Source organism: Nicotiana tabacum, chromosome 2 (assembly GCF_000715075.1).
Source record: "Nicotiana tabacum cultivar K326 chromosome 2, ASM71507v2, whole genome shotgun sequence".
Lineage (NCBI taxonomy): Eukaryota > Viridiplantae > Streptophyta > Magnoliopsida > Solanales > Solanaceae > Nicotiana > Nicotiana tabacum.
The window spans coordinates 58,124,083-58,268,261 of record NC_134081.1 but is presented as its reverse complement, the minus strand read 5'-3'; the positions used below and the strand labels follow the sequence as shown (position 1 = coordinate 58,268,261).

Sequence of the window (144,179 nt, the reverse complement as noted above, 5' to 3'; positions counted from 1 at the left end):
GAGGGTTTCTCGTCTATTGCGTTGCCTTTGACCTAATTGACTCAGAGGCGTGCTCCATTCAGTTGGTCAGATGAGAGTGAGGAGAGCTTTTAGAAGTTGAAGACTGCCTTGACCACAGCTCTAATTTTAGTTTTGCCTTCAGCTTCTGGCTCTTATACAGTGTATTGTAATGCTTCTCGGATCGGTATTGGGTGTGTCTTGGTGCAGGAGGGTAGAGAGAATGCTTATGATTCGCGTCAGTTGAATCCCCATGAGAAGAACTATCATGTTCATGATTTGGAGTTAGCTGCCATCGTTCATTCATTGAAGATTTGGAGGCATATCTCTACGGTGTGTCTTTTGAGGTATTTACGGATCATCGGATTCTCCAGCACTTGTTCAAACAAAAGGATCTAAACTTGAGGTAGCAGAGATGGTTGGAGCTGCTAAAGGACTATAATATCACCATTATGTATCATTCCGGGAAGGCCAATGTGGTGGCCGATGCCTTGACTAGGAAGGCGGTGAGTATGGGTAGCCTTGCATTCATTCCTATGGGTGAGAGGCCGCTTGCAGTTGATGTTCAGGCCTTGGCTAACCAGTTCATGAGATTAGATGTTTAGGAACCCAATCGGGTTCTAGCTTGTGTGGTTTCTCGGTCTTCCTTATTTGATCGCATTAGAGAGCGCCAGTATGATGATCCCCATTTGCTTGTCCTTAAGGACACGGTTCAACACGGTGATACCAAGGATGTTACTATTGGGGATGATGGGGTGTTGAGGATACAGGGTCGGATTTGTGTGCTTAATGTAGATGGGCTACGTGAGCTGATTCTTGATGAGGCCCACAGTTCATGGTATTCCATTTATCCGGGTGCCGAGAAGATGTACCAGGACTTGAGGAAGCACTACTGATGGAGGAGGATAAAAGAAGGATATAGTGAGGTTTGTAGCCCGGTGCCTAAATTGTCAGCAGGTAAAGTATGAGCATCAGAGACCGGACGGATTGCTTCAGAGGCTTGAGATTTCGGAGTGGAAATGGGAGCGTATCACCATGGATTTTGTAGTTGGGCTCCCACGAACTTCGAGCAAGTTTGATGCTAATTAGGTGATTATGGATCGGCTGACCAAGTTCGCACACTTCATTCCAGATGGGACTGCTTATTCTTCGGAGCGATTGGCGGAGATTTACATCTGCGAGATTGTTCGCCTTCATGGTGTGCAGGTATCCATCATTTCATATCGGGGCACGCAGTTCACATCGCGGTTTTGGAGAGTCATGCAGTGAGAGTTGGGCACACAGGGTGAGTTGAGTATAGGATTTCACCCTCAGACGGACGGGCAGTCCGAGCGCACTATTCAGATATTGGAGGATATGTTACGCGCTTGTGTCATAGATTTCGGGGGCTCTTAGGATCGGTTTCTGCCGCTTGCAGAGTTTACGTGCAACAACAGCTACCAATCGAGCATTCAGATGGCTCTGTATGAGGCTTTGTATGGGAGATGGTGTCGGTCTCCGGTGGGATAGTTTGAGCCGGGTGAGTCTAGGCTATTGGGTACTAACTTGGTTCAGGGTACTTTGGACAAGGTTAAATTGATTCAGGATCAGCCTCGCATGGCGTAGTCTAGACAGAAGAGTTACGTCGATCGGAAGGTTCGTGATGTTTCTTACATGGTTGGGGAGAAGGTACGGCTCAAGGTTTCACCCATGAAGAGTGTTATGAGATTCAGGAAGAAGGGCAAGTTATGCCCTCGGTATATTAGGCCATTTGAGGTGCTTCAGAGGATTGGAGAGGTGGCTTACAAGCTTTCTTTGCCACCTAGTTTGTCGAGTGTGCATCTAGTATTTCATGTTTCCATGCTCCGGAAGTATGTCGACGATCCGTCTCATGTTTTAGATAATAGCACGGTTCAGTTGGATGGTGATTTGACTTATGATATGGAGCCGATCGGCAGGTTAGAAAGTTTAGATCAAAGGACATAGCTTTAGTGAAGGTGTAGTGGAGAGGTCAGCTAGTATAGGAGGCTACTTGGGAGATCGAGCGGGAGATGCGGAGCAGATATCCACGCCTATTTGAGACTCCAGGAACATTTCTAGACCCGTTCGAGGACGAACGTTTGTTTAAGATAGGAAAGATGTAACAACCAGGCTGGTCATTTTGAGTGTTGTATCCTCACTCCCCCATTTACTATTCATTTGATGCTTAATAGTTGCTATGTGACTTTCTAGGGTAGTTGGTTCGGTTACGGGGATGTTTCAGAATGAGTTGAGACACTTAGTCTCAAGGTTGGGAGCTTCAATTGAAAAGGTTGACCGAATATTGGCTTATGTGTAAACGACTCCGGAATGGAGTTTTGATGGTTCTGTTAGCTCCGTTGGGTAATTTTGGACTTGGGAGTTTGTTCAGATAGTGAGTTGGAGGTCCGTAGTTGAATTAGGCTTGAAATGGCGAAAGCTGGAAAATTAGAAGCTTTGGAAATTTAGAAGTTTGATCGAGAGTTGACTTTGTGGTTACCGGGCTCGGATTGGGGTTCTAGGAGTTGGAGTAGTTCTGTTGTGTCATTTGTGACTTGTGTGCAAAATTTGAGGTCAATCAGACTTGATTTGATAGGTTTCGGCGTCGAATGTAGAAGTTGGAAGTTCATAAGTCCATTAGGCTTGAATCGATGCGTGATTCATGGTTATAGCATTGTTTGATGTGATTTAACACTTCGAGCTAGTTCGTATGATGTTTTAGGACCTGTTGGTATGTTTGGTTGAGCTACTTGGGGCCTCGGGTGGATTTCGGATGCTTAACGGAGTGAAATTTGGACTTGGGAAACTGCTGAAGCTTGCTGGTGTGGAGTGTCTGGTTTCCTTCTATGCGATCACGAGGTTAGGTCCGCAATTGCGAAGGGGTGTTGGCCACTGATGGAATTTTTGGTCTATGCGTTCTCGAGCAGGGGTACGCGATTGCGTAGCTAGAGCAGTCAATGCATCGCGAACGCATGGGAGGAGCCGCGTTCGCAAAGAGGAAAGGAAGAGGAACTGGGCACGCACGTTGTTCTATGCGAACGTGTGGGTGTTTGTGCGATTGCATGGGTTTGGAGAGGTAATGGATATCGTTTCGTGGACTTGTCCACGCTCGCGTATGGACTGAGTTTGACAGCTTAGGATTGGTGCTTCACGATTACGAAGTATTTCCCGCGATCACGAATAAGGTACATCTCGGCAGACTTAAATATTTCAAAAATGAGGGTTTGAGTTCATATCACAAATTTGATTTTGGGAGCTTGGTTGGAGGCGATTCTTGGAGAGATTTTCAAGGGAGTGATTGGGGTAAGTGATTCTCATTTAGTTTTGGTTAAATTCCATATTTATATCTTTGATTTCATCATTTAATTAGTGATTTGGGTTGAAAACTGGGGAAAATGGAGGAAAGTCCTTAGGCCGAATTTTGGGGATTTGATCGAGATTTTGGCATCAAATTTGAGTAATTTTGGTATGGGTGGACTCGTGGTTGAATGTGTGTTTGGATTTTGTGACTTTTATCGGATTCTGAGACGTGGGCCCGAGGGTTGACTTTTTGACTTTTGATTAAGAACTTAGCATTTTTATATGGAATTGATTCCTATAGCTTGACTTGATCGTATCGAATTGTTTGTGGCTAGATTCGAGGCATTCAGAGGCCGTTTCGCGTGGCAAGGGCTTGTTGGAGTAGAGTTTTGCACAGTTTGAGGTAAGTAACACTTCTAAACTTGGTTCTGAGGGTATGAAACCCTGAATTACGTGTTATGTGATTAGTGTTGAGGTGATGCACATGCTAGGTGATGAGCGTGTGGGCGTGCAGCGTAAGAATTATGACTTGGTTGATTCCATGGAAATGTTAGAGCAATTGAGCTGCCAGTCATGTTAGAAATCCTACTTAGGCTACGTGTTGGTACTGTTGGGACCCACAGAAGTCGTGTTACATGTTGAACTATTTGCTTAACTTGCCATCTTATACTCAGTCACAGTTATTATTTACATATCATATCTTAGTCTATGTTGTCCTTTATTGATACATCATATCATCGTTGTTTGGGCTGATTATCATGATTCTTGTGAGCCCGAGAGATTTATGACTGAGTGAGGTTGAGTGTCTATTGTGAGTGATATTCATGGGATCGGGCTGCACGCCGCAGCATGCTTTATTGATTCATGCCAGGATTTGGCTTATTATAGCGCTTGGGCTAGATCGGCCCCTCCGGAGTCTGCACATCCACAGTGGGCACAGTTGCTAGCAATTTATTTACATTTGGGCTGGATATTCCCTGGTTTTATTTGCATTTGGTCTGGTTCTTCCCTATTCTATGTTGAATTTTATTGCAAAACCTGAAAGCATGTCTAAATTCTTGTACTGTTACTTGTAGATTATCAATTTCTGAGATATCACTGTCATATTTTTCTGTAACTTTCTGTACTGTTAATGTTGTATGTGGACTGTAATACTCGAACTCATCACTACTATCAGTCCAAATGTTAGATTTGTTACTTATTGAGTTGGTTGTACTCACGCTACACCCTGCACCTCATGTGCATATCAAGGTGTTTTCGGTCACAGTGGTTGCTGATTCACAGAGTTCAGACATTCGGAGATCATCGAGCTAGCTGCTTTGGCGTACGCAGGCCTTGACTCTTCTTCCCTATCTTTCAGTTTATTTATTCAGTTCTACTTTCCAGATAGTGTACCAGACTATGTCATTATGTAGATGCTCATGTACTCAGTGACACCCCGGTTTTGGAAAAACTTATGTATTGAGTTATGATATTCTATTCTGTTTTATGAGATTTTTATTTCTTTAAACTGTTTTAGTATATTTCTAAGTTGAAAGTGTTGTAAATGTCTGAGTAGTCAGCTTGCCTAGTACCATGATAGGCGCCATTATGACAGGTTATGTTTTGGGTTATGACAGCAGGCCTGGCCACGCGAACGTGAAGGCCACAGGTCTCGAAGCTTCGCGAACGCGACCCATTGTTCGCGAACGCGTAGGGCAAAATGTCCAGTCCCCCAATTCCTTCTCCGTGAACGCAACTCCACCTCCGCATTCGAAAAGAAGGAAACCAGAACCAGCAATAGCAGAATTTCAGACTTAACTCCAGGTGGCCCGAAATTCACCCGAGCCACCCGGGACCCCGTCTAATTGGACCAACAAGTCCTTAAAGATAATACGGACCTGGTCGAACCCTCAGAACATGTAAAACAACATTGAAACTAAGAATCGCACCCCAAAACCAAATTGAATCATCTTATGAACTTCAAACTTTTTAACTAGCTCTGAACGCGTCGAATCTTACTTAGACAACTCAGAATGACACCAAATTTTGCGTGCAAGTCATAAATCACCATACGGACCTATTCTCAAACTCGAAATCCCAAATGGACCTCGATAACACCGAAGTTTACTTCAAATGAAATTTAAGGCAGAATAGCCTAACAAACACCTATACTTGTTCGGTTTTGACATTCCGGTCCTCGTACTTAATGATGCTTCATCTAGACACTTCTGCTCATCTAAAGGTAATATTTTAAACCCCTCTGACCATTGACCAAGCCTACGTGGCATGTGCTTTGCTGAGTTGGGTAAAATGTGTGATTGCACGCTTTAAGAAGCAAATAACTTTGATAATTCTAATTATAATAATAAAAAAAATGGAAAAAAGGGGGAAAAATGAAAAACATTATCCATACACAAAAATTTCACCTCCACCGAGGTCCTTCCCCCCTCCCCATTTTTAACGATTTCTTACCCTCCCCCTCCCCCCCCCCCCAAATGATCAACATATCTTTTCTTCACCCTGTCCAATTTCTTTTCTTTCTATCCATTTACCTCCTTTCCCTTGTCTTTTCCAGTTGGCCTCAAAATCAAGTCAAATATGGGCAGTCACTAGATATAAATTTTTGTTGAAAATAGAGATTCAAATTTGTTGTAGTGAAATAATGGATTTTCTGGTAACTTGATTTAAGAGATATAATTTTGATTTTTCACTTATTTGAAAGTTCTTGTTTACTGATCTGAAGTCTACTATATAAAGGAGTTGGGTTATTGACAATATTTTCGGAAAGTAGAAATTAGAGAGAAAAGAAGGAGGGGTTCTAGGGTTTTGCCGGTCGTTTATAGTTGGTCGTCTCACCTCTGGTCTTATTTTTTTTCTCTTTATGAGGTCAAGATCTGAAGGTATCAGAATGAGAATTTACAGAGATTGAATTGAATATTTTAGTTATATATAATTTTAATGGAAGTGAACAAATTGAACTGTTCAATGGGTTTCTATAGAAATGGATGGATTTGGTTTTGCAAATTTTAAGAAAGGAAAATGATGGATTTTGAGTCAGAATTAAAAGAGAATAGGAGATGAAATTTAGCTCTCAAATGGCGGACGACTGGTATTTAGAAAGAAAAAGGAGTGAAGGTGCTTGTGAGAGAGAAAAACAAGCTACTTCAGGATTCATTTTTTTAAAATAATTTTTGTGAAGAAAACAAATGATGTGGAATATTTTTATGTGACATTGATAATACAGTAAGACGATTGAGAAACACGCATAGTCAGAGGGGTTTAAAATATTACCTTTAAATGAGCAAAAGTGTCTAGATGCAACATCATTAAGTACGAGGACTGGGATGTCAAAATCGAACAAGTATAGGTGTTTGTCAGGCTATTCTGTCCAAATTTAAAGAACTTGAAAACCTTCAATGCGCCAACTTTCAACATAAACCGCCAAAATGCTCCTGGATCACCCAAAACTCAATCCGAACACACATCCAAGTCCAATATCATCATACGAACCTATTGGAACCATCAAATCCCGGTTCCGAGGTCATTTATTCAAAATGTTGACTCAAGTCAAACTTGGCCATCTTAGGCCACTATTAAGGAACTAAGTGTTCCGATTTCAACCCGAACCCTTCCAAACCCAAACCAACCATCCCCGCAAGTCATAAAACAGTAAAAGCACATACGAGGAGTCTTAATTAGGGAAACGGGGATCTAGAAAGTAGAATGATCGGTCGGGTTGTTACATTCTCCACCTCTTAAACAAACGTTCGTCCTCGAACGGGTCTAGAATCATACTTGGAGTGCTGAATAAGTGTGGATATCTTCTCTGCATGTCCTCCTCGGTCACCCAAGTCGCTTCCTTGACTAGTTGACCCCTCCACTGGACTTTTACCACAGAAATTTTCTTAGATCTCAACTGGCAAACCTGTCTATCAACAATGACAACTGGCTCCTCCTCAAAAGTCAAGGTCTCATCTAGCTGAACCATACTGTAATCTAACACATGCGACATGTCGGCATGGTACTTCCGGAGCATAGACACATGGAAACCCGGATGAACTCCCAATAGAGTGGAAGGCAAAGCAATCTCATAAGAAACCTCCCCAACTAGCCTCAACACCTCAAATGGGTCCAATAAACCTTAGGCTTAGCTTTCCTTTCTTCTCGAACCTCATGATACCCTTCATCAGCGAGACTTTCAAGAGAACCTTCTCGCCCAGCATAAATGATAAATCACACGCCTTCTGATCTGCGTAACTCTTCTATTTGTACTGTGTTGTGTGAAGTCGCTCCTGAATCAACTTTAGCCTCGCCGGGCTCAAACAATTCGATGGGCGAACGATATCGCCGACCATATAAAGCCTCAAATTGAGCCATCTCGATGCTGGACTGATAACTGTTGTAATACGCACTCTCGGCCAAAGGCAAGAATCGATCTCACTACCCTCTGAAGTGAATCACACATGCTCTGAGCATATCCTCCAAAATTTGAACTGTCCGCTTCGACTGCCCCTCGGTCTGCGGATGAAAGGCTGTGTTGAGCTCTACCCTAGAACCTAACTGGCTCTGAACTGCTCTCCAGAAATACGAAGTGAACTGAGGGCCTCTATCTGAAATGATGGAAACAGGCACACCATGCAACCAGACAATCTCCTGAATGTATATCTGGGCCAATCTATCTGAAGAGTACGTAGTCATCACTGGAATAAAGTGTGCCGACTTGGTAAGCCTGTCGACAATGGCCCAAATGTTCATTAAACTTCTTCAATGTCAACCACAACCCAACTACGAAGTCCATAGCGACGCGCTCCCATTTCCACTCTGGTATAATCATCTGCTGAAGTAGGCCACTTAGTCTCTGGTGCTCATACTTAACTTGCAGGCAATTTAGGCATCTCATACATACTCAACTATGTTTGTCTTCATCTGCCGCCACCAATAATACTGCCTCTGGTCGTGATACATCTTCACAGCACCTGGATGAATAGAATACCGAGAACTATGTGCCTCCTCTAGAATCTTTTCCCTCAAGCCATCAACATTAGGAACACATAGGCGACTCTAGAGTCGCAGAACGTCATCCTCACTAATAGTAACCTCCTTTGCACCACCCTGCAGTACCATATCTCTAAGAACCAACAAGTGCGGATCATCATACTAACGAGTCTTGATCTGCTCAAATAATAAAGACTAAGCCACAACACATGCAAGAACTCGATTGGGCTTTGAATTATCTAACATCATAAGTTTGTTAGCCAAGGGCTGATGTCCAAAGCTAATGGCCTCTCCTCTACTGAAATGAATGCCAAACTACCCATACTCTCGGCCTTTCTGCTCAAGGCATCTGCAACCACATTCTCCTTGCCCTGATAATAAATGATGGTAATATCATAGTCCTTCAGTAACTCAAGCCACCTACACTGCCTCAAATTAAGATCCCTCTACTTAAACGAATGCTTCAAGCTATGATGATCGGTGTAAACCCCACAGGACACCCCATAAAGATAATGCCTCTAGATCTTGAGAGCATGAACTATCGCGGCCAACTCCAAATCATGTACGGGGTAATTATTCTCGTGGGGCTTCAACTGAAGTGAAGCATATAAAATAACTCGCCCCTCCTGCATCAATACACAACCCAAGAGAACACGTGAAGCGTCCTAATACACAATATACATCCCTGAACCGGAAGGCAACACTAACATCGGTGTTGTAGTTAATAAGGTCTTGAGCTTCTGAAAGCTCACCTCACAATCATCATACCATCAGAACGGAGCGCCCATCTGGATCAATCTAGTCAAAGGTTCTGCGATAGATGAGAAGCCCTCTACAGATCAACAAGAATAACCTGCTAACCCCAAGAAACTCCTGATCTCGGTCGTTGTGGTAGGATGAGGCCAATTCTGGACTGCCTCGATCTTCCTGGGATCTACCTTAATACCCTCACCTAATACAACATGCCTTAAGAATTCCACAGAATCCAACCAGAACTCGCACTTGGAGAACTTAGCATATAGCTTCTGTTCCCGCAAGGTTTGAAGCACAACTCTCAAATGTTGCTCGTGCTCCTCCATACTACACGAGTAGATCAATATGTCATCAATGAATACAATGACAAATGAGTCAAGGTATTGCCTGAACACCCTGTTCATCAAATCCATAAAATCCACTCGGGTGTTGGTCAAGCCGAAGGACATCACTAGAAACTCATAGTGGCCATATCTAGTCCAGAAAGTCGTCTTCGGAACATCTGAAGCACGGATCTTCAACTAATGATACCCAGATCTCAAGTCGATCTTAAAGAACACCCTGGCACCCTGCAACTAGTCAAACAAATCATCAATATGTGGTAACGGGTAATTTAATGGTAACTTTGTTCAACTGGTGGTAATCAATGCACATCCGCATATTCATATCCTTCTTTTTCACAAACAATACCGGTGCACCCCAAGGCGACACACTCGGCCTGACGAACCCCTTTTCTAGCAAATCCTCAAGCTATTCCTTCAACTCCTTCAACTCTTTTGGAGCCATGCGGTACGGCGAAATAGAGATAGGCTGGGCACCTGGCGCCAAATCAATACTGAAATTGATATCACGATCTGGTGGTGTGCCTGGTAGATAAGAAGGAAACACATCGGAGAACTCCCGCACCACGGGCACTGAATCAATCATGGGAGTCTCTGCAGCAGTATCCCAGAGATAAGCCAGATAAGCCAAACAACCCTTCTTGACCATATGTCGAGCCTTCAAGAAAGAGATAACCCGGCTCGATGTACTGATAGATAAACCACTCTACTCAAATCTAGGAAACTCTGGCATCGCCAAGGTAACTGTTTTGGCATGTAAATCAAGAACGGCATGTACGGAGACAACCAATCCATGCCCAGGATGATGTCAAAGCCATTCATGTCGAGCAACAGAAGATCTGCTCTGGTCTCATAACCACAGAAAGTCATAATACAGGACCGATCTGATCCATAACAACAGAATCACCCACTGGCATGGACACATATACAGGAGCACCCAAGGACTCACGAGAGACACCCCGGATAATGAGTAAATAGAGATGATACATATGAATACGTAGACCCTAGATCAAATAGTACCGAAGCATCCCTATCGCAGACAGAAATAATACATGTGATCACGGTGTCTGAGACTACTGCATCTGGTATGGATGGAAAAGCATAGAACCTAGCTGGAGTGCCACCTGGTTGGACTCTACCTCTAGGGCGACCCCTACCCACCTGCCCTCCACCTCTAGCCCACCGAACGGCTGGTGCGGCAGCTGGTGCGGTGATCATGGGCTAATGGCCCTACTGTACTGCCTTGCCCCGAAACTTGAAGCAGAATCTTCTCATATGACCAAGCTCCCCGCACTCAGAGCAACCTCTCGGCATGGAAGATGACTGACCCTTAGTCTGACCCTAGGGACCTGAACACCCACTGGAAGAACCCTGAATAGCCGATTGATGGTAGGAGATCTTGATGGTAGGCTATAATTACGTGTTTTAGTTACTTATCGCACTCTAATTTACTACACTTTAATTGAGTTGAGCTTTTAATCGCTAGTGTTTTGTACTAATTGTGTTTTTTATGCCTTGAAGGGAGTGATTCCCAGTTATGTAGATATTGCAGAACTAATTCAAGTTATTTGGATCTTTGAAGTCTGAGTAAAAGCCCAAAGGAATAAGCCGGGATTGTTTTTGGGGGTCGAGGATCACTGCTGGACATAAAAATTCAAAGAAGTATCAACTACTGAAAAAATACACTAGTGCGATGCACTGTGCGACGTAGTAGTGTAAATTTATGTCAGAAATTGGAAAAGTTCATAGGCTACCTAGGCACGCGATCGTGCACTGGATGCGCATTGGGTGCACAAGTTAGGTAGTGTTCTGGCCAAAGTGCGCAGCCAAATGCGTGAGTAACTCCCAAGTGCGCAGCCACGCACGTCCTATTTCGGAAAGAGTCCTATTTCACGTAGGAGAAGGTGTGTTCATTTGGGCCCGACCATACTTAGTATATATACATAGAAAATGGTATTTTCTGGACTTTTTACTCATCTAAGACTTAAGGAAGCTAAGGAGAAGTGGGAGAAGTAAGAGCACAGGGATTTCATCATTCAATCCTCATCCAAGAAAAGGGTTTGGATCGTTTATGCTTTCCTTTAACTTAAACTTATTTGTGATTAATTACTCAATATTTATGGAGTAGTTCTCTTTAGGGATTGATGGATTTGGTGTATTGAGAATTTTTTGTGGATATTAACTCTAGTTTGTATGTATTGAATTGTTTTGGGTGTTTTAATTGTTACATCTATTTTCACATGTTCATGTAATCGAAAGAGGCATAACTTGTGATGTTTTTGTATTATCTTGTTGGTTGAATTCATTGATTCTTCATAGTAATCGAAAGAGGCTAGTTGAATTATTGTTTAGACCTAGTTAGGAGGATAATCGAAAGAGGTTCTACTGAATGTTTGAACTAATAATTGAGTGAATTCGAGAGACTCACTTAAACCTTAGGAGTGAATTAGCTAGAGTTAAATCCCAGACAAGTATCTTGCACCTACCCAATCAACCCCTATTTTCTCCCATTGATATCTTCCTTACTCATTGTTGTGATTGTCATTAGCCAATAGTTTAAACTCTTATTTAAATTTTAGTTTTAATCACACAAATCTCAATTGTGGATCATCTTGGATAGAAATTAAACTAGAAGCTATGAAAATATTGTTTAAATCCAATCCCTATGGATACGATATTTATCTATACTATATTCGACTAGCGAGCATATTTAAGTGTGTGTTTTGCGCTCGTCAATTTTGGCATTGTTGCCGGGGATTGGCAATTAATAGTGTTTGAAATAGTTGGTAGTGATAATTCAGGAATTTTTCGTTTCATTTTATTTTTCTCTTTTTACGTTTGGTGTTACTTGATTGTGCGCAGGCTACATATTAGATTGGTACATGACTCGATCCTCTGGGAAGGAACGGCTCCCATACAAACCAGAAATCGAGAAACAACTACGACAGTTGAGGAAGTAAAAAAATCTCCCCGAGAATACAGAGAAGGTTGGGCAATCCTCAACCAAGGAAGTTATGGCGGGAGATGATGATAATGTTGATTTGGCTGCAAGAGAGGTAGCCCATCAAAGAGAAAAAGTTGCACGAGATGCTGAGGAGATAGCTCTTCAAAATGCACAACTTGTCTATGAAGAGGAGAGGGCTCGGAGAATTGCTCAGAATCTACCTTTGGGTGCAGGCCAATTCGAAAATATAGCTCCCGGTGTTGGGCGACCATTACTTGATTCTGCTAGACCCATCTACAACTAAGGCTTATCAAGTATGAGATCACCTCCAGTTGCAGCTAACAATTTTGAGTTAAAGCAGGGGTTGCCTCAAACCCTTCAAAATAGTTGTGTCTTCAAAGGAAAGATGAACGAAGATCCAAACAGTCATCTAATGGACTTCTAAGAGATTATGAACACCTTTCAATACAATGGTGTTTCACAAGATGCAGTTTACTTAAGAGAATTCCACTTCACTCTCAAAGACGATGCAAAACACTGGCTTCGAAGCTTGCCTAATGGATCGATTACAACATGGGATGAGATGACTAGAAAATTTCTTGACAGATATTTCTCATCAGCTAAGACTAGCAAGTTTAGAAGAGAAATTCATAACTTTTGCCAGAACGAGACTAAAACTGTGTTTGAAGCCTGGGAGAGGTTTAAGGAGATAGTACGAAAGTGTCAACATAACGGTATTGAACTCTGGATGCAACTCCAGGACTTTTGGGATGGATTGACACCCGCCGCTCACAGAATATTAAGCAATGTAGCTGGAAGCCCGTTGATGAAGAAGACTCCAAAGAAGATAGTCACAATTCTAGACGAGTTATCTGAAGATGCAAATCAGTGGCCCTCTGAGATTGCTGAAAGAAGAAGATCAACTGGTGTTCACCAAGTTGATGCTAACACGTCTGTGCAGGTACAGCTTGTTGCCATGGACAAAGAAATAAGGAAGATGACCTTAGCTTCAATACACAGTGAGCCCCATGTAGCGTGTGATATATGTGAAAGAAGACACCCTACTCATGAGTGTCAAGCCTCAATTGAGGAAGTTAATGTTGTTAGAAATTATAACTTCAATGCAATGGGTCAGAAGCATCCCGATATTTCATGGAGTTCACCAGGGGGTACTGCAAATGCATGGCAACAAAATAATCCCAGATTTCAAGGACAAGGAGCTCCTGGTTTTGTGAATCAGCTGAGGCTGCAGTTCCAGCCTCAACATTCCACTCAGCCTGGGCTAGAAGATCTAATGAAGTCCTTCATTGTCAAGACAGATGAGAGATTAGATGCTCATGGTTCAGTTATCAAAGAACTTGGTACTGGTTTGCGAAATTTGGAGAAGCAAGTGGGACAAATTGCAATTGTACTGTCTGAGAGAATCCCAGGTATTCTACCAGTTGACACTGAAAGAAATCCCAAAGAAACAGTAAATGTTGTGACCTTGAGAAGCGGGCAAGTGTTGAAAGATCCCACTCCAATCCAAAAAGAGGTTGTTCTTGAAAATGAAAGTGGGGGGCAGCTGAAAATGAAGTTGATAAGAAGAAGAAAGGCAAGAAGGGAGCTGAGAAAAAGAAGGAGAAAACTTCAAGAAGGGAGGAATCTAAAGAGAGCGAGCACATTCCTGCTCTACCCTTTCCCCAAAAGCTGTATAGAGAATTCTAGATATGCTGAGACAAGTTAATGTAAATTTTCCATTCATAGAATTTCTCTCACAAATGCCAGCTTAAGCCAAATTCTTGAAGGAGATCCTTACAAAAAAAAAAGGAAGATAGAAGAGACCTCAGTGGTCTAGCTCATAGAGCATTGTAGCGCAATCTTGCAAAACAAACTCCCTCAAAAGTGTGGGGAGTTTTACTATACCTTGCTCGTTAGGCACTCTTAATTTTGATAAATCTTTATGTGCTTCTGGTGCCTCAATTAATTTAATGCCTTTATCTATTTACAGGAAATTGGAGAATGAGCTTGGAGAGATAAGGTCTGTGCCAATATCTTTGTAGCTGGCAGACCAAACAACTATAATACTCAAAGGGATAGTGGAAGATGTCTTAATTCGGGTAGATAAGTTTGTATTTCCTGTAGATTTCATTGTGGTGAAGATGGAGGAGAACAAAGAGGTCCCCCTTATCTTAGGAAGACCATTCTTAGTGACGGGCAAAACAATATTAGACATACATGATAGGAAGCTCATGCTTAGAGTGGGTGAGGAGAAGCTGATTTTCGAGATGAATGTGAAGATGGGGTGAGAAAGGAGAAGCCAGTTGCAAGTGTAGAGTAAAGAGTGAAAAGCTCGAAAGAGGAGGTCCCAGTGATTGAGAAAGACGAGTGTGGGGTGTACCCCAAGAAGACTGAGAAGAGGTTGTCCGCGTGGATGTGTGCACTAGTTCGGGCACGAAGAATGTAGCTCGACTTTGACTCATACCTCGACTAGACATTCAGGGAAGTTCCTCTACCTTATGCTTTTTAATTGTGTGTCATGGGGACATGCCACAACTTAAAGTGTGGGGTGGGGGATATATTTGTATGTATGTTGTATGTATATTAATTTGGTTAGTTGTAGTAGTTTGATAGAAAAACTTTTGGAAACCCATAAAAAAAATTAAAATTTTCGATTTTTCCTGACAATGGATATCATTCGATGGGTTTCTTAAGGAACTAAATTCGAAAGAAAAAAGACAAAAAGATTTTCTTTTGTTCGGTAGTGTAGTAATTCCCCCTTGGTTTTTCTTTGTGTCGCGGTTCTTTTCCAAGGGTTTTGTTTGAACTGGGTGTAGTTAGTTTTTATTTTTGTGTGAGAAGTAGGAACCCTTGTGCTATGGTTTGAATTGAAAACAATGTCTCTTGAATTTATTATTCTTTGAGAATAGTGAGTACTTTAGTTGTGACGCTTAGGCTCAGTTCTTGACTCTTGCATAAGTACCTTAAATTGTATAATCTTAACTTTGCTTAACTACTTTGGCTATGGTGTCTTGATAATCCAATCTTGAGTGAGTTATTTGCCATGTGTGTGTGAGGTTTCGTGTATTCTGTACATTGCATTTGATGTCTAGAACTTGCTCTGTGTGTTTGCAAAGCGAAATAGTAGTTTTATGCAGTCTTGGAAGTGATATAGGCATTTCGTTGTTGAGCCAGTTATATGCTTTTACCCACCTAATTGTTATGTATCTTATTTAACCCCTTTGAGCATGTAATCATGTTTCTTTGGCAACTACATTACAAGCCTTACCCATTTGTTTAAATTGATTTGAACATTTTACCTCTCGTGAGCACTTGAAACTGTTATGAACTTTGTAAAAGTTGAAGTGTGAGTGATTGGGTTGGTTTTTGAGTGGAGCTAATGAAATAAGGAGAAAGGTGAATTGTTTTGAAAAAGTAAGAGCCACTTAAATTGAAAAAGAAAAAAATATGCATAGTGTATTGTTGTGAAAATTATTCATTGATAAGTGGGGTAACTCTTGATGTATTTGTTCTTAAAGAAGTGGGGAGTTAATGTATATTGATATGAAGGTGGAGTATTGGTTTGACATAAGTGTGGGGTTTTAAATTAAATGTATGTATTAAAGTATTTAGGGAGGTGTAGTCACTCTTATATCTAAATGTATCCTACCCGTCCCGCAGCCTACATTACAACCAATTAAAATACTACTTGATCCTTGACTGAATGAACTCAATTAGTGGAGTAGTATACTACAGTCAAGCCTATGGTTCATCTTTTGTGGCATATGAATGTTGTTTCTGAGAGTGAGCGAATTCTTTCTATTTAAAGTTCCTAATTGTTCTTAAATTTGATTGTATGTGGAACTACTCTCTTTTGTTGTGAGGGCACGTGATTCATGAAGGAAAGGTAATGTCGTTCACCTCTGTGTTAGAGTAAGTGAGCGAGTTATAAATAATGCGTGATACTTTTGAGTCAAATCTTGAGGCGAGGATGTTACACTATTGTGCTTAATCTATTTTAAATATTCTTGGTATGATGAGTTATGAGAGTTGTGTAATGAGGTCGTGTCTATATAAAGTGTAGTTTGATTGCTCGAGGACGAGCAATGGTTTAAGTGTGGGTTGTTGATGGTAGGCTATAATTGCGTATTTTAGTTTCTTATCGCACTCTAATTTACTTCACTTTAATTGAGTTGAGCTTTCAATCGCTAGTGTTTTGCACTAATTGTGTGCTTTATGCCTTGTAGGGAGTGATTCCCAGTTATGTAGATATTGTGAAACTAATTCGAGTTATTTGGAGCTTTGAAGTGTGAGTAAAAGCCCAAAGGAATAAGCCGGGATCGTGTTCGGGGGTCGAGGATCACTGTTGGACGTCAAAATTCAAGGAAGAATCAACTGCTGAAAAAATACACTTGTGCGACGCACTATGCGACGCAGCAGTGTAAATTTATGTCATAAATTGGAAAAGTTCAGAGGCTACCCAGGCGCGTGAGCGCGTACTGGGCATGCAAGTTAGGTAGTGTTCTGGCCAATGTGCGCGGCCATATGCGCGAGCACACTCCCAGGTGTGCATCCGTGCATGTCCTATTTCGGAAAGAGTCCTATTTCGCGTAGGAGAAGGTGTGTTCGTTTGGTCCCGACCCTACTTGGTATATATACATGGGAAAATGATATTTTCTGGACTTTTGGTACATCTAAGACCTAAAGAAGCTAAGTAGAAGTGGGAGAAGCAAGAGCACAAAGATTTTATCATCCAATCCTCATCCAAGACAAGGGTTTGGATCGTTTATGCTTTCCTTTAACTTAAACTTATTTGTGATGAATTACTCCATATCCATGGAGTAGTTCTGTTTAGGGATTGATGGATTTGGTATATTGAGAATTGTTGGTGGATATTAACTCTAGTTTGTATGTATTGAATAGTTTTGGGTGTTTTAATTGTTACATATATTTTCACATGTTCATGTAATCGAAAGAGGCATAACTTGTATTGTTTATGTATTATCTTGTTAGTTGAATTCATTGATTCTTCATAGTAATCGAAAGAGGCTAGTTGAATTATTGTTTAGACCTAGTTAGGAGGATAATCGGAAGAGGTTCTCCTAAAGACCAATCCACTGCGAATTCTTCCATATCTTTACCGAGCACAAATTGGTTCATATTGTGAGGTTGAGACTTAATCGAGAGAGGAGTTTCTACTGAACGTTTGAACTAATAATTGAGTGAATTCGAGAGACTCACTTGAACCTTAAGAGTGAATTAGCTAGAGTTAAATCCTAGACAAGTATGTTGCACCTATCCAATCAACCCCTATTTTCTCCCATTGATATCTTCCTTACTCGTTGCTGCTATTGTCATTAGCCAATAGTTTAAAATCTTAGTTAAATTTTAGTTTTAATCACACAAATATCAATTGTCGATCATCTTGGATAGCAATTAAACTAGAAGCTACCAAAACAATGTTTAAATCCAATCCCTGTGGATAATATATTTTTCTACACTATATTCGACTAGCGAGCATATTTAAGTGTGTGTTTTGCGCTCGTCAGCTCTCTAGAATGGCGCTGAAATAGGGCCGCACTGGAGCACTGCAAGAAGGCGACGGTGCTAAATACGTGGTCCTGCTAGACTGGCCCCTCACAAACGGACTTCCGCCCCTAGACGGAGCACCACTTAAACCTCCAGAAAATCGAGGTCGCTTGTCCCTCGATGCATGTTCTCGATCCTGCTGACAGATACCCTTGATCCCCCGAGCTATCTCCACAACCTGCTCGTAAGGTGTCCCCATCTACACTCTCTCTACATCGGTGGGGAGTATCATAAGTGCATGGTGAGACAATTCAGAGAATCTCGACTAATAATCGGTCACAGACACCTGACCCTACTAGAGCCGCTCGAACTGACCCCATAACTCTGCCCTCTGATAGGGTGGAATATATCTCTCCAGAAAGAGACGTGTGAATTGTTCCCAAGTCAAGGGAAAAGAACATGCTGGCCTGCTGAGAAGATAGGACTGCCACTATCTACGGGCCCTACCCTCCAGCTAAAATGTGGTGAAGTCCACTCTGTGGGACTCCAATACTCTCATGTTGTGCAGTATGTCCCTGCAACGATCAATAAAGTCATGGCGGTCCACATGTCACTCACCGCCAAAGGCACGAGGATGCAGCCTGGTCCATCTATCCAACAGCTTCTACGGCTCACCAGTCACGGCTAGTCTGGGCTCTGGTATAGCCGCTATAACTGGCTGAGCCCCGCCCACAGGTAGTGCACCTGGGGTCTGATATATGGCAACAACGTGCCCTAGAGCCTGAGTGGTAGGGGTCTATGCTCCCCCTCCCGCCTGAGATGTGGCTGGGTCAGCTAGAAATAAACCAGCATGCATCATAGAGTCCATGAACCGCAACATACGGCCCATGACCTCCTGAACTCTCGGTGCGGACATGAAATCTAAAGGGGTTGGCTCAACCGCATGTACCTCATCCTACTCCTCAATAATAAGATCCTCCACTGGATCCGCTGGTGGCACAACGGGAGCAATTGTAGGAATCCCTCGTCCTCTAGCAGGAGCTGGAGCCCTCCCTCGGCCTCTAGCAACAGGGGGAGCAGCTCCTCCACCGCCGGGTACATATGCCACGTGCGTTCTCACCATCTGTGAAAGAATAAGAGAAAGATACTTAGCACAACATCAACTGCATGAAAGGATATGAAGAAAGAGAAGCTTCCTAACACCCTATAGCCTCTCGAAGATAAGTACGGACGTCTCTGTACTTTATTTCTACCTCTAATTAGAAATTATATGCTCACAAATTCATAAAATATTAAAATGACTTCTTTTGTCATGACCCAATTTCCCCTATAGGTCGTGATGGTGCCTAACATCACCGCTAGGCAAGCCAGCGGTGACTATCCATTTAATTGTTCATTTAATAATTTTTTAAAAGTCATTTGTTTTTATTTAATAAAGAAACAATTAGTAGGTTATCGTAGTAATGTAAAGCATAAACTAAACATAAAAGGGAAGTAGTGAATTTAATAATCACAAACAATGAATATCTACTAGAATTTTCCAAAATCCAGTGTCACAAATGCAGGAGTAATTAGTAGAATATACAAAACCTCCTATACTATTGTCTGGAGTAAGATAGATAGAAAAATAAATACAACAAGGAAGAGACTCTGGATGATGCAGAACGGAGTATAGGGAGCAACTCACCACTAAGTCTCCGGGTAGCGGGGGTACGCGTCTGACTGGCCACCAGATGCACCTGCCTCAAATCATGCACGATTAGTGCAGAAGTGTAGTGTGAGTACATAAACAACATGTATCCAGTAAGTATCTAGTCTAACTTCGAAGAAATAGTGACGAGGTATCGACATCGACACTTACTAAGTATCAATAAATATAATATATAAATCATAAGTAGGCATGAAATACAGTAATAATAGTGAAATGAGAAAAAAGAAATTTTATAATTCTTAAACGTAATATCAACCATCACATGCCAAGTATTTAACACATAAGAACAACCAAGTAATTTTCTAGTCTCATATCAAGAAGAAATATCAAGTATAATCAGACTCCGAGCAATATCACGCACAATTTATCCTGAGGTTGTACGGCCCGATCCAAAATAATGTGTATACTGCCGAGGGTCGACCGGCATGAACCATAGATACATCTATTATACTGCTGAGACGTTCAGCCCAACCCACGGGAATAGGGAATACTCTACAAACTCTGATTTACGACTACCACATAAGAAAAATACACGAAGAAGGTATAAGTTCTGCTAACAATTAAGTATTCCGCCAAGATTCAAAGTAATGAAGCTCGGTCTTTACAAACCCTTTATCAAATTTCAATTATAAATTTAAGTATTTAAACTAACAAGTTGGGTACAAATAATACAAGTAATACATGGTAGAGTCCTAAAACTACCCGGATGTAAGCATGATTTTAGTTATGTACGGACTCTCGCTACATCGTGCGCACGTAGCACCCACAATTATTAGCAAATAATCATTTATAACACCTACGGGAATAATTTCCTCTTACAAGGTCAGGCAAGAGAGTGACCTCATTTCCAAGTCCTCTTTCCGGTCCACAATTCACACTAAAAGCCTCAAATATGTGCCACTCAATCCGAAACTAGCCAAATATTGTACAAACTAATCAATATATGCTCAAAAGTTCATGATTTAACTATTAGAGTAATTAACCAACCCAAATTGAAAGATTCCTAAACTTCGCCTCAGGCCCACGTGCCCGGACTCCGGAAATGTTTGTAAATAAATGTTACTCATAACCTCACGAACACAAATATATAATTTCTACCCAATTTCATAATTATTTTGGTGGTCTAATCCCATTTTTATCACAACCTAAGTTTTTCAACAAACTCCTAAAATTTCCGCATTTTACACGTTAAAAATTTACCAATAATCTATGTATTTAACTTACATTAGATAGAAATTACTCACCTTATAATGCTTGATGAAAACCCCTCGCCAAGAAGCTCCAAATTTGGACCACACAAATGAGAAATGGGAAAATAAGCCTAAGTCCCGTCTTTAAATCAAGACACTACCCAGTTGACCTTTTTTCGCGATCGCGAAGGCAAAGCTGGCCCAGGCCCAGGAGGTCTTCATCGCGAATGCGAGGGAATACACGCGAATGCAGAGGCTTGCCCAGCCTGAGCTTCGAGAACGCGGTTTGCCCTTCGCGAACGCAAAGAGCAAAGGTGGCTTACCCACTCCAAGCCCTTTATTCTATGCGAACACGGGCCTGGCCATGCGAACGTGAAGGCCAGAGGTCCTGAAGCTTCGCGAACGCGACCCATTATTCGAGAACGCATAGGGCAAAATCCCCAGTCCCCCAATTCTTTCTCCGCGAACGCGACTCCACCTCCGCGTTCGCGAAAAAGGAAACCAGAACCAGCAATAGCAGAATTTCAGAATTAGCTCCGAGTGGTCCGAAATTCACCCGAGCCACCCGGGACCCCGTCCAATTGCACCAAGAAGTCCATAAACATAATACGGACCTGATCGAACCCTCGGAACATGTAAAACAACATCGAAACTAAGAATCGCACCCCAAAACCAAATTGAATCAACTTATGAACTTCAAACTTTTCAACTAGCTCTAAACACGTCGAATCTTACTTAGACAACTCGGAATGACACCAAATTTTGCGTACAAGTCATAAATCACAATAGGGACCTATTCCCAGGCTCAATTGCAAACGAACCTCGATAACACTGAAGTCTACTTCAAACCAAATTTTAAAACTTGAAAACCTTCAATGCGCCATTATTCAATATTAAGTGCCGAAATGCTCCCGGATCACTCAAATTTCTATCTGAACATACGCCCAAGTCCAAAATTATCATACAAACCTATTGAAACCATCAAATCCCGGTTCTGAGATCGTTTACTCAAAATGTTGACTCAAGTCAAACTTGGTCATCTTAGGCAACTATTAAGGAACCAAGTGTTCCGATTTCAACCCAAACCCTTTCAAATCAAAACCAACTATACCTGCAAGTCATAAAATAGTAAAAGTACATACGAGGAGTCTTAATTAGAGGAACATAGATCTAGAAAATAAAATGAGCGATCGGATCGTTACATCTTTAATCTATGATTATAGTCCGTTTGGAATTATTTTGCATATTGCAAATTATGTTACTAAATATTATGTTATCTTTGTCCCTTTGGTATCTAATTATTCCTTAGAACACTTGTTTTCTTATAAATATTTTATTTATTTAGTGATGTGATTAGAAAATTTGAATAATGAATAATACATGGTTAAGAAACGATTATCTTAAAAGAGTTGTGCCTAAAAACGTAACATAAATTATTTATTTATTTTTCAATTAAAACCATTATGATGGAGTTTATTACCTTGATCCTGGGCCCGGGCTCAGCATGGGTTTTTCGGGACTAGTATGGGGCTAATGCATCTATACTCAGTTTTGGGGTCACAATTGAACTTATACCCACTTTGCAAAAATATTTGCAAGCCTACCAACTTTACGATCAACTTCAGACTTATCTGGTCTGAAGCTAAAACAAAATTAGTCTGAAGAAAAAAAACTTACACTTCAGATGCACTTAAGGCCAAATAGGTCTGAAGTGCAACCAATGGTTTCATACACTTAAGGCCAATAAGTCTGAAGTGAAAAATTGCACTTCAGATGCACTTAAGGCCAAAAGGTCTGAAGTGCAACAAACGTTTTCCTACACTTAAGGCCAATAAATCTGAAGTGAAAAATTACACTACAGATGCACTTAAGGCCAAATAAGTCTGAAGTGCAACCAATGATTTCATGCACTCAAGGCCAATGTAAAAAATTGTACTTCGGATTCACTTAAGGCCAATGTGAAAAATTGCACTTCAGATGCACTTAAGGACAAAAAGTCTAAAGCGCAACAAGCGTTTTCCTACACTTAAGGCCAATAATTTTGAAGTAAAAGATTACACTTCAGATGCACTTAAAGCCAAAACGTCTTAAGTGAAACCAACGTTTCATGCACTTAAGGCCAAATAGGCCTGAACTGCAAATTTCCCAAAAATAGAAATTTGTTCTTCGAATTTTAACAATCCAATATATGTTTTAATATCTAAATCTACTCCAAATGAGCTTAAATTTGAAACATAACCTCCAAATATCATCAAGAATAAACTACTATCATTAATTTATCAAAACAGCAATAAATCTAACAAACTCATTTTTCAATTAAGAAAAAGAAAAAGAAGAAACCCTAAGCAATAGTAAAAAAATAAAGCTCCACAATGGTTCACCATTGTAAAACATCATAAACTACCTTAAAATATGCTCACAAAACCGTATAAAATCACTTTGAAGTTATTTAAACAGTGGGTATAAATTAAAAAAAAATAAAAGTAGATACTGTTAAATGGGGACGACCAAAAGGGCGCCCCATGCAATATTTACGACTAGTATGAAGCATAAGCAAGAAACGGAGAAAACCAAGAAAGTAAAAGTTAGTTTTTGATAAGAAACCATTTTATGCTACACTAGAACTGATCAACTGAAGCACAATTTTCAAGTTTGTTATTAGCGGAGAGCCACTAAGGTAGCTAGCATCATGTCCTTTTAAAGGAGCAATTTATGCAATGTCACATCCCAAAACTCAACACGTCGTGATGGCTCCTATGACATAACTAGGAAAGTCGACAATCACAATAAAACTCGGCATTTTGTATTAAAAATGAGATTAATCAAGTTTAACAGTAATAACTCTCACAGATAGCCGATATGAACATGTGATACTCGAATACAAACTTTCTCAAAATCCGGGTGTCATTGAGTACATGAGAATCTATACAATAACATAGTTTAAAATACTGTCTAAGAAGGTAGAACGGTATAAGTAAAACTGAAAAATAGAGGAGGAGAGTCAAGGTCTGCGGACGCCAAGGCAGCTACCTCGATAATCTCCGAACAGGTAAAAACTCCAAGATCAGTAACCACCGTGCCTAGAAATACCTGAATCTGCACACGAGGTGCAGTGTGTAATGTGAGTACAAACAACTCAATAAGTATCGTAAATAAACAAGGAAAGGTAAGAGAAGCTTAAATTATTGGTGATACTAGCTAATCCAGTGTGGTTCGGCCCTTTTAAACCAACACAGAATATTTAAAACCAACACATCAAATTTCGTGAAAAGAATATCTATGTGTGCATGTGCACAATTTCTCAAATGCCCTGCTCAGACAATATCATGTCATGTGGAGGAAAAGAAACAATGAAATCAGATAAATGATCAATAAAATGCAAATTTCACACGCTACCCGGACAACTCACGTGCTAACAATAGAACCTGTACGGATAACTCACGTGCGACACGGACAAGTCACGTGTCAATAATATCAATATATGAATTCGCACGGTCAACTCGTGCAAATAACGTCAATATATAGATCTGCACGGATAACTCACGTGTTACACGGATAACTCACGTGCCAATGACATCAATATATGGATCTGCACGGACAATTCACGTGCAAATAACATGATCTGCCTGGCATAGTCACAGGCCTCCGGTCCAAACATATCATTTAGAAGCAATTAAACAAGTATATATGTATATGATGAATGAAGTAAGATTCCCATGCTCCTAGACAGGTATAAATGACATGCTAAAGTGTAGGCATGTGCAAAGTGTGCTATTGTAGCTCTTATTGGCAATTTCATCACTGAAAAAACATTTATCAAGTTCGTTCAGGGGTTAAACCTATAAGTAGCCCCAGTATGGCTCAAATAGATCACATAAACTGTTACAACATGTGAGATATCATAGCTTAAAGATTAACAGTCAATTATAGGCTTATAAGAGCCCGAGCATAACCCGAACATGAATATATGACCCCGGTGCCCGCACATGAGCTCATCCCCACGCTTGTGTGCACCAAATAGCACGTGGCTATCACAACAATTCAGGCAATTAGTGCCTCAACCGAGTTTAAATATGATACTTACCTCAAGAAAAAACGAATCACTTTGCTAGCAAGCCATTGCCTCGCGAATTGGCCTCTGAACGCCTTGAATCTAGCCGCAAACAACTCGATACAATCAACACAAGCTGTAGGAATCAATTCCATATAAAAATGCTAAGTTCTTAATCAAAAGTCAAAAATTCAACTCAAAAGGTCAACCCCAGGCCCACATCTCGAAATCCGACAAATGTTATAAAATCTGAACACCCATTTAACCACGAGTCCAACCATACCAAAATTACTCAATTCCGACACCAAAATGTCGCTCAAATCCCCAAAAACTCGGCCTAAGATGTTTCTCCATTTTTCCCAAATTGTTCAACACAAAAGACTAATTAAATGATGAAAACAATGATATATTCATGTAATTTAATCAAAACCGAGTTAGAATCACTTACCCCAATCACTCCCTTGAAAATCTTTCCAAGAATCGCCTCAATCTGAGCTCCCAAAATCAAATAGTGAAATTTTACTCTAACCCTCATTTTTGAAATATTTAAGTCTGTCCAGATGCCCTTCTTCTCGATTGCGGAAAACTCTTCGCGATTGCGAAGCACAAATTCACATGCTGTCCAAATTACACTACGCGAACGCGGCATCCCACGCATGAACGCGATACACAGTTCCGCAGACCTACGCGATCGCGGACATATTCACGTGATTGCGAAGAACAACCTCGCGTGAACCAGCTGCTTCACTTCCTTGAACGCAAACGCGATTTACTGTACGGGTTCGCGAAGCACAAGATTCTCAACCTGCGTGATCGCGTCCATCACTATGCAAATGCGAAGAGGAAAACTTTAACAATCCTCAAAGACCTTTCACAATCGCGGACATATCCACGCGATCGCATATAAGGAAACCAGAACACACCACACCAGCAAGCTTAAGCAATCTTCAAAGTCCCATTCCAATCCGTTAAACATCTAAAATCCACCTAAGGCCCCCAGACCTCAACCAAACTACAAACAAGTCCTAAAATACTATACGAACTTAGTCGAGGCCTCAAATCACATCAAACAATATCAAAAACACGAATCGCACCCCAATTCAAGCCTAATGAAAACTAATGAACTCCAACTTATACAATCAATGCCGAAACCTATCAAATCAATCCTGGTTGACCTCAAATTTTGCACATAAATCATAAATGACACAACGGACCTATTCCAACTTCTAGAACTAAAATTCGAGCCCGGTAACCACAAAGTCAACTCTCCAAACTTCCATTTTTTTCAACTTTCGCAATTCAAGCCAAAATCAACTATGGACCTCCAAATCACTATCCGAACACACTCCTAAGTCCAAAATCACCCTATAGAGCTATCGAAATCATCAAAACTCCATTCCGGAGTCATTTACGCACAAGTCAATATTCGTTCAACCTTTTCAACTTAAGCTTCCAACCTTGGGACTAAGTGTCCCAACTCATTACAAAACATCCCCGGAACCAAATCAACTACCCCAGCAAGTCACATATCAAAAATTGAGCATAGAATAGTGTCACGCCCCGACCTCGGGGAGCGCGACCAGCGCTCAACCGAGATATCCCGGTTAAGCAAGCCTGCTAGATGCCTTCTACCCATACTTGCCCATTAACAATATAAGAACCAATACAAGTGATAGACATGAGAAGAGTCAAGTGTTCCACAATCTTTTCCATTACTAAAGGATATTCATTTATGATTTTCAAAATATTACAAGTTTATAGATATGATGAAAAACATGTTTTCCCAAATACCAACACTTACTAGTTTAATTCCCAACATCACACACCACCCACAACCTGTCTACGGAGCCTCTAAGTACAACAGAAGAGTAGTGTGGAAGTGTCGATAATAAGTCCCCGACTATACCTCAAAACATTAAGTACAACGCTAAATGACATGAAGCCCGGAACATAGTAGGGCTCACCAAAATATGCTGAATAGAGAGTAACTGCTAACGAGGATCAAAATCGTCTGATGACGAACTACCTGCATCTATTGAAGATGCAGTGCCCCCGGCAAAAGGGACGTTAGTACATATGGAATAGTATTAGTATGCAAAGTTAAATGTCTCTTTTCAATATAGAATGCCAATATAAGAAAAGGAAAAACAACAAGTCACAATCAACAATATCCAAATGCCCAGTTAAAACATAACAATTTTTAAAATACGAAAATAATATATATTTTTTGTTGGGAGATCATTAGGACCAATATACCACCGTGTTTTTAGCATGGAGTCCGATCACGCCCGATCGGCTAGGCCATCTCTCCATGAACAAAGTAGTTTGACATGTGATGCGAAAAAAAAAGGTTTTACCAAGAGTAGTACCACCATGTACGCAACATGGCGTCTGATCTCCACCCGATCGGCTAGGCCGCCTACCCACATATGCCGTGTGGGTTGACTCTCCATTTCACAGCTAATATCAATCTCATCCCAATTAAGGGGAATAATCACAATCACCTCAATATTTCAATCTTATCCCAAATAAGGGGAATAATCACAATCCATCCCTACACCGGCACGTGTAGTTTAGGGTGTGGGCCTTATGACCCATCCTCGGTTTGCTAATGATACTCCCAAAAATATTTTTGTTTTGCACACAAGGGAAACAAAAGTACAAATATATTTTATAGTCACCTCTTAACATTTCACCTTATATATATAGCTTCGTTAGTACTTTCAACCATTCACAACATCATTATTTCCTTGGCTCTCTTGGCCATACTTATGATTCTTCATCCATGGCACGTTGGCCGTATTTCATATTCCACATTTTCATTCTTTACTTTCATGGATCATCATCATAAATATCAACAAATAGAATATTTCGGAAATCACAATTTTAGGTTTATTAGTAACGAAGACTTTAAACACAATGGATTTCTTTCCAAGAAATAGAGTAAAATGATTGGCACAAGTTAAAATCATAAACGAGTAACACATCAGTTATTCTTGAAATACTTTTTCCCAAAAAGTACAATACACAATTTCAACTCATGAAGATATAAGAGCTCAAAACACATTGGAAATACTTACAAAGCATAGCATTAGTTAAAACAATCACATTTGGGCATAACTTGGGTACATAAGCTTTTAGGCAAATTTATTTTCAAAGTCAGTTTGGAACAGTTGAATCAAGGCCTATTTCATAACCTTTATCACATCATTTCATTTCCTCGGCACCATTGACCACAAGTATACCTTTCATTCTTGGCACGTTGGCCACACTTTATATCTCCAACCCAGTTCTTTCACTTTCAAGCATCCTAATAGATTATCAATAACAAGGCATTTCAAATCAAGATTTTAGGTACACATATAAGCAATTGGAGTTTTAGACGCATGGAGTATTCTTTCCAAGTTAAGCATAATGGACTTTCATTTGAAACACGACCCAAGGCATAACATTTTGATGCACATATCATTTTTGAACACATTCCCGTAGGATAACATAATGTGATAGGAACATTCAGAATGCATTTTGAATACATAATTCTCGACACTGGCTTACTCGGGACAATCGAATTTATTGGGAATAACTCAAAATATGGGAATAAGAAACTTGAGCCAACCATACTTGAAACTTACGAGAACATCGTGGAATTTAATTTTAAGAGAGTAGTTTAGCCAACATACCTTGTTTGAGCTTTCCTTAAGTTACTACAACGTCCCAACACTTCTAGCAATAACAATCTATAGGAAAATAGCAAAAATCGGATAATAATTAGAAGGATTCACATGGTGTAACTCTCTTAGGAATTTTGTCAAACACCTAGTATGCAAAATAGACTATAAAGCTCTACATTGGTAATCCCGTCCTCCCTCAACCAATTTCAACAAAAAAAACTAACCAAAATGGTTCATTAATCCCACATACTACAACCTATTGTCACATGCATGGCCTATTTCCAACCCCCACAATATACTTGAACTCATAACTTCTTGTATGAAAGCTTAGGAGTAGGACTTACCCGGATAGATGATAATCTAGTGATTGGCTTCCTTGATTCTTGAAGATTGGTGCAAAAATGGGTGATTAGAATGCTAGATTTCCTCCTTCTCTCTCTAACATACTTTTACCTCTCTCTAAAATCATCAGACATTTGCTTCAAAATGAGCCCCTAAGGCTAGTTATCAAAATGGGGTCGGGTTATAAAAATAGAAAAATCGACCCTTTGAACTCAGGTCTGCGGTTGCAGAATGGACCGCATAACAGATATGCGGCCAGCAAAATAGGCCGCAAAAATGATGCCAAGAACTGGGCTGGTCTGGACCGGTCTGCGACAGGTCTGCGATCCGTAGACCACTTATGCGGCAGCAAAGTGGACCGTAGAATCGCCCAATGAAATTTTTCATGCCAAATCTGCGATGGAAATGCGGACTGCGAAATGGATATGCGATCGCAAAATGGTCCGCAAAACGACCTTCAAAATTCAACTATTTTTCTGCTCAACTCTGCGATGGGTATGCGGCCCGCGGAGTGGTTCTGTGGTCGCGAAACTGACAGCAGAATCGCCTTCTTCTGCCAAAAATTTCCATCAACTCCACAGTGCATTCTTCAACCCAAAATGTCCGTCCTCAAACACATAAGCCTACCTCGGCACCACGAAACCTTAAATTCCTTGGCGAAATTTTATGGGGCCTATAAAATAAGCAGTAAATGGGGGAACGGGGCTACAACACTCAAAACGATCGACTGGGTCATTATATCCTCCCTCTCTTAAACAAATGTTCGTCCTCGACCGGGTCTAGAAACATACCTGGAGTCTCAAATAGGTGTGGATATCTGCTCTGCATCTCCCGCTCGGTCTCCCAAGTAGCCTCCCCGACTAACTGACCACTCCACTGCACCTTCACTGAAGCTATGTCCTTTGACCGCAGCTTCCGAACCTGCCGATCCAGAATGGCCACCGTAGAGATAATCATAAGTCAAATCGCCATCCAACTGAACAGTGTTGAAGTCCAAAAGATGAGATGGATCACTGACATACTTTCGGAGCATAGATACATGAAATACTGGATGAACACTCGATAGACTAGGCGGCAATGCAAGCCTGTAAGCCACCTCCCCAATCCTCTCAAGCACCTCAAACGGGCCAATATATTGAGGGCTCAACTTGCCCTTCTTTCCGAACCTCATAACACCCTTCATGGGTTAAACTTTGAGTAGTACCTTCTCCCCCACCATGTAAGCAATGTCACGAACCTTTTGATTGGCATAACTCTTCTGTCTAGACTGCGCCATGCGAAGTCGATCCTGAATCAATTTAACCTTGTCCAAAGCATCCTGAACCAAGTCAGTACCTAATAGCCTAGCCTCACCCGGCTTAAACTAACCCACCGGAGACTGACACTGTCTCCCATACAAAGCCTCTTACGGAGACATCTGAATGCTCGATCGGTAGCTGTTGTTGTAGGAAAACTCAGCAAGCAGTAGAAACTGATCTGAAGAACCCCTAAAATCTATGACATAAGTGCGTAGCATATCCTTCAATATCTGAATAGTGCACTCGAATTGTCCGTCCGTCTGAGGGTGGAATGACGTACTCAACTCAACCTGTGTGCCTAACTCTAGCTGCACTACTCTCCAAAACTACCATGTAAACTGCGTGCCCCGATCTGAAATGATGGACACTGGCACACCGTGAAGGTGAACAATGTCGCGGATGTAGATCTCAGCCAACCGCTCCGAAGAATAAGTAACCCCAACTGGAATGAAATGCGCGGACTTGGTCAATCGATCCACAATCACCCAAATAGAATCAAACTTCCTCGAAGTCCATGGGAGCCCAACTACGAAGTTCATGGTGATATGCTCCCATTTCCACTCCGGAATCTCAAGCTTCTGAAGCAACCCGCCCGGTCTCTGATGCTCATACTTCACCTGTTGACAATTTAGGCATCGAGCTACAAACCTTACTATGTCTTTCTTCATCCTCCTCCACCAATATTGCTGCCTCAAGTCCTGATACATCTTTGAGGCACCCGGATGAATGGAATATTGCGAATTGTGGGCCTCCTCAAGAATCAACTCACGTAGCCCATCCACATTGGGCACACAAATCCGACCATGCATCCGCAGCAACCCATCATCTCCAATAGTAACATCTGTGGCATCATCGTGCCGAACCGTGTCCTTAAGGACAAGCAAATGGGGATCATCATACTGACGCTCTCTGATGCGATCATATAAGGAAGACCGAGAAACCATACAAGCTAGAACCCGACTGGGCTCCGAAACATCTAATCTCACACTGGTTGGCCAAGTCCTGAACATCTTATGTAAGTGGTCTCTCACCAACAGGAATGAATGCAAGGCTACACATACTTACTGCCTTTCTACTCAAGGCATCGGCCACCACATTAGCCTTCCCGGGATGATACAGAATGGTAATATCATAGTCCTTTAGCAGCTCCAACTATCTCCGCTGCCTCAAATTTAGATCCTTTTGTTTGAACAAGTGCTGGAGACTCTGATGATCCATAAATACCTCACAAGACACACCGTAAAGATAATGCCTCCAAATCTTCAATGCATGAACGATGGCTGCCAACTCTAAATCATGGATAGGGTAGTTCTCCTCATGGGGATTCAACTGGCATGAAGCATAAGCAATCACTCTACCCTCCTGCATCAAGACATACCCAATACCAATCCGAGAAGTATCACAGTACACCGTATAACATCCTGACGATGAAGGCAAAACTAGAACTGGAGTTGTGGTCAAGGCAGTCTTGAGCTTTTGAAAGCTTTCCTCACACTCATCCGACCACCTGAATGGAGCACCCTTCTGGGTCAATTTGTTCAAAGGAGCTGCAATGGACAAGAAACCTTCCATAAAGCAACGATAATATTCGTCCAAGCCGAGAAAATTCTGAATCCCAGTAGCTGCAGACGATCTGGGCCAACTCTGAACTGCCTCTATCTTCATTGGATCCACCTTAATCCCCTCACTGGACACCACGTGCCCTAAGAACGCCACCGAATTGAGCCAAAACTCACACTTGGAGAACTTGGCATAAAGCTTCTCCTCCCTCAACCTCTGTAGTACAATCCTCAAATGATGTGCATGCTCTTCCTGGATACGTGAGTACATCAGGATATCATCAATAAATACTATGACAAACGAATCAAGATATGGCTGGCAGTTCAATACTATACTCATGTTTATTTAAAGGCTCCGTAGACATACTGTGGGTCATGTTTTAAATGGGGAAAAACAAACTAAATATGTTGTAGTTGTCGGATGTTTCCATTTTTAAACTATGAACTTGTAACATTTTTCCATCTATCGAAGGAGCTTCCTAATTAATGAACAATCGGTATTGTACACTTTACTCTTTTGATTGAATACCTCTTGTTATTTATTCTCAAATTATTCATGGGAAAGGTTGGATAGTAGGCACTAAGTAGTCTTGCTTGATTGGGATAACTCGGTTGAGCGTCGGTCCCTCTCCCCAAGATCAGGGCATGACACTAGCATTCAACCACAAATCGCATAGAAATCTCACTCTAGCCTTCCAATCACGCAAATTCAAGCCAATCATCAACCAAGAAAGTCAAACAATGCTATAGGAAGGCGATCCTAATCCATAAAGCTTCGATCTTTGATGAATTTCTAAAAACTTAACAAAAATCAACATGGGCATGCATGCCCAAAATTCGAAACCAATACCAATATTTGATGACCTATAACCTGCCGAGTCCAAATATAGGACTAGATTCTGAAACCGAGTCCAAATCGATACTCAAATCCCCAAAATACACTCTCTTAAAGTGTAGGCAAAATCCCCAAATTTTCTTCAAATATTTCATGATTAAAGTATTTAAATCCGTGGTAAATCGAGATACATAATCAAATCCAAGTAAAAATTACTTACCCAAAAAGAAGTGAAAATCGCCTCTTAACGAGCTCCAAAACTCAACATAATGAAATATGAGTGAACCCTCAAAATATAGGCTCTTCTAGGTATCTTCGCATTTGCAACACTGTTTCTGTAGTCCAAATCTCGCATCTATGAGATTCTCCCATCTGGCCATACCTTGCATCTGCGATACACACTCCGCATCTGCGGAGTCGTGGGTGCGTGAATCTACTCGCAGGCGCGTCTTCTCTTCTATAACTATTCTTCGCATATGCGTTCCCCCACTACCAAGCCTGCCTAACCTCGCTTCTACGCATTGTTCATCATATGCATGAATGTTGCTGGGGTGTTGGTCAGCCCAAATGATATCACAAGGAACTCATCGTGACCATAGCGGGTCCTGAATACTGTCTTCAGAATATCCGAGTCCCGAATCTTCAACTGGTGATACCCAGAGCTCAAATCAATCTTGGAGAACACCCTCGTTCCCTGAAGCTAGTCAAATAAATCATCAATGCACAGCAAAGGATACTTGTTCTTGATTGTAACATTGTTCAACTGCCTATAGTCGATGCACATCTGCATAGTACCATCCTTCTTCTTCACAAACAGAATCGGTGCACCCCAAGGCGACACACTAGGCTGAATAAACCCCTTATCAAGGAGCTCCTAAAGCTGCTCCTTCAATTCCTTCTACTCTGCTGGTGACATACGATATGGAGGAATAGAAATGGGCTGAGTGTCTTATACCAAGTCAATACCAAAATCAATATCCATGTCGGGTAGCATGCCTGGCAGGTCTGCAGGAAACATATCCGGAAAGTCTCGCACTACCGGGACAGAATCAATAGCAGGGGTATCAGCACCAACATCTCTCACAAAAGCCAAATAAGACAAACACCCCTTCCCAATCATTTGTTAGGCCTTCAAATATGAAATCACCTGCTGGGAACATAATCCAGAGAACCTCTCCACTCAATCCTTGACAACCCCGGCATCGCCAACATCACAGTCTTAGCGTGATAATCCAGAATAGCATGATATGGAGGCAACCAATCCATACCCAAGATCACATCGAAATCAACCATACTAAGCAATAAGAGATCAACTCTAGTCTCCAATCCCCCAATTGTCACTACACACGATCTATATACGTGGTCCACAATAATAGTATTGCCCACTGCATAGATAGATACATGAACAGGTGAAACAAAGGACTCACGGGGCATATCCAAATAATGAGTAAAATAGGATGATACATAGGAATAAGTAGAACCAGGGTCAAATAATATGTAAGCATCTCTATGGCACACAGAAACAATACATGTGATCATTGCATCTGAAGCAACAACCTCTAGCCTGGAAGGAATAGTATAGAATCGAGCCTGACCGCCACCTAATCGGCCTCCCTCTCTAGGGCGACCTCTAGCTGCCTGGGCCCCACCCTGAGCTGCCTGGGCGGGTGGTGTAACTGTTGGTGCTGGTATCATTGGCCGAGAGCTCTACTGTGGAACCCCACTCAACAATCTAGGGTAATCCCTCTTGAGATGACTCAAGTCCCCGCACTCGAAACAACCCTTCCTCTGACGAAACTCCTACTCCTGATAACCCAAGGAACTACCTGTAGAAACCTGAGAAGACAAGGCATGGTAAGAACTCTGCGGTGGTAATGCATTGAATGATGACTGGCCCGAACGAGCACTGTAAGAACCGTGGCTAACTGATGCACCCCGATGAACTGGAAGAGCCATCTGAGCGGGCCAATAAGGACGACCCCTACTGTGATGGGACTGACCCCCAGAAGAAACACCACTAAAAGCACCCGAACCACGAGGCCTCTTGGCCTCTCTCTCCTCACGCTTCTAACTGCGGACCAAGTCTAACCGCCGAGCAATATCAACTACCTCGTCGAACCTAGCACCTGATGCATTCTCTCGAGTCATCACAAAATGCAACTAATAGCTGAGGCCATCAATGAACCTCCTAATCCTCTCCCTCTCTGTGGGAACCAACCAGATTGCGTGACGATCCAACTCTAAAAATCTTATCTCATACGGGGTCACAGACATGCCCTCCTAGCGTAGCTGCTCGAACTTCCTACACAACTCCTCCCTGCGGGTCGGTGGCACAAACTTCTCCAAGAAGAGAACGGAGAACTCATGCCATGAAAGTGGTGCATCACTGGTTGGCCTGCCCCACTCATAAGTCTCCCACCATTTAAAGGTTTCCCCAGTCAGCTAAAAAGTAGTAAATGAGACCCCACTAGTCTCCAGAATACCCGATGTGCGAAGAATCCGCTGGCACCTATCCAAGAAGTCCTGAGCATCCTCTGACTCAGCCCCACTGAATGTTGGAGGCTTGAGCCTCCCAAATCTCTCTAGTCTCTTCTGCTCCTCATCACTCATAACTGGACCCACCTAGGCCTGAGAAACTGCAACCGGCTGGGCTGGTGGTACCCCCGGTGTCTGGAGTCCCTACACTACCTGCTCTGGAGTATGGGTGGCGGGAGTATGAGTACCTCCCTCATCCTGAGAAGTTGTTGGTGCGGCCGGAACTGAAACCGCCTAAAAAAGGCTAGTGCAAACAGACAATATCTGAGTCAGAGCCTCCTAAAGGTCTGGAATCACGATGGACATAGCTGGTTCTTGAGCTGGTCCCACCGGCTCAACCACATCTGGAACCCGCTCCTAAGCTAGAGCAATTGGTGGGTCTACAAGTGCCGTTATTGCTGTTGTACAAGTTGCACCTCGGCCTCGACCTCTCGTGGCCCTAGCTGGTGGTACTGGTGGTCGTCCACCCAATCCAGTAGTACGTGTCCTTACCATTTGTGAGAGAATAGAATAACAAAAGCTTAGTTTCCGGAATCAACAAATTCGCACGACAAGAATACAAGAATGTGAAGTTTTTCTAAGGGTTCGGCAGCTTGTCGAAGATAAGTACAGACGTCTTCATACCGATCCGCAAGACTCTACTAAACTTTCTCATGACTCGTGAGACCTATGTAACCTAGGCTCTGATATGAACTTGTCACAACCCAAAACTCAACACGTCATGATGGCGCCTATCACAGAACTAGGCAAGCTGAAAATCACAATAAAACTAGGCATTTTGTATTAAAAATGAGATGAAGAAAGTTTAACAGTAATAACTCTCATAGATAGTCGATATGAACATCTATGACTCGAATAAAAACTTTCCCAAAATCCAAGTGCCATTTAGTACATGAGTATCTATACAATAACATAGTTTGAAACACTGTCTAAGAAGGTATAACAGTATAAGTAAAACTGAAAAATAGAGGAGGAGAGTCAAGGTCTGCGGACACCAAGGAAGCTACCTCGATAATCTGTGAACAGGTAAAAACTCCAAGATCAGCAACCACCGTGCCCGGAAATACCTGGATTTGCACACGAGGTGCAGAGTGTAATGTGAGTACAACCAACTCAATAAGTATCGTAAATAAACAAGGCAAGGTAAGAGAAGCTAAAATTATTGGTGATACTAGTTATTCCAGTGTGGTTCTGCCCTTTTAGACCAGCACAGAACAATATTTAAAACCAACACATCAAATTTCATGAAAAGAATATTCGTGTGAGCATGTGCACAATTTCTCAAATACCCTGCTCAGACAATATCATGGCATGTGCAGGAAGGGAAACAATAAAATCAGATAAATGATCAATAAAATGCAAATTTCACACGCTGCATGGACAACTCACGTGCTAACAATAGAACCTGCACGGACAATTCACATGCGACACAGACAACTCACGTGTCAATAACATCAATATATGGATCTGGACGGACAACTCACGTGCCAATAACATCAATATATGGATCCGCATGGACAACTCACGTGTTGCACGGACTACTCACGTACTGCACGGACAACTCAGGTGCCAATAACATGATCTGTCGGCATAGTCACAGGCCTTCAGTCCAAACATATCATACAGAAGCAATTAAATAAGTATACATGTATATGATGAATAAAGTAAGATTCTCATGCACCTGGACTGGTATAAATGACATGCTAAAGTGTAGGCATGTGCAAAGTGTGCTATCGTAGCTCAAATTGGCAATTTCATCACTGAAAAAATATTTATCAAGTTCGTTCAGGGATTAAACCTTTAAGTAGCCTCAGCATGGCTCAAATAGATCACATAAACTGTTACAACGTGTGAGACATCATAGCTTAAAGCTTAACAATCAATTCTTGGCTTATAAGAGCCCGAGCACAACCTGAACATGAATATATAACCCCGGTGCCCGCACATGGGCTCATCCCCACGCATGTGCGCACCTAATAACACGTGGTTATCACAACAATTCAGGTAATTCGTACCTCAACTGAGTTTAAATACCATACTTACCTCAAGCAAAAATGAATCACTCCGCTAGCAAGCCCTTACCTCACGAATCGGCCTCTAAAAGCCTCGCATGTAGCCACAAATAACTCGATACAATCAATACAAGCTATATGAATCAATTCCATATGAAAATGCTAAGTTCTTAATCAAAAGTCAAAAAGTTAACTCAAAAACTCAACCTCGAGCCCACGTCTCGGAATCTGACAAAAGTTATAAAATTCGAATACTCATTCAACCACGAGTCCAACTATATCAAAATTGCTCGATTCCGACACCAAAATGTCGCTCAAATCCCCAAAAATTCGACATAAGAACTTTCTCCATTTTTCTCAAAATTTTCAACCCAAAATACTAATTAAATGATAAAAATAATGATATATTCATGTAATTTAATCAAACCCGAGTTAGAATCACTTACCCCAATCACTCCCTTGAAAAACACTCTAAGAATCGCCTCAATCCGAGCTCCCAAAATCAAATTGTGAAATTTTACTCTAACCCTTATTTTTGAAATATTTAAGTCTGCCCAGATGCCCTTCTTCACGATTGCAGAAAACTCTTTGCGATTGCGAAGCACAAATTCACAGGCTGGCCAAATTACAGTACGCGAATGCGGCATCCCACGCGCGAATGCAATACATAATTGCACAGACCTACGCGATCGCTGCCATATTCACGCGATCGCAAAGAACAGCCTCGCGTGAACCCGCTGCCTCACTTCCTTGCACGCGAACGCGATTCACTGTACGCGTTCGCGAAGCACAAGATTCTCAACCTGTGCGATCGCGCCCATCACTATGCGAACGCGAAGAGGAAAAATTTAACAGTCCTCCAAGACCCTTCGCGATCACGGACATATCCACATGATCGCATAGAAGGAAACCAAAACACACCACACCAGCAGGCTTCAGCAATCTTTAAAGTCCCATTTCAATCCGTTAACCATCTAAAATCCACCTGAGACCCCCGGGACCTCAACCAAATATATAAACAAGTTCTAAAACACGATACGAACTTAGTCGAGGCCTCAAATTATATCAAACAACTTTAAAAACATGAATCGCACCCCAATTCAAGCCTAATGAAAACTAATGAATTCTAACTTCTACAATCGATGTCGAAACCTATCAAATTAATCCCGGTTGACCTCAAATTTTGCACACAAGTCATAAATGATACAACAGACCTATTCCAACTTCCGAAATCAAAATTCGAGCCCGATAACTACAAAGTCAACTCTCGGTCAAACCTCTCAACTCTCCAAATTTCAATTTTTTCAACTTTCGCCAATTCAAGCCAAAATCAACTACGGACCTCCAAGCCACTATCCGGACATACTCCTAAGGCAAAATCACCCTACGGAGCTATCGGAACCATCAAAACTTTATTCCGGAGTCGTTCACACACAAGTCAATATCCGGTCAACCTTTTCAACTTAAACTTCCAACCTTGGGACTAAGTGTCCCAACTCATTCCGAAACATCTCCGGAACCAAGCCAACTACCCCGGCAAGTCACATATCAAAAATTGAGCATATAATAGGCAGTAAATTGGGGAACAGGGCTATAACACTCCAAACGACCGGCTGGATCGTTACATGCAAGATATCCATTGATCTTAAAATAATTACTATTTCCTACCCATTTAAAAACTAATTACAATATAATATCTATTTGGCTTAGTTTAGCTTGATTTAACTTGGCTTTGTTTGGCTTCGCTTCTTCGCTTGAATTTGGCTTGGCTTGATTTGGTTTGGCTTGAATTGGCTTGGTTTAGTAGCTTAGTTTGACTTGCATATTTCTGATGATGATATATGTATTTGTGCATAGAGTTTGTGTTTTATATATTGACAATATAAAAAATATTTAACAATCATGCTACTTATGAGATAATTATATGTCAATCTCTATAAATATTAACCGGTAACCTAATAAAAATAGTAACTAAAAGTTTTTTTTATACTATCACTGTATATAGGTTAATCTCAACTTAAATCCTTGTGTATTAATGCTATAGAAGTTAATGGCCTGCTATTGTGGCAGTTAAAGTGGCAGGCAACCACTTGAATATTTGTTGGACGCTTAGCTTCAAGGTCTTGCAACAAAATAAATGTTTCCCACTGGAGTGTAGACAATTTGTAGGCATTGCTATGGAAGGGATAATTATTAAGGAGAGAATAAGGAATAACCAATGTGGACATTTCTCATTTAACAATTTAATCTCGATCATAAGGCGAAAAACTCAGGCTATAAGACTTATTTCATAGACTTAAGTTAATTTAATAACAATATAAAGAAATTTAATACAATGGGGTCATTTGGTTCACGGAATAAGGAATAACAATCCTAGGATATATTTTATCCCGCCTTTGATTGAATTTTTTATTTAGAACAGCCGTTCCGAAAATATTTATATCTCAATTATAATAGGATAACAAACTCATGGTAAAACACTAAATGACAAAGGTATCCTTCTTAAAGCTCTTCTCTCAAAATCCTTTAAAAAAGTGAAGGTTAAAGTTGAAAATAAAAATTTATTCAATTTATCTAGTGTAAAAAAAATACCTTTTATATTATACCTCCTATATTCAATCTTTAATCCAATGACCAACATCTACTAATCCACTAAATAATCCCGTGATTTTTGGATCAATGTATTAAAGGTTACTTACTATTGAGATTTATTATGGATCCTTTCCTAATTATTCTCCCTTTTCTGTTTATTGACTCATCTTTTATTTAGGCTAGTTAATACTTATTTTGTTCTTGCCTTGTTCTTCTTCCCAATATTAGGCTAGTTAATCTTTTCGTCCCAATTTTTCTTAGGCTAGTTAATCTTTTCGTCCCAATTTTTCTATCACTCATTGAAATGTTATATACATCACATTACCTTGTACAACTTCCATCATCACAGTTACCAAAAATTCATCACAAATGGGAATATCATATTCCACAAATGGGAATATCATACTCCGACTTTTTACCTATCTTACTTTCTAGATTACTTTTAGTCCATGTTCATTTATAGACAACTACTATAAGTAACCTAAGTGTAAATGTGTACTAGATAATGTCGTTACCTCTGGCATTTACTGCAACAGCTCAATATGGGTGACGTCTGAATGTGGCATAAGCAATACAAGAAATTGATTAACTACATAGGAGTTTTTGACATTTTGTTGTGTTTTGTTGATAAACCCAAAATCCACAAGCATCAAAGTTTCTTATCCCTTAGTGGACTATCACATTAGTTATGAACAAACTCCAGTTCAACTATTCCTTATTCAGAAGGTAGCAAATCAATATTAAACCTTATCTTCTTTGTTTAATTAAAAGCCTGTTAATTGTTAGCTGTTGAACCTTTCAAGAACGTCAACAATTAATTTCCTTTCTCACTACTTGAATTGAACCAAGGTTGTCATTTCTTAATTATTTTTCTCTTTTTTTATTTTTATGTATTTATTTGTTTATTTTTATTTTTATTTTTTTTTCCAAAGTGATATAGAACATAATTTTTTTCGGGTGATGTTCAATAAACTTAACTTAAAACAAAGCTATTGTATACCTACAGATTAACTTATGAGATTCACTTCTCATAGAATGCCTAAGAGTTTATAGAGTTCGACAGAATGCTATTCATATTAGTCATCTCTTGTTTCAAACAAAACATGTTCGATAAATCTAGCAACCTAACTATTGGGATCGAAATAACAAGACACCGTGAAAAAACTAACAAAGAGAACTTTGATTGCGAAAAATCAGGCGTAAAAGAAATATGCTAAACTAGGCATAATAATTCATTATGGTTTGGTCAATCAACCAACATATGATTCATCACTAAAATAAAAAGAGAAAATATTTTTTTGATAGAATAGTCTCCCCTAAACAAAACTCTCTAAAAGACTATATTGTGAAGGTTGTCTCATTATTGTTGTCAGATGGGATCTTCAATTTATAGAAGTATAAAATTTCTCCTGCAAGAAAAGGATAAACATACGAAGAAGATTTATTCCTTTTAGCAGTCTTTTTTTCTTATTTCAAGAAAAAGAGTTTCAATAGGTTAGAAGTTCAGGGTAATACCCTAACATTCTCCCCTTGGACTTAATTTTCTGGTAATACTTGATCCACCTTGTTCACATGCACAATCTTCATAATTGTTGCTTGTCATGATCAAAAACAGGTATATGTTGAAAAATCTTGGTATTGGTTGAAAGAAGCCTAAGAATGGGTTAAAAGGAGTCCACAGATTAACAATAAACATGAGTTAAAACTGATATTGGTTAAGAAGCTCATGCGTTAGAAAGAAGCATGAGTAAAACTGGCACTGGGCCCCGCAAGCATGGGTTAAAAATGAGTTTTATTTTTAGAGTTGCAGCAGCATGAATGTTGAAAATATGGTTGAAACTTGAAAGTTTGTCTCCACACATAGGGTATTGTGGACAATATTTTTTTAGGGGGGATAAAAGCCTTCATTATCGTCAAATTGGTTGCAGCTTTATTTGAACCCACCTAAATCTATCTTCGGCCTTGTTCAACCTGGCTCTGGTATAGAAATTGTATTTTTTTTGTCTTTGTTGGAACTTGAGCCATGATCTCCACGCACTTTATTGACGGAAAAATTATACTGCAAAAATCAGATAAAAATATATTGTATATGTAATTTTATGTATGCATACATAAATAATTTTGAATCTCCTTAACATAAGAGATATACATATTCAATTTCTAAGTGTGATACTTTCGGATTTTTTTGAATATTCATGTAATTTATGCTCTACTATTACCCTAGTGCCTCGTAATAACTTACTCTTTGTTCCAAATCATGTGACAAAGTTGTATAGACATAGAGATTAAGGAAGAAAATAAATTAAAAATTAAAAAAAAGGAAGAAAGTAAAAAAATTGAAACTTATGATTTTAAACATGTCATAACATTTGTGTGATTATAAAATTTTTGAAATTTTTGATCTTAAACATGTGTTATAATATTTTTGTGATTATAAAAATTTCTTATTAAAGATAAAATATAAAGTTTAAATTAAAGTATTTAAACAATTATATTATTTTTAAATGGACTAAAGAAATATTGTCACATAAATTTAAGTCTAAGGGAGGAAAGCAATCCAGAGCGTTGTTGCTTCATCTCATTTATCAACTTCAGAAATCGGGCGATTTGCACAAGTACGTAGGATTATTTAGGGTCATTATTTACAATTTAACCCTGTCAAAAAAAGTTCAGAGAAAATAGCCTCGAGCGAGAATTTTAAAGCACACGGCCAGGCTTTTAAAATAAGCTGTCAAAATTTGCCACAATTTGAAGCATGCAGTCAAAATTTTGAAGCAGACGTGACGCTTGATTCACAAGTCATTCTCAAGAAAGGAAGTTTCAAGTATTTCGGGTAAGTTATTCAAGGGGACGGAGAGATTAACGAGGATGTCACACATCGTATATGGACGGATGGATGAAATGGAGGCTAGCATCCAGCGTCCTGTGTGAAAAGAATGTGTCACCAAAATTTAAGGGTCAGTTCTACAAGGCGAGGGTTAGACCGGCTATGCTGTATGGGGCACAATGCTGGCCAGTCAAGAACTCTCATATTTAGAAGATGAACGTAGCCGAAATTAGGATACTGTGATGGATGTGCGGGCACACTAGGTTGGACAAGATTAGGAATGAGGATATTCGGGAGAAAGTGGGCGAGGCCCCATGAAAAATAAGATGCGTGAAGCGAGGCTTAGATGGTTCGGGCATGTGAGAAGGAGAAGCCTAGATGCCCCAGTGAGGAGGTGTGAATGGCTGGCGCTAGCAGGTAGGAGAAGAGGTAGAGGGAAACCTAAGAAGTACTGGGGAGAGGTGATCAGGCAAGACATGGCGCGACTTCAGCTTACCGAGGACATGGCCCTTGACAGGAGGGTATGGAGGTCAAAGATTAGGGTAGAAGGGTAATAGACCGTTCCAGGTTTATTAAGGCTAGCTGACTAGTACATTGTCTTCGATTCTTAGAATACCAGTATTAGGGTTGTTTTAGTACTATCTTCCGCTTCGGTTTTCTAGTACCCTGTCGTGTTACTGCTTATGGCTATTGCTTCTGCTATTGCTATTGCTACTGCTTTCTTTCATTTATTTTTTCTCTGGTCCTTACATTGTTGATATCATTTTTCTGGCCTTGTTGTTATTATTTACTTGTTCCTATTCTTACTCTCGAGTCGAGGGTCTTTCGGAAATAGCCTCTCTGCCCTCCAGGATAGGGGTAAGGTCTGCGTACACATTACCCTCCCCAGACCCCACTTGTGAAATCCCACTGGGTAGTTGTTGTTGTTGTTTGTAGTCAAAATTTTGAAGAAAGCTTCTAAATTTTTAAAGTATGGTGCTAGAATTTTAAAGTACGTTGCTAGAATTTTCAAAACCGTCAGAATTTCTGGTACTTCAAAATTTTGCATGGACCTATTTTTAAATTCTTTTTAGCAAGATCAAAATATAAAAGGTGGTTTTAAAAAGTTCCATCCATCATAATTCTTGTCAACAATAATCTTATTGGGCCATCTTTTTTAACGAATCAACTAGAAAAATTATTTAAATAGCCGTTCATCCAATTGCTTAAACTAGAAATAGTCGGCGAATATATAATATATATAATGCATGAATGATATGTGTATAATTATATATAATTAATATATAAATCTATATATATCGAAAAAAAAAAGTAAATAGTGAATTTGGCTAGCTATTTGTATAAAGATTTTAATCAATTATTGGGCTTTACAAACTCATGGACTTACCACGCAGCCCAAGACATTGCCGTCCACTCCTTGTCTTCCTCATCTTCCCAGTCGCTCAAGGTCACGGTTTTGTCCGCCATTTTCAAACATCTGTTTTACTCTACGTAATTTCTAATCCAAAAACCCCACACCCTAAACTTAAAAAATTTCCATTTTATTCATGGGGTCAGTAAATTTCAACCCGTTCAATAACAACTGGTTCAACAAACCATCAACACCATTTCAACCGATTAATCTTTTAACCCATTTTAATTCCCTTAAAACCCAGCAAAATTCCCCACCTTTTGCAGCCATTTCAAACCCATTTTCAAGAAAACCCCAAAAAACAGCTCCAGAACAACCGGGTCATTACCGGAGAATGCTGGACCAGTTCTACTGGGAATGCGAAACCCGACCAGACTTAAGGCACGCACCCAAAGTGGAGAAGATTTTGAACGAGGACCCGATTTTCGAGAAGAAGGAGAACCCGACTCAGGAAGAGATTGAGGAGAATGACAAATGGTGGGCTGAGTTTAAGGAAAGCCCAGTGGTCCAGTTCTTGGCCCAAGCTGAAGAGATTGCTGATAAGCTTAACGAGCTTGAGCTGAAAGAGAATTCTGCTCCTTTTAGAAGTGAAGATAAGAAATTGTGGCAGGTATTGGGAAAAAACTTCTTTTTATTGTTTAGTAGCAAAATAGCAAGGTTTTTTTTATGTATGTTATGAATCTTTTTTAGTCTATTTAGAGATTGTAGAAAATGTCCAGAATTCGTAGTGTTAGAGAATCCAATTATTAAAGTATTGAAATGAAACACGTCCAGAAATAGATATTGAAGATGCATTATTCATATAGCAGACCAGAATTTGCTCAGGATTCAGATGCCATCTAGCTTAGGATATTTAGTTGGGGAACTTGTCTATCAGTAGTAAGGAAGAAAACTTTTTTTGTTTTTTGTTTTTTTGTTTTTTGGTAATAAGGTAGTAAGGAAGAAATCAGTAAAGTAGGACATGAAACTTAATTTGATGGACACAATTTCATTACTAGGAATTTTTAACCACTTTTATGAATTTCAAAAGTTTAAATTCATTTAATAGTTCAAATTTGAAGTTTGATGTGATATTTTGTTTATGAAATCAGTTTTTAAGAAGCTACCTTTAATATTTCTTTCAGCACTACTAATATGATACAAATGCCAAATTAACATGTTGAACCTCGTTCAAATAGTGTAACATAAAATGGGACATGGTATAGTTTGTGAGTTGCCTATTTGCAATTTAGCTTTACAAGTGACAGCCTTTTCTTGTCTCTAAAGATAACTTATGTAGCAATGAAGTTCCTTTCTATGATAAGTTTTAAAAAATGTCTCTCTTAATAAGTCATAAGTGTGTAAAAGTTTAAGTTTTAACCACAGTAGTTTTTAAGATGATCATGAGTGTGATTGTTGGATAATACACGGAACTTGTTGACTGTGTATGTTCCGTCTGTTTCAAAAATTCCCCAACTGAGTGAAGTTTTCTTTGATTTATGTGAAGGCAGTGCCAAATGTGATTGGATTGGATGGGAGGCCAATGCCCAGAAAAGCGATTAAGACAAAGAAGGAATCGAATGATAAGTTTTGGGATTTTGCAAGGCAATTCTTTTTTGGGCTTTGGGGATTTCGTCAACGCCCATACCCACCTGGGAAGCCCATTGATGCTGCACAGGCTATTGGATACAAAAAGCTTGAAAAGCGATATTATGATTGTAAGTTTGCTTATATTCATTATATAGAGTTGATATGCTCGAGATTTTCTTATTCTTTCTGTTACTAGTAAATATTGTGCTCACTTCTCCCGTACACCTTGAACTGCTTAGGATTCTGGCTCCATAAATTATGAATTAGTAGGACAATCAGTAAGAGTCTAGGTTGTTGGAGCCTTTTTTTTTTTTTTTTTTTTAAAAAAAAAATTTCAATCTTGAATTTAGCTGCTGGTACTGCTTTTCTTGATGGCCATTCTGCTTCCGTTGATGCTTGCAATTTTTGAGTAGTGTATATTGTTGTCTGCTTTTGATTTCTTCAGACAATAGGCATCTGAAGAAACAATTTTCTTTGACTTTCATTTGCAACTGATGACAAAAACAAGGAGTTCACTTGTTAGCTTATCAAGCATTCTTGTTTTTAAAGGGAATTTAATGTGTATCAATGTGGTCAGAGATCTCTCAAATCTGAGAGGGGATGGAGCATAAGTGCTAAATCCCTTCTGGAAGAAGATCTTGCAATGATTAAAAGACACATTCTCACACTTGTTCTGAGTGTAAGAAACTGTTGCAAAATTTTTTTATTCAAATTCGTACTGGTTGACGAAGTGAAACTAAAACCTAAGAGCTGATGACATGTACTTAGTGCATCATCACTATGCTGGCATGATTGGTTTCCTTGCGACACATCATACAAAATATTTACAGCCAGAGTGTTACATGAATTTGGTGATTAATCAGTATGCTGTCGTCATCATTTTCCTTCCAACACATCATAGTTTGTATCCTTGCCTTGACAATTCACTAATGCAGCTGTTAGAGTTGAATGCCACTTTAATTCTAGTTTCAATTCCAATTTTACCAAATTGATATGTGTATTTGTTTTTCTCTAAACTATATTCTATGATTGTATCATGATATATGGTAATGTTTGATTTGAAGCTAAATAGCTGGCTCTTTAGTTATCTGATGCTTTGTGGTGTTTTAAAAGTAATCTGGTGCTATTGTGGTGTTTCAACTAGATTCTATCGGATGTTTTATTGGTTTTGTTTCATTCTTATTTTTCAATGGCTGACTGTTGTCATAATGCTTGAACTCAGTTATTATGAGGAGCGGTGGGTGGTTTTACAGGGATCGATTAGGTCGTTCAAGGGGACCAATGGAATTGATACAACTTAAGACTGCTTGGGGTGCTGGAATCATTGATAAGCATACTTTCATTTGGGGTGAGGATATGGATGAATGGGCTCCCATTGGAATGGTTTATGGTCTGGAAAAAGCAATTGCCACTTGGGAAGGTTTGTCTTTGCAAGCAATGCACAACTTGTCAAGATTAGTCTGCACATTAGTTGTTTTTTCAAACTTAAATTTAATCAGAAAATAGAGGTCTTCTAATATCCCTGGCATTCTGAAGCATATGGTCATCCAGTAAATCATATATTACTCCCAGCAAGCATCGTAAAATTATGAGGTCTTCATCTTCAGTTGTTTATATCACATGCTAGGTTACCTTTGTGCTTGTTCTGTAGTTGTAGAATTTGGTCTATTTTCTCTCAGTTTGTGGCGGTTGAGGCCCATGTTGCCATATGATAAATCCTGGCATTTATTTGGCTGAAGTGCAGTTAGATTAGGTGCTGCTGCTACTGCTTTCCTTCACAAACTACAGAAAGGTATACCTCCTTGGGTTCCTCTCAAAGGACATGAGCCGAAGACATATAAGCAGATGCAAGAAGAAGCTTATGAGAGTAAAAGGCGTGATTTGGCTGTTTTAGAAGCAAATGATGGTGTATGGTCTGGTGTAAGGACTCCGAGTCATGCCTTGTTTCTTTGGGCTAGTGGCTCAGAGCTGACATCAATTTTGGAGGCTGACCACATGCCAAACAAATACATTCCAAAGGATCTTAGGTATGCAGAGTCATTTCATTTTGCAACATTTGTGATCTTATTAGAAGTTATAACTAAGGAATTTTGAGAACGTTTACTTGTGCTGTGCTTGGTCAAAATGTTACTTGTGGTGTAGAGTGGTCTGTAATTCTGTAAGTTAACCAAAAATAATAAAATAAAAAAGAAAGAAACGAGTGCTGAACCCCACATGAAATTATGATTATTTTTTTGTAGAGAAAATACATGAAATTGTGAATTTGTTGAAGCAGGGTAGAAGGTGGGGGATTGTTCATGATGGTTTTAGCTGTAAAAGGTGTATTTATTCAGACCGCCCTTGTAGTTTCGGATGATTTCACTTATTGTAAGGCACTGTCAGATATAATGTAGATTTCAGTTTGTGGTCCACAATGCCATCACGTCTATCATTTCATGGAAAGTGTTGCACTGGGTTGAACCATACTTAGACATTCACACACAACATTTGGGTTCCTTTCGCAGAGCCGTTGCTCTGGGTTGATGCATATGTAATTACTAAGTTGGTCAATAGGTATGTTAGAATTTAGATCATTAGATCTTGCATTCGTTACTTTGTCATTGATATATGCATATCAGAAACATTATGGATTTCTGTTCTATATTTCACTATTATAACTTAATGAGTCTCGGTGCATCAACTTCTAGAATCTTTTAACGAAAGATTTGAGTGGGGTTGATTCATATCTGATAACTTAGCTGGTGATCTACGTGAAACAGGAAAGAATTGGAGAAGGTTATTCCTGGATTGAGGCCATGGGAGGTTCTAAGTGTTGAACAAGCCATGGATCAAATAACATATGGTGGTGAATGGTACCGCGAGCCTCTTGGTTCATACACAACGGGCCCTCCATATATTGCTGACTGGAACAAGGATGTCATGGTACGTGCTTTGTACCTATTAAGAACAGAGCTTCTTTCTTCTCATGTTGGTTGCTGAATTTATCTTTGACTTTTCGTGAACTTGTGGTATGTGTTTTTACAAGTTTGTGCCTGTGTATTACTACTCTTTGGTGATTTATGTCATAGAGGATTTGTGTGACTGTGATCTCCTACTTTTAGATTAGAACTAGACATCCGTGATGTACCTTTAGGAAAGCTTTATGTCTATTTCACACAGGTTGTTTTATGGTGCAAGCCCCTTTATTAAGATGCTAGATTGATCTTCAAATTGGTTTGATAAAAAATTTAACATATTGATAGTTTCTGCATTTGACATGCAGAGATTGTTTGAGATATTCCACGACCTCAGTGTCCAAGTGTACAACAAGATGGAGAGGACAGTTCCCGGTTTCCGTAAAGTAATGGAGAACGTTGAAATTGATTCTGCTGCTAGAGAAACTAAAAGGGAGCAGAAGAGGGCTGCTCAGAAGAGAACTGAGGAGGAAATTGCATTGTTTGGTCGAGTTCGAAGTGATGATGAGTAACATTGCTGGTTCAACTTGACTACACTTTGAACTCAAAAGAACTTTTCTTCTCTTTTCTGTAAATCAAACTACAGATGTCCCTGTACATTGATGGTTAGGATCTGATGCTGGAGGATGCGATTTAGGACCTGCAACGTTATGAGAGTGTTTTTGTAGTTTGGCGATGAGTTAGTAACTTTTCCAGTACGAGCACTTGATGGTACATACAGGTTGCGAATTGCAACACTTAGATTTTCATTCAACTGAGTTCTGCTTCTTTTAAATTTTTAATGAGTAAGTCTTAAATGTATCCGACAACGCTTTTCTAAGAGTAATTCGAAGATGTATTCGACTATCAATATAAGGGAAAAGTATTCTGTTGTTTCATTTTCTCCTAAAATTATTGCATACTCAGGCATGTAAAAGTAAAGAGGGTAATTGCTTAAAAGTAGGAGTAAAATGTACTGGAAAGATGTAACTCTGTTGTATATGAATATCGAAGATTGAGGTAAGAAAGTACAAAAATTTGGTTCTCAAATTTCTGCCACATGATCGAGTCTTTCTTATGTTGTACTAAAATACTGCAGGTTAGAACCAAATTGAAAGTAATATGCTCAAATATTTTGGTGTTAATATTAGATAGCTATAGTTGGACAGGAAATTGTCACATATAAGAAGGTAAAGTTCACAAAATGAAACTTAAACGTTCTCTTGGGTTTCCCAACCTGATGCCTTGTACCTGCATTGTGGCCCAACTAATTTGGATTTATGTGCTTAAAGTCTGCTAAAGGGGAAGTGCCCCCTACCAATTCTTTTTCATTCCTAGGGTTTAAACCGAAATTCCTAATTGACGATGAAGAGATTTTATCCATCCAATTACTGATCTAATTAATGGTGAAGGAATTTTATTCATCCAATCACTGATCGTGAAAATTAGAGTTACAAGGTAATTTTGTAACAAAAGTATGAAGCCAGATTTTTTATTGGCCTTTGCTACAATGCATGGCAGATATCATTTGTTGCTTTTCCCAACAAAATGTTGCACCGTCCCCTCTGGTAAGGACTCCGGAATCAAAGTATGGTTCATTTGGACTCAAAAGACACAAATAGTTAAAAATAAATTGATCATTTTATATATAGCGCAGTTATTCACTGCGCTATATGTGAACTTAAAATGGACGGGAGGGTATAACGCGCATATATAAGGCGATATACTATATAAAAAAGCGTGTCATCCCCTTCCTCCACCAGACGCGAACCAGAACCCCCAAAACCCTAAAAATCGGGAGTCCAGAACCCATTTGTGTTTTTTTGGACAAGTGTGACGAAAATATGTGTTTAAAAAAAGAGTGACATTTTTATATATAGCGCTCTTTTAAAGAGCGCTATACTTTAATGGAGTTTTGGCCGTTAAAGTATAGCGCTCTTTAAAAAAGCGCTTTATATATATATAACGCCACGGTAAACCGCGCTATACAGGGCTGATAAGACAGCTATGCATAGCGCGGTATATAACCGTGCTTATATATGTATAGCGCAGTTATATACCGCGCTATACATAGATAAATAAATGGCATATTAGTTATTTTGAATGTGTTTCCATGTTGTTTTGTATTTATTTTTTTTTGCGATTAAACTACTATGTTATTTTTATCCAGACTAAGATATTAGTGTTTTGTGTTTGTTTTGTGATTAAAATGTATTTGTTATTTTTATCTAGTTTAGATTATTTATTTGCTTAAAGGCTAGTGCCCTTTTAGCGTAGTAAAATGTAGAGCCTTTTAGCGTAAAATTCTTGTAGTTTAAGTATCTTTTATACTGATAGATCAAACACAAACTCTGTCCAATTAAATATGATAAAAATTAATTATTTAATTTACAAAACAAACATACAAAATTATGAAAATATTAAAATTGACACACACAAAAATTCAGGATAGCATGGTACTATTGGGCTTCAAATATCGAGCCTGGAACCCATAGGTATATACTCTGTCCAATTAAATATGATAAAAATTAATTATTTAATTTACAAAACAAACATACAAAATTATGAAAATATTAAAATTGACACACACAAGAATTCAGGATAGCTTGGTGCTACTGGGCCTCAAATATCGAGCCTGGAACCCATAGGTATATACTCTGTCAAATTAAATATGATAAAAATTAATTATTTAATTTACAAAACAAACATACAAAATTATGAAAATATTAAAATTGACACAGACAAGAATTCAAGATAGCTTGGTGCTACTGGGCCTCAAATATCAAGCCTCGAACCCATAGGTATATACTATGTCCAATTAAATATGATAAAAATTAATTATTTAATTTACAAAACAAACATACAAAATTATGAAAATATTAAAATTGACACACACAAGAATTCAGAATAGCTTGGTGCTACTGGGCCACAAATATCGAGCTTGAAACCCATAGGTATATACTCTGTCCAATTAAATATGATAAAATTAATTATTTAATTTTCAAAACAAACATACAAAATTATAAAAATATTAAAATTAACACACACAAGAATTCAGGATAGCTTGATACTACTGGGCCTCAAATATCGAGCCTAAAACCCATAGGTATATACTCTGTCCAATTAAATATTATAAAAATTAATTATTTAATTTACAAAACAACCATAGAAAATTATGAAAATATTAAAATTGACACACACAAGAATTCATGATAGCTTGGTACTACTGGGCATCAAATATCGAGCCTGGAACCCATAGGTATATACTCTGTCCAATTAAATATGATAAAAATTAATTATTTAATTTACAAAACAAACATACAAAATTATGAAAATATTAAAATTGACACACACAAGAATTCAGGATATCTTGGTACTATTGGGCCTCAAATATCGACCCTGGAACCCATAGGTATATAATTTGCCCAATTAAATTTGATAAAAATTAATTATTTAATTTACAAAACAAACATACAAAATTATGAAAATATTAAAATTGACACACACAAGAATTCAGGATAGCTTGGTGCTACTGGGCCTCAAATATAGAGCCTGGAACACATAGGTATATACTTTGTCCATTTAAATATGATAAAAATTAATTATTTAATTTACAAAACAAACATATAAAATTATGAAAATATTTAAATTGACACACACAAGAATTCAGGATAGCTTGGTCCTACTGAGCATCAAGTATCGAGCGTGGAACCCATAGATATATACTCTGTCCAATTAAATATGATAAAAATTAATTATGTAATTTACAAAACAAACATACAAAATTATAAAAATATTAAAATTGACACACACAAGAATTCAGGATAGCTTGGTGCTACAGGGCCTCAAATATCGAGCCTGGAACCCATAGGTATATAATCTATCCATTTAAATATGATTAAAATAAATTATTTAATTTACAAAACAAACATACAAAATTATGAAAATATTAAAATTGACACACATAAGAATTCAGGATGGCTTGGTACTACTAGGCCTCAAATATCCAGCCTAAAACCCATAGGTATATACTCTGTCTAATTAAATATGATCAAAATTAATTATTTAATTTACAAAACAAACATACAAAATTATAAAAATATTTAAATTAATACACACAAGAATTCAGGATAGCTTGGTCCTACTGGGCATCAAATATCGAGCATGGAACCCATAGATATATACTCTGTCCAATTAAATATGATAAAAATTAATTATGTAATTTACAAAACAAACATACGAAATTATGAAAATATTAAAATGGACACACACAAGAATTAAGGATAGCTTGGTGCTACTGGACCTCAAATATCGAGTCTGGAACCCATAGGTATATACTCTATCCAATTAAATATGATAAAAATTAATTATTTAATTTACAAAATAAACATAGAAAATTATGAAAATATTAAAATTAACACACACAAGAATTCAGGATAGCTTGGTACTATTGGGCCTCAAATATAGAGCCTAGAACCCATAGGTATATACTTTGTCCAATTAAATATGATAAAAATTAATTATTTAATTTACAAAACAAACATACAAAATTATGAAAATATTTAAATTGACACACACACAAGAATTTAGGATAGCTTGGTCCTACTGGGCATCAAATATCGAGCATGGAACCCATAGATATATACTCTGTCCAATTAAATATGATAAAAATTAATTATGTAATTTACAAAACAAACATACGAAATTATGAAAATATTAAAATGGACACACACAAGAATTCAGGATAGCTTGGTGCTACTGGGCCTCAAATATCGAGCCTGGAACCCATAGGTATATACTCTATCCAATTAAATATGATAAAAATTAATTATTTAATTTACAAAATAAACATAAAAAATTATGAAAATATTAAAATTGACACACACAAGAATTCAGGATAGCTTGGTACTATTGAGCCTCAAATATTGAGCCTGGAACCCATAGGTATATACTCTGTCCAATTAAATATGATAAAAATTAATTATTTAATTTACAAAACAAACATACAAAATTATGAAAATATTAAAATTGACATACACAAGAATTCAGAATAGCTTGGTACTACTGAGCATCAAATATCGAGCCTGGAACCCATAGATATATACTCTGTCCAATTAAATATGATAAACAATAATTATGTAATTTACAAAACAAACATACAAAATTATAAAAATATTAAAATTGACACACACAAGAATTTAGGATAGCTTGGTACTACTGGGCCTCAAATATCGAGCCTGGAACCCATAGGTATATACTCTATCCAATTAAATATGATAAAAATTAATTATTTAATTTACATACAAACATACAAAATTATGAAAATATTAAAATTGACACACACAAGAATTCAGGATAGCTTGGTGCTATTGGGCCTCAAATATCGAGCCTGGAACCCATAGGTATATACTCTGTCCAATTAAATATGATAAAAATTAATTATTTAATTTACAAAACAAACATACAAAATTATGAAAATATTAAAATTGACACACACAAGAATTCAGGATATTTTGGTACTATTGGGCCTCAAATATCGAGCCTGGAACCCATAGGTATATACTCTGCCCAATTAAATTTGATAAAAATTAATTATTATTTTACAAAACAAACATACAAAATTATGAAAATATTAAAATTGACACACACAAGAATTTAGGATAGCTTGGTACTATTGGGCCTCAAATATCCAGCCTAAAACCCATAGGTATATACTCTGTCTAATTAAATATGATAAAAATTAATTATTTAATTTACAAAATAAATATACAAAATTATGAAAATATTAAAATTGACACACACAAGAATTCAGGATAACTTGGTGCTACTGGGCCTCAAATATCGAGTTTGGAACCCATAGGTATATACTCTGTCCAATTAAATATGATAAAAATTAATTATTTAATTTACAAAACAAACATACAAAATTATGAAAATATTAAAATTGACACACACAAGAATTCAGGATAGCTTGGTGCTACTGGGCCTCAAATATCGAGCCTGGAACCCATAGGTATATAATCTATCCATTTAAATATGATAAAAATTAATTATTTAATTTACAAAACAAACATAGAAAATTATGAAAATATTAAAATTGACACACATAAGAATTCTGGATAGCTTGGTACTATTGGGCTTCAAATATCGAGCCTGGAACCCATAGGTATATACTCTATCCAATTAAATTTGATAAAAAATAATTATTTAATTTACAGATCTAACATACAATTAATGTTGTTTAATTTATAGTAGACGACATGGACGTGCCGCCTATGCATCCCGGACCTATCTCTGATGAGTTATTAGTGTTATAGGGCGATCATAGGTCCGCCTACTTATGGGAGGGAGAGTTACTGGCCCAGACTCTCCGCACCAGGAGAGTGGACGACATGTGATATTTTATGAAGGACAGAGATCTCCATCCCCGTGTAGTCCAGCGCATGCGGGATACGGGCTTCTACATGATTTTGGAGATCGGGCGGCTGCAGCTCGACTGGTCTTTGATCACGGCCCTGATAGAGCAGTGGTGACCGGAGATGCACACTTTCCACCTGCCCATTGGCGAGGCCACCATCACGCTGTAGGACGTGGAGGTTTTATATGGGATGCCTGTTGATGGACTACCCGTTGCACTACCTTACGCGTGGGCAGTATTTGGACATGCTGCAGCAGCTCACTGGTTTCAGGCCACAGGATGAGACTGCACACTCAGGGGCCAGTCGCATGAGTTTGACATCTATTCGACAGCATTTGGAGATATTGCACCCGATATCACCGGGGAGAGAGATGATCTGCATATTCACCGGTATACGAGGTTGTTGCTGCTCCTTCTGTTTGGGGGGGTCTTGTTCCCGAACACTTCGGGGAACCTAGTCAGCTTGCGATTTCTTCATCATCTTCAGCTGCTAGATGATTTACCCCAGTACAGCTGGGGTGTTGCTGTTCTCACCTTCTTGTACAGGCATCTGTGCGGGGCGAACATGGGCACCCAACATGACGTATGTGGATTTTTGCAGCTTCTACAGGTGACAACATATTCGAATACTCTGTTGATTCCTTCCAATTCTATCAAGTCAAAATTTTTCTTAAACTTTACGTCAACTTTGTACGTTAGGTTTGGGCCTAGGAGCGGTTCCTGCAGTTGCAGCCACATCTACCACTATTACCTCCGGATGTACCACCTCCGTTTCTCCCTCTAGCTAGGAGGTGGGTTCTCCGGCGTGGATATGTACGAGATTACGAGGCTCGACATAATCTCCCCCTTTGCAGGGATGTGTTGGATATGCTGGAGGGCGCACAGGTAAATGTGTACCTAAACTTACTTGGTATAGCTTCACATGTGTTGCGCACACTCACATTTTCTGTTGTTATTTGATAGTTCATCTAGACGCCATACAACGGCGACTTGATAGGTGGCCAGCCCGATTATTGCTCGGCCGGCCGACTGATTTGGAGCACTTCCGTCCCGCTCATGTGCCTCGATATTGTGGAGCATAATGCCACGGAGCGGGTACTTCGCCAGTTTGGCCGTACGCAGTATATACCGAGGGGGCCTACATGGGAGGCCACACATTATCAGCCGGATGATCGTTCCAGGGCGGATGACGCATATGTAGCATGGCTAGAGGCGCAGGTCCATACTTGGGACGGGCGAGCTAACCTAATTCCCCCCTCCCCTTCATAGATTCAGACGGAGACTATTTAGCTCTATATGCCCTGGTACCGCCACGTTACCCGACTTATTCATCAAGCTGGCGGTCGGTACGTTCCATATGCCGGGCGGCACGAGGCCCAAGTATATTTTCTGTTATTATTAATTATATAACTGTAACTTAGTGTTCTGTAGTTTATATTTTATATATTGTGCAGGCTATTGGCCTACATATAGTCTACCAGATGGGACTGCAGATGCAGCAACATGCCGGCGAGGGAGCGGCCGCTTTGCACGATTACGACCGGCAGGTTGCAGAGGTGGCTGCCCGGACACTGCAGCGAGCTCGAGAGGATCAGCGCTTGGGACACAACCCTGCTTATGTGGCGCCAGAGCAGTACCAACGAGGGAGGGGTGCCCCACGAGGCAGGGGTGCCCCTGGAGGTAGGGGTGTCCCATGAGGCAGGGCTGCCGCATGGGGTCGTGGTGGGCGGTGAGGAGCTGGTCCCCAGCAAGGGGGCGTTGAGGTCCCTATTGATGATGTTGGTGCTGATCTGCCGGGTGACCTACATGAGCCGGACGAATATCCCACCAGCATGCCGTCATACAGCCTTGGGATGCAGCTCACTCCAGGGACTTCGCAGGTGACCCCGTCATGTACGTTATTGATCACGGCCACGAACCTTACCGGATAGGATTGGGAAGCATACTTCCTAGGGTCATCGACCGCTGCTGAGGATCGGCCGACCCAAAATTTGGATAGTGGGCGCCGGCTGAGTTATGGCTCATCATCACAGGCGCATGTATGTTTTTATTAGTATTAAATTTAAATTTGTTTTTTCTTTTCTCATTTATTTTCCATAACTTTATTAATTTTCTTATTAAGGCTTCATCCCCGCCCGCCACGGAGGCCCATTTGTGCGATGCTGACATGGCTGCGACGGAAGATTATATTCAGGAGCCCGGCGAGACCAAGGTAAGGCAATTTAAATTGTTGTGACTTAATATATACTTTCTTATACTGAGCTGACTTATTCTTCTTTAGGTTTCTACTGGACTGACGGCCCCTTCTACCGATCCTGCCAGCACCACTGATGATCATGCTACAACGCATCCTGCTATAAAGAGGCGCCGTGATGAGGATGATCCTGATAGCATAGCCGGGCGGGATGGGATGCGCCTCAGGCCAGCGGCTGCATTGAAGCACATAGGCTGTGGGACACATTGATTTTTCTTTTTGTATTTTATGTAAATATTATTTTATGTAAATAATAACAACAATTGTTTATGTTTACATAATATACGCATTATGTTTTTATTTTCCCGTTCCTTCTTTATTTTTATACTACAATACAAACACAAAACATAGTAACTTAACATAATTTAAATTCAGTACAACTAATAAAAATATATGACACGGGAAACATAAAGATAAAGTAGTACACTCAACACATACATGTCATTGTTTAGTCACTGTCGCCCATTATTCTCTACTCCAACCACTTAAATTTCTCTTCCATCTTATTTTTTTCTAATTCTGCCTCTTTCAGTTTCTCCTTCAACTCCGCAATTTCTCGTTTATATTCTTTTTCATATTCACACTGTTTTAAGGTCAAATCATGAAGATACTGCAAAGATCGTTTGTAGCATTCCTTCTTACAGGGTTCATCAATCCATACCTCAAAATTGCAAAAAGGTTCGTCGGGAACCCTATAAAACTTGTCCACACACATCCAGTAGAGGCGTCCAAATTCACCATCATCCCAACAGTTATTCATCAAACACTCTTTGCCACACTGGCACCTTGGTACATAAAGGCGTTCAGACATTTGTTAAAGCGTTAAAAAAACCTTGCTTTTATGGAAAGTTTTGCTATTGGTTATTGTTAAGCGCAGAAATTGGCCTTAAAGTGCCTCACACAGTAACAGTAAGGCAACACACATAACGTAGTATTTAACCGCGCTATATATATTCACATAACGTAGTATTTAACTGCGCTATGCTTTGCATGTTAAAGATGATTACAGATACAAAACAGCTTTTTCTCAGACGGCCAGCTTTTCAGTTCGACAAGACAATACACATAACGTAGTATTTAACCGTTATATATATATTCACATAACGTAGTATTTAACCGCGCTATATATATTCACATAGCGTAGTATTTAACCGTGTTATGCTTTGTGTTTTAAAGATGATTACGGATACAAAATAACGTTTTTCTCAGACGGGCAGCTTTTCAGTTCGACAAGACAATACACATAACATAGTATTTAACCACGATATATATATATATATATATATATATTCACGTAACGTAGTACTTAACCGTGCTATATATATTCACATAACGTAGTATTTAACCGCGCTATGTGTATTCACATATTTATCAGAAATCTACCTTTAACTCAACTATTTTTGAACTATATTTATCAAATATATTCACATATTTTTCCGTTTTTTAATCCAATACTATTTTTGATTACATGAACGGGAGGGAGAAATGCATTAATTTACTCAACTGAAAAATGTTAATATCAATAAGATTTAACAACAATGGAAACTTAATTTTATTTGATACATCTTGCAACATAAACAAAACATCTACTTATTACAACATAAACCCATTGATAGTTGGGAATTTCAGAAGAACACCCACCACGAGCTTGATTACCATTGCCACCCAAACCAACTGAAGGACATTTATGACGGTCGTGTCCTGTTTGCGAGCATATACCACATTTGCGCGCATAAACGGTATCGCTAACATCCATTTGGTTCCGTATACGCATTCTCTTCTGCACCTGTATTTGACGCAAATAGTCCTTGTTACACACCATTTTAAATGGTTCCGGCAGCCAATAATGCTCAGCACCCACTGGCTACAACTGCCCACTATTGGTGTTTAAGTAAGCAACAACACTATATTGTTTATCAACGTAGTTGGTTGGTCCTAAACCTGTATGTTAAAAGCACCTGATGGCATGTGAGCACGACATGTGGTAGATGGACCATTTCCCACAAGAGCATAACCTTCTAGATTCATTTATGTATGTACATTATTCCCCCGATTTTGATGGATAGCGGTGCGAACTTCAAAAATATTTCTGTCGTGATCATACTGCAAAAATGAATGCCAATGTGCTCGCCGCCTGTATTTCTCAAATCTCTTCATCGGCAGTGGCATAAATTCAACACCCCTTTCCATCAATGATGTTGCAGCTGCAGTCCTTTCAACAAACCTCTCCGCCATCTGCTTGAACGACATCCGCACCACGACAGTGACACGCAATCCTCTTGATGACTTCAATAACCCGTTGAAAGATTCTGACACATTTGTAGTCAGAATTCCCCATCTTCTTCCACCATTCGCATGCAAAGTCCACTTCTGAAGCTCATGTCGCATCAACCAATGATAGGCTCTCTCGTCTTCCTGCCTGATAGATTCGATGTGCCTCCGGAATTTATGCTCTTGGTGGTCTGTTGCTGCCATCCACATCAAATCATGCAGATCTTTGTTGGGATGTGCCTTCTGAAAATTGGCCTTAAAGTGCCTCACACAGTAACGGTGGTAGGCATAAGGTTCTTTCTATGCAGGCAAGTTCTCTACAGAACTTAAGATACCACTATGCCGATCAGATATTAGACAAATGCCGGAACACTGTTTGACAACGTGCTCTTTCAAATGATTCAAAAGCAGCATCCACGTCTCTTGGCTTTCATTGGCACAAATAGCAAATGCTAGAGGAAATATTTGTCCATTAGCATCTACTGCAACGGCTATCAACAGCTTGATATCATACTTTCCATAGATATGAGTGTCGTCTATGGATATTACCGGCCGGCAACGCGAAAAACCATCAATTGCTGGTTTAAATGCCCAGAACACATAATTGAATATATATTCTGATTTTTTCGGACTACGCTCAAGCTTCCATTCAACAACCGTCCCGAGGTTAAAGTGTTGCAGTGCGGCCATGTACTGGGTAGAGCTGCAAATGACTTATCCCAATTACCATAAACAATTTCAAATGCACGTTTGCGCCCGAGAAATGCCTTTCTTTTGGTAATGATGTGACCATATTCCTGGTGGACTGATGTAATGCACTCTTTGATTTTATACCTTATGGACGCTTCAAGGTGTGGAATAAGGACAAGAAAAATCAAGTCAATATCCAAGTTGTAGTGATTCCCATTGAATGTGTCCATTTCACATCTGTGAGTGGGAATATATTTACCCACTTTTCACAGACCTGTGTTCTTCTTGCTTGCACGCAGCATCCAATGACAACCCGTAAACTATCTGCGACAAACAACCTTGTATACATCCGGACTTGACTCCCATACCGTCATCTCACGACACTCTTTTATGCTGTATATTTTTGCCGCCATGCTTAGGCGCACTTTATCAGGAAAAAGCATGCCATTTGCCAGCACCGTTGGTCTAGAATCATCCTATATTGCTGTCCGAATTTCATCAAAATCCCTTGTAAGAGCATCCACATCCAGCATACTTGGCAAGTTATCAAGGTAGGGAATCTTCCTTGAATGAAACGGTACTTGGGACTCGTACACTCTTGGTCTAACAGGGGGTGGAGCATACTCCCTCGTCAAGTCAGGTCCTTCATTCTCTTCCTCCTCGTCACCATCCTCACGAGGGAAGGGTGTGCCGTCTCCGGAATCATCGGCATTGTTGTCATAATCACTGTTCTCTTCCTCACTCTGTGCATCTGCCAGATCCCGATTTAATATGTCGTCTTCGGGCAATTGAGTGAGGACAGGTGGTTCAACTTGCTCGTTTTCACTGCACAAACAACAAAATAATAAGCTACTGAAATTAATAAATACTTTCTATATAGATGTATCACTTCACTTACAAGTCGTAACGTATTGACATTCCTTGATGGACATTATCATATTGGTGATGACTCCCGGATGGACCACCATGATCCAACACACCAGAACTACGCATATTCCAACTGGGCGTGGGTTCATAACTTGTAAAAGTCATATCTGGCCGGTACTCCCTGTGGAATATATGAGTGTTAATACAAATTCAATACAACAAAAATATACAACGTAACACTAAGGAAAATTGAAGTTTACCACTCGTCTTGTAGATTATGTAAAGCAGGAGAGAAATTATTTTCTCGCTCCTCATTCGTCCGTGGTGATAAGTTTAAATTAGCGCAAACTCTTTCATCCGGAACCTGTCCGGCAAAAACTGCTCCAGAATAACCACCCGATGACTGAGGGTTATCCCTACTATGCGCAACCTCATTATTGCGAACGTCTTCGACCTTGACGTACATTTTCAACATTTTTATCACAAAAAATTCTCGGTATTCATCCGGAGTCCTCAAAAAATCCCTCAAAATTTCATCATCGTCGATGTTAAACTCAGCATAACAAGCAAATCTTTGCGTAGTGACGGAATACAAATATCTTTCGGTTACTTTAAGGTTCACCGAACATTTTCTCACACTCATTTTATTACATAACAACGATATCAATCTATCGTACTCCATTGTAAGTGGCAACTTAACATGACACTGTGGAGATAAACTATAGCTCACAGAGTTATTCGCCACCACAACCTCACCTCCCCAATATAATGAAACCCTTACTTTTCGCTTTTCAGACATTATGAAAAAATGTTTGAGAATTTAACAAGAAGAAAAATTTGAACGAGAGTTAAGAATATTTTTGAATGGATTTTTGTAAAATCCTAACGCCTTTAAATAAGGCAATGCCTAGCTCGGTGGGCTGATTTTTTTTTAGGTATAACGCTCTTTAAAAGAGCGCTATACCCATTTGAATTATTGTTATGTCAGTTAAACGCAGGAGACTTATTGGTGGGCCCACAAAATAGGTATAGCGCGGTTATATACCGCGCTATGTATATAGCGCGGTTTAAAAGAGCGTTATATATATAGCGCTCTTTTAAAGAGTTAAAGAGCGCTATACTTTAACGGCCAAAACTCCGTTAAAGCATAGCGCTCTTTAAAAGAGCGCTATATATAAAAATGTTACTCTTTTTTTTAAAAACACATTTTCGTCACACTTATCCAAAAGAACCACAAATGGGTTCTGGATTTCAAAAATCGGTTTGCCCTCCATTTTTAAGGTATAGCGCGGTGAATAACCGCGCTATATATAAAATGGTGCCCAATTTTTTTTTAAACTTAATTGTGTCTCTTGAGTCCAAATGAATCATACTTTGGTTCCGAACTCCTCCAATAAGTAATAGATTTAGCTTTGCAGCCACACCAAAGCCCGTCTTTGACCTTATAGTAAGCTGGATATTTCTGAAATAGAATTTATTTGAGGATCTAGTAGGTGACGTAATTGAATATTTTTTCTCTGATAAGTTAAGATATTAATATTTACTATTACGACTAATTTAAATTCGTGTTAGTAAAGTTCATTTAATAGGAAATATATTTTATCAAAAATTTCTCAAATCTCAAAATTCAAACCCAATACCTCTTGTTAAAGGTGGAAGATTCTATCTATCTCACAGTATTTCTCGGTGATTCAAATGTGAATGATGAGGACTTTTGGTGGATGAACAAATGTGTCATATGCTTTAACACTTCAATCTACTTCTTTCAAGTGTTTCTACCTGCATTTTCTCTTTTGTGCTTTTTAAGGATAAAATCTTACTCTAATGAGCAATATGATTATGTCAAAGAAATTGTTCACAACAAATAAAAGAGATTGAAAACTAACATTTTTAATGAGGCTCACTGAATTTAAATGGCAGCTTTCTATTTCACGTTTATCTATCAAAAATTTAATAGAAAAAGGTCAAAATTGTCCTTGGACTAGTCAAAATAGGATAAGTTTACCCTCTGTTAAAAGTTGGTGGCATTAATATCCCTGTTGCGACCAAAAGGGCACATTTTACTTTTACCCTTTCCGACTAATGACCCCCTTTTCATATAGTTCTGGGAAAATTTTGACTTTTTATTACTTTCTTATTTTTAAATTCTGAATTTTAATCCTAATTAAAATATCACATATCATAAAACCCTCCCTCTTTAACCAGATCCCCTTTCCTCTCTTACTGTTATAAAGATTTTATCTACAATTAAAATTCATATGCCTACAATATATAAACTCTTTTTCTCTTAATTCAACTCCCCTTCTCCCCCTCTCTGCCAATACCAACAGCCCTTTTGAGGAATTGGATGTGCCAACAGAAAACAAGTAAAATTAGCACCATGTGGCAAAAAGATGTCCCACAGAAATCATGGAGATGATAGTAAAGAAAACAAGCATCGGAGACTATATACAGATGACTGCTATTTGCATGTCATGGAGATCAATGCTTGCTAATGAGCATGTCACGCCATCCGATCTCGAAGCCCCTTGGATTTTGCAACTCAAAGATTGTGAACATAATGATGATAGATGATTTAACTTCTATTACTTGTCTAATGGTTATAAATACTCTAAAGTAGCTTAAGGAGTTGAATGCCAATTCTAATGATTGGTTGATTCTTATAGTTTGGCTTATCTTAATCGTGACATGTTTTTTTATTCTAACATTGATGTCAAACTTTCTTTACTGAAACACTTCCAACCTTCCCATATTTTGAGCATGATAATATCTCATTACGGTATTTTGGTTCAAGTATTTTCAATCTCGGATAATCCAACCAAAAATGATCATATACCACCTAATTTTTACAATCCAGCATAAGTCTTCTTCGAAGTTGTTTACCCGGAAAATGGATAACAATTAAATTTGTACGTGATTTTAAGGATACGTGATATATAGCTTGGTACAAATAGAGAAAATATACATATTTGGTATCGAAATTAGCTATTAAACGAAATAAATGCAAACCGAATGAATCAATCGGCCTAGGCCCTCAAGTCTGATCACCCTCAAACTAAATGGAGGGTAAACTAATACAAGAACATAATAACTGAATATTAGGAACCAGAAGAAAGGCAGTATCTTGCTTTTTTATTGTATATATCCCTCTTTCTACAAATGATCAGACCCTCTTTATATAGCAGGAAAGTTCTATTCTTAATATAATTTCTAAATACAGCAAGAAATCCCATGATAGACTAATTAATTGGCCTTTCCTTGATATACGTCGGGATTTTCACCGAGATTCTCGTCTAATTACGGATATTCCGGCTTTCTATTTTTTGGCTCGATAAGCTTTCTTCGATCTTGATCGGTCTCTATTTTGCTCGATCTCGATATTTGATCGATCTCTGGGTCACGGACTCGACAACCTCACTTCGCATTATGTCTCGATATTCATGAGGTTGAACTTTGCACAGTCATGTTCTACTCTCGATAAGTCACGTGAAAGACAGGCTCGATTTTGACCGTATACAGATAGTCCCCTCGTTTCTTGGAAAGAAGATGGCGAGAAACGATATGAATTTACGAACTCCAAATAGATGGGTAATGACGTCAACGACGAGCCCGATTATGGGGTATGTGACAAAATGTCTTGTCGGTCCAGTTACCGAGGCATTAAATGCATGTCAGCTTTGGCCACTGTCAGTTCTGAATCGCCATCACTAGGCTATAAGTATTCAAACTTTCGCACTCAAAAGCTCTTTCTACTCTTGCTTCTTCATCAGAAAGAATCCCTTTGCTCCACAATTCTTACACCAAAATTTCTAGAACTCTAATCAAACCGCATATCATCCTAATTCTCTTTTCCTTTGCTCATAAATGGCGAAAACTTCCAAAACCGTACCTCAAAAGGAAGTTGTTTCTTCATTACGGCCCGTCAGTGGTGAGGTTATGGCGGAACCTCACCCTGAGGAATTAGTTCCGGTAGGGTGCCGGACCGTTACTGATTTTAGGGTCGAGAAGGCCTCTTTGGTAGCGGGCTGATATGAACCGGTCTTGAGGTACATATCTACTATCACTGAAAAACTCCTCCCTAGGGTTAAACATGAATGCAACTGGGTCGATAAGCATGTGGTTGTTCCTTCGCCCGATGAATCGATCACTACCTTCGTGGAGGGGTTTTTAAGTGTTTACACTTATCCCTTTACATTGGGTCCCTTAGATCCTATCATTATTGGCTTTTGTAAAAGGTAAGATGTGACCCTCGGCCAAATCCACCCCTCTTTCTGGAGAATAGTGATTCTCCTCCGATTTTTTTGTAAGCAAAATCGAGGGATGTCCCTTTACCCTCGACCACCTTGTGTGCCTCTATAGTCCCTGACTCTATCGAGTGGAGTTGATTAAGCTTGCTCGCCGAGCCAATAAGGCTCCATTCTCGAGTATAGATGAAGGTCGGGCCCGAGGTTGGATGTGTCGATTTGTTCGAGTAAGGACTTCGGATCTGATCCCTGCTAAATACATGCCATTTCCCGAGAAATAGAACATGAAACGTAAGTAGCACTTTTCTCAGAAGGTTTTAATCTCGTTGCTTTTCTTCTTATTTCTTTTTATTGATATTTTCTGGCATTGCTACTGTGGCCCAGATGCCGGACCCGATTTCGAATCTTAGAAAATGGGTCGAAGGCCTCGTGTTACAAAGGCCGTACTCAGAGCATGCTTGGATGGAGTTGTCGAAGGGTCGATGGGAGGCCCGTAACCATGGTGAGTTTCCTTCTTAGAACGGTGGTCGTTCAGGCTTTTCTTCGATCTTACTCATCTTTTTCTTTTGCAGGCCTCGGAAAGGATGTTGCAATGAGGCCCCCGTCTGGTGACGAAGAAGTCCTTCCACCTGCTCCGAAGCAGGCCAAAAAGAAGAAGAGAAAAGGGCTCCGAATTCCTCGGGCTCGGAAAAGAAAAAATCGGCGAGGAAGTCTCACAAGCCCAAGGGGACCACCGGTGTTATGTCTTCGGAATTAATCAGTCGATTAAGGGACGAGCCCGAAGAAGGAAAAGAGGAAGATAATCCCCAATTAATGGCCTGCGTATGGGCTGGTACTTCAATACCATAGTCCTCCGATCTGGCAGAGGTCGAAGAGGGAGCTTTGGCTATAGTTCCTGAACCAAAATAGGAAGAGGCCACTCCGTCCCAAGCTGAGATGGTCGAGAGAGAGATCGGGGGTGATGCTTCCCTGGCAGCAGAGGATGTCTCGAGGGAAGAACTCGGAGTGATCGATATTTCTGGATCACCTCAGATTTCGGATGCTATGATCCATGAGGCCAATGTTTTGGAAGGCCGTTCTTACGAAGGTAGTCACAGGGCTACCGATATCCAAGGCTTTTTGGATGGGTTTGAGTCTGGTGCTTTGGAGGATGCCACCGGGTTTGGTGATTTATCGATACTGAAAAAGTACCGTCACCGAGTGCTACCGGTTCTTCATCGAGCCCAAAACCGGTGGACCGATTCCCTCCCCCAAGGGTTAGTCCCGACCGTAGGCGGAATATAATGCTTTCTATCCCGGCAGATGCCCTTATTTTCTCTCCTTCCATGGGGATTGCTATCTACCTTCGATCCTTGGTGACCGAGGAAGACCAAGCCGTGATGAACGCGGTGGGAGAAACTTGTCTTTTCAATGAGGCCCAACATGATCTGAATTGGGTAACTTCAAAGGTTTCTTCATTATTTCTTTTAAACTCAGAGTTGTAGGTAATTCTAACATCTTCTCCTTTATTTGCAGGCTTCTGTGTTGCATCACGAGGCTTTCCTCCGAATCCGAGAGGAGCATGAGGCTGAGGTTTGGAACCTCACTGAGAAAAGTGATACCTACAAGCTTTTCAGTGAGAAGCTTCAGGTCGACTTAGTGACAACTCGGGATGAGCATGCCGAGATGATCGAGCAGGTATTCCGAGTTCTTCACGATAGTGAAGATGAATTGGAGATGACTACTAATGATTTGATTCTGCAGTTTCGACAGAGGCTCGAACAAATCGGACGGCTCCAGACGCAGGCAGATGCGATACAGGCCGAGGTAGAAGAATTAAAAAAGAACATGGACATCCTAGCCTCGAAAAAGGAGACTGTCCAAGCCCAATTGGAGTTGACCGAGACCCAGCTTCGGGCTACAAAAGCAAAGGCCTCGGTGCAGGTCTAAAGGATCAAGGAGCTTCAGTCTCGGTTGGATTTGGCCATTTCTGACAAGGCAAGCTTGGCCAACGATCTCGAAGCGGCCAAATCCGTGGTGACCGTGGCCAAATCCGAGATGGTTGTGGCCAACATAAACATTGATGCTAAAGTGGCCCAGTTTAGGGTCGATGTTGAGGCCATTCAGGCCAAGGCTAAGGACATGGTGGATCATGCAAAATGGCAAGCTCGAAGGGAAGCTCTCGAGGGAGTTAATGCCCAGGGATTCGATATTATGGCCGAAATTGAAAGTGCCAAAGTAGATGAAACCAGGGCCCGAAGGCTGGCCTTCCTTGAGGAAGACTCCGAGAGCTCAGGTGAATTCGAAGATGGAGAAAATCCCGAGGATGGAGATGCAACCTCCGATGACGACCAAGCCACTTAGGACTTTAGGTTTTTTATTTTTCTTTTACATTTTTTCTGAGGCTATTTTTGGCCGTTGTAAATTTTTGTATTAGGCCGATTTGGCCTTTGTAAAAAATTATTGTATATGAATATAAGGTTTTTCTTTCCCTTTCAGCTCTCTTATTTTTCCTTTGTTTTTTCATTTGCATTTACAAAGGTAAAAAATGCCTTAGCATGAAGTAAGGTTGTGTTCGAGGGTTCGAACAAACCTTTTCCTTTATTGTCTTTCTAGGATAAGGCATTAATGGATGATGTTACAAAAGTTATTTCCCGAAAACATCTTAAGTTTTGAGATTTTTGCCGAGGGTAGCCTTTAGAACCGGTTGTAAAAGAAATTTTGACCGTCTTCGGACGTCTCTGAACCGTGTTAAGTTAGCCGTAGTCTTTTTATTCGGGAGCTGTCCTTTGGGGTTGTTTTCCCATTTTATCCGGGCTTGCCTGAGATTATAGTCCCCGAGTGAGGTGGTCGTGACCTTCAGAATTCGGGGTGTTGCCTATTAGGTCTTTTGCTCCAGAGGCCCGATGACTTGGGCTGTTTGAGTCGAATGGCAGTCCCCGAGTGAGGGAGCGATCATTCGTATTCCGGTTATGTGTTTCCCTTGGGCTTGTTATGTTCGAAAGTACGAAGCTCTTTGATGTGTAAAGAGGAAAGTTTTTTAAAACATAAGATGATTGCAAGAATAGTATTTCTCTTTATTCTCGATCGAGACAATCATACATGCGTACATATTTTACGTCAGGGTTCGAATGATCTACATGGGCATGAATCGTATTGACCGTTTGGCCCTAACAATAAATCCTATCTATCGAGACCCTCCCTTTATGAAGTATTCTCCTAGCTAGAGTTTTCTATTCGAAGATAAATGTATATCCGAGGGTAGCTCCCCAGTATTCGAGGTTGATTGCAAAGTTGGATTGATCTTCGGTGCCGATTCATAATCGGGCTTGATTTTAAGTTAGCACGATTCATCTTCTCCTCATTAAAAACCTTGCCGAAAAAACCCATTTGGGATAAAAATCGGTCTGAGGGAAAAAGAGTGTGACACGTGCTTTCAGACCTAAAGACTTATCGCCGTTTCTTGTCGACCACCTGCATGTGTTATTTTGAAAATAGAAAAGTAACTGAAGAAGAGCGTACCTTAGCAGTAGTACCGTTTTAGGTGAGATATGCTCCAATTGTTTGGTAGTTGTTCCCCATTCATCGTTTCGAGCTTGTAGGACCCTTTTTCGGTGATCTCGAGAATTTGGTACGGTCCTTCCCAATTCGGACTCAATTTTCCTTCATTAGGATTTCAAGTGTTGAGGGTGACTTCCCTTAGCACTAAGTCCCCGATATTAAAATATCGAAGTTTAGTTCTTCGATTGTAGTATCTCTCGATTCGTTGCTTTTGGGAGGCTAATCAGATGAGGGCGGTTTCACACCTTCCATCCAATAGTTCCAAGCTCGTATTCATGGCCTCGTTATTTGATTCCTTTGTTATATATCAGAATTGGATACTTGGCTCTCCGACCGGTATGAGAATGGAGTTGCGCCGGTGCTGGACTTCGAGGTCGTGCGGTATGCCCAAAGAACTTCGGGTAGAATTTCCTTCCACTTTCCTTTGGCGTTGGTCAGCCTCTTCTTAAAAATTTGGATGATGGTTTTGTTGGTTGATTTGGCTTGCCCGTTTCCGCTGGGATGATAAGGTGTTGATAGGATTCTTTTGATCTTGTGATCCTCGAGAAATTTGGTTACTTTTCTGCCGATGAACTGTGTTCCATTATCACACACAATTTCGGATGGTATCCCGAATCGACATATGATGTGGTCCCAAATGAAGTCAATGACTTCCTTCTCCCTAACTTTCTCGAAGGCCTGAGCTTCAACCCATTTAGAAAAATAGTTAGTCATAAACAAGATAAATTGAGCCTTACTTGGTGCCCATGGAAGAGGGCCAATGATGTTCATTCCCCACTTCATGAACGGCCATGGTGACAAGACCGAATGGAGTAACTCCCTGGGTTGGTGAATCATTGGTGCATGTCTTTGGCATTTGTCACATTTTCGAACAAACTCTTTCGCATCTTTCTCCATGTCGATCCAGCAATAACCGACTTTGATTACCTTTTGAACCAATGATTTGGCACCGGAATGATTTCTGCAAGTATCCTCGTGAACTTCCTTCAGAACATACTCAGTGTCTCCCGGCCCCATACATATCACTAGTGGACCATCGAACATTCTTCTGGACAAGGTTCCGTCTTCGGACAAGGTGAATCGTGTTACCTTCGTACGCATGGCACTCGATTTTTTCGGATCTGAGGGAAGCTTTCCGGTTTCCAAATACTCTGTGTATTTATTTTTCCAATCCCAGGTCAAGCTTGTGGTGTTTATCTCAGCGTGACCTTCTTTGACGACTGTCCTCATGAGTCATACGACGGCCTCCGAATTGAGTTCGTTGTCTTTGATTGATGATCCTAAGTTTGCGAGGGCATTAGCCTAGCTATTCTGATCTCGAGGAACATGTTGCAAAGTCCATTCATTGAATCAGTGCAGAGTTACTTGCAATTTATCTAGGTATCTTTGCATTCGTTCTTCTCTAACTTTGAAAGTTCCGTTCACCTGATTCACTACGAGGAGGGAGTCGTATTTGGCTTCGATCACCTCCGCTCCCCAAGCTTTTGGCTAGTTAGAGACCTGTAATCATGGCCTCATATTCGGCCTCATTGTTAGTCAATTTTACAGTTGTAATAGATTGCCTAACCATATTACCCGTGGGTGGTTTCAGTACGATGTTGAGTCCAGACCCTTTTGCGTTCGAAGCATCGTTCGTGAAGAGGATCCAGATTCTCGAAGACGTACCCGATTTTGTCAATAGTTCTCTTTCGACCCCAGGTACTATGGCCGACGTGAAGTCAACCACAAAGTCTGCCAAAATTTGAGACTTAATGGTTGTACGAGGTCGATATTCAATATCATACCCGCTGATTTCTATGGCCCATTTGGCCATCCGTCCCGAAATCTCGGGTTTATGCAAAATATTTCGAAGTGCATAAGTTGTTACAACACATACGGGGTGACACTGGAAGTACGATTTTAGTTTTCTAGAGGCGCTTATCAAAGCGAGCGCCAACTTTTCTAGGTGGGTTTATCTAGTTTCGGCTTCACCTAAGGTTCGGCTAACGTAATAAATTGAAAATTACGTACCTTGTTCTTCCCAGACTAAGACTCAACTTACCGCTACTTTTGATACTGCCAAATATAAGTACATCTGTTCGTCCGCCCTCGGCGTGTGAAGCAGTGGCAAACTCGATAAGTAACGTTTAAGTTCTTCCAAGGCATGCTGGCACTCCAGTGTCCATGTGAAGTCATTTTTCTTTTTTAGTAACGAGAAAAATCGATGGCTTTTATCGGAGGACCTCGAGATAAATCGCCTCAGGGAAGCTATGCACCCAGCTAACCTCTGCACGACCTTTACGTTGTCAAATGTCGTGATGTCCTCGGTATCTTTGATCTTACTGGGGTTGATCTTGATTCCTCGGTTGGACACCATGAATCCGAGAAATTTGCTTGACCCGACCCCAAACGCGCATTTTTTGGGGTTCAGCTTCATGTTATATTTCCTCAAGATACCGAAGGTCTCCTGCAAATATTTCAAATGGCCCTTTGTTCGCAGGGACTTAACTAACATATCATCAATGTAAACTTCCATAGATTTCCCTATTTGTTCTTCGAACATCCGATTTACTAGGCATTGGTACGTGGCACCAGCAATTTTTAACCCAAATGGCATTACATTATAGCAGTAGGTTCTGTATTTGATGATGAACGAGGTCTTTTCCTGATCATCCAGGTTTATTTGTATCTGGTTGTACCCGGAATAGGCATTGCAAAAATTGAGGATCTCGTGGCCGGCCGTGGCATCGACATGAGATCGATATTAGGCAAAGGAAAAGAATCTTTGGGACATGCTTTATTTAGGTCTTTGTAATAAATGCATATTCTAAGTTTGTTTCCTTTTTTAGGAACTACCACTATGTTTGCTAACCATTCAAGGTATTTTACTTCCCGGATGGACCCTATTTTAAGGAATTTGGTGATCTCGTTTTTGATGAAGGTGTATTTGATCTCGGACTGGGGTTTTCTTTTCTGCTTCACCGGATGAAACTTCGAGTTCAAACTTAGTTTATGGGTGGTGATTTCCGCTGGGATCCCTGTCATGTCGAGATGGGACCAATCAAAACAATCCATGTTAGCTATAAGAAATTGAATAAGCTTTTCCTGAGCTCGAGATTTAACCCCGTGCCCAGGTATACCTTTCGTTCGGGGAGATGTTCGATTAGTATGATTTGCTGTAGCTCTTCAACTGTTGATTTGGTAGCGTCTAAGTCATCGGGGACTATGAAGGATCGAGGGACCCCGTAATCATCATCTTCGTCAGTCCCTTGCTTCTCTAGTCGGGTCGAGGCCGGCGTTTGTGATTGCTATTTGGCCTCCTATTTTCCCTTTGAATTTGACCCCTTCGATGATGAGAGTGACGACATCAGAATCACTTCTTCAATGGCAAACATTTCTTTTGCGGCGGGTTGCTTCCCGTAGATTATTTGGATTCCCTTGGGTGTTGGGAATTTTAGAACTTGGTGAAGGGTCGAGGGCACTGCTCTCATGTTGTGGATCCATGGTCTCCCGAACAGGGCGACCTCATGTCGCCCTCGATCACATGGAACATCGTCTCTTGGATGGTCCCGGCCACGTTCACTGGCAAAGTTATCTCGCCCTTAGTAGTTTCACATGCCATATTGAATCTGTTTAGTACTAGGGTTACATGTACGATTTGTTCCTGTAGGCCGAGTTATTCTACGACCCTCGATCGAATGATGTTGGCCGAACTACCTGGATCAATCAACACACGTTTAACTCGAGTTTTATTCATGAGTACAGAAATTACCAGTGTATCATTATATGGATGTATGATTCCCTCTACGTCTTTATCGTTGAAGGATAAAGTTCCTTCTGGTGTGTAATCTCGAGCCCGTTTTTCCCTTGCGATTGATACTTTGGTGCGTTTTATCATCGGACCTTGAGGAACATCGACCCCTCCGATGATCATATGAATGACGTGTTAGGGCTCGTCTTGTTCACTCTGTTTATTGGAATCCCTGTTTCTGAAATGATTCTTAGCTCTGTCGCTCAAAAATTCTTGAAGATGCCCGTTATTGAATAACCGGGCTACTTCTTCTCTCAATTATCGACAATCCTTCATTCTATGGCCATGTGTACCGTGATATTTGCATATCTGGTTGGGATCCCTTTGTACAGGATCAGTTTGTAAAGGCCGAGGCCATTTAATATCTTTGATGCGTCCGATAGCCGATACGGTGGCGGATGCATCGGCATTGAAGTTATATCCCGACAACCGTGGTGCTTCTTTAGGTCCGGTATGTCTGTAGAAACCGTTCCTGCTCATGAACCCTCGAGAGCTTTGGCCTCGATCATTTCTCCTTTCATTTCGCATAGGGTTGCGCCCAGGTTTGTTGCCACTATACTCTCCATTATACGGCTGATATCGATCCATGTTCGACCTAGTTTCTCGATTGATATCCCTCTTAGTTCTATCGATGGATATGATATGATAAATTGACTCGGGTGGAGCCCCGAGTTGGTCATCTTCGACCCTGATCTTTGATTGATACCGATTATGGACATCGGTCCAAGTGACAGCCGGGTATTCTATCAAATTTTGCTTCAACTGCTGCGAAGCCACCGAACTTCTAATGTTGAGTCCTTGGGTGAAAGCTTGAACTGCCCAATCGTTGGCGACTGGTGGTAGGTCTATTCGTTCCATTTGGAATCGGGACACGAATTCTCTAAGCATTTCATTGTCCTTTTGTCTTACCTTGAAAAAGTTCGATTTTCTGGTTTCAACCTTGATGGCTCCGGCGTGTGCCTTTACGAAAGAATATGTGAGCATAGCGAAAGAATCAATAGAGTTAGGTGGTAAATTATGGTACCATATCATCGCTCCCTTTGACAGGGTCTCCCCAAATATTTTCAGCAATACATACTCAATCTCGTCGCCTTCCAAGTTGTTCCCTTTGATAGCACACGTATAAGAGGTTACACGCTCATTTGGATTGGTCGTTCCATTGTACTTTTGTATTTCAGGCATACAAAATGTTTTAGGGATCGGTTTTGGGGCCACGCTCGGAGGAAAAGGCTTTTGCACGAACTTCTTTGAATCCAGTCCCTTCAGTATCGTGGGTTCCCCAGGGATTTGATCTACCATGGAATTATAGGTTTCGACCTTTTTATCGTTTGCTTCGATCTTCTTTTCCCCTGACTCTATTCGTTTTGTCAATTCCTCGAGCATTTTTATGATTTCAGGGTTAGTCCCCGATTCTTGTTTATTTGATCTTACCACGGCTGGCCCCGTTCTATGGGTGACTTCTTGATGTGGATCGGGCTCAGCCCTGTTAGGTGCCTTGGTTTGTCTCTACAACTGAGCTATCGCCACCTGTTGAGCTTACAGTATTTCGAAGATCATTCGTAGGCTGATCCTGTCTTCTCCGATATTTTGGGTATTTCGAGTTGTGGATCGGGTCCCACCATGGACGCTGTTTTCGAGACCGACATGCCGGTTCGCGTCAATGGCCACATGTGAATTAACATCGATTGGATCCACGACCCGAATCCCAACGGGGTCAGCGGGTGACCTTCCATCACCGGGTGTCACGTTGTTATTCTCACCTTGATAGCCAGATCCGTTGTCGATATGCACGGGGAGTAATTGGGAGATCGTCATCTTTAGCCTGAAATCAAAGACACTTCAAAGAGCAAGTGTAAAATTGTATGTTTTATAGAGATTTGTACCAAATAACTACTATTATCCTTATCTCCACGGTGGACGCCAAACTGTTTACCCGAAAAATGGATAACAATTGAATTTGTGTGTTGTTTTAAGGATACATGATATATAGCTTGGTACAAATAGAGAAAATATACATATTTGGTATCGAAATTAGTTATTAATAAATGCAAACCGAATGAATCAATCGGCCTAGGCCCTCAAGTCTGATCACTCTCAAACTGAATGAAGGGTAAACTAATACAAGAACAAAATGACTGAATATTGGGAACCAGAAGAAAGGCAGTATCTTGCTCTTTTATTATATATATCCCTCTTTCTACAAATGATCAGATCCCCTTTATATAGTAGGGAAGTCATATTCTTAATATAATTTCTAAATATAGTAAGAAATCCCATGATAGATTAATTAATTGGCCTCTCCTTGATATGCGCCGAGATTTCCATCGAGATTCTCGCCTAATTGCCGATATTCCGGCTTTCTATTTTTTGGCTCGATAAGCTTTCCTCGATCTTGATCGGTCTCTTTTTTGCTCGATCTCGACCTTTGATCGGTCTCTGGGTCACGGACTCGACAACCTCACTTCGTATTCTGTCTCGATATTCACGAGGTTGAACTTTGCACAGTCATGTTCTACTCTCGATAAGTCACATGAAAGACGCTTTTGACCGTATACAAAAGTATTAAGCTATTTTGGTAAACAAGAATAAAACTAATCCATAAGAGGCAAAAATTAATCTCTTTAACTAGGTATAACAGTATGAGAGGGGAAGAAGTCTGGTAAAAGGGATTGGGAGAAGGGGAGGAGGGGGCGATAGTATGACCTGTGGCATTTTAAATAGTGTTTAAAAAAGATTCAGAATTTAAAAATAAGAGAATGGAAAAAGGTCAAAATTGCGAGAACTCTACGAAATAGGATAATTATGCCCTTTGCTATGACACATGGCAATTAACAATAGGGAAATGTAATTTTGAATTTAAAAAATAGAATAAAAGGGGTTCGTGAGTCGGGAAGGGAAAAAATGTGCTATTGTGGTTGTTAGTCCCGCCAATATTGCTGTATTTATAAATAATAATTCTGCAAAATATAAGTTATCATAATGAAACAGTAATTAATTCGAGCCCACTGAATTCACAGTGTTTCCTTAAGGAATTTAATCCCCTCCTAGTACCCAAGGTTATGGATTATTTCCTCCCAGGATAGAACGAACCACACACTAGTGTAGCGGTACTTCAAACCCCAGTGTTTCAGCGAATACAAAGTTCGGTAGCAAATCACACTTATAGTTGCTTTGTTTGAAGTTAAAACAATACAGAACGAAGGAGTAGAAACTCAGAAAATCGTATGGAAATGCTGAGAGGAAGGAGTGCAATGTATAGCCAAAGTTGAGCGTTTTTCAGTTTTGTTGGTGTTTTCGTTTTTCATTCGTATCTTTCTTCAACTGCTGCACATAGATATAGCAGCCAGCTTTGAAGATGAACGACCCTCCACCCTCCATGGTGGAGCATGCACTAGCTTGTTTGTGGAGCAAGCACTTGGCCATGGTGGGAAGAGCATTAGGCGGCTGCTATTGCAGCTGGTGGTCAATACACGGATTGAAACATATCCGTTACAAATGCGGATAATCTTACGTTAATATTTACTATTAACAAATAAATTTGGTCCAAAAAATTAATCAATCAATCGATCATTTGACCAAATCCAAATTCGAAGCCGTAGCCGTAGCCGTAGCCGAAGCCGAGCCGAGCCGAGCGAGCGATGATGACGATGGCGCGAGGCTTGCTTTCTTCTTAACTCTTTAAGAGCTACAAGAAGAGCAATTATATATATACGTACCAAAAATATTTTCCTCTTCCAATATGGGAAAATGTTTCATTGTCAAGAGGGGGAAACTTAAAATTTTACTCAAAAAATTTCATTTTCCCTCCATTTCCCATTCACCCTCATTTTAAGACTATTTCATCTTAAATAACAAAAACCTTAACAATCCCCCACATGAATGGGGAATGGCTATATCACGGAAGTATGCATGGAAAAACTGTGTGATTTGCAAGCAATGATTAATCGCATCTGGATAAGTAGGTTTCCCTTTGAACTTTTCGTAGTGAACTTATGTCGGATATACTCGGTCAATCGGTAGATTTGATATCTTTGAACCGTCGAACTTTGGTGTATACCTAGACAACCATAAGTCACACAATCAACCCTTAACCGTCTTTGGCTCTCATTGTTGTGTTCGTTTCAGCCATGAACACCGCCTGGTTTCATAAGTGCGTAGAGAACTGGCCTTACAAAGTTCTCCTTGAAGCGGCTAACACTTCACACTTACATAGGTAATTTCTAAACGTGTCATCCTGTAGATACACTATTTGATATACCCCGTATCAAATTTAGAAATCATTAAAAAGCCTTAATGCTTTATCTTTGGTACTGAACATTGTCTCATCACGAGAACGGACTAAAATTTTATTTGACAATGTTGAACCGTCATTAATGACTTTGTTTGATCTCCTTGAACCTAGATCTTGGGATCTCCAGTCTTCTAGGTAGAGTTACCGCCACAATGACTTGTTCTCGGCCATAGCCCCATTCCCCTTGATGATTTCTCAACTACCTCTCTAGTTAGGCCTTTTGTAAGTGGATCCGACACATTATCACTTGACTTTACATAGTCAATCGTGATAATTCCTCTAGAGAGTAATTTCCTAACGGTTTTATGTCTTCGTCGTATATGACAAGATTTACCGTTATACATAACGCTCCCAGCCCTTCCAATTGCCGCTTGACTATCACAATGTATGCATATTGGTGCCAACGGTTTGGGCCAAAATGGAATGTCTTCCAAGAAATTCCGGAGCCATTCAGCTTCTTCACCGGCTTTATCTAAGGCTATGAATTCAGCCTCCATTGTAGAGCGGGCAATACATGTTTGTTTGGACGACTTCCAAGATACCGCTCCTTCACCAATGGTGAATACATATCCACTCGTGGACTTAGAATCAGTTGAAGCGGTGATCCAATTTGCATCATAGTATCCCTCAATCACTACAGGGAATTTACTGTAATGCAAGTCAAAGTTATGGGTATGTTCTAAATATCCCAAAACTCGTTTCATTGCCATCCAATGAGATTGGCCTGGATTGCTCGTATATCGACTCAGCTTACTTATAGCACAAGCTATATCTGGTCGTGTACAATTCATGATATACATTAAGCATCCCAACACACGAGCATAATCCAATTGTGATATGCTTTGGCCTTTATTCTTTGCTAATGCAAGATTCACGTCAATTGGAGTCTTTGCAATTTTAAAGCCAAAGTGCTTGAATTTTTCAAGTACTGTCTTAATATAATGAGATTGTGACAATGCCAGACCTTGAGGAGTCTTATGGATCTTAATTCTCAGAATTAAATCAGCAACTCCCAAGTCTTTCATATCAAACTTGCTATTGAGCATACACTTAGTAGCATTTATGTTGGCAATGTCATTACTCATTATCAGCATATCATCCACATATAGGCAAACAATGACTATGTGATTTGGAACATTTTTAATGTACACACATTTATCACATTCATTTATCTTAAAACCATTTGACAACATTGTTTGGTCAAATTTCGCATGCCATTGTTTGGGTGCTTGTTTTAATCCGTAAAGAGACTTAACAAGTCTACATACCTTCTTTTCTTTACCTGGAACCACAAACCCTTCAGGTTGTTCCATGTAAATTTCTTCCTCCAACTCTCCATTTAAGAAGGCCGTCTTAACATCCATTTGATGAATTTCAAGACCATACACTGCAGCTAATGCTACTAACATCCGTATGGACGTAATTCTTGTAACTGAAGAGTATGTATCAAAGTAGTCTAGACCTTCTCGTTGTCTATACCCTTTGACTACGAGTCTTGCCTTGAATTTATCAATAGTGCCATCATCTTTGATTTTTCTCTTAAAAATCCATTTAGAACCCAAAGGTTTATTTTCAGGAGGAAGATCAACCAATTCCCATGTATGGTTGTTCAATATGGATTCTATTTCACTATTGACTGCCTTTTTCCAAAATAATAATTTGGAAGAAGTCATAGCTTCTTTAAATGTTTGAAGCTCATTCTCCAATAAGAAAGTCACAAAATCTGGTCCAAATGAAGTAGAAGTTCTTTGACGTTTACTACGTCTTGGATCCTCCTGATTACATGTACTTTCTTCTGTTTCTTCCCGAGGTCGTTTAGATCCTTCATCAAATGACTCACATTCCTTTTTATACGGATATATATTTTCAAAGAACTCAGCATTATCTGATTCTATAACCGTATTATTATGAATGTCGGGATTTTCTGATTTATGAACCAGAAATCGATATGCTTTACTATTTGTCGCATATCCTATAAAAACACAACCAACGGTTTTTGGTCCTATCTTTACCCTTTTGGGTTTAGGAAATTGCACTTTTGCCAAACACCCCCACACTTTAAAATAATTCAAGTTGGGCTTCCTTCCTTTCCATTTTTCATATGGAATGGATTGTGTTTTGCTATGGGGCACTCAATTTAATATTCGATTAGCCGTAAGAATGGCTTCCCCCCACAAGTTCCGTGGCAAACCAGAACTTATCAACAATGCGTTCATCATCTCCTTTAATGTGTGATTCTTTCTTTCCGCAATCCCATTAGATTGGGGCGTGTAAGGGGCTGTTGTTTGATGAATAATTCCATATTCTAAACATATTTTTTTAAAAGGAGATTCATATTCACCACCCCTATCACTTCTTATCATTTTTACTTTCTTGTTAAGTTGCGTTTCAACTTCATTTTTGTATTGCCTGAATGCGTCTATTGCTTCATCTTTACTATTCAGTAAGTAAACATAGCAATATCGAGTACCATCGTCAATAAAAGTTATGAAATACTTCTTTCCACCGCGAGATGGTATTGACTTCATGTCACAAATATCTGTGTGAATTAAGTCTAAAGGATTTGAATTCCTTTCAACTGACTTATAAGGATGTTTAACATACTTAGATTCCACACATGTTTGACATTTTGATTTTTCGCATTCAAACTTAGGCAGTACTTCCAAGTTAATCATTTTTCGCAAGGTTTTATAATTGACATGACCCAAACGTACATGCCATAAATCATTTGACTCAAGTAAGTAAGAAGAAGCTGAAATATTATTATTGTTTTCCACAACCATTACATTTAGATTGAAAAGGCCCTCGGTGAGGTAACCTTTTCCTACAAATATTTCATTCTTACTTATGACAACCTTGTCGGACACAAAAACGCACTTAAAATCGTGCTTAACAAGAAGTCCAGTAGAGACTAAATTCTTTCTCATTTCGGGAACATGAAGGACATTATTCAAAGTCATGACCTTGCCAGAAGTCATTTTCAGAAATATCTTCCCATATCCTTCAACTTTTGCTGTTGAAGCATTTCCCATATAAACTGTCTCTCCGGGTCCAGCAGGAGCATAAGTAGCAAAAGCTTCTTTAACTGCACAAACATGGCGAGTGGCTCCTGAATCAAACCACCACAGTTTAGGATTTCCCACCAAGTTACATTCAGAAAGCATGGCACACAAGTTATCAACATCATCATGGTTTACTACCATGTTTGCTTGACCCCTTTTCTTGTCTTTCTTCGGAGCACGACACTCCGTAGATTTGTGTCCGATTTTCTCACAGTTGTAGCAGTTTCCACTGAACCGCTTCTTGCTTGGGTTGTATTTCGGACCAGAAGCCTTCTTCCTCTTTTTGTTATCTTCAACAATATTTGCTCCCATTATTGTTGAATTTCCACGGCCTCTCCTTTCAGCAGCTTTATTGTCCTCTTCGATTCTCAACCGAACAATGAGATCTTCAAGGGACATTTCCTTTCGTTTGTATTTCAAATAATTTTTGAAGTCCTTCCACAACGGAGGCAACTTCTCAATCATTGCTGCTACTTGGAATGCTTCATTGATGACAAGACCTTCAGCAAGTAGATCATGAATAATTACTTGCAATTCCTGGACTTGGGTAATAATAGACTTGCTATCTACCATTTTGTAGTCCAAAAATTTTACGGCAACGAATTTCTTCATCCCGGCATCTTCAGTTTTATATTTCTTTTCAAGCGCATTCCACAATTCTTTTGACGTCTCCACGCCACTGTATACATTATACAGATTATCATCCAGTCCGCTAAGAATATAATTCTTACATAAAAAATCAGAATGCTTCCACGCTTCAATCACGATAAAGCGTTCATTCTCTGGAGTTTTATCTGGCAGATCAAGAACATCTTCCTTGATGAATTTCTATAGACATAACGTAATTAAGTAGAAGAACATCTTTTGCTGCCAGCGCTTGAAATCAATCCCGGAAAATTTTCCGAATTTTTCTGCCGGTGCCAACGCCGGTGTTCGGCTTGTCGATGCGTTGGCAGTCACCGTCGGAACAGCTTGGTTTTCGCTTTCAGTCGTCATTTTTTCTGTAAAAGAATGACACAAACAAACGTTTAATACACGTTTTCAAACTGGAGTAAAAAATCACGTAGATTTTAATCTCCAACAAAACGCCACGAAGGCTTTACTCTCCAAAACGGGAGTACACAAAACCACAAAGGTTTTAATTTTCAGAATAATAAAAATATCTTTCTTCAACAGCTGCTGCACATATATATAGCAGCCAGCTTTGAAGATGAACGAAGATGAACGACCCTCCACCATCCATGGTGGAGCATGCACTAGCTTGTTTTTGGAGCAAGCACTTGGCCATGGCGGGAAGAGCATTAGGCGGCTGCTATTGCAGCTGGTAGTCAATACAAATGCGGATAATCTTACGTTAATATTTACTATTAACAAATAAATTTGGTCCAAAAAATTAATCAATCAATTGTCCGAAGCCGAAGCCGAGCCGAGCGACGACGACGGCGACGACGCGAGGCTTGCTTTCTTCTTAACTCTTTAAGAGCTACAAGAAGAGTAATTATATATATATACCCACTAAAAATCTTTTCCTCTTCCAATATGGGACAATGTTTTATTGTCAAGAGGGGAAAACTTAAAATTCTACTCAAAAAATTTCATTTTCCCTTCATTTCTCATTCACCCTCATTTTAATACTATTTCATCTTAAATAACAAAATCCTCAACAATGGTCACGAGAGCGGCATTGATGCTACCAAATGGAGAGTAAACTTATCCTATTTAGTCGAAGGACAGTTCGTCCATTTCCGAAAATCTAAAACCTTATTTGGTTTAAGTCTATAGAAGTCTACTTTATATATATATATATATTATTAACTCCATCGAAGGATATTCATATTTTCTTAAATATGTGCAACTTATAATCTTAAAAAATAATAAAATTATCTTTTATAATAGATAAAGATAACTTAATAGTCTAAAAAATATTTATCCTGATTGTATATAATTAACCTAATCACCTTACCTGTTGGCCTTTCCCAAAATAAAAATTCAATACAACCTTTCCAATTTTAAATTGACATCAGAACCGACTTTTGCAGTAATAGTATGGGGGGGAGAGAGAATCCAAGGAACTTTCACATGTATTTCACTCATTGGGTACTGAAATACAGAGACCAAAGCCAGAACAAAGTCCTTAAAATACGTGGACGCTTTCCATACTGAATATCCTATAAAAACGACATTTGTCCATCTTTATCACCACTATTTCGGTCCCTTTTTTAGAAAAAAAGTGTCTAAAATATCTTGAAAGTGCTAGAAATGGAAGATAGTTTGACTGATATTCCAAACTTGAACGTCTCTAGCTCTGGAGATCAAGAAGTGGAAGAACAAATTCAAGAAAATGTTGGAGAAGTCAGCGAAGAGAATAAAGATAGCAAAGGAAAAGAAGAAGGTGGGCTTATTAATCATTTAATTTCCAACATAATGAGCCCTAGAGCAGGAGATGAAGAAGTTGAAGAACAAATTCAAGAAAATGTTGGAGAAATCAGTGAAGAGAGAAAAGACAGCAAAGAAGGTGGGATTATTAATAATTTCATTTCCAACTTAATGAGCCCTAGAGCAGGGGATGCTAGCAACAAAGGAAAAAATAATTTCTTTGATGTTAAAGATGAGGATAATAACAAGGAAGATAGAGCTTCTGAGCAAAGTGGTAATAATTATGGCAGTGGAAGTGGAGGGATAATCAACAATTTCATCTCCAATATTTTTCATCCAACTGAAAATGCTGTTGAGATCAACCAAGAAAACAGCAGTAGAGAAGGACAAAAAGGTGGGGTGGTTCAAGAAAATGAAACTGCAAGTGTTTTAGATAATATTGTTTCCCACTTGCCAACTCCTCTTGCAGGTATGTTCATATTTTCATCTCATTTTTTGGTCTTGATTATAGTGTTTAATTTTAAAGAATTGTCAGCGTAATTATGTAACTTCGAGAACAAGGCAAGCAACCTGCTATAACAAGTTATTTTTGACTGATATTATAAAAATTTGCCTACATTTAACACTATATCTATCAAACTTAAATCCTCTATGTATTTGGACCGACAGTATAAAGATTCAAATGAGTTATTTTTTTTTGTTTGTTTGTTTGAGAGCAGATGATGCAGTTCCGGCAACAGATGAGGCTTCAATACTGATTCATTCAATTGTTCATGACTAGGGGAGATATAGTGTTTCCTATGTACTAAAAATTAGGCAACAAAAGACGGTGCTGAAGATCATTTAGTCAAATGTTCAGTTCCATTCGTGTGGAGAAGAATGTGGTGTATATACGTTTTTACTTTTTGTGTAAGTTTTGATCTGCAATCTCATTGATATTTGTGGTTGTTAGTGCTGAGAAGAGATCAGAAATGAGTCAATGACTGCTCCTTTGTCTTTTTATTTTGTTCTCTATATATATACTAGTAAGGATAGCACGGGCCCAATAATAATATGCTCGGGAGTAGAGCTAAAGTTAATTAAGCTAAAAGAGATCAATTGCACCTATTTAGGAAACTCGGTAATGAAAATTCAGTTTTAGTAGTCTATAAATATCAAAATTGCAAGTGAAGATACACGCATAAATACAAAATATTCAGCAAAAGTCCACTCTTGTAAAGAGCTAACCATATCAACAAAACCGAATAATCTGCGAGCTACAAATGTAGAGCAGTACCACTAAGTCCCAGATAACAGCTGAAGATATAATAAAGGAAGAAAATTTCAACACGACAATGCCTAAGGAAGCAGAAGAATAGAGTTTCAACAAGGAAGGATCATGTTTTCTGATTTAGTCTATTAATCAACACTTGTTGTTCATATTTTCGAATTCTACACTATTGTAAAGTTAGTAGCTATTTCATATTTGATACAATTGATTTAGATCATTTCATCTACTTATGAGAATCAAGAATGCTATTTCAAATTTTCTTTGATTTCAATGTTTAACAGGTCAACCAACTCATAAACAGTGATAACAAATTCATCAGTCACTTGAAAGTTGAAGCAAAGAAGAAATCAGAGGATGAAGCAGAAGGAAGACAGAGAAAAAGGCAATATGTTGGACATTACCTGTACTCCGTCATAAGTTATCAGAAGATGCGTTGAAACTCTTTGGCCTTTAGCTTCTGTCTGAAAATGTAGCTTTGACAAACACACAAATATTATACAAATAAAAAATCAAGGTAGCTAAATCGGAAGGAAAAGTGACCACTTTTCTTATCTGTTTATTTGCACTTTTAATATAGTCTAGCTTGTCGTTGTCCATGTATAGCCCGTCGCACAATGACATAGTTTGTATAACATAAACTTTAAAGTATTTACTGATGCTCAGTAATAAATACTTCAACTAAGGAAAAAAACTTATTTATCAATATTTTAGTGGTAAGAATTGTGTTTAAACACTGTCAAAGATTTTTATAACTGAACTAAAATTAAAAATATGTAAATGATACATGTGTAATTCTTTTGTAAAATAGTAAGAGTAGACATCAGTAGTGTAAAATAGAACACTATGTGATAAACGTAGTAAAATTTTGGAAACGTACATGCATCCTAATTATAAGATATCGCTACACAATATCTAGAGGCCGCTCCAATATCCAAAAAGTAATACCAATTGCCGTCTCAAACATAGACACACACTATCGACAACTATTTACGCAAAAAAATGTGGAACACTTTGTTAAGGCGGCCAACTATCTAAACCTTGTTAAAAGATCAGTACGATCTGTCAAAATGTCTTTGTACATCGCATACCATCTGAGCGGACATCATTGGCTCGACAAACTGTACAAATAAAATATTCATTTTGAGAAAATTAGTAGATGGTAAAATATGGTATTTGAATTTCTAACCTTGACTGTGGCTTTGGTAGAGTACTTGGTTCCCTTTTTCGTTTCTTAGTTCCTTTCACATCACTCAGAAGTATTGGCTCTTCTTCCATAGTTCCCTCGGCATCAGTCATAGATGTTGACTCTTCTGGTAGAAACATGATTGGTTTTTCAGTGTATGATAAAAGGACCAGAGAACTTGCATTTTTGTCTGGTGTTCTGGATGATGACCTTTGTAGCTGAACTCTAAACAGTTTATCTGCAAGTTGTCGATTGATATGGGCAACAGGGAATAACTCGTTCTACAAAGAGATAGTAAAAAATATGGATATGTCAAAGCTTACGTTTATGTGTTAAGCGTGAGAGCATTATATTAGCTTTGTTGGCTTATGTCAACTGTAGCATTGTATGTGTATGTACCTTAACAGTGACGATATCATATATTTGTTCAGCTCTCATTGACAACATTCTTTCGCCCAAGCCTTCAGACACTGTTGTTGTAGTTGTGCCAGTTTCGTCTGTTTTAGTTGAGGTACAATTGATGGCACACAATATCAAATACTGTCAATGCATCATCTTATTAGTAGCAGTTGTTACCTTGGAATTAACATTCCTTGCAGCCTGTAGTTTATGCATTGAATCTCTCTTTTTATTTTGCTCCGAACAAAATGATTACATTCAGAACAACCTAGCAGATAAAATCGTTGAAAATGGTCAGGTAGCGAAATTTCTCCTTCGACGTAAAAAATTTCCGCCTGCAAAATATAAATGATAAAATAAGTCGTTAGCTTTATGTTTATAACATAAGTAGTGGAACATGCTAACTCATCAATTGTTAATTGCATATAACTTTCAGCAATCAAATAATATAAAGTTGCATAGTTAGTAAAACCTCATGAGAAGTGTGTTGTGACAGTAAAATGTAAAAATTAGTTAACTAATTTTATGTAAAACTAAGTTGAAAACTATTCTGCTTGATATTAGAATAGATTTCTTTGAATCAACGGCCTCTTTCACAAATATTAACATGACATAGGATACAAATAGGATGTGATATAGTGATCAAACTTTTAAAGAACATTTCAGAATAAATTTAATTGTGAAGCGAACAATATATAACTTTAATGTAAGAGTTTATTCCAGAAGTTTATACTCTAATATTGTTTAAACTATATTGTAAGTGAGGCAACACGAATAGTAGAATATTAGAACATATTGAACAGTTATCCACATTGTATAAAACATACGCAACGGCGTAGTGCAGTGTGGCAGTTTTTGGTATTTTCTTGAACTCACAGTGGAGGTTTGCATAGCGATAGTTGAAACAGATAATATTTCATCGTCAACAACTACAAGATTAAGTGATGAAGCTGATTCCGTTGAACTCTTCATTGTGTATTCGATTAGCATTTGTTTATTCTCATTTGCCCTGTAATTCGCACGGAAAATCTCAGACAATTGATTTTTCACAGAAGTAACAATAGTTAAATAATGAATGATATGGTACATTTTAAGCACAATTTGTATTGTACCAATTCCGTAATTCAGTTGCTTGCACATACAGGGGATTGATTAAGTCGAGTTGTATCTTGTTGCCAAACGGAAAACTGTGTATGCAAATTTTGTTAATAAATAACAGGGAAGCATTATCCATGTGTAGAAACAGGAATTTCATAAGCTTGCCACCATGGTATTTTTTGGTAGCTATATGTATCGCGACAATAACAGGGTATTCTTGTAGTTGCCTTACTTGTCTCAGTAACTCAGTTCCTTCATTGCTTGCCAAGTCTTCCCATATAGTGAAGAAAAGAGGTTTCTTCCTGTTATATTTATAAGTGTCAGCTAGAGATTTTATTATGTAATAGAAGATTAAATGACTCACTTGTTGTCCATAACTATGGCCTCTTGAAATCTCTTAGTCTGATCAGCGGTGTATTGCATTACCCCACAGTTTGCCACCATAGCTAATAGATCTATTGTTATAAACAGAAAATAAATATTTGCATTCACCATGAGTTCCAAGCAATTAAGTTGTTATAAGGCATAGGGCAACACCGCAAGGCTGTTGTTCAAGATCGAGGAACGAAAATGTACTCAGTCTCGACGGAGGAGGTAACAGTGCCTCATTTTTATTATTCTTTGGAATAGACTCCACAATAGTGAATCTGTCGACGACCCATTCAAACTGGTTGATATGTAGTGAATAAGGCTGCGTATTTCTAACTTTTGCAGTTGAAATGAGATACGTCTCAAAAAGTTTGAACAAGTTATCACATCGTCTAATGTCGTCACCATAGAGTATTACACCAATTTGTTCCTCCTACAATGTTATTAAGAATAATAATGCAGTAATTATTGGAAGAGTACAAGTGAGAAGATGTTATGTTACAATTATAGTTGTAACCTGACTTACGTTTTCATCCTGGACAATTATTGTCTGAAAACGAACTCGCTGATCTCTGCTGTCTCGCGGCCGAAATTTATCTACAGTCTGGACTTTGCAAGTCCATTCTGTAGTTAGTGGTATGATTTCACTGATACTAAGTCTTTATTCTATTTTATCAATATAACCTGCATATTGATATCCGTAAAATTGCAAGAACAAACTATCCCACATTACAAATATAAGGCAGCAAATAAAGAAAATAAAAAAGAAGTAGATATAAAATTCATGAGAGAAATTCAATATTAATTACAACCCAGTTGGAGAAAGACTGTTATTCCATGAAATACATTGCAAGTATGAGTACAAAGAAAGCTTCCACTCTGATGGGGATTTCATTTTAGCAGGGAAACTATTTCTACCTTGTACTTGTAAATTTTTTAAAAGTTATTTCCGCTCTGCTCCAATTCTGTATCACTTACTCGTATAACATTTGAATATATTCATACTCCACTTGCACATTGGGATAGTTGCAAGCAAAGACACATTATATGCTTTTACACAATGAGCTCAGAATTCGCATTTTCTGATAAAAAGAAAAGACAATGAGCTCAGGATGACCTCCAAATCATTTTTCGTCAATGAACATAAATCTCAGCTTTCTACCTGCTCTTTTCATAAACTAAACAAAACTTAGCTTGGTAGAGAAATCCCAGAGCAAGCATATCAATACCCTTTCTTCTTCATACATAAGAAAAACTTAATATTTAAATTATCCATCAAAAAAGTTTGCATACCAGTATGTTCAACATTGCTATTTTAAACTTTTATAACATTGAAGAATTTTGTCAAACACCTAAACAACAAAAATCATTGATACTCAATAAAAATACAGATAAAGATGAATGAAAGAGATGTTTGAAGTGATACCCACCATAAAATAAGATCGATGGAAGAAAACACAATTCAAACTTAAGATCAAGAGGAGATAGACAACAGATGTTTTGGAGATGGCATTGGAGACGTGTTAATTCTCCCAAAAGTATTAGATTGAGATGAAAAACCAAGACATAACCCTGGTTAAAGAGAATGAAGCCACTAAGCATACACTCGGCAATATATACAGGAACCTCAAATAAGCATAAACATGAGAAACAACAAATTTGACACTTTTAACATCTCCAATAACTTATACAGTGTAACAAAGAAGAGAATTAGCAAACTTAATGTTTACCGTGTGAGAGATTAAGATGAATCAAATAGATGGTAGAATAGATACCCACAGAAAAAATACAATTGACGGAAGGAAACACACTGAAGTGCAAATTTGACAACAAGAGGAAAGACGGAGAGCACATATGTTCTGGATTTTTCTTAGTTCCAGATCTTCACGGTTGTTCGAGATTTAGCCGAGAAACCAGCAGTGCTTCCACGCGTTAAAATTGAAACTCCACGTGTTAGCTGTGAAAGTTTTGAAATGACAGAAGTATCCTCACATTAATTTTAATTTCTTTGTTCCTTTTTTTGATTGTTACGAGTTGAATATAGGTAATTACATTTGAGTTAGCAAGTGAATGATATGTAGCTTATGTATATTCTTAATCTATTGCTGACTGCACTATAAGGACCCTATAGCCAATCATCCTAAGGTGCCCTATACCATACATTTATATGATATTTTCTATTATATTATCCTAATGATGTCCACTTCAAGTAATCAAACCTTTTTGAATTGTAGATTTATCAATATACTGGGGAGGAGTCACTTAACCACTCAAACAGTACCAAATGAAAAAAGAGAGGAAAAGAAAGAAAGCTGCTGCATTATTGAATTTTGTGAGGACCCTCTATAATAAACAATGTTATCGATAACTCCAGCTATAAAATGTAAGCCTATAACTTATGACAAATTACATAACTGATCTGTTTTCCTCTTTCTTTTTCTTTCCCTTATGCTTTTCTGAAATGGCTTATTTGTTGTTTATGGGTATCCAATTGTATTAGCTTTAACAGGTGAATGATGCTAATCTTATTGTAGAAAATTCCACTGGAAATCTGGTCCAGGCACAGTTTATACAGTTGGATAATGTTACCAGCAGCTTAAGAAGTTCTACGTTGAGGCGCATGTACGAATTTCACCCAAACAAGCTCCCAAATATTGGCTCATATTTCGAGTGTCTGTTCCGCCTATTGGCCGAATACTTATTTTGTTTCTAAAGCATCACAAAAATTAGTTGAATTTCAGGCTTAGCAATGGAAAAAAGCCAAAGAAATTAGGTTTAAAAATTAGGTAAAGCATATAAAAAGAACAATACACAACAACAACCATAAATCACATCAATTTTAAACCCTTTTTCCGAAAAATAACCAGCTTACGGTACAACAAAATATAAAACAAAGACAAAGAACAGTAGGAAGTGCAAACTAACCAACTCAGTTGTGGAAGCAAAGAGGATGTACACAGGGAGAGCGGAGCAGATTAATCACTTTAAGATTGAATATCAAACGAAAACCCCAAAGATCTGATCTTTTTGCAGAAGAAGAAAAAATAGTGAAGAAAGTGAAACCACTAAACCTGCAGAAGAAAAAACAGAAGCAGAGGAAAGCAAAGCAGCGAAGATAAAATTGAGATGTAACAAAATTTGAAGCGGTGCTTTCTACGTGGCAAATTAGAAACGTGGCAGCAGCAGTTGAAATGTCAAAAATGCCCCTCTGCCAGGCAGGCATGTTGACGGAGAGCTCCTTGCTTTCCCTCTTATTAGATAGTAGTAATATAGCGTCAACATTTACCCAGTTACTGTTTTTCCCCGCAATACAATCTCTATAGGTTGCAAGACTCTTTGGTCATTTGGTTACCGAAATTAGAATTTTAATCTCAATATTTGGGATTTATTTAGAGTATTAATTAAAAGCGACATAAAATTTGTATGAAAATCTTAATATTAGCTATGATGTGGGATTATAATCCAGAAATTCGAAGCAAACGACCCCTTAAATTTTGTCCCTTCCTTTCTACATTCTACATGCATTTTTCGTTTTGTCTTTGATCTCAAGGGTTCTCAGTGCTAAAAAGAAAAGCAGTTCAGAAGCGAAGGAAATATCAGGTCACACTACTAGTGACATTTGTCCCCCCTTCTCATTACTATTTAGTCAATTCAAAGAATGACATCAAATGGATCAATATATTTCTTTTAAGGATCTTGTCTGCGTGTTTGGTTCGTATACGTGTAACATGTCATTTTAGATTAAAATTTATAGTTCAAGTTTTGCACATCAGGGGCAAACAAATCAGAATTCGTAACTTCAATTTCTTTCCTAGAGACTTGGGAAAGAGAACAAACACACAAAAAAGGATCAGGAAAGGAAAGAGAAATTTAGGGTGAAATGATTAACACTATAATTACAATGAGTGAAGATTAAGCTTCCAAAACATAATATATGGTACGTTCATAATGGATTTAACGCCAAATTAAAGTATAGAGTAATTCTGGATCCCCTGATGCCGACATATTGGAAGAACTTTTGAGAAAGACATATATGCTTTAGCATGCTAGTAATACTTTTTACGCCATTTTCTATTTTCTATTTTTTATTTATTTTTCCACAAAAGTCCACCGGGATAGTGTGGGGTTTAGGTTATACCCCAACCTTTAGATAATCAAAAAGGATAAGTACACGGAGGAACACATAAACCATAGCCTCCAAAACATTATGGAGAATGATAGTACTCCTAGCTTTGGTGGTTACATACTTTACAGTATGTATACATCGAGCTTCACAAAAAGATACTATAAGTATAGTTGTAAAAACTATACAAACATCATCATTATCTAACGTTTGCATCATTAATTATAAAATAGTTCTTCCTTGGTCTGAATCTGAAGTTTGGAATGTTCTCCTGATCCAATATCCCAATTGCCTTCACATAGTCTGGTAAGGAGCTCTTATTATCAAAGATAACTCGATTTCTCCCCTTTTCACCCATGTTTGCTAATTGATCCACATCCATATTTCCCACTCTGAATGTATGGACAAAACAAAAATTACCATTACTTGAGAGAAGAACAATCTGGTCTATGATATGTTGGATGTGCCAAGGAACCTTCATTTTATTGTTAATCGTGTCTACTATCAATTGGTAATCAGCTTCAACTATTACATAGGAGTATCAACCAGAAATGCATATTTTTATACCCTGAAGCATAGCTTTGGCCTCAGCCATATTGTTACTACAAGTGCCATAGTAATCAGCAAACGCGGAAATGCAAGAACCTTGACTATTTCTAAGTATTCTCCCTCCGCTAGAGTTTCCTGGATTCCCCTTACTACAACTAGCCGTGTTTAATTTTACCCATCCATCATCAGGTTTATACCACCTTACCAATTGGCTGGTAATGACCTGTCTAGCCGTTTCCACTACTGTGTATAAAGCATGGTAAGGCTGAGGAAGAGTAACTTTGGGGAATTGAATATTTAAAAAGAAAATCATATATTTAGACACTTGCTGAATTATAAATCTTTCAGACATATGAATGTTTTCAAATATGGAAGCACACCTACTCTTCAAAATCTCATAACAGATAACTAATGGTAGGTATTGTAATAAAGTAGCATGGATTTTATTCTTTATTTTTACTAGCCACCAACACATTAGAATATGTCTCATATTTTCCATTCTCAAGGTGATACCACAATTTCTACCGAAGAATAGCCAAACTTGTGTAGCAATCTGACTTTTGCAAAAGAGATGAGTGACAGTCTCCTCATTGTAATTAGTACATCAAGAGCACATGGATGGAACCATTCTACCAAATTTCTGAATCATTTCATCAGTAGGAATTCTGGACTGAATCATCCTCAACATAAAAAATGAGATTTTGAAAGGAATTCTCTTGTGCCACATCATAGATGCAGTGAAAGATCTAGACCTTTATTTTATCATATTTTCCCATGCCGATTTACAAGTAAAGACTCTATTTGAATCAACTGACCAAACTGGCAAATCCTCGTTGCACCCATAAATCTCAATTTTCAAAATATTGCTAATGAAACTATCGGGGAGGACTTCCTTAAGCTTGGTCACATTCCTTCTTCCCTCTTCAATGAAGTTCAGGACCTTAGTGTGTCTAGATGCATTAGGTAGTTGCCTGAGCTTAGCCAGAGCACCTCTGCCAGTCCAATTATCCCACCAAAATGACACATTACCTTTGCCTATCTTCCATAAAATGAATTTTTCAGCATCTTCCTTGTTATCCATGAGCCTTTTCCAGGTGTGAGATTGACCATATGACCACTTTCTAGCTATTGGATGTTTTCTTTTGCAGTACTTTGCCTTTAGAAAACTCTTTAGCAATCCCTTTTTGGTTCTAAAATTCCACCAAACTTTAGCTGAGAAGGCTCTACAAGTGTCATGTAGAGACCTAAAACCAGCTCCTCCTTCAATGGTGGGATCGCATAAATAAGCCCATGATATCCAGCGCACCTTGTTTCTATCTTCAATCTTCCCCCAAAAGAAATTAGAGATTATCCTCTCAATCTAGTATAAGACCGTTTTGGAAGGATACAATACAGATAAAAGATGGAGTGGGAGAGATTGAAGAACATATTTTATTAGAACGGCTTTACCTCCAAAGGAAAGAAGTTTCCTTTGCCAACCTTGCATTCTTCCAGAGACTTTGGCTACCATGTTACAATTTTCTTCCTTCCCAAGTAAATAGGACAACCTAAATATTGCATGGGGAACTGAAGGTATGGAAAGTCAGTAATATTTTTGACATCCTTAACATTATTTTCATCAAATAGTGAGGAGACATAGAATCCAGATTTTTCTTTATTGACTTTCTGACCGGATATACATTCATATTCTTTTAGCCTGTCCATCATCAAACTGAGAGAAATTAAATCACCTGATGAAAATAGAATAGTATCATATGCATAACATAAATGGGTGATAAATGGGCCATTCTTCTCTGCTGAGTATGGAATAAAACCACTTTTTGGGAGCATGTTCATCAATCTAGAAAGTAGTTCAGCTCCAATCACAAACAAGGAAGGGGATATTGGCTCCCCTTGTCTGATCCTTCTGGAAGATTTAGAGAACCCATGTCTAGTGCCATTAAGGTTGATAGAGTACCAGACATTATTGATCAACCTCTAAACTCTGTCAATCCAGATCTCAGAGAAGCCCATTTGTCTCATAACCTGGTATAAGTACTCCTAATCCACTCTATCATAAGCCTTGGCCATGTCTAGTTTCATGACTACATTACTAGTCTGTGGGGCTTGATTAATATTATGAACCATCTCCTGAGTTAGCATAATATTTTCCGTGATTGCCCTCCCTTTAATAAATCCCGTTTGACATAGAGATACCAATTTCTACATCAGCGGTCCCAATATTTGGTTCATAATCTTTGAGATTATTGTGCAAGAATAATTACTAAGACTGATAGGTCTTAACTCAGTGAATTATTGTGGGCAGGCCACCTTGGGGATCATGATCAGACAAGTATGAGTAAATGCTTTTGGTAAACGGGTACCTGCAAAAATTTGAAGGCTGGTCGTTTTGAGCGTATTAGCCCCGATCCCCTATTTACTGCATTTACCGTATCTGTTTCTGCTTATGTGACTTTCTGGGAGGTCTTATTTTGGCTTCAGAGTGTTTTGGGACACTTAGTCCCTAAAACGGAAGCTTAAGTCTTAGGATTTTGGCTGTATTCAGGATGGTGTGAAGACGACTCCGCAATGGAGTTCTGTCAATTTCGTTAGCTCCATTGGGTGATTTTGGACTTAGAAGCATGTCCGGACTGTGAATTTGAGGTATGTAGCTAATTTAGGCTTGAAATGGCGAAAGTCGAATGAGAAGTTTGACCGGGGGATTGACTTTTTGATATCGGGGTCAGATTCCTATTCCGAATGTTGGACTAGGTCCGTAATGCTGAATATGACTTATGTACAAAATTTGAGGTCAATCCGACATGGTTTGGTAGGTTTCGGCATCGTTTGTGGAATTTGAAAGTTTAGAAGTTCTTTAGGCTTGAATCCGGGTGTAATTGGTATTTTGATGTTGTTTTGATTGATTCGAAGGCTCGAGTAAGTTCCTATAGTATTTCGGGACTTGATGGTATGTTTGGTTGAGGTCCCGGGGGCCTCGGGTGAGTTTCGGGTGGTTAACGAATCATTTTTGGCCTTGGTGAGATAGCTGATATCTGCTGCTGTAGTTTTCTAGTTTCCTCTTACACGTTCGCGAGAGGAGCCACGCGTTCGTGAAGAGTGTTTCTGAGTTGGTAAGATTTTGCTCTACGCGTCCGCGAACGAGAGGATGCGAAGGTATAGCAGTCCGCGAAGGGGAGTGAGGCAGCTGGGGACCCCCCAGTCTTTTGTTCTACGCATTCGCGAGGCGAGGAACGCGTTCACGAAGGTCTGAGTTTGCAAAGCTTCGCGTTCGCGAAGCGTAGGTCGCGTTTGCAAAGAGTTAAGTTGAGAGGCAGTCAGAGTTGGTCTACGCGAACGCGAGAGGACGGTCGCGTTCGCGAAGAAGGATATCTGGGCAGGCAGTATTAATTTCAAAAATGAGGGTTTGGACCCATTTTTCATATTTTGAGCTAGAGAACACGGAATTGGGCGATTCTTGAAGGGATTTTAGTGGAGTTGATTAGGGTAAGTGAATCCTACTTGGTTTTGGTTAAATTCCGTGATTTCATCTTTAATTTTATCATCTAATTTGTGATTTGGGGTGAGAAATTAGGGAAAAAGAGGAAGAACTCTTGAGTTAGAATTTTGAGGTTTTGAATGGGATTTTTGTTATCAAATTTGAGTAATTTTGGTATGATTAGGCTCGTGAGTTAATGGGCTTTCGGGTTTTGTGACTTTTTTTGGATTTTGAGACGTGGGTCCAAGGGCCGGGTTCAGGCCGATTTCGGATTTTTGGCTTATAATTTTATGTTTTTCTTGTGGAATTGATTCCTTTAGCCTATATTAATTATACCGTACTGCTTGTAGCTAGATTCGGGGCATTTGGAGACTGATTCGAGGGGCAAAGTAATTTCGGAGTAGGATTTTCTTGTGGCTAGATTCGGGGCTTGGCATGTAGAGATAGCAGAGTAATATTCTTTACACTGTTCGGATCTGCTTCACTTTACTGTTTGAGTTGCCTATTTAATTTGAAAGCATGCCTACGTTTCTGTTAAGTTATTTCTATTTCATCTGTACCGGTTGAGTTCGTCACTGCCTTTCAGTCCAAAGTTTGGACTTGTTACTTACTGAGTTGGATGTACTCGCGTTACTCCCTGCACATCGTGTGCAGATCCAGGCATTTTTTGTCACGGCTGCAGTTGCTGATTGCGGCTTCAGAGTTCGGAGACTACCAAGGTAGTTGCACGGCATTCGCAGGCCTTTATTCTTCTCCTCTATCACCAGTTGTATTTTTAGTTTATTTCTCTAGACACTGTAGTGGACTGTATTCTAATTTAGATGCTCATATACTCTATGACACCCTGGTTTTGGGATGGATTGTATCGTATTTTGGATATTTCTGTTTTCAAAAAGGCTTTTCTAAATTATTAAATTACTTTTGTCTTTATGTTCAAAGATTTTTATGTGTTAGGATGTTGAGTTGTGGCTTGCCTAGTTCCACGATAGGCGCCATCATGACGGGGTAGGTTTTGGGTCGTGATAAGTTGGTATCAGAGCCTATAGGTCTCACGAGTCATGAGCAGGTTTAGTAGAGTCTTGCGGATCAGTACAGAGACGTCTGTACTTATCTTCGAGAGGCTGCCAAAACATTAGGAAACTTCACATTCTTGAATTCTTGTTGTGTGAATCTTTTGATTCTGGTAACCAAATTTTTGTGGTTCTAATTCTCTCACAGATGGTGAGGACGCGTACTACAGGGCAGGATGGACAGCTACTAGTACCACCAGTCAGGGCCGCAAGAGGCCGAGGTCGCGGTAGAGGCCACGGTATGGGCAGAGGTGCAGCTCGCACCGCAGCTAGGGCAGCACGTGCAGATCCACCCATTGCCCTAGTTCAGAAGCAGGCTCCAATTGTGGATAAGCCTGTGGGACTAGCTCAGGCACCACCTGTGCCCATTGTGATTCCAGGCCTTTAGGAGGCCTTAGCTCAGATTCTGACCATGTGCACCAGTCTTGCTCAGGCGGTCTCTGTTCTAGCCGCAGCAACCACTTCTCAGGCCGGGGGAGGCAATCGGACTCCCGCCGCCCGCACACCAGATCAGGTGGTACAAGGACTCCAGACACCGGGGGCACCACCAGCCCAACCGATTTCAACTGCTCAGGACTATGTGGTTCCTGCTATGCCCGAGGATGAGCAGCGTAGATTGGAGAGGTTTAGGAGGCTCCGGCCTCCATCTTTCAGTAGTGCAGAGGGAGAGGATGCGCAGGGATTCTTGGACAGGTGGTAGAGGATACTCTGTACAACCGGTATTCTAGAGACCAATAGAGTCTCGTTCACTACCTTTCAGTTCTCTGGGGCTGCCTTCAGTTGGTGGGAGGCTTACGAGAGGCGTAATCCAGTCAGCGCAGCACCCCTTACCTGACAGCAGTTCTTCGTTCTCTTTCTGGAGAAGTTCATGCCTCAATCCTGCAGAGAGGAGCTATGTAGGCAGTTCGAGCAGCTTCGTCAGGCTGATATGTCCGTGACGCAGTATGAGATGAGATTTTCAGAGTTCGCCCGTCATGCTATCTGGTTGGTTCCCACAGACAGGGAAAGGATCAGGAGGTTCATATATGACCTCACTTTTCAGCTGCGATTGCTTATGACTAGAGAGAGAGAGTGTTTGGTGCTACATTTGATGAGGTTGTCGATATTGCTCGTCAGATTAAGATGGTTCGCAGCCAGAAGCGGGTTGAGAGGGAGGCCAAGAGGCCTCGTGGACAGGGTGGATTCAGCGGTGTTCCTTTTGGGGTTCAGTTCCACCACGGTAGGGGCCATCCTTTCAGACATGCTCAGACGACTCACTCGGTTCACCGTGGTGCATCATCTGGCCATGGTGCACACAACTATCAGCAGGGCCAGTCTTCATTCGGTACACTTCCAGCTCAGAGTTTGTCTCATGCACCATCAGCTCAGGGTTCATCTGTGTCAGGACCTTCTAGCAGTTATTTCGGTGCTCGGAGTTCCCTTCAGTCCCCACCGCCATTTGCAGAGAGAGGTTGCTTAGAGTGCGGAGATTTGGGTCATATCAAGAGGCATTGTCCCTGCCTCTTGGGAGGTTTATCTCAGCAGAGGAGTCAGCCTTCAACTTCGGCACCCGTTACTTCACCACCCGCCCAGCCAGATCGGGGTGGAGCTCAGTCAGCTAGGGGTCGCCCTAGAGGGGAAGGCTGATCAGGTGGCAGTTAGGCCCGTTTCTACGCACTCCCTGCCAGACCAGATGCCATTGCTTCAGATGCTGTGATTGCAGGTATTGTTTTAGTTTGCCATAGAGATGCCTTGTATTATTTGACCCTGGTCCCACTTATTCATATGTGTCCTCGTATTTTGCTCATTATCTAGATATGCCCTGTGAGTCTCTAGTTTCACCTGTTCATGTGTCTACACCGGTGGGCGATACTGTTATTGTGGACCGTGTATATCGGTCATGTGTGGTGACTATTGGGAGTCTGGAGACTAGAGTAGATCTCTTATTACTTAGTATGGTCAATTTAGATGTTATCTTGGGTATGGTGAGTTATAAGATGTTTTATTATATGGCTTAGAGCCAAGTAGGGGAGTCTGCTATCTATGATTTGATTGCACGATTTTGTACGGTATTAGTTTTGGACTGAGGCATACTTGTTGATTGGTTAGGACTTACAGAGGTTGATATCGGGGATGACCTGAGTAAGAAAATTTCTTGAATGCAGGTTATATCGCACTTTATGAAAAAAAAATCATGAAATGATTAAATTGTTATTTTGAAGGATATAGTGCACACATGGTGTGAATTTGATTGGTGGTGTTAAGACAGGGTTACCCCTTCGAGCGTTGTTGTGCTAATGAGGCGCGTGTCTTTCAGCCCATTTGGGCGGTGCAATTTAGAATCTAAAATTTACATTTAATGGTGCTGAGATTTGCGGTAATTCTGTATGATTATGGATTCTATATTTTAGTATAAGAAAGGTAAGAAGAATAATTTTAAATTCGCATAAGGTATTTTCAGAGTGAGCGTTACAATTGAGGTATTTATGGAGGTACTTAAAAAGAGTACAATGGCTTACGGGCCTTATGGTGGTGTGGTGTTATGTTAGGGTGTATTGTAGTGAGCTTTGGGTAAGGATCATGGAGTTCTGACAAGGAGAAGTATCAAATTGAGGATAATTCAGAAGAAACTCAAAGTAATAGGATAACTGGGTAGTAGGCTAGACCAGTATAGAGAGGACATGATAGATGTGGTGTGTTGTGCAGGATTAAGATTTACATGTACAAGGTGAAAATTTATTCTTGAAGGCAAGTTCACGAATTCTGGATAGAATGGTCAGTGTGTATATTTAGATGAATGTTATAGTTGTTCGGTAATCCCTGAGAGGGGTGCTCGGTTGAAAAGGGCATTGTGTTTTGATTTACGGATGTTCATTGGTATTGCGATACTCTTTTGGTTGATCGACTGCTGATATTCACTTTTACTATGTGGCACAGAAGAATTTTAGGAGTATTTCTCGTGGATGATCGTGTATGATAGATGTGTTAGACATTCTGGCGGTGGAGTTGGGATCAGATATGCAATTCATGTGTTAGATAGATTTGGAGACTGGGAGTTCTCAAGAGTAGGTTGTTTCTATGGTTGTGGACTATAAAGTCATGGCCGAAGCTGGCTAGATGATAGTATGTGTTATAATTCAGTCATTGTGGGCTATCGTAGAGTTATTTATCCATGTGGGGGTGCCCGGAGTTGTTTTGGGGGTCCATTGGTAGGCCCAATTAGGATGTGTATTCTACACCGAGTCGTATTGGTTGGCTTCATACTGCTATTGTTGAGGGATGTGTCATTCAGTTGTTGAGCTTACTCGTATTTTGATATGTTCGGTGAGTTACTCTTCTATGCTAAGAGGGGTTGTGATTCGTTGGTTGTATACACCCATGGTGCAGTTCTATAGGGGCTTTATAGCAGAAATTTGTGCGAGATGGGTATTTGGGTGATGCATGAGTGGTTGCGCATTGGTTATGTTCTTTCGGGTTTGTGTGGCATTGTGTCATTTGCTTCTCCATGGTTATGGTAATGCACTTCGAGTACTTGATGCCAGATTGCACGTGGTTATTGATTTTGAGCATGGTGGCTGAGGTATTTCATATGGATCAGTGTTTGGATGGGGTCGCGTATTGCTGCAGATTTATGTTAAGATATGATCCTTGTGTTAGATTTGTGTGTTATGGTTCTACGGTATGTGATGGGTTCTTAGCATTGAGTTGGGGTGGTACCCGTCAGGCTTACAGGACAATTCTCTTGTTTGAGTTATTTTCGTGATTGAGTACATTTGGAAGGTTGCTTATTGGTGCACAGATTGCACGGGTTGTGGTTTTAGATAGTATTGGTGTGGCATGTTAGTAGAGTAGCTGGTATTTGATAAGATGAAGTCGTCGGAAATCCAGCTTAGGAATTTGCTATGGTTCTGGTCGAAAGAGAGAGAGCTCCACGACTGGTAGATCTGGTGATTGGTTACGAGTCTCTGCATGTTTCTTTCATCATCGATGGTGTATGAAGGTTTTAGAATGGAGTCTTGTTTGATATGAGGTTTATTACCGGCATGGGTTGTTTCGAGCAGCTACGGTGATTAGAAATCATTGCTTCGAGCATTTGAGCTGTGTGGTATTTGAAGTTTTGAGAATTTGAGTTACGGTTACAGCTTTTGGTACAACTTGTTCAGACTTATACAGTGTGTAGGTTGTGAGATTCCGACCTTATAAGAAATTCTGGATGTTGAGAATTGGATTCTAAGGCTTGTGGGCTAGGTAGAATTAAGAAATTTTAGTTATGTGGTGTTATCAGACCTATATGGGATAGGGTGACGTGGGATCACCCCCGGGTACATGCGTGGTAAGATGGAATAGTGATTTGGTGGCTTGGAAACAACTCTTGGCACGTTCGAAGTCGAACGTATGTTTAAGTGGGGGAGGATGTAACGACCCGGCCGGTCGTTTTGAGTATATTAGCCCCGATCCCCTATTTACTGCATTCCCTATACTGTTTCTGCTTATGTGACTTGCCGCGAGGTCTTGTTTTGGTTTCGGAGTATTTTGGGACACTTAGTCCCTAAAACGGAAGCTTAAGTCTTAGGATTTTGACCGTAGTCGGGATGGTGTGAAGACGACTCCGAAATGGAGTTCTGTCGGTTCCTTTAGCTTCGCTAGGTGATTTTGGACTTAGGATCTTGTCCGGACTGTGAATTTGAGGTCTGTAGCTAATTTAGGCTTGAAATGGCGAAAGTCGAATTTTTGGGAAGTTTGACTAGGGGGAGGTTACTTTTTGATATCGGGGTCGGATTCCGATTATGGAAGTTGGAGTAGGTCCGTAATACTGAATATGACTTGTGGGCAAAATTTGAGGTCAATCGGATGTGGTTGGGTAGGTTTCGGCATCGTTTGTGGAATTTGAAAGTTTAGAAGTTCTTTAGGCTTGAATCCGGGTGTAATTGGTGTTTTGATGTTGTTTTGAGTGATTCAAAGGCTCGACTAAGTTTGTATAGTGTTTTGGGACTTGATGGTATGTTTGGTTGAGGTCCCGGGGGCTTCAGGTGAGTTTCGGGTGGTTAACAGATCATTTTTGGCCTTGGTGAGATAGCTGGTATCTGCTGCTGCATTTTTCTGATTTCCTCATACGCGTTCGCGAGAGGAGCCTCGCGTTCGCGAAGAGTGTTTCTGAGTTGGTAAGATTTTGCTCTATGGCAGTGTGTGCATCGCGAAGGGAAGTGAGGCAACTGTTGACCCCCCAGTCTTTTGTTCTACGCGTTCGCAAGGTGAGGGACGCGTTCACGAAGGTCTAAGTTTGCAAAGCTTCGCATTCGCAAAGCGTAGGTCACTTTCGCGAAGTGTTAAGTTGAGAGGCAGTCTGAGTTGGTCTACGCGAATGAGAGAGGACAGTCGCGTTCGCGAAGAAGGATATCTGGGCAGGCAGTATTAATTTCAAAAAAGAGGGTTTGAATCCATTTTTCATATTATGAGCTAGAGAATACGGAATTGGGAGATTATTGAATGGAATTTTGTGTAGTTGATTGGGGTAAGTGATTCCTACTTGGTTTTGGTTAAATCCCGTGATTTCATCTTTAATTTTATCATCTAATTTGTGATTTGGTGTGAGAAATTGGGGAAAAAGAGGAAGAACTCTTGAATTAGAATTTTGAGGTTTTGAATGGGATTTTTTTATCAGTTTTGAGTAATTTTGGTATGGTTAGGTTCGTGAGTGAATGGGCTTTCAGGTTTTGTGACTTTTGTCGGATTTCGAGACGTGGGGCCAGGGGCCGGATTCGGGCCGATTTCAGATTTTTGGTTTATAATTTCATGTTTTTCTTGTGGAATTGATTCCTTTAACCTATATTAATTATACCGTAATGCTTGTGGCTAGATTCGGGGCATTTGGAGACTCATTCGAGGGGCAAAGACATTTTGGAGTAGGATTTGCTTGTGGTTAGATTCGGGGCTTGGCATGTAGAGATAGCAGAGTAATATTCTTTACACTGTTCGGATTTCCTTCAATTTACTATTTGAGTTGCCTATTTAATTTGAAAGCATGCCTACGTTTCTGTTAAGTTATTTTTATTTTATCTGTACCGATTGAGTTCGTCATTACCTTTCAGTCTAAAGTTTGGACTTGTTACTTACTGAGTTGGATGTACGCGCGTTACTCCCTGCACCTCGTGTGCAGATCCAGGCATTTTTGGTCACAGCGGCGGTTGCTGATTGCGGTTTCAGAGTTCGGAGACTACCAAGGTAGTTGCACGGTGTTCGCAGGCTTTGATTTTTCTTCTCTATCACCAGTTGTATTGTTAGTTTATTTCTATAGACACTGTAGTGGAATGTATTCTAATTTAGACGCTCATGTACTCTGTGACACCCTGGTTTTGGGATGGATTGTATCGTATTTTGGATATTTCTATTTTCAAAAAGGCTTCCTAAATTATTAAATTGCTTCCGTCTTTATTTTCAAAGATTGTTCTGTGTTGGGATGTTGAGTTATGGCTTGCCTAGTTACATGATAGGCGCCATCATGACGGGGTAGGTTTTGGGTCGTGACACCTCCTTGATGATTTCCCAACACGTGTGATTGAATTTCCTTGATATCCTATCAGGTCCAGGATCACTGACGTTGCTCATAGAAAATACTATCTCCTTAAGTTCCTCCATAGAAGGTGGTGCAATCAACTTGTTGTTATCATCTCCATCAATGATTCTGGGAATGTTATTTTGTAAGGAAAAATCTTTCTGTTTGTGCTCCTTTGTAAATTGCTTCTGAAAGAAATGAATGGCCTCCTGAGCTATACTATTATCACCCTCAATCCAACTACCATCCTCCTTCTTCATCCTTGTTAGAGTCAATCTTCATTTTTTACCATTAGCCACAAAATGAAAGAACCTGGAATTCACCTCCCCTTTAACAAACCACCTGATACCACCTTTTTGTTTCCAGAATGCCTCCTCCTTCTTAATAACTCTGATTAGTTCAACATTTCTTCGTTAAGGGCAACTCTATTAATATCAGAATTGTCTTTGATAGACTTTTCTTCCAGATCTACCACCTTCTCTTCCACCTCCTTTTCAGAGTTAAATATGTTCCCTACCGAATTCCTTGACCACTCGGATAGCTTCCTGCACGTATTCTTGCGTTTTAGATGAAACTTTCATAATGGCGATCCTTGCACATCTACGTTCCATGCTTGCTCCACTACTGACATAAAGTCAATTTCTTCAGTCCAAAAATCCAAGAAAATATTTTATAGGGTCTCTCATCTTAGATTTCATAGTGATTAGTAGAGTGGAGTGGTCAGATCCTATTCTGGTCAAGTGAGAAACCTGAGTGGAATCAAATAGGTTCAACCAATCATGATTTATCAATACTCTATCTAATCGCTGCTGTGATAACCCAAAATGTCATCTTTAAATTTAATAAGTAATAATGTGTTCTAAGACCTCGAAAAGCACCATTTATCATTTCTCGATTTGCGTGCACAGTCCGTTCAATTTTCTGGAAAGTTTTCATATGAAAAATAGATTAAACTATGAAATAGAGCCTTAAAACTCAACTAAGTTGACTTTGGTCAACATTTTGAGCAAACAAATCCGGATCAGTATTTTGACAGTTCCGGTAGCTCCGTATCGTGATTTGGGACTTGGGCGTATGCCCGGAATTTAATTTGGAGGTCCCTAGCTCAAGTTATGACCATTTAACAGAAACTAGTAATTTAAAGGCTAAAGATTTCCAAGTTTGACCACGGGGTTGACTTTTTGATATCGGAGCCGGAATTCAATTCTGGAAATTTGAACAGCTCCTTTATGTCATTTATGACTTGTGTGCCAAATTTGAAGTCATTCCGGATTCATTTAATATATTTTGGCACGAGATTTGCAAATGAAAAAGTTTAAAACTCAAAGTCTGAATCGAGGTGTGAATTGCAATTTCGATGTTATTTGATGTGATTTGAGACCCCGAGTAAGTCCGTATTATGTTATGGGACTTGTTGGGATATTTGGATAAAGTCCCGAGGGGCTCGGGTGAGTTTTGGATAGGCCACAAGATGTTTTGAACTTAGAAAATTTTGCTGGTATAACTGAACCTGTTGCAGGCCTCTGATCTTGCAATTGCGAGATCAGGCATCGCAAATGCGAACCAAGCAGGTATGGCAATTGCGAGATTTTTATCGCAATTGCGAAGAAAGCCTAGGCTAGCAGTTCTCGCAATTGCGAGTTTATCTTCATAATTGCGAAGGGCCAATTGTCGCAAATGCGACATAGTCTTCGCATATGCGAAGGCATCGGGATTGTGAAGGGCATCGCAATTGCGAGTGTTTCTTCGCATTTGCGAAGCTCAGGTCGCAATTGCGATACCTGCAGCTGAACAAAATGACTTTTGGACGGGATTTTTGATTCATTTCCCAAATCTTTAAAACCTAAAACCTCAAGAGGCGATTTTGGGCGATTTTCACGAAACAATATTGGGGTAAGTGTTCCTTATCCTATATTGATTATATTTCATGATTTCATACTCATTTATATCATGAATTTGTGAATTTATGGAAGAAAAATCAGATTTTTCTAAAATCTTCCAAAAATAAAAATTTAAGATTTGAAGGTCCATTTGATATCGGAATTGGATAATTTTTATATGGTTAGACTCGTCTCGGAATGGGTGTTCGGATTTCGTAAGTTTTTTCGAGATTTGAGACGTGGGTCCCACTTTCGAATATTTAAATAAATTTCAAATTTTTATCCGAAAAATTTATAAATTCATATGGAATTAGTTTCTATGATTAGTATTGAATATATCGAATTGTTTACGAATAGATTTGAAGCTTTCAGAGTCAAATTTAAAAGGAAAAGCTGTGATTGAGTAATTGGTTAGAATTTGCAAAGCGAGGTAAGTGTCGTGGTTAACCTTGACTTGAGGGAATAGAACCTTTAAATTATTTGTTATGTGAAATTCATGTGAACGACGTATAGGCGAGGTGACGAGTGTCTATACGTCGTCAAATTAATTGTTTGCATAATTACTTGAAAAATTATAAATTATTTTAAATCATGAATTAATTATTATAATAATTATTTCTCTCCTATTCTTTGCCAAATATTAATTCTTGAATTCCTGCATTAATTGTTATATGCTACTTGAATTATGTGTCTTAACTGTTATTTGACATTTAGCATATTAAATATTAAACTGTCTATTTTCTCCCTGATTTCTATAATAATTTGCTATTTGACATTGTCTGTTTCATGATTAAATCATAATTATTGTATGCTTGTTGTCTTATAATTTCATATTAATTGTTGCATTTATTGGGGAAATTCCTTCTATAAGAATTGGTAAATGAATATACTGGAGGAGCGGGTTGCACGCCGCACCAGAATTGATTGAAATGAATATATTGGAGGATCGGGTTGCACGCCGCAACAGACTTATTAAAAAGTCCATATTGGAGGATCAAGTTGCACGCCGCAACAGACTTATTAAAAGTCCATATTGGAGGATCGGGTTGCACGCCGCAACAGACTTATTTAAAAGTCGACATACATATATATATATATTGGGGGATCGGGTTGCACGCCGCAACAGACTTGATTAAAATGAATATATTGGAGGAGCGGGTTGCACGCCGCAACAGAACTGAATGTGAATATATTGTGAGAGCGGGTTGCACGCTGCAACAGAACTGAATGTGAATATATTATGAGAGCGGGTTGCACGCTGCAACAGAATTGAATGTGAATATATTGTGAGAGCGGGTTACACGCTGCAACTGAACTGATGGAAATGATAATTGCTTATGACTGTTGAGTTGGCTTCAATTATTATAAATGAGTTACCTTATTTATTTCTATTATTGTTGTTATTTCTAATATTGCGTACAGGTAATGTAAGTGACCCGCCTTAGCCTCGTCACTACTTCGTCGAGGTTAGGCTCAGCACTTACCAGTACATGGGGTCGGTTGTACTGATACTACACTCTGCACTTCTTGTGCAGCTTTTGGAGTTGGTCCCAGCGGCGTACCGTAGACTTGCTCGGATTTCAGCTACTCAGAGGAGACTTGAGGTATAACTGCACTGCGTTCGTAGTTCTAAAGTCCCCGTCTACTTTACTTTAGCTGTGTGTTTGTTTTCAGATAGCTTTATTTTATTCAGAACTTTATTTGTATTTATTCTAGAAGCTCGTGCACTTGTGACACCAATTCTGGGATGGTATTTAGATACCGTTATTTTTTTTGGATTATTCACTATATTTCAAACTTTGTTTCCGCCTTTGTTTCCTTGATTATTTATAATATAAAAATTATTTTAAAAATAGATAATATTATTCTAACGTTGGCTTGCCTAGCAAGTGAAATGTTAGGTGCCATTACGGTCCGAAGGTGAGAATTTCGGGTCGTGATAGCTGCCAAACTCTTTTGTTTGGACACCAACCATTGCACTAAGTAAAATCAGAACCAGTGTAGTTAGCATCCAGAAGCTCACAATCCATGATACACTGAATGAATGACAAACTTTTGGACATTCTATGGGGAGATCCTCCTTTCTTTTCCAATGTGTCAGTTATGCAATTAAAGTCTCATATTACTAACCATGGAAGGTTGTATGAATCACTTAAAGTTCTACGACTCTCCCATAAATCCTCTCTTAGTTGATTATCACACTTTGCATATACAAAGGTCCGGAGTAAAAATATCACATTAAATTTGATCTTGCAAGTAACTTGTTGTTCATCTTCTTCGACAATCGTACAATCAAAATTATCTTCCCAAAAGATCCAAATTTGACTATTACAGTTGGCAAAGGCATTTTGAAAACCAAGAATTCTTTTGAATTTGTCCAATTTATTAGTCTCATAGAAAGGTTCACTCAAGGTAATAAATGGTAGTTTTTCTGAGGTAATCAATTGTTTGAGTCTTTCAAGAGCACCACTGGATTTAATGTTCCCGATATTCCAATAGAGGGACTTAAACATAATAACTTAATTAGATAAGATGTGACCCTGTGAGACCCTTCCAGGCCTTTGGTTGTTTTGCTTACCCCCTCTAATCCCCCTGCCTCTTGATGAAGTTCTGCCACCTCTCTTGTTGCCCCTTCTTATTCCTCTATTAGATAGGTGCCCAATATTAGCCACCTATCCATAGTCTGCTGTCACATTAACCTCAACCATTGAATGAGAGGTAACTGCCTCCACCAATCTATCTGCATGTTCATCACTATTGTCTTCATCACTGTCCACACTACCATATTCCTCACTTGTTTATGAGCTTTCATCATCTGCATAATCCATATCCTCTGAGCTGTGATACCTCATTTCAGAGGAGTTGGTATGTTCAGAAATCTTAAGATCGTCATCAACTTCCTTACTCTTGGTCTCAAGATCAGTTCCACTAATTCTTAAGATAGTTGCTGTCAGTGTCTCCTGGGTCAATTTCATACACCGCTTCATTGATATGAACTTGTGTATTTAACAGGTCACCATCATCTTCTGGAATAGATGATGGTGCAATCTCTTTTTGTGTGTGTTCTTGCGTTTGCTCATTCACTATATCAACTGTTTGGAATTATTTGTTTCCTTTTCACTTTGCTTTGGTGCTATCTTATCCTTCACCAAATTTTTCTGTTTGTCTATATTCTCCTCCTCGACCACAATATTTTGTTTCTTCCTCCTATTACTCTTCTTCCGTTTGTTGACAGAATCTGGTTTTGGCTCCAAGTTATCCCTGTTGCAATTCCCCTTTTCTATCTGATTATTTTGAGTAACTTTTTTCGTATCTTTATGAGTGATCTCGTCGTTAGCAAGACCCTTACCTTTTCCTGGTACCTCTTCCAACTGTTGAAATTTGCTAACTTTTGAAGGTTCCCTGATAGTAATGCCAGTGTTTCTTTTTGGATTTTGATTGATTTTATCAATTTGTTGTGTATTATTCTGTACAAGTTCGAAGTGTTGCTTATGATTTGTTGCACCTCTTTTTTCTTTTCTCCCTTTTACTGCTCACTGTTTGAAAATCCTCCTCATTTTTTGTTTCCTTTTCTTTATTGATGTTTCCTCCATTTGGGCTTTGATTCTCTCGTCTCTTGCCTTATTTCTGCACTGAGTTTCCATATGACCTTGTAATTTACAGTATAAGCAGTAACTTGTCACTTTTTCATATTCGATATCGAGCCATCTGCCATCTTCCTCACCATCAAGTCTATTAAAACCAAGCCATATTTGGTCTAGCTTTGGTTTCAACAAATCTATCCCAACTTTAACCTTCGCAATATTTCCCCTAGATTTGGAGTATGTTGCCTGATCCGACGCCACAACAATTCCAACAGATTTGACCATTCTTGAGATAAGAGGCCACTTGAATAAGTGCCATGGTAGTTGGTGGATTAAAATCCAGACAAGAACAATAGAAGTTTCCTCCCCTGGTTTAAAGTCAGCTGTCCATTTCAATACCTTCACAGGGGCTTCACCAATATCCACATATTCTTTGAATAAAATATGATTATAATCAACCTTAGAGGTGAAGTCTAAGTAGACATGCCTGTAATCAAAATAGGCAATACTGATCCTTTTTATTGAAACTTTCTGATAAAAACTCTCCTTATCTCCTCCATAGTAGGTTTGCCTCTATAAAACTTTTCTTTTAGAATCAATCTACATTCTTGAGCCAGATTCACAAAAAAGTCCTCAGCCGAGAAGAAGACAGTTGGCTTACCTAGGTGCGTACCATGTCGGATTTCAATCAGTGGTGCATCATAGTTTAGAGAGGTCAATTAGGATTGCACAGTAGCTTCAAAGGATGGTTTTGATACTATTGCATCACTCCCTTTGTTACCCCTATATGCACTTGTTCTATTTCCTACCACCGGTGATCTCAATAAATGCATGTCGGTTGTAGTTGTGTTTTGGGATTGTGGGTTAGGTATTTGTTGTAATTGTATTTTTTTGGGAAGATTTTGTGATTGATTAACATTTTCATCTACCACAAGCTCATTCCTGCGGGGCAGCTTGTCAAAATTTGAGGAAATTTTGGGTTGAGATGGTACAGAACTTGTCTTGGGCTCTATATTATCTGGTTTGGGTTCTGTGGTTGTAGATTTTGGATCTGTGGAGGTGGGAATTATGGAGCTGCTATTTGGGATTTCGATGGAATGGGTGGTGGAATGGGGTGGTTTGGTGTGGGAGGTGTTCTGTATAGTGGCCGTTGAATTGGTGACTTTAGGTGGACTAGTTTTGAGTAGGTTTGTTGTTCGATTATCATTGGTTGAGGACAATAGGTCAGGGGGAGCTAGTGGATGAATTGGTGGTGGGTTTGGGGTGTTGTCCTACCAAGTTTTTTGATAGCATCGTTGGTTAGAGAGAGAAGTTAGAGAGAAGGGAGAGAAAATATTTTCAACAAAATAGTCAAGTCGCAAGTACTAGCATTTACATGAAATATACTTGTGATAGAGTAATCATCGAGAAAATGGTCAGGGATTTGATGGAATTAAGGAGAAGTGACTCCTTGCAGAGGGCAAGCTGCTCGAAGAAGCAGAAAACATTTTCTGTGAGATTAAAGAAGTAACTTCAAATAACAAGCACTAACTTTACACTACTAAAAATCGGGTAAAAATCGACTAAGCCATACCTACCCCAAGGGAGTAGAGAAGTTGTTTTCGAAAGACCCCCGGCTCAAGAAGACGAAATTTTTTTTTAAATATTTTTTAAAAATTACATACCGACCAAAGTTGGTCGGTATATTGGTCAAACATTTGACCGCAGTGGTCAGACTTGCTTAGTCAAAGCACCTTTTTGATTACCGACCAACAATGGTCGGTAATGTGGACCCATATTTTTAAATTTTAATAATTATATTATTATTTAAAATATTTTATAAAATTTATAGAATTTATAGTTAAGTTTACCGACCAAAACTGGTAGCTATTGCAGGGGACGATTTTACCGACCAACTTTGGTCGGTCTATGTAATTTCTGAAAAATAATCGACCAAAGTTGGTCGGTTAATAGGTCAAACATGGTCAAACTTTTGAATCACATTAAAATTTACTATCTAAATAATATAATATAATCCATTTTGAAATAATATATTGTAATAAAAATCATGAATGCACTAACATATACTATAACAAGCTATATATAGTTAAAGTAGTACAACGAAGTGTACATATCTCTCTCTCTTTATATATATACAGTCGCATCTAAGAAAGTGAAGCGCTAGGGCTACAGAGTCACATCTAAGAACGCGAAGAGCTAGGGCCACATGGTCGGGTTCTTTTGGAGATAGACTTGTGAAGAAGCAATAATCTAATTAGTATATATAATTGATCATCATCAAATATATCTATTTGTAAATTGATTCATCGACTTATAACTTAGATGCATCGATGAATATTAAAAACAAAACGTTTCGACCTATATCGATGAATATTAAAAAAAAAACGTCTCCGCCTATATCGATTAATCTATGTCATGCATTATTAGTGATGAATGAATGAAATATAGAAGAATTAATACTAAACATCTTTGACATGTATATATAGATCATAAATTAAAGAAACGAAAGAAGTTATTAGCATTACGTAAACGAGTTAATAGGTCAAACATGGTCAAACGTTTGAATCACATTAATATTTACTATCTAAATAATATAAATGTAATCCGTCAACACTTTATTTTGTAATACAAATAATGAACACAATAACATATACTATAACAAGCTATATATAGTTAAAGTCGTACAACGAAGTGTGTGTGTGTATGTATGTGTATATATATATAGCCGCATATATGTAAGAACACAAAGCGCTAGGGCCACAGGGCCGGGTTCTTTTGGGGATAAACTTGTAAAGAAGCAATAATCTAATTAGTATATATAATTGATCATCATCAAATATATCTATTTATAAATTGATTCATCGACTTATAACTTACTTAGATGCATCGATGAATATTAAAAACAAAGCGTTTCGACCTATATCGATGAATATTAAAAACAAAACGTCTCGACCTATATCGATTAATCTATGTCATGCATTATTAGTGATGAATGAATGAAATATAGAAGAATTAATACTAAACATCTTTGACATGTATATATGGATCACAAATTAAAGAAACGAAAGAAGTTATTAGCATTAAGTAAACGAGTTAATAGGTCAAACGACTAAACATATTTAAAATAAAATAATATTGGTTTATCAATTGATAAAGTTTTCATACGTAGTAATGTATGTGATTGGCGAGCATGACACGGCTATACATTACTACGAGGCCTCCATCACACGGTTATACTGAGCTGCCACAGCATCACGAGGCCTACACCTTCATCCAAACACCAGGTCTTCCATCATAGGGCCATAGGACTATACGTCTGACATACAGTCCAGCTGCCTCACAGCCACGTGAATCGCAGCCATCTACATCACAGCCACGTGGATCACATCCCTACATATCACAGCCACATGGATTACATCCATCCATATCACAGCCACTCGGGTCACAGCTATCAGTATCACAACCACATGGATCGCATCCAGCTATGTCGCAGTCACTTGGATCGCATCCATCTTCATCATCGACTCAATCCATTTCAGGCCTTCGCCTGTGAGACAATAGCTGTGAGACCCCTACACCATCTACACATGCCTCTGATACACATGCTGGGGATGATGATCCAGAGGTAGTGCATTATGATCGCTATGGCAGGATCATCATAGTCCCCGAGGGTGACGGATAAGAGTTATTTATTATTTTTGAGTTTATTCTTTTATAATATTTTTAATAATATATTCATGTATTTTTATTGTTAAATTGTAGGTTCAAGACGGGTAAGTAGACTACGAAGATAATCACCAATGCGATCAAAAATCTTTATGTTGACCCTTATGCGACTTGGACTGATTTTCCATTCTCGCTGAAGGAGCAAAGTTTCAATCAGTTTAAGGTATAAATGTTCTTTTAAGCAGTTTAATAATTTATATTTATGATGTTTCCATCTAAGATTTAACTTTTGAAATGGAGATCAAGTGTGTATGGGAAGACCGCTATAGCAAGGAAGTGGCTGTAAATTTTCATCATAAAGCTCGCAAGAGAATGGCAGATCATTTCTCGGATGGTAGAAAGAAGAACAAGAGGCATGGCTGATGTCTGCAACATTTATGGGATAATTTGTTAAGGCAATGGTAGTCCGAGGATTTCTTACATAGGAGCGAAAAAGGAAAGAAAGCTCGCTCATCCGAGAAGGGAGGATCCTTGCATACTGGGGGTGTTATCAACATCGGGACAATAAAAAGAGATTGGTAATTGCGTAAGTTATTTACTTTTCTAAGTATATCAATTCTATTTATTAACTAAATTAATTTGTTTTCAGGAAAAGAAGTATAGGCATCCGATGAGCCATGATGATCTACTCAAGGAGACACATATTTTAAAGAAGAAGAATGAGGGGGATGGAGATAGGTGGGTCGAGGACCGGGCAGTGACTGCATATGTAAGCTTTTAATTTTCTTTAAGTGTTATAATTTACTTTTATAAGAATTTTTAACTACTAATTTAATTTAAAATAATGTAGGGTCGCTACCAAAGTAACATAGAGGAATTCATTCGTAGTCAGCTAGCTGGTGAATCGGGTGAGCCAACCCAACCTTCGGACGAGGATGCTGAAAGAATATGGTTGGAGGCTGTTGGCGGTCCAAAATGGGGGAAGGTATACGGGCTTCCTACGAAAAATTACATCGCTATAGGTGTGAAATGCAAGGAATAGGGACTTCCTTATAGGGCGAGGAACTTAATAGGGAGAGCCTCTCAGCTATGCGGGAGACAGTGACAAAGCTTACATCCGAGCTAGAAGTGGCCAAGGAAAGAGAAAGGCTTAGAGATGCTCAATTCCTTGGCAAGCAAGCTCAGATCAGAACTTTCCTTTCTACTGGAGCTTTTCCGTTGCCCCGGTCTCGTGAGTCATCGCCAGAGGCTCGACCTTTACGTGATCGTTCCTCCCGTCCTCCTCGTGATCATTCCTCCCGTCCTCCCCATGATCATTCCTCCCATCCTCCACAAGACCGTTCTCTATACCGTCTTGCAGATGAAAGTTCATCAGATAGTGATGATGTTGTAGAAAATACCCCTTGACCAATACTTTGATATACTTTGAACTAGACTAATAAAACTAGTTTTGAATTAGATTGAACAATTTTGAACTTGTTGTAATTAGTTTTTGCTTGATTTTGGATTGTGATGTTCAATTGAACTTTAATTTGTTAGTTTTAAAGTATTAATTGGATATTTGGTTGTTGTTGTTGTTCGATATATGGTTGGATTTGTGGTGAATTAGGGATTGTATGTGGTGAATTGGTGGTTATTACATGTGCATTGGGGGTACTGGTATGCTGTTTTTATTTGGCAGGTGGTGTAGTTACCAAAACAGACATTTTCTGCCAAAATTAAACCCAGAAAATTGACCAATCTTGGTCGGTAACTAATAAAAAGAAAATTTTAATTGCACATTACCGACCAATATTGTTCGGTTAATGTACAATGAATTCCCAGAAATTCAACATTACTGACCAAATTTGGTCGGTTTGCTGCCTGCCCTGTCCAGTTTACCGACCAATTTTGGTCGGTATTTTTAAATTTTAATTATTTATAAAAAGAATATATTTTCCAGTACTGGCCAAAGTTGGTCGATATTTTTAAATTTTAATTATTTATAAAAAATATATTTTCCAATAAAAAATTTATAGGTAGCCAAAATTAATAAATTTAATACACCGACCAAGTTTGGTCGGTAAAATTAAATTAATAAAATAATATTCCGACCAATTTTGGTCGGTAAGTCAATTAAATTGTCAGATGGTCGTGTAGAGCATACCGACCAACTTTGGTCGGTATGCCCTTCCGACCTTCAAAATCCCGTTCACACGTGAATTGTCGTATTTTGGACGGTTATTGGCCATTACCGACCTACTTTGGTCGGTTTGTTTGGACGCTTATTCCCAGATTTCTAGTAGTGTTAACTCATATTTGTCACACCGTAGCAAAAATAATAACAACAAATACAATTTTTTCTGTTAGTTTAATATCATTTTGGTTCTTATATGTGTTTTGCTAAATGAAGTAATGAAATTAAGTGCAGGAAAAAAGGAGTGATGAAATTTTAATATGTGAAGAAAAACATAAACGACTCTTTTCAGTTGTAAAAATTGCATGGGGCGCCCAATTTAGTCGCCCCTTTTTAACTTGTACCCGCTTTATTTTCCGTTTGCATCGGTACCCATTTTTTGTTTAAAGCATTTTATAAAGATGATTTTGCCCTTCTTTAGTAAAAGACTACTTTCTCTCCAAGTATACAGTATATTGTCTCTTGTCTCTGTCTCTCTCTCCTTCATTGCGGTTTTGATTTGTTTTTCTCTTAAATCAAACGGTTTTCGGCATTGCATTCTTCTTGATTTTGCAACTGTTTCTTCCCCAACAACATTAAGTATAATCACATGTATAATTTTAATAGCTGCTTTTGTACATTGCATTAACTTTGTATGGGATTTTAATTTAGGATTAGTTTTATGATTTAATTTCTGAGTTTTTTGTTGATAGTAATCTTAGTTGAATTGTTTTTCTTTTTTTATTTGTGCTAAAATAGTTTCCTAGGGTTTTACTTTGATTAGTGCATTAGTTTTGTAGGTTTTACTTTTACGATTAGTGTTTTTAATTTTTTTGAAACTGTGTTTGTGTTTTTGATGAAAATTGTATATATTCTTCAGTGATTTTTGGAGACATTGAAATTTTTTAAAAATTTGAGATTTAAATAGATGATGGTATTAAAGTGTGAAGTTTATAATACTTCAAGGATAACTTAATTCTAGGAGATTTGTTTTGTGTTTTGTAACAGTAAAGTATGTTTTGTCTGCAGTTTTTGTTTGTTTTTGATGAACTTTAGCATTATTGGAGTTGAATTTGTGTTCAATATTTGTAAAACTACAACATGTTTTGGCTGAAGTTATTGTTCTGTAATTGCTGAACTTTACTATTCTTAAAGCTGAAGTTTTGTTCTGTATTTGCTGAACTTCAGCATTCTTAGAACTGAAGTTTTGTTATGTATTTCTCTAAAGTTAGAGGGCTTTAAAATATAACTTAAGCCAAATTGTGCTGAAGTTTTAACTAATTTTTTTGATAATGTTCTGAAGTTATTTGTAATGACCCGACCGGTCGTTTTGAGCATTTGCATTTTGCTCGGTAGTTTGAGGGCATGAGTAGCTCTGTATGATGTATTATGACTTGTGTGAATCGTCGATTTAGGTTTTCATGTTAATAAGAATCGATTTGGAAGAATGAATTTCATGATTTAAGCTTTAAGTTGGAAGAGTTGACCAAGTTTGACTTTTGAGAATTTGACCCTAGAACGAAGTTTTGAGGGATCCGTTAGGTCCGGATGTTGATTTTGGACTTGGACATTTTCCCGGATTTGCATTTTGATACTTCTAGAAGGATTCAACACTAATTGGCGAAAGTTGAAATATTTGAAGGTTTGAAAAATTCATAAGTTTGACCGAGAGTTGACTTTAATGATATCGAATTTAAATTGTGGTTTTGGGGATTTGAATAGCTTCATTATACCATTTAGGACTTGTGTGCAAAAATTGGGTTCATTCCGTATTGATTTGATATGTTTCGTCGCGAGTTTTGGAGATCTCAAGTTCAAAATTCATTTAAGTTTGATTTGAGGTGCGGTTTATCGTTTTGATATTGTTAAGTATGATTTGAGGCCTCGAGTAGGTCCGTGTTGCGTTATGGGACTTGTTGGTATATTTGGACGGGGTCTAGAGGGGCTCGGGTAACTTTCGAATGAGGTTCAGATCGTTTGGATCATTTTTGGCTAAAGTTGCTGGTGGCAGCACCTGGTGTGATCGCATCTGCGGCAAGTTTGCACAGGTGCGGTGGTCGCAGAAGCGACAAAGGAGTTGCAGGAGCGGAAGCGGAACTGGGAGCAGGGCTCTGTAGATGTGAGAAAAGGGCCGCATCTGCGGATGCGCGGAAGCAGTGCCTTGGGTTACAGGGGCGAGGTATTGCGCAAGTGCGATGGCAGAGCCGCACATGCGGGCGCGCATGTGCGAAGTGGTGTTCCACAAAAGCAATGGCTGCTGAGTTTGGTTGGTTTGCAGAAGCAAAGATTGGTCCGCATGATGCACGGGTCCGCAGAAGCGGGATTTTGGTTCGCAAATGCGATAACCACTGGGCAGAACCTATAAATCTAGCTTTTGGTTCTATTATCATATTTTGAGATTTGGGGCTCAGATGGAGGCGATTGTTGAAGCGGTTTTCACCATTTGGATTGGGATAAGTGTTCTCTAATAGGTTTTGGTTATATTTCGTGAATCTATCTTCATTTGTGGTAATTGGATTGTGAATTTTAAAGAGAAATTGGGGGGGGGGGGGGTTTGCCTAAAGTTTCATAAAGTGAATATTTGATTTTTGAACGTCGATTCAGAGTCAAATTTGAGTAAAACTAGTATGGTTGGACTCGTAATTCAATGGGTTGTTAGATTTTTGTGAGTTTCGTCGGGTTCCGTTGCGCGGGCCCAAGTTTGACTTTTGGGTTGATTTTGGGCTTTTGATTAAAGATTCGACCTTTATTGATTGGATTTGTTTCCTTTGGCATTATTTGATGTATTTGAGTTGCTTTTGGATAGTTTCATTTGGAGCATCGCTTGGCATGCTCGGTATTGGATTTGGCTTGTTCGAGTTAAGTAACACTTCTAAACTTGTCGTTGAGGGTATGAATCCCTGAATATTCGTGATATATGTTTGGTATTGAGATGACGCACATGCTAGGTGACGGGCGTATGGGCATGCACCGTGTGAATTGTGACTTGGTTATTTCTGTGGTACTGTGTAGTTACCTAATCTTACTTGTATCTATGAAATCTCTACGTGCTAGAGTAATTGGGTTGTGATCCATGTTAGAAACCATGTGTAGGCTATATGCTTATCCTGTTGGGACCCACTGAGATCGTTTCTGCTATTGAGTTATTTGCTTACATTGCAATTACATACTCAGTCATACGAATTCATTTTCATATCATATCTCAGTCTCTGCTACCATTTATTGATACATCACATCATCATGTTGGGCTGATTTTTATGACATTGTGAGCCCGAGAGAGTGGAGAGATTGATGATTGAGTGAGGACGAGGGACTGATGGTGAGGATATTGATGGGATCGGGCTGCACATCACAACATGTAGTATTAATTTATGATGGGATCGGGTTGCACGCTGTAACGGGTATTTTTGATGTATGATGGGATCGAGCTGCACGTCGCAGCAGTTAATATTGATTTATGATGGGATCGGACTGCACGCCGTAACAGGTATTATTGATTTATGATGGGATCGGGCTGCACGCTGCAACATGTTTTATTGATTTATTCCATGAGTGGCTTCTAGTGAGCGCAAGTACCTACTGAGTGCGAGTGCCGAGTGATTGTGAGGACTGAGTGACTGTGAGGACTAAGTGACTGTGAGAACTGAGTGTCTGGGAGGACTGAGTGAATTGATACTCTGAGAGTATGTATATGGTTTTATCACTGAGTTGCATTGCATTTGACATGCACACTTGACATACATGCATAAAGATGTATTTTTCTCATGTTGTACGATATTGCATCATTCATGACTTCACATACTCATTGACATTTAGGCATAGAGATGTATTTTCCTTATGCCATTTGAAAATGAAACATTTAACTATTGAAAGTTTTTGGGAAAAATCACAATTTTACAAACGTACTCATATTTTGGTGATTTCGGTAAAAGATTGGGTTTTCACTTATATACTTGAAAAGCATGCCTATTTTTCGTAACTGTGAACGAGTTGAGCATCATACCTCTGGGATAGTTTTCTTGAATTATTTTATTATATTGTTATGAACTGTTGCCGGTTATTGGATTTGGACTCGGACCCTTGTCCCAGCTCGTCATTACTTTCAACCTAAGTTTAGGTTTGTTACTTATTGAGTACATGGGGTCGGTTGTACTAACACTGTACTTCTACACCTTGCATGCAGATGTTGGATGCCGATGTTGCTGTGCACGGCGGGAGCTGGATTTGAAGATGTACCTGTATTCCAGTCATAACTGCCTCTTGATCTTGGTAGCTTTAGAGTTTTAATCTGTTCATGTATATTTCAAACATATGATGTACTTTATTTCATACCAGCTTTGTAAATTCTGAATTTTAAAAGCTCATGATTTGTACTACCAGCCCTTGGGGAGTTGTTTAAAATTTAGTTATCTCATCTTTGATTTACTTTAGTGCTATTATATTATGTTATTTTATTAATTGGCTTACCTAGCTGGTTGGGTTAGGTGCCATCACAACGGTTTGGATTTTGGGTCGTGACAAGTTGGTATCAGAGCTCTAGGTTTATAGGTTCTACAAGTCATGAGCAAGTGTCTAGTAGAGTCTTCTGGATCGGTATGATGACGTCCATACCTATCTTCGAGAGGCTACACGACATTTAGGATAAATTTCCCATCTTTCTTTCTTTATTGTGCGACATTGATTCAACTTGAAGCGTAACTCTTTGAATTCCTTCCACGAATTCGTATGTGCCTGTGAGCGCTCTGTATCAGTTGTATATCGATGACTTGTAATTCCATGGATGAGCTGCGAGATATGATTTTGGTGTGCTGATGATAGGCCAATCTGGAGGACTTGAGGCCGGGTTTTGACCGTAGCTTGAGCACGGGGATTTCAGCTGTGTGAGCATGTGCCTTTGGACTTATAAGTCCGATAGTTTCCCTATTAATGGAATTTGTGGCTCGGTGAGTGGTTGGATAATCATATGGTGAGTATGATCTGACTACGGGATGTGTTCAGATGGTTTGAATGTGACGGGAAGAGTTTGCTTGGGATGTGAGAATGACTATTGGGTGCTTGATTTACATCTTGACGTGACGTATAGTATCGAGTTATGAGTGTGTTGAAAGATTTTTCATGTTGTTTAATTGTGCAATAAAGTAGATTTTCATGCCTTGTTGTGAGTTCAAACTCATGAAGATTAAGTGATGTCATAGTAATCGTGGCTGCAAAAGGGTATATGTGTAATCGTGGCTGCAAAAGGGTATAGCAAGATTCTAATTTGAATCTAAGCATGTGGGTTATCTCCTGCAGAATAATCTACGGGGGTGTGATACTTATGATATTGTGTGGAGAGTTTCTTTTCTACTAACGGGGTATATGTATTGGGATTTGAATTTGAATTTGGTTGAGAAAGTTGACATGATCATCATGTCGATGTCTGCAATCTTAGTAGATGATTTGAGGTACTATATGGTTTGTGTTATCTGAGATTATGAAGGATTTAGTTGAACTTCGGTGCGGGATTATGGCAGTAATATAGTATGGATATTATGAGTTATCAAGTGTTTTGTTCTATGGCTTTGAGACAAGTGGGGGAGTCTGCTATCGACGATTTGATTACGTGGTTATTTGTTGTACTGGTTTCGGCTTGAGATACACTTGTGAATCGGATATGACTTGCAGAGATTAAGATCGAGGGTGACTCGAGTAAAGGAATTTCTAGATACGGGTTATGTTACACTTTATGGGTATGTCGGAATCATGGAATGATTGAGTTGTTATTGTGGAAGATGTAGTGCGCATGGAGTAGGACTTTGCTCGGTCGCATTAAGGCGGGGTTACTTCTTTGGGTGTTGGCATGCTAATGGGGCACATGTCGTTTGGCCCGTTTGGGAATTGAGATTTGAGCAGAATGAATGACTCTCGAGAAGGATCTAATGGATTCAATAATTATATATAGGAATTGAGAATTTATTCGAATTTATATATGGCTAGACTCTAAGATTTGCGTCGGATGGTGTCGGGACTCACGGTATAGAAATATCACTATGGATTCTACATTTCACTATCAGAAGGGTAAAGGAAATAGTTTTAGATTCACATGACTCTTCGAAATGGGTGTCTCGATTGTGGTACTTTTGGTGTGCTTGAGAGGGAATACAACGGCTTATGGGCCCTAGGGCGGTGTGGTTTTATTCTAGGATCTCGTGGGGTGAGCTTTGTTTGAGGGTCACAGTATTATGGCGAGGAGTGTTAATTTGGGGATAATTCGGACGAAACTCAGAGAAATAGTACAGGTTATCTTCAGATAGGTTGTGTCATCAGGCGTATATGGCTTAGAGTGACATGAGATCACCCCCGGGTATGTACATGGTAAGGTTACACAGTGATTTGACGGCTTATGAACAACTCTTGGCACGTTCGAGGATGAACGTATGTTTAAGTGGGGGGGAAAAGTAATGACCCGACCGGTCGTTTTGAGAATTTATACTTTACTTGGTAGTTTGAGGGCTTGAGTAGCTCCGTATGATGTATTATGACTTGTGTGAATCATCGGTTTTGGTTTTTAGGTTAATCGGAATCGATTTGGAAGAATGAATTTCAGGATTTAAGCTTTAAGTTGGAAGAGTTGACCAAGTTTGACTTTTATGAATTTTACCCCGGAACGAAGTTTTGAGGGATCCGTAGGTCCATATGGTAATTTTGGACATGGGTGTATGCCTGGGTTTGCGTTTGGATACTTCTAGAAGGATTCGACACTAATTGGCGAGAGTTGGAAAATTTGAAGGTTTGGAAAGTTTATAAGTTTCACCGAGAGTTGACTTTAATGATATCGGATAATTGTGGTTCCGGGAATTGGAAGAGCTTCGTTATGCCATTTGGAACTTGTGTGCAAAAATTGGGTTCATTCCGTGTTGATTTGATATGTTTCGGCACGAGTTTTGGAGATCTCAAGTTCAAAGTTTATTTAAGTTTGATTTGAGATGTGATACATCGTTTTGATGTTGTTATATGTGATTTCAGGCCTCGACTAGGTCTGTGTTGCGTTATGGGACTTGTTGGTATATTTGTATGGGGACCCGAGGGGCTCGAGAGAGTTTTGGATGAGGTTCAGATCATTTGGATCATTTTTGGCTAAAGTTGCTGGTGGCAGGACCTGGTGTGATCGCACCTGCGGCTAATTTGCGCAGGTGCGGTTGTCGCAGAAGAGACAAAGGAGTTGCAGGAGCGGAAGCGAAACTGGGAGCAGGGTAAATGGGCCGCACCTGTGGAAGCGCGAAAGTGGTTCCTTGGGTCGCAGGGGCGAGGTATTGCGCAGGTGCGATGGCAGAGCCGCACCAGCAGGCGCGCATGTGCGAAGTGGTGTTCCGCAAAAGCGATGGCTGCTGAGTTTGATTGGTTGGCAGAAGCAAAGAGTGGACCGCATGCGCGGGTCCGTAGAAGCGAAATTTTGGTTCGTAAATGCGATAACCGTTGGGCAGAATTTATAAATCGATGTTTTGGTTCTATTATCATATTTTGAGATTTGGGGATGAGATGGAGGCAATTTTTGAAATGGTTTTCACCATATGTATTGGGGTAAGTGTTCACTACTCGATTTTGGTTATATTCCGTGAATCTATCTTCATTTTTGGTAATTGGATTGTGAAATTTAAAGAGGAATTGGGGGTTTTTGCCTAAAGTTTCATAGAGTGAATTTTTGAGTTTTGAACGTCGATTCAGAGTTGGATTTCAGTGTAACTAGTATGGTTGGACTGGTAATTCAAAGGGTTGTTGGATTTTATAAGTTTCATCGGGTTCCGTGGCACGTGCCCTGGTTTGACTTTTGGGTTGATTTTGGGTTTTTGATTAAAGATTCGACCTTTATCGATTGTGTTTGTTTCCTTTGGCATTATTTGATGTATTTGAGTTGCTTTTGGCTAGTTTTGAGCCGTTCGGAGGCCGTTACGTGCGGGGTGGCATTTTGGAGCATCGCTTGGCTTGCTCGGTATTCGATATGGCTTGTTCGAGGTAAGTAACACTTCTAAACTTGGTGCTGAGGGATGAAATCCTGGATATACGTGATATGTGTTTGGTGTTGAGGTGACGCACGTGCTAGGTGACGGGCGTGTGTGCGTGCACCGTGTAAATTGTGACTCGGTTATTTCTGTGGTACTGTGTAGTTACTTAATCTTATTTGTATCTATGAAATCTATACGTGCTAGCGTAATTAAGCTTTGATCCATGTTAGAAACCATATGTAGGCTATATGCTTATCCTGTTGGGACCCACTGAGGTCATTTCTGCTGTTGAGTTATTTGCTTACATTGCAATTACATATTCAGTCACACGCATTCATTTGCATATCATATCTTAGTCTCTGTTACCATTTCTTGATACATCACATCATCATGTTGAGATGATTTTCATGGCATTGTGATCCAGAGAGACTGGAGATATTGATGACCGAGTGAGGCCGAGGGCTGGATGGTGAGGTTATTGATCGGATTGGGCTGCACGTTGTAGCAGGTGTTATTGATTTATGACGGGATCAGGCTGCACGCCGCATGAGGTACTATTGATTTATGATGGGATTGGGTTTCATGCCGCAGCAGGTATTATTGATTTATGATGGGATCTAGCAGCACGTCGCTACAGGTATTATTGATTTATGATGGGATCGAAACGCACGCCACAACATATTTTATTGATTTATGCCATGATTGGCTTTTTATAGAGCTTGGGCTGAAGGAGCCCCTCCAGAGTCTGTACACCCTTAGTGAGCGCAGGTACCTACTGAGTGCGAGTGTCAAGTGTGAGTGCCAAGAGCGAGTGCCGAGTGATTGGAAGGACCGAGTGACTGAGAGGACTGAGTGACTGGGAGGACTGAGTGAATTGATACTCTGAGAGTATGCATATGGTTTTATCACTGAGTTGTATTGCATTCGACAAGCACACTTGGCATACAGGCATATAGATGCATTTTCCTCATGTTGTACGATATTGCGTCATTCATGACTTTGCATACTCATTGACATGTAGGCATAGAGATGTATTTTCCTCATGCCATTTGAATATGAAATATTTAACTGTTGAAAGGTTTTGGAAAAAATCACTATTTTACAAACGTACTCATATTTTAGTGATTTCGGTAAAAGATTGGGTTTTCACTGATATAATTAAAAAGCATGCTTATTTTTCGTAACTGTGAACGAGTTGAGAATCATACCTCTGGGTTATTTTTCTTGCATTATTTTATTATATTATTATGAATTGTTGCTGGTTATTGAAGTTGGACTCGGGACTTTGTCCCAACTTGTCACTACTTTCAACCTAAGGTTAGGTTTGTTACTTATTGAGTACATAGGGTCGGTTGTACTCATACTATACTTCTGCACCTTGCGTGCAGATGTTGGACGCTGATGTTGCTGTGCAAGACAGGAACTGGATTTGAAGATGTACCTGTGTTCCGATCATAGCTGCCTCTTGATCTTAGTAGCTTTAGAGTTTTAATCTGTTCATGTATATTTCAAACAGATGATGTACTTTATTTCATACCAGCTTTGTAAATTCTAAATCTTAGAAGCTCATGATTTGTACTACCAGTCCTTGGGGAGTTATATAAAATTCAGTTATCTCATTTTTGATTCACTTCAATGTTATTATATTATGTTATTTTGTTAATTGGCTTACCTAGCGGGTTGGGTTAGGTATCATCACGACGGTTTGGATTTTGGATCGTGGCATTATTTTTCCCACCTTTAAATTTTTTGAACAGATGGCATCTACGAAATCCAAAGCACCTAAAGCACCTAGAATATGTAAAGCTCCTTCAGTCCCTGTTGATGTACCTACAAAACTAGGGGAGAGATAATATGAGTATCGATATTTGTTTAACTTTCGTGCTTACTAGAAGGGGAACCATGTTTTGAAGGGTTTAATTGCAACTTTCTTGACTCCTGCACAACAGGAGAAGCCGAATAATGGTACATTTCAGTATATCATGGCTATGGAGAATTTTCATTGCAACATGAAGTTGGTTCATTGTTTGATTCTTTCTTGCTTATTCATCAATGATCGAGATTCCATTAGTTTCAAGATTTTTTGCTGTTATGTGTCGTTCAGCCTTGAAGACTTTCACATTATGTGCGGTTTGAGGATCACATCACACAATGTTGAAAAACCAATTAAACGAGAGAGTAAGATTCTGAAGCGCTATTTTGGAAAGTCTAAGGGTGTGACCTTGCAGGATATTCGAGAGTATATGATACAGAATCAAATTAAACAGGATGATGTGAATTTCAAACACGTATGCGAGAGTGATGAAGATGCTGTGAAGCTTATGAAAATTCTTATTGTGGAGTTTATTTTGTTCGGACAAAATAATGAATCTACTGTGTTGGAGGAGTATGCAGGTATTATTGAAGACGATGAGGCCTGTGTTAATTATCCTTGGGGTAATACGTCTTATGAGAAGCTTATTACCTCAATGAAACATGATTTGGACAACAAGGACAAAAATAATCTAACTGAGTATACTGTAGGCAGAAAAGCAGGGTAAAGTTGCGTACAATAGACCCTTATGGTCCGGCCCTTCCCGGACCCCCGCGCATAGTGGAAGCTTAGTGCACCGGGCTGCCCTTGAGTATACTATAGGCGGATTTCCATATCCATTATGTGTTTGGTTCTATGAGCGCTTCCTAGATATTCGGGACAAGTATTTAAAAGATGACAACTACCTTAATGTCCCTCATGTTCCCAGGATGTTATGTTATCAATCTTTGGGAGAGCTTAAATTTAAAGAACTTCATGCGGATTACTTCAGTAATCATGGTGTAAGTTAATGTTCTTTATTTATCCTTTTTTATGTAGTTTTGTTAATATGTTGATGTATCAGTTTTATTTTATTTTTCCTAATACACCTTTTTGTATTAAACAGAAATATCGGACATTTAGGTTATTGGAGATAATTCCTACCGAAGAGAAATTGAATTCAATGCCTTTAATTGGACAATTACCATGCAGCCGCATTCGTTCGAAGGTAGTGAATCTGGTTCCTTCAACTGGTGAATCACCACGTAGTCGATCAAAAGAAACCAATTGAACTCCTGTAATTGGAGAATTACCTCGTATCCAGAGTCGTTCTAAACATTCTACAACGATGTTTGATGATGAATTAGTTAACACAATATGTCATGTAAGTTTTATTTTTTTGTTTTTAATCTGAAGTTTTTCATACTATTTTTTTGCTTAATTATAGGATGTTTTATGTGATGTTTTTGTTATGTATTTTGCTCAACTTCAGCATTGTATTTTGAGCTGAATTTCTTGTTCTGTATTTTGTAAAACTACAACATGTTTTGTCTGCAATTTTCGTTCTATTTGTGATTAAGCATTCTGGGAGCTGAAGTTTTATTTTGTGTTTTGTAAAACTAAAGTATGTTTTGTCTGCAGTTTTTGTTTTGTTTTTGATGAACTTCAGCACTCTTGGAGTTGAGGTTGTGTTCTATATTTGTAAATGTCACGACCCGAATTTCCCACTTTCGGGACTGTGATGGCGCCTACCATTGCACTTGCTAGGCAAGCCAACCTTAGAATATAATTTGCCATTTTAACATAATTTTAAATTAATTAATAAAAAAGAAACAAATGCGGAAATAAAGTCTAAAATAAAATGAATAATCTATAATAATCGCGATATCTAAATACCATCCCAGAACTGGAGTCACAAGTGCACGAGCTTCTAGAATAATACAAATAAGGGTCTTAATAAAATAAAGTTGCCTGAAAGAAAATATACAACTAAAATAAAGTAGACGGGGACTTCAGAACTACGGACGTTGTGCAGTTATACCTCAAGTCTCCTCTGGGAAGCTGAAATCCGAGCAAGTCTATAGTACGCCGCTGGGACCAACTCCGAAATCTGCACAAGAAGTGCAGAGTGTAGTATGAGTACAACCGACCCCATGTACTCTGGAAGTGCCGAGCCTAACCTCGACGAAGTAGTGACGAGGCTAAGGCAGGTCGCTTACATTAACCTGTACACAATACTAATAACAGGAATAATAGTAAGACCGATAAATAATATCAATATTTGAAGTCAATTTAGCAGTCATAATCCCTCAATTTATTTCCATTGTGGTGTGCAACTCGCTCCAACGATATAAACTTAGAATAAAATCCGTTGCGGCGTGCAACCCGATCCAACAATATAACCTTTCAATTACATTTCGTTGTGGCGTGCAACCCGCTCCAGCAATATAAACTTTAAATAAATCTGTTGCGGCGTGCAACCCGATCCCCCAAAATATTCATTTTTATTTCTGTTGCGGCGTGCAACCCAATCCCCCAATATATTTTAACAACTCTTAAATGTAATAAAAATACTCTAATAAATACCACGTTCAATGAGAAACTATTAAGCATCAAGGCATACAGTAATTATAATTTATTTATGAAACAAATAATGACGAGTAGCAATTAATTGTGGAAATCAGGGAGAAAGTAGACAGTTTAATGCTAAATGTCAGGTAGCAATTAAGACACATAAATCAAATAAACATGTAACAATTATTGCAGGAATTCAAGAATTAATATTTGACAAGGAATATGAGAGAAACAATTATTATAATAATTAATTCGTGTCTTAAAATAATTTAAGATGTTTAAATAATTAAGCAAACAATTAATTTGATAAAGTATAGGCACTCGTCACCTTACCTATACATCGTTACACATGAAATTCATGTAGCAAATAATTCAAGGGTTTTATTCCCTCAATATACTCAATACAAATCGTAGGAATTGATTCCATATGAATTTACTAATTTTCAGGATTAAAATTTGAAATTCATCTAAAAAATCAACAGTGAAGCCCACGTCTCGAATCTCAGATGAGTCCAACCATATAAAAATTACCAAATTCCGATGTCAAATGGACCTTCAAATCTTAAATTTTAGTTTTTGAAAAGTTTTATAAAAATTCCAATTTCTTCCATCTAAATCCGAAATAAATGATGAATATTGACATAAATTTATGAAATATAATCACTTTCAGATATAGAATACGTACCCAAGTCGAAAATCGTAAAAAACCCTTTGAAATCGCCTAAATCCGTGCTTGAAATGTATAAAAATGAGAAAAATCTCGGACTCTTCGATTTATACACTGCCCATGGATTTTCGCTTCTGCGGTGGACTTGACCGCGCCTGCGGTCTCGCTTTTGCGGAACCAAATGCGCAGCTACGCTGCTTTCCGCTTCTGCGATCGAAGGGTCCGCTTCTACTGACGCGTGGGTGCGTTCAAGGTTCTGCACCTACAGCTCTTTTCCTAGCTTGCCCAGGCCGCTTCTGCAAGGGATTTCTTGCTTCTGCGGTGCCGCTTCTGCAGCCAAGGCTTCGCAGAAGGGAAGGCACCAGAAGCAGCAAAATTCTAGATTTTGCTTAAGTCCAATTTTTGTTCCAATTTCGATTCGAATCACACTCGGGGTACTCGGGACCCCGTCCGAATATACCAACAAGTCCCATAATATAATACGGACTTACTCGGGGTCTCATATCACGTCAAACAATGCTGGAATTACAATTTTCACCTCGATTCAAATATTTGAGTTTCAAACTTTTTAATTTACAAAACTCGTGCCGAAACGTATTAAACGAATCCGGAATGATTTCAAATTTGGATTCCTACCCCGATTTCAAAAAGTCAAATCCGTGGTCAAACTTTGGAATCTTTAGCCTTTAAATTACTAGTTTCTATTAAATAGCCATAACTTAAGTTAGGGACCTCCAAATTAAATTACGGGCATACGCCCAAGTCCCAAATCACGATACAGACCTACCGAAAATGTCAGAACACTGATCCGAGTCTGTTTGCTAAAAATGTTGACCAAAGTCAACTTAATTGAGTTGTAAAACTCTATTTCATATTTTAATCCATTTTTCACATAAAAACTTTTCGAGAAATTATACGGACTGCGCATGCAAGTTGAGGAATGATGAATAGTGTTTTTCGAGGTCTTAGAACACTTAACTAATTATTAAATTTAAAGATGACCTTTTGAGTCATCACATTCTCCACCTCTAAAACAAAAGTTCGTCCTCGAACGGAATTAGAAAAAGTACCTGAGCTGGTGAAAAGGTGTGGATATTTACTCAGCATGTCCGACTCGGAGTCCCAGGTAGATGCTTCTACCGTCTGACCTCTCCATTGCACCCGAACTGAAAGATAACTCTTAGACCTCAACTGGCGGACCTGCCCGGCTAGAATAGCTACCAGCTCCTCCTCATAAGTCAAATCCTTGTCCAATTAGACTGAGCTGAAATCTAACATATGGGATGGATCACCATGATATTTTCGGAGCATAGACACATGGAACACCGGATGAACCGCTGATAAACTAGGTGGTAATGCAAGCCTGTAGGCTACTTCGCCCACCCTTTCAAGAATTTCGAAGGGTCCTACATACCTAGGGCTCAACTTGCCCTTCTTTCCGAACCTCATTACACCTTTAGTAGGTAAAACCCGGAGCAATACTCTTTCTCCAACCATGAATGCAATATCACGAACTTTATGGTCGGCATAATTCTTTTGCATTGACTGAGCTGTGCAAAGTTGATCCTGAATAATCTTGACCTTATCCAAGGCATCCTGTACCAAATCGGTACCCAACAACCGAGCCTCTCCGGGTTCAAACCAGCCAACTAGCGAACGACATCGCCTCCCGTATAATGCTTCATATGTAGCCATCCGAATGCTCGACTGGTAGCTGTTATTAAAGGCAAACTCCGCAAGTGGCAAGAACTGATCCCAAGAATATCCAAAGTCTATAACACAAGCACGAAGCATATCTTCCAATATATGAATAGTGCGTTCTGACTGTCCGTCTGTCTGTGGATGAAATGATGTACTCAACTCAACCCGCATGCCTAAATCACGTTGTACAGCCCTCCAGAAGTGCGAGGTGAATTGTGTACCTCGATCAGAAATAATAGACACGAGCACACTATGAAGGCGGACAATCTCACGAATGAAAAATTTCAGTTAACCGCTTTGAAGAATAGGTAATTGCCACTGGAATAAAATGTGCTGACTTGGTCAACCTGTCCACAATGACCCATACTGCGTCAAACTTTCTCTGAGTTCATGGGAGTCCAACAACAAAATCCATTGTGATACACTCCCTCTTCCACTCAGGAATTTTTAACTTCTGAAGCAAACCACCAGATCTCTGATGCTCATACTTAACTTGCTGACAATTCAGACACCGAGCTACATATGCAACTATATCCTTTTTCATCCTCCTCCACCAATAATGTTGCCACAATTCTTGATACATTTTGGCGGCACCTAGATGAATAGAATATCGAGAACTGTGGGCCTCTTCAAGAATTAATTCACGAAGCCCATCCATATTAGGAACACAAATACAACCCTGCATCCGTAGAACTCCATCATCTCCCACATCAACCTGCTTGGCACCAACGTGCCGCACCATGTCCTTAAGGACAAGAAAATGAGGATCATCATACTATCGCTCTCTGATGCTCTCATATAAAGAAGACCATGCGACTGTGCAGGCTAGAACCCGTCTGGGTTCTGAAATATCTAACCTCACAAACTGATTGTCCAAAGTCTGAACATCTGCAGCTAACGGCCTCTCACCAACCGGAATATACGCAAGGCTGCCCATACTCACAGCCTTTCTACTCAAAGCATCGGCCACCACATTAGCCTTTTCGGGGTAATACAAAATTGTGATATCATAGTCTTTCAATAACTCCAACCATCTTCTCAGCCTCAAATTGAGATCTTTTTGTTTGAACAGATACTATAGGCTACGATGATCATTAAATACCTCACACGAGACACCGTAAAGGTAGTGCCTCCAAATTTTCATCGCGTGAACAATGGATGTCAATTCTAAGTCATGAACATGATAATTCTTCTCGTGAACTTTCAATTGTCGCAACGCGTATGCATTTACTCTGCCATCCTGCATTAATACTGCACTAAGTCCAATACAAGATGCATCACAATATACCGTGTAAGATCCTGAACCTGTTGGTAATACCAACACTGGTGCTGTAGTCAAAGCGGTCCTGAGCTTCTGAAAGCTCTCCTCACACTCTTCGGTTCACCTTAACGGAGCACCATTCTGGGTCAATCAAGTCTTAATAATCATTTATAGAATCGTCAATTAACTTTATGTTAACAAAAATTTCTTTTCAAACCTTTACAATACTGATAACGAGATGCGAGGCATGAAGACCTCATAATTATTTACCCGAATTAACGAGTCACATTTAATGCCACCTGGGCGGGCACCTACCTCGTAGGTTAAAACTCAATATTACAACACGAATTTGGCAAGTATGCATAGAGAATTTCATACAAAAAGTTTTATATAAGCCTAACATGCATGACTCCCTATTATTGCTATAGTACAAATTTAATTTCATATGGGAGTACTTAAACACAAGAATTTTCCTCACAAGGATCTTGTCCTTATATAACTTCCACCGCAACTCGTAGTCTGGTTTAAACATATCAATTTATATAAAATGCGAGGATTTCATCCTCAGTTCTGAATCACAAGTAATATGCACATCGTACCAATCAAAAATTTTCATTTTCTCCTTTTAAATAATTTCGGTTACACAAAATCACAACACATAATGAACCCCACACCGGTAGGGTATATAATTCAAATTTTGTAGTTAATTAACCGAAAAGTACATCAAAACTTACCGAAATGAGTAATAGAAAGTCACCTTTAGCCTCGCAGCTCTTATTAGTGACCAACATGGAATGATAGGCGTAGTTATCTCCATAGAATCTCCCAACAGGAGTAAACACATAAGTAGATTATAGAATTACGAAGCTCACTCATAAGTGGAGAATAATAGGAGGACTCATCTCGATACTCATAACCGAATCAAGTTAAGAAAATTATTCCTTTATATTAAATCGAGGTCATACCTGTAACAACACCATCTGATGTAGCAATCTCCGCTATACCATAAAACAAATATATCAACAGCTGGGCCTCCACATCTAGGATGCCTTCTACCCGCATGTCCTCCATCCCTCGTGTTGGTAGTGTAGTAACTACAATGGGGCATGTAGCCTGAGTGCTTTGATGAAATATGTCTCTCCTAAGTCTGGGACAATTTTCATGTACCGAGTATCATCACATTCATAACAACCCCTTTGAGGGTTTGGATGCTCATATTGAATTTGTGCTAGATAACTGGAATACCATTGTAGGAAACTCATGTCGGTGGTGCATTAAAAGAACTTACTGGAGCACCCTGAGTAATCCGATCTGCGGACTGGGCTGACCGACTGCCCGAGCCCTTGCCATAATGATTTATACTTGCATAGTAGAATCCACTGAATCCTCCAGAACCTCGAGACCTCTTGGTATCCTTAGTATCCTTTTTTCTCACCCGAACACGTTCTAATATCTTGGCAATTTCTACCACTAGCGGAAATGAAGTATCAACCGGTATCTCCCGAGTCGTACAGAATTTTACGTTCATAATTGAGTCCTTTAATGAGTCTATAGACTCGCTCTCTGGCATTTGAGGGCAGACATTCACATATGTGAACTTAACTTACCAGGCCTAGGTCTGTATCTACGGACAACATAGCCACACCAGCAGCATCGCAGAAGTGCAAAAGGGGACGCAAAAACGGGCTTCTTCGCAGAAGCAATCGAGGAACCGCAAAAGCGGCCTTCGCACCTGCATGCCATCTTCCGCAGAAGCGAGCCAACTCCCAGGCCTAAATGATCGCAGAAGCGAGCCAACTCCCAGGCCTACACTCCAAAGTGTCGCAGGTGCGAAAACACTAGAACCAGACCTGTTCAAAACTATAAAAATCATCTGAAACTCGTCTGAAACATACTCGGGGCCCCAGGGACCCCGTCCAAGCATACCAACAAGTTCCATAATCTAACACGGACTCGCTCGGGGTCTCAAATCACATCAAACAACGCCGAAACTACAAATCGCACCATGAATCAAACTTATGAACTTTCAAATCTTTCAACTTCTAAAACTCGCGCCGAAACCTATCAAACAAACCCGGAATGATGTCAAATTTTGCAGGCAAGTGCCAAATAACATAACAGAGCTGTTCTAACTCGCGGAATCGCATTTCGACCCCGATATCGCCAAATTCAACTATTGGTCAAACCTCTCAACCTTCAAAACTTTAACTTTTCTAATTTTTGCCAAAATACTCCAAATTACCCTATGGACCTCCAAATCCAAATCCGGACGCACACCTAAGTCTGTATTCACCACACTAAGCTGTTGAAATCATCCATAACCCATTCTGTAGCCGTTTAATCAAAAGTCAAATTCCAGTTAACTCTTACTGCTTAAGCTTCCAATACTATAATCCTTCTTCCGATTTGACTCTGAATCATCCGTAACTGAACTCGACCACGAATGCAAGTCAATACACATAATACGAAGCTGCTCAAGACCTTATGCTGCTGAACGGGACTTAAATTCTCAAAATGATCGGCCGGGTCGTTACAGAATATTTTGATGAGAGGTTTGAAAAGTTGTTTAAGATTGTGGACAAGTCAAAAGGAAGAGATGATGGCGATGTAGATTTTGAATTCATGAACGATCAACAATATGATAGGATGAACAACTCCTTCGAACCTCAATCTAATATTAATGATGGTCATGATGGACTGCATAAAGTCGCAGATAAAAATGTAAGAGGTGAGGAAGCAGCTCTTGAAGGGCACATTCAACTATTCGAGCAAGTTCAATATGTTGAACGACAAGTTCAAGCAGAATGTTTTAGTGTTGATAGACTGAGAAACGTTGCTGGATATGATAAACAATTATCAACCGAGAATGTAGGAAGCAAGAAAGGTGCAGATGATGAAGTTGTCGGTAATGAAGAACATTTACCGACTTGTGATTTGGGTAGTCCTATTGCAAAAGGCAATGTGTTTGCAGATGCAGATGATGAACCTGTTGGTACTGAAGAACACGCACCGAGTGATATGGGTATTCCTATTGGGAAAGGCAATGCGTTTGAGAAAGCATTAGCTATTTGCCAAGAACTTTTAGGTGCAGAGACACAGAAAGTTGTCACTACATGTATAAATTTTCTATGTTTTATATATATATATATATATATATATATATATATATATATATATATATATATATATATATAGGTCATTGATCCCCCCTCCTATGAATATGCAGTGGAAGTTAAAAATAGTGGTGTTTCAATTGATACGACTCAAAAACTCTCCGATGATGCTGCATTGCATGAAGATAGAGTCGAGAAAATCCTTTCGCAGAATACTCCAAGGCTCCCCGATGATGCCACACCATTGAATGAAGCTAGAGCTATTGCGATCGACAAAGGTATGTAGTCTGGTGATATCGCAGTGGAAGGCAAAAGTCAAGGTATTCTATATATCATGAATTTATTACATTTGATCCAAGTATTTATTTTTAGTTTTAAAATTTACATACTTTCTTTTCTTTTTTGTGCTTTTTGATGATTATTCAGAAAGACTCGATGCAGTCGAAAAAGAAATTGGTGAGCTCATTCGGCTATATGAGAAAGGAGAAATACGTCTCTTCACACATGTTGGCTCACAGATAGGTGTGATGTGTCTTTGTAGTATTTTCAAACTTTAGTTAGTATTATTTAATATTTTTTTTTGCATGAAGATATAGGCATATCTGAGGGTAATACAAGCGGATCCGTTGGTATGCAAATACCATCTGTGTCGCAACACTTAGACCAGGTAGTTATTTCCTGTAATTCGATTACAATGTGTTTTTTTTTTGCCTAATGTGTGTTTGTATTAGTTGTATTTATGTATATATTTTCCTTGGCTTTTGCAGATCTCATCTGATGCATCACAACTTCTTCCAAATTCTAAGAGAAGGAAGGTGTCCAGTTCTCCTAATGTTTTGCGTGACACCAGTGATATCTCCAACTTCAATTTATGTTCATTTTTGTTGGGTAGTACACAAGAGACTGGTTCAGAAGCTAATTCTACTGTTGTTGTTATTGGTGAAAAGAGAAAAGAACATCATGAACATTAGGGAGTTGGTCAAGTATCTGCCCCTATGGCTGTGAATGTTTTTCCTGCTACTGAACCGCAATAGTTAGTTACAATTAAGCAGCAGGAACAACAAGCAAAAAGAAAACCAGCTAAAGTAGGGAAAAGAATTTATATGGAGAGTATTTGGTTGAAATCTCCTTACATCATTCCTAAACAAAAGGCAAGGGGCAAGATTGGAAAGCAGGAATGATTACACGAAGGTGTTCCTTCCATTATGTCAATCAAGCCAGCGAATTGACAGAGATTTATAGACTAGTTGAAGACGGATGCCGGGGAATATGATTCCAAGCCATTCAGATTAGATGGAATCGATATTCCAAAGTCGTTCTTTACTGAGCTTATGGACCCTACCTCTAATCTTGCAGATGAAGTAAGTTATTAAGTTTGTTTTTTGAACTGTATTTCCTAAAACTTCAGCCTTATGTTTGTTTTAAAGTTTCTGTACTGTAATTTGGTAAACTTCAGACTTATGCATGCTTAAGTTTTTTAGTTCATTTGCTAAAATTTCATACTAAAAGAAGCTGAAGTTTTGTCTTGCAGTCTGTAGTTTAGAAATGAGTTTTTCCTTAAATACTTCAGACTATAAATGCTGAAGTTCTTTAGTTCATTTGCTAAAATTCAGACTAAACATGCTGAACTTTTTGTCTTGCAATCTCTAGTTTTGTAATGAGTTTTTTTCTAAACTTTAAATTAAACATACTGAAGTTTTTTAGTTTATTTCCTAACACTTCATATTGAACATTCTTAAGTTTTTGTCATGCAGTTTTGTACTTTTGTAATGAGTTTTTTCTAAACTTCATTCTTATGCATGCTGAAGTTTTTTAGTTCATTACCTAAACTTATTTTTTGCTCTGAATTATATTGTGGTTAAGTTCATATATTTTCTTTTGTTGTTGTTCATTTGCAGCATATTGAAGCGGGCATATATTTCTTGCGCAAAAAATATTACTATCACCTTCCAGATTATCTAAAATCAAAATGTGCAATAACAAATTTACTTCTTGATCATTATATGACTAAGTTGGCTACTGTTCATCCTTCAGCACGCATTAGCATACGCATTCAGCGCGCACTCATTAGAAAATTACATACTGCAGGACAAAAATTTAAGCATGTTTAGTGTGAAGTTTTAGCAAATAAAGTAAAAAGCTTCTGCATGTTTAGACTGATGTTTCGGATAAAACTCATGACAAAATTATTGACTGTAGGACAGAACTTCAGCATATTTTGGTATAAAGTTTTAGCAAATGAACTAAATAACTCCAGCATCCATTATCATAAAATTTTAGCTTCAATGTGAAACAACTTCATGCTACATTAGCATGAAGTTTTAGTTTCAGCATGTTTAGAGTGAAGTGTTACAAAATGAACAAAAAATATTTAGCATGGATAAGTTTGAAGTTAAGAAAAAGCTCAATAGAAAATTACGTATTGTAGGAGAAACCTTCAGCATGTTCAGTCTGAAGTATTAGCAAATGAACTAAACAACTTCAGCATGTTTAATCTGAAGTTTTTAGGGAAACACTCATTGCTACAGACTGCAGGATAAAACTTTAACATGTTTTGGTATTTTTTAAATTGAAACTTATCTTTTTTGTATTTACCAGATATGTTTTGTCTTTACCACCTACTTCATCATACATTTAATTTGTCTGATCATATAGTAAATGACCTGAAAAATTACTTTTGCATTTAGAAATAGTAAATGAAGTCTTTCAGTTTGAATATGTGAAAACTTTGGCTTTTCAGGCTGAAGTTATTTTTTCTACTATAGAAAAACTGTGGACTTATTAAGGCGAAGTTATATTTCTTTTTGCATTTACCACCTACCTGTTGTTATTTACCACAAACTTATCTTGTTACATTCAATTTCTCTGAACGTAAAACAATAAATATACTTGAAAAGTTACCTTTGCATTTATAGATATTAAATTGATTAGGTGCACACTTTGGCTATATTAACAATCTCTTCACTTGAAAATTTCATAGTCATCCATAGGCTTATATCATATTTATTTAAATTTATATTCATCCATAGCCATTTAGCTTTTTTAAAGAAACAATGTCTGATGCTAACGGAAGTAGAAAGCTTACAATGGATGAACTTATGCAGAAATGGGAGAGTTTAAAGTCTGTTGGAATAGTAACATACCAATGGCTAATACTATGCAGAAGTGGGAGCAAATAAAGGCTGATTGGGAAAGAATCAGACCACAAGTTTTTGCAGATGAATCATTCCATAACAGGCTAAACCTCGAACGCAGTTGTGAAGGTTATTGAACCTCGTTCGATAAGGTTGTTCAACAGTTTGATTCATTTAAGTTTCCCATCAGGGACGACTATGCCAAGATGGAAAATAGCTTGAAGAGTCTTCCTTATCTTATGGATAGAGTAATAATGAACAAAATCAGTTGCGTGATCAATTCAACAAGTTGAAGTGCGATCTCATGAGACTTTGTGGTCTTTTGTCCGAGTATCCTATAATTATCTCCGATTCGAATGATGATGAGATATATCAAGAAATTGAGGAGTACTGTTCTAATGATGGTGGTGATGCTTAGTTTTTTTTAATCCCTTTTTAATGTTTTTCTTCTGTATTTTTGTTAATATTTTTTATGGCTTTCTTTTGTTTTGTGTGGTTTTATCTTGTAATATGTTATATAAATAAAAATCATGTTTCGTTTTTGTGTATAAATATTTTGAATTTTGAAGGTTGCATTCTCATTTTAATATGGTGTCTTCTTTTGTCTCACTTTTTTAGTCTTTGTTTGATCTCTCTAATATCTGTCACCTTCGTTCAAGCCTCCCAAATGAACTATCAAGACTTGAAAAATCTTTATCTCCACCTAAAGTTGAATCTTGCTAGCATCATCATTATTTTCTCTGCACTCTTTGTTCTTGGAACAACTGTTTATATATATATATATATATATATAACTTATCCATGCTGAAGTTTTTTTGTTCATTTCCTAAAATTTCATACTAAATATGCTGAAGTTTTGTCCAGTATTCTGTAATTTTTGTAATGAGTTTTTTCGAAACTTCAGAAACATCATGCTGAAGTTTTTTAGTTCATTTGCTAAAGCTTCAGCCTAAAAACGCTGAAGCTTTTTCCTGCAGTACGTATTTTTCTAATGAGTGTTTGTGAAACTTTATACTTATCCTTTTAGGCTTGAAGTATTACTTTATATATATATGAATATTTCATGCAGAAAGGTGTAGTTTTTTTATTATATATATGTGTGTTTTGTGTGTGTGTGTGTGTTAAAGATATGTATTTCACTTACAGTTTTTTCTCGCTGAAGTGATTGCGTACTTTTTTAGAATGCAACCAAACCTGTAAGCCGCCAACAAAATGAGTGGTTTATACTTCAAGCAATATATAAACGAGTATTTTTCTATCCAAGATATTTTATTTTTATTTCTATGAAAACAATCACATTTCACATATGTCAATCAATAATGAAAGTCTAAATTCAGAATATCTATCTTCCTTTAGAATGAATTGTTTTTCCAAGGATTATTGAACGTTGGAGTATTTTTCAGCGTGTTTCTTGGAATATGGATGAGGTGCTGGAGAAGACAAACAAGTTGTTCTGTTATGTCCAATTTGTTTACAGTAACTGCATTTGGTAGACTTCAATCGCACTGATTCAGTCGCAGGGATATACCTCTTCTTTTATCTTCTTCCTTGTAGAATCTCTACATCGGGAGGTTTTGTGATTTGAGATTCTATATTTTGTGGTATATCCCATAAATTTTGATCTCCCACAGTATTGACATGCCCTTCATATATTTTGAACCATGTTTCCCTTGAACACCATTTTGAGCAGTAATCAGATTTCTGTAAATATCTCTTATTGATAGCAGTAATTGCGTATGGACAGGGTAATTCATCAAGTTGGAATTTCAAACAGTCACAAGTTCTCTTCTTTAATTCCACATTGAATTTCATTACTTTATTATTTATTCTAGATAACATTGAATCAAGGTTGAACACCTAAGAATGAATAAAAAAGTAAAAAAACTATATTAGTATACTATTGCTTCAAAAACAAAAGGTATAAATTTTTATATCTGTAAGCAGTAAATCACCGCAGTCATAAAAAATTGAAGTAGTTATGCATTAGTTAATTACTTCAGATAAAACACACTGAAGTAAATTTTGAAGTTAATAAATATACTTACAAACATTTTACAAACCAAGTCTATCTTCTTATTTATCTCTTCTTCTGTCCATATTGATACTTTGTGAAAAGTTTCATGTGTTATTTTTCTCCGTTCGTAAAATCACTGTCCCAACTTTTCTTGGATGAAATCTGACATACTTAAAACATACATCTCTCTCACTTTTAGTAATACGGAATTCATTAATTCTACCATGTTTGTTCTCAGCATATCATAATGTCGTCGTGAGAATCACGATCAAGCCCATCTCTCTGGGGGCTCTTCCATTATGTAATTGTATATTTTCTTGTCAACACTTTTGATCTGGGACATTAACTAATTAAAATATTCACATTTCTATGACCTTGCAGCGCTTTGAAAAAGATTTATTACCGTGCTTTTTGCATGTCTTTGCTTTAAATTCTTCTCAAAGTGATAGAGGCAGATACCATGGTGAGCTTCAGGATAAATTTCTCTAATCCCTTTTGCGATCGATTGGTTTCTATCTGATAAGAAAACCAGTGCACGACGGACTTCAATTACTTTTCTCATTTCCCCGACGAACCAAATGTATGCATCATTGTTTTCTAAATCTGCTACACCAAAAGATAGAGGAAATATTTGATTGTTTGCATCCTTTGATACAACAATAAATAGAACACCATGATATTTTGACTTTAAAAACGTTGCATCAACTACAATCACGGGCCTACAGTAACGCCAACCAACTATTGATGTCGCAGGAACAAAGAACATGTAAGCAAACCTGTAGAGGTAAAATACAAAAAAATAAATCATAAGGTGTGAAGTTTTCAAATAGGAACATTTGAAGCTTCAGACTGCTGGTTACTATTTTTTTGCTTATCGATTATGCTCATCTCCTTTTATGCTAGTGTACGTCCCTGGGTTTCTATGAACCATCATGTGTAGGTATGAAAGAAGAATCTGGTAGTTCTATTCCGGTGTTCCTCTTATACAAGTAATAGCTTTTTGGATAGCGCGTCATGCCTTGTGATATCTAATGTCAATTCCAAATATCTTTTTCATTTCACTTTCTACAAAGGCTGGTGTAACCTCAATCTTTTTATCTTGAACATATTCTAAAATTTGCTCACTTATAAAATTTGATGTAGCATGCTTCTGATCTGATTTTCTTGCATCAACCGAGAATTCATGGTTGTTATGAAATTTTATTATCCTGAAAAGTGTGGAATATTTTATTCTAGTAGTACGTACATTCCAACCATATTTCTCCACGATGCATTTCAGCTAGTATCTCTTTGAACATGATCTAACGGCTGTGAATTCAATTTTTTGATTTATCCCAAAGGTGCAGAAAATTTAGTCATGCTCTTCTTGTTCTCAAAAATTGATTCTACTTTTATTTCCTTAGGCAATGCATCATGCCTAAGTATTTTACATGGTGGAGATTCTTTCAGCTTTTTCCTCACCCTTTTTTTTGATTTCTTAGAAGCAGTAGAAGTTTCAGCAATTTCTTCAATTGTATCTGATGTTATCGGTATAATTTCTATATTTTCTTCACCTTGGTTGTTACTTATCATTGCAGGAGATAACAAAAAACTTTGTTGGATTGTGTGTTGATTGTTTATTTGCATTATTAGCTGTCCTTCTTCTTATTGGGACTCACCAAACTAGTATGAATTTATTGTAGCGGCAGGTAATTGTTACAGTGTTCCATATTCTGAATCAGCTGTAATGTTAGAAGGTTGTTGCTCGTTGTCTGCTTCCATTATTGGTTGTTCTACTTCATGTTTATAATCAACAAGTTGTTCTGAATCTATTATATGTGCAAGAGAGTGTTTGAATGTTGCAGATTCTAAAGCAGCTATACTGTCATAAAGTAGTTGTATTTTTTCGACGACAAAATGGCAATTCATGAATGTTGAATCAGTTGTTAGCAAATATATACAAGTTCTGAGTTCTTCATCTGAAGTTACAAGCATCCCTTTTCTTGTATTTAGTTTGATATCAAACCATATTTTTAGTGAATATTTGGTTGAATCAAAATCTGTGACTTCACTAATTTTTTCCAGGAAAGTATTGAATGATACTTGTTTATTAACGAGAACAAGTTTTGTATCATGATCCAAGTAGTTGTAATCAAAAGTCCACCTCTCATTGAATGTAATAACAAGGCAAATCGAACTCATCCGGCAGAATGAAAACTTCAACATGTTTAGTGTGAAGTGTTAGAAAAATGAACAAAAATATTTAGCATGTATAAGTATGAAGTTTAGAAAACATTTATTAGAAAATTACATACTGCAGGACAAAAACTTAATCATGTTTAGTTTCAAGTTTTAGAAAATGAACTAAAAAACTTCAGCTTGTTTAGACTGAAGTTCCGGGTAAAACACATGACAAAACTGTAGACTGCGTTACAAAACTTCAGCATGTTTTGGTATGAAGTTTTAGCAAATTAACTAAATAACTTGAGCATGCATTAGCAAAAATTCATTAGAAAATTACATACTGCAGGACAAAAATTTAAGCATGTTTATCCTGAAGTTTTAGCAAATGAACTAAAAAACTTCAGCTTGTTTAGACTAAAGTTTCGGATAAAACTCATGACAAATCTGTAGACTGCAGGACAAAATTTCAGCATATTTTGGTATGAAATTTTAGCATGTATTAGCAATTTTTTTTAAAAAATTACATACTGCAGGACAAAAACTTAAGCATGTTTAGTCTGAAATTTTAGCAAATGAACTAAAAAACTTCAGCATACTGCAGACTGCTTGACAAAACTTTAGCAAGTGTTGGTATGAACTTTTATCAAATGAACTAAATAACTTCAGCATCCATTAGCATGAAGTTTTAGCTTCAATGTGAAACAACTTCATGCTACATTAGCATGAAGTTTTAGCTTGTATTTGATTAAAACTTCAAACTTCAACGTGAAACAACTTTATTCTATATCTTTCAATCATTAGATTTGAAGTTTTGAAAAGTTTTTGAAGATCTATAAGTGAAAACTTCATACTATATCCTTCAAACAACTTCATGCAAGTGTGATTAAATGAGCATAAGTGAAAATATCTATAGGCGTTAATTGAATTTAGATTTTATATTTTAAGTTTAAAACTTGAAAAGCATGACGAATTACGAAAATAATTGCAGAAACATATATCATGAAGATCAATCAGTTTCACAAACTAATTCTAATTCTGAAGATGAATTGCAATACTTACAATATATTTTGTAATTTTGAATTCGGAATATGAATCTGGTTCAAGTTTCTGTTTTTTTTTCATAAAGCTGCTGAAAGGAGAGGAGATCTTCAACCAGGGTTGAAGGAGATCTTTTGAGGAGGGACAGAGTGATGGAGGAGATCTTTTTTCACGAATGAGGTTGCAGATCACGCGATTAATGCGTGATGCAGCTTTTATATTTTTTGTCAGGGGTATAATTGTCATATTATTACGGATTTTTTGTCAGCTGGCTACCAAATCAATAATTTTTAAAATAGGGTACATGTTAAAAGGTAGCATAAATATAGGGTACGACTGCAAATCCCACATTTCAGTTGGATTTCAAATTCTGAGAATGACATAAATAAGATCATTAAGTGCCACAATTTAAATTTTAATCCCGGTAAGAAAAGTATTAAAAAATATTTTTCAAATAGAATTTTGAAGCACGCATGTTGAAAGTCCTATGCAAATCTTATGGTGATTCGTTAGAAATCTTGCAGTTGTCATAATGTTGCAATTTATAACAATCATCACAAAATTTTGACGGTTGCCATAGTTTTGTGCAATTAGCCACAAAATTCTAACTGATGACCAGAATTTCGACGGTTGCCATATTTTTGTAAGTAATGATGATCGTCCCAAAATTTCGATGATTGTCAAATTTTTTATGTAATTGGCCACAAAATTCTAAGCTATCGCATGAATTTTTCTATTTTGGCTGAAATTCCGATGATCATTAGGATTCTTGGTGTTTTAAAATTCTGATCTACTTTAGTTTTGAAGCAAGGTTATTTTCTCAAATTTTTCTTAACAGGATCTAAATATGAACAGTAGTTTTAAAATGATCCAGCCAACGTCATTTCTAGTTTCAAGTGGGCCAGGATCGGGATGTTTTGGGCCTGTATCTCAGCTGGATTCGGCCCATTTAAATTAGGCACGATACTTAGGTGCATCTGTTGGCAATGGATCTTATTTTTTTTCCGTTTCAAGCTGGAATGTGTTTATATATGGTCTCAAAAGGATTAGTGGGTTTAGAATTGTAGATTCACCTTTAATACCAGTAATAGTTTTTATCTTTATACTGTCTCATAAGAAAAAAGCCTTCTGTCAACGGAAGGTTCCAGAGAGCGCAATATACGTGTCAAAATCATATGATAGGATAAAATAAAATGTTACTCTCATCGTCCAATTTATCTGATAATTCAAGAAAGAAAGGAAGAGTTTTAAATTTTTTGATCTAGAATAAAGTATAGATATTTTTATAGCTATAAATCATCTTAGTAAGGATAATATAAGCATTTTAAAGTTAAATAGTTACTAAGTAAAAAAATGTATGATTCATTTTAGAACTGACTAAAAGAAAGAATATCAATTGGGACGAATTAAGTATTATAAGAAGCAGTACTTCCACTTTTCAGTATACCAAACCGAATAAGAACATAATTTTGGGTTAAAGGTAAGTTAACGAGTTGGTGAAATGTCAATCCAAGCACTTGCCGCTCAGTACATTACAAGAACTGTTGGTTAGTCCAGTCCAGTCCACATGCATTCGGTTCTTGCTCTTTCTCGACATACTACCCCATATAATCACATGCACATAAATTGATGATAATTTCTGCAATAAAGCAATCTTAGGAGCTGGTTGGTTTTTAAGTTTTACTCAATTCCTTTCATGTCATGTGACACTGTTTGATTGAATACGAAACTAGCTTAAGAAAGTAATGTGCTCTTAAATATGCTATCACACTTCTATGGTTATAAAATATGTTATCAAGAGTGCCATATAAAACAAAACTGGGAGTATAAATTTCCAATGCCCTGATCATCCGATATCCTTTTCTTTCTTGGTGAGGGTTAAGGAGTATGTTCAAATTTTTAGTTTACCTATTTTCTTGGCTTTTAAACACTCTAAATCAGATTTGTTAATGAAATTGAACTAATTATTAAAAAACAATATAAACAACGAAAGATGAATGATCAATCAAACAAAAAAAAAAGAGAAAATGAAAGAAAGCGAGGAAGCAAATAAATGAAAATCCAACAAACCGTTTGACCAGGGTCCCATTATCACCATACCTTAAGAAACAATAGGACTTGGAATCTTTTGATCAAAAGAATAAGTAGGAAAACAAAAATCCAAAAAATTGTGCCTACTCAACATGTCTATTTCCTTCCCTCAAATATTCAAAATTTCAAAATTTCCCCTAATTAAATGGGTTTTACGATTTTTCGTTATAGAAAGTAAATGAATTTATACGAACTTAAAAGGCTTTTCCATCTTATTGGGTGTTGTTTTCTACTTTGTCTAATCCTTTTGGATTTTCTGCTCTTAAAAGATTAATATCTATAAAAGACTCATTATGCATTATATATATATATATATATATATATATATATATATATATATATATATATATATATATATATATATATATATAGAGAAGCAAGGTCAAAGACATGGTTTGTAGAAAAGGAAATGAGGAAGCTTTGGCTCTACTTCAACTTCAACAGCTCTTTTCTGCTTCTTACTAAGAGCTTCAACTTCAAGAACTCATTTCTATTTCCAACTAAGTGCAGATTTCTTACTGTTAGAAACAAAGGTAAGACACACTTGCTGAAAATCTTGAAACAATTTTTTTTTGTCCCATCTTAAAGCCTAAGTTGATGATTTGTAATGACAGGAAATAGAAGTGGATTAGTGAATCTTTACAAGGATATGGAGGCTTGTGCAGGATACAATGATATACAAGTTATGTGGGAGATGATTCACTCCAATGTCAATGAAACCAAATGCAAGAAAAGGCCTTTTTGCTGGAGATTTCATAACAAGATTTATAGTCCAAGCATCTCCTCTTACCTTTAAATTTAGAGTTTCAAACATATAGAATGTGCTTGTTTCTTTCTAGCAGGATATGAGACCACAATAAGTATAAGTTCAGCATAAGATATACGCTTTTGTTTAGACATCATCGAATTGCTTTGACTTCCTGTATCCATATCTTCGCTCTATGAAAGAATATGTTATACTGCTGAAACACAGAATAATAAAAATCTTAGATCTTGAATTATGTCCTTTGTTCCACCACTGTGCATTGATGAGTGGTGAGGCGCCATGTCGACGGTTATGAGGTCTTTTCTCATAATTGGTGCAGTCATAAGCTTTTTACTGACAGAATAATTATGCTTCTCACTCCAATTAATTTGCAA

The 144,179-nt window shown here is 38.7% G+C and overlaps 3 protein-coding genes and 1 long non-coding RNA gene across 8 annotated transcripts; 3 read left to right on the top strand and 1 right to left on the bottom strand.

Moving 5' to 3' along the window:
* The first annotated feature begins 43,813 nt into the window (after nucleotides 1-43,813).
* LOC107822773 (protein TIC 56, chloroplastic) lies at nucleotides 43,814-49,249 on the top strand. Its single transcript, XM_016649341.2, has 6 exons — nucleotides 43,814-44,461; nucleotides 45,338-45,548; nucleotides 46,643-46,840; nucleotides 47,165-47,447; nucleotides 48,180-48,342; nucleotides 48,683-49,249. The coding sequence occupies exons 1-6, from the start codon at nucleotides 43,988-43,990 to the stop codon at nucleotides 48,884-48,886; spliced, it is 1,533 nt and encodes a 510-aa protein (XP_016504827.1). The 5' UTR covers nucleotides 43,814-43,987; the 3' UTR covers nucleotides 48,887-49,249.
* A 32,714-nt stretch (nucleotides 49,250-81,963) lies between these two features.
* LOC107826969 (uncharacterized) lies at nucleotides 81,964-83,868 on the top strand. 3 transcript variants are annotated; one of them, XR_001657390.2, is made up of 3 exons: nucleotides 81,971-82,625; nucleotides 82,876-83,065; nucleotides 83,708-83,868. XR_001657390.2 is itself a non-coding variant. In XM_016654014.2 (2 exons), exons 1-2 carry the CDS (start codon nucleotides 82,040-82,042, stop codon nucleotides 83,728-83,730), a joined length of 609 nt encoding a protein of 202 aa, XP_016509500.1. In that variant the 5' UTR covers nucleotides 81,964-82,039; the 3' UTR covers nucleotides 83,731-83,868. The 3 variants fall into 3 exon arrangements, 2 of the variants coding, with proteins under 2 accessions (XP_016509500.1, XP_016509499.1); XM_016654014.2 differs by lacking the exon at nucleotides 82,876-83,065 and having other exon boundaries at nucleotides 81,964-82,625; XM_016654013.2 differs by lacking the exon at nucleotides 83,708-83,868 and having other exon boundaries at nucleotides 82,876-83,107.
* LOC142170770 (uncharacterized) lies at nucleotides 83,708-89,580 on the bottom strand. Of its 3 annotated transcripts, XR_012700298.1 has the most exons (9): nucleotides 89,401-89,580; nucleotides 87,002-87,159; nucleotides 86,339-86,908; nucleotides 86,121-86,195; nucleotides 85,885-86,017; nucleotides 85,186-85,343; nucleotides 85,009-85,106; nucleotides 84,613-84,890; nucleotides 83,708-84,544 (listed from the first exon to the last, which is right to left on the bottom strand). XR_012700298.1 is itself a non-coding variant. In XM_075233367.1 (8 exons), the coding sequence occupies exons 6-8, from the start codon at nucleotides 85,054-85,056 to the stop codon at nucleotides 84,529-84,531; spliced, it is 342 nt and encodes a 113-aa protein (XP_075089468.1). In that variant the 5' UTR covers nucleotides 85,057-85,106; nucleotides 85,186-85,343; nucleotides 85,885-86,017; nucleotides 86,121-86,195; nucleotides 86,339-87,159; nucleotides 89,401-89,580; the 3' UTR covers nucleotides 83,708-84,528. The 3 variants fall into 3 exon arrangements, 1 of the variants encoding a protein (XP_075089468.1); XR_012700300.1 differs by having other exon boundaries at nucleotides 85,009-85,079; nucleotides 86,339-87,159; XM_075233367.1 differs by having other exon boundaries at nucleotides 86,339-87,159.
* Nucleotides 89,581-143,441: 53,861 nt separating this feature from the next.
* On the top strand, nucleotides 143,442-144,040 carry LOC142168369 (uncharacterized). The gene is made up of 2 exons (XR_012698238.1): nucleotides 143,442-143,572; nucleotides 143,654-144,040. It is a non-coding gene; the product is annotated as an uncharacterized LOC142168369 (long non-coding RNA).
* The last annotated feature ends 139 nt before the right edge of the window (nucleotides 144,041-144,179 follow it).

Coding starts and splice junctions, on each gene's coding strand:
- LOC107822773 (XM_016649341.2), top strand. CDS start 43,988: ATGGGGTCAGTAAATTTCAACCCGTTCAATAACAACTGGTTCAACAAA. Junction 44,462..45,337: donor AAGATAAGAAATTGTGGCAG/GTATTGGGAAAA, acceptor ATTTATGTGAAG/GCAGTGCCAAATGTGATTGG. Junction 45,549..46,642: donor TGAAAAGCGATATTATGATT/GTAAGTTTGCTT, acceptor GCTTGAACTCAG/TTATTATGAGGAGCGGTGGG.
- LOC142170770 (XM_075233367.1), bottom strand. CDS start 85,056: ATGTTGTCAATGAGAGCTGAACAAATATATGATATCGTCACTGTTAAG. Junction 84,891..85,008: donor ATGATATCGTCACTGTTAAG/GTACATACACAT, acceptor ATCTCTTTGTAG/AACGAGTTATTCCCTGTTGC.
- LOC107826969 (XM_016654013.2), top strand. CDS start 82,040: ATGGAAGATAGTTTGACTGATATTCCAAACTTGAACGTCTCTAGCTCT. Junction 82,626..82,875: donor CTTGCCAACTCCTCTTGCAG/GTATGTTCATAT, acceptor GTTTGAGAGCAG/ATGATGCAGTTCCGGCAACA.